Here is a 101,844-nt window from a genome sequence, read left to right as displayed (position 1 = left end):
AAAAAAGTACTGGTATAAGTGGATGCACATTCTGGCAACTTTGAGAAAAACAACTTAGTTGTGCCTGTTGTTCACACGCATATCTGCCCTCTCATTTGCTAGAATGGTCCCACCTGATCTTGCCTCATTGAAGACATGTATTTCCATTATTAGAGCGGTCACTCAGCTATCTAGTCAATGATTAAGAAATTCTAGTAGCCATGACTCAAATAAAATAAAATTGTATTTGTCACATGCTTCGTAGACAACAAGTCTAGACTATCAGTGAAACTCTTACTTATGGGTTTTCCAACAATGCAGAGTTAAAGATAAGATTAAAGATCAAATACAAAATGTACATATTGACACAGGGAATAACGATAAAAAATAAAGAGTAAAAATAATATGGCTATATATAGGGAGTAGAAAACAACATGGCTACTGTATATACAAGGAGTACCAGTACCGAGACGATGTGCAGGGTACAAGGTAATTGAGGTAGCTATGTACTGTACGTATACAGTACCAGTCAAAAGTTTGGACACCTACTTATCCAAAGGTTTTTCTTTATTTTTACTATTTTTTACATTGTAGAATAATAGTGAATATAAGAGACAATTGTAGGAAGAAGCCATATCACTACCTGCTGAGGTGAGGGAGCTACTTGGTGAACCTAAGGTCCAGCCCCAGGAAGTTATCCAACTGGAAAGGGAGGAGCTAGATATCTTCCCAGAACTCTCCAAAGGCTTGCATACGATAAGTTGCATCTTCAAAAGAAAAAGCACAAGCAAATACCCACTTTTTATTCGCTGGGTGACGACCCGAGGGACGAGAGAGATGAAAGTTCATCCAAGCACAGAGCCACCTCCGATGTATTTAAGTTACATGAGTCTGATATGAACTGCAATAACATGCTATTATATTTTGCATGAAATCTATTTAATCATGTATGCTTTTGAGGGTTTTTACTCTGATTTAGAGATGACAATATAGGGATATAAGAAGAAGGAACATATGGGGGTACAGTATGTACATAAGAGTTTTATTCAGTTGTGTTGAACTTAGTTTTCATAAATCAACAAGAGTAACCAGCATATCATTCCAGTCCTCTCCCTTTTTAGCAATCAAACCTCAAGAAAACATATTATCAGGATAGGAGGTATAGTAAGTAACTTGTAAAATGTGGTACTCTCTGTTGTGTCATGTACATTGAATTCTTAGTGTATCTAATGGTGTGTCACATGTTTTATTTCATATTGAATTAGTAATGCATGACATACTAATGGGATTCGTCCATTTCAGCAGATCCTTGTCAAACTAAATCTGTACATGACCATTTCAACAACAGATTAAGAATCCATTTAAACATGATTGTGTTCCTGTATTAAACATGTGATTAAGAGGAGAATGGAGAATAGGGTATGGATATGGCTTCATGCCTGGACATTTATAGTGCCTTCACTCTCAGTGTTGGTGATTTCCATTTTTATAATAATTTCCCTGTATAGTCGTCGAACTGTGAAATATATTATAGGTCATTTTTGATTGATTTTCTTTGTAAGAAATACATTTGTGGGAAGAGGCTGTAGTACTGAATAATTGTGAAAATGAACAATAGTATGTGGCCTAACTGTTCAAGATTCCTGCCGTATGAATGTGTTATGATGAGTGAATCGTGATAAACTGTTTAAGGGTTGAGTTGGGAAAATGCAAAGACATACTTACGAAATCTCTAGCATGATTTTCAAATCATATGCCTTTTGTCCTTTAATCTGTGTCATTGCTCTCATACAATACATACTTTACTAACAATAATATGTCATTTGCCAGTGTTAGGAAAAAAAACTATATTTCATGAAGATAAAACCATCTACTGAACTCTGGCATCCCAAATATCAGCATGTGAAACGTCTCTCTGTTTGTTGGTTTCGTGGCTTCATATAGGCAGCATGAGATTGTGATTCAGCTAACTGAGCATGTGCTAATGTCAGCCTGGGCCCCCGAGGCTGAAGAGATGAGAAGTGAACAGGCTTACTCAAGCTGTGTCTCTGCCCCTCTCATGATGTCACCTCCTTCGCAGTGAAATATCTGCGTCAAGCCAATTCTCACCCCAGGGCTGGAACAAATGTTCCCACTGCAGCAGGGCCAGGGGCGAGGACACAGTCACACAAATGACTCGTCACTGTTTTTTATTACACAACACTTTTTGGATCACTACCCACAGTCCCACAGTACTGTAGCCTGAATATTCATTGGACCACTACCCACACTACAGTAGCCTGAATATTCACTGGACCACTACCCACACTACTGTAGCCTGAATATTCACTGGACCACTACCCACAGTACTGTAGCCTGAATATTCACTGGACCACTACCCACACTACAGTAGCCTGAATATTCACTGGACCACTACCCACACTACAGTAGCCTGAATATTCACTGGACCACTACCCACAGTACTGTAGCCTGAATATTCACTGGACCACTACCCACACTACTGTAGCCTGAATATTCACTGGACCACTACCCACACTACTGTAGCCTGAATATTCACTGGACCACTACCCACACTACTGTAGCCTGAATATTCACTGGACCACTACCCACACTACTGTAGCCTGAATATTCACTGGACCACTACAGTAGCCTGAATATTCACTGGACCACTACCCACACTACAGTATCCTGAATATTCACTGGACCACTACAGTAGCCTGAATATTCACTGGACCACTATCCACACTGCTGTAGCCTGAATATTCACTGGACCACTACCCACACTACTGTAGCCTGAATATTAACTGGACCACTACCCACAGTACAGTAGCTTGCATATGAGATCTGTGTAACACAGGTTTTGCTATCCTTGTATATTGCAAATGTCTCTCAATCAGTTTATTGTAAAATTCAATTTAGTTTTATGTCCTGTTTGCTACAGTATGCATATGATTAGCTTGACCTTCTCTAGTAACCTTGGGAGTCCGACGAAAGGTACTTTGCTATTGGAAGTTAGTTAATGCTGTATTCTGGCATCTCTCTCTTGGTTTCTGGAGGGATGTGCCAAAAAAAATCCAGTTTTTTTCTCAAACATTCAATGTCTCATAATAGGCGTTTGTTGTTGTTCACAAACAAACTGGGCAGCATTCCATCAGAGCTGCTAACGAGGCCAGAGGACATGGGGAGAGGCCTCCCTTCAACAAGCCGATCCAATCCCACTGAATTAGAGCTCATCAGCCTCTCCATATAACACATACCATATCAGCCTCTCCATATAACACATAGCATATCAGCCTCTCCATATAACACATAGCATATCAGCCTCTCCATATAACACATACCATATCAGCCTCTCCATATAACACATAGCATATCAGCCTCTCCATATAACACATACCATATCAGCCTCTCCATATAACACATAGCATATCAGCCTCTCCATATAACACATACCATATCAGCCTCTCCATATAACACATACCATATCAGCCTCTCCATATAACACATACCATATCAGCCTCTCCATATAACACATGCCATATCAGCCTCTCCATATAACACATGCCATATCAGCCTCTCCATATAACACATACCATATCAGCCTCTCCATATAACACATAGCATATCAGCCTCTCCATATAACACATAGCATATCAGCCTCTCCATATAACACATAGCATATCAGCCTCTCCATATAACACATGCCATATCAGCCTCTCCATATAACACATACCATATCAGCCTCTCCATATAACACATACCATATTACTGAAGACATTTTAACAGCTGTTAACATTATGAATCTGCTGTTTCAAAAGATGTTTCAAGAAGCATAAAATTAGTTCGATGTACCTCAGGCCATTTTTATTCAGAGATAGCGAACGGTTTGGTGGAAGGAGAATGTTTAATTTATTCACAATATAACAAATGTCATGAAAATTTCAAGCAACAAATTAAGAAATCTTTCCACAAGGCAAACAAAACACAACACAGGGAGGTGACAGTGAGTCAGACACAATAAAGACAGCCAGAGGAAATACAAAGGCCCATACTGTCATCCCAAGAATGGGATTGATTGAAAACCAATAAACGTGTCATTCATTGTGATTATTCTTTCTAATTGGATCTCTTTCCGGATTGCAAAACCCTACCCCCACTAAACAAGCAATACCTGTTTAAAAACATCAGTCCTGTTGTGGGATATTTATTAACAAAACACTTTTTGACAAATGGGTAAAAATAAGTGATAAGTTACTAACAATAATACATGTTTATATACATAACAGGAAATAGCATGGGTCTGTTGAAAGCAAGAATGTCCTTTCTGTTGGTGATACTCTGCCTCGGTTTCCAGGGACAGATCTTTCGCATGTTTCAGGAATTCCTTCAGGCCATATAAACAACGAGGCTCTGAGGCAGAGTCCCACTTAACCTTTGTGGCTGTCCTCTATACAAAGGCCAAAACAAACACACATTTGTTTAGCAAACTGAAATGGACATCGCCGTAAATCTCCAGAGAAATGTTTAGAGTGAGAGAGTTGAGCAGTGTACATTAGAATATTTTGTGGAAATGTATATTGTTTGTGTTCTCTCTAATTATTTCACAAAATAATCCATTCTGCCGATGAACAGTACATTGAATTTTTTCTTTCTTTCAGTTCTGAAACCATCAATGCCCGAGGAAGTCCTCAAACAGAAGATCCACTCGTGGGTGAACGTTATATAGTACATGAGCACATGTATGGGAGGGAGCAATAATAAAATATTCATCTGTGAATTAATAGGATTGGGAAAACAAACAAGGACCAAAGAACACAAAGCAAACACACGGTACTGTTACTTAAACAGGAAAAGGTTTCTCTCATCCTAATCCCCTCACAATGAACACATACGGTATCAATCAGAGGGAAGCAGTGATGTCAGTAAGCTCTGCTGGATCATCATTTAGCACAGGATCATAACAACTCTGTGCTTTCACTTGGTCAAATTATTCAAACAATATTGATCATAGCAAAACAGAAATCAACATCACACAAGGACCAAAGAACACAAAGCAAACATTATTATGCATTCATTATTTTTTTGCATTATTATGCAAAAAAAAAAGTCAAAAATGAAGATTTGGGGTTGTGCATTTCCACATAAGTCAAAACAAATAAATAGGCATGCCTCATGAAGGCTTTTCCTGGGGAATGTTGACATTGAAGGCCACCACAAGGATTCCATTAAAACTATTACTAGAGCGAGAACAGATTCACTACTTCTAGAGTACTGTGAGAGCCTAATAAACAGTCTAGTGGAAGGAGGTAAAGGAAAGAGAGTTTTAAGTTCTTGGACATTTAATTTTTTGTATAATTTCAATTCAGCGTAGTTTGTCAGATACAAAGGATATTTCAAAACAAATATCTGGAATGGAAATGCTTAATATCTTTTTAAGAGGTTCACCTCTTTGGTGGAACTTTGTCAGCATGAAACCATAAGACATACCATCTGTAGCCTGAATTGCAGTGGGTTATCCTGTACATAATTGGCATCGTTGAATGTCATACATACCACCAGTGGAGGCTGCTGAGGGGAGGACGGCTCATAATAATGGCCGAAATGGAGCGAATGGAATGGCATCAAACACATGGAAACCACTCCGACCATTACCACGAGCCTGTTCTCCCCAATTAAGGTGCCACCAACTTCCTAAACTTCCTATATAAATCAGTTGAAAAAACAACATTGGATGGAGTAAGGCTTAGCTTTTGAACTTAGTGTTTTCAAAAGAAAACAGAAATGTGCAGTTACATATCAAAGTGCTTTTTTCATTAACCTTTTTGGTTTTCATCTATAGTGCCTTCATTTTAAATGCATAAAAATAAAAAAAAAACACAAGGAGATTTAATCTACCACCTACTTTGACTGAGATATACAGTATTTTAGCAACCTTATCAGGCTATCCTCACTCACCAGGCTTCAGACAGACACATACAGTACAGTATGATTGATCAACAAGACTACTTCCAGGCCAGAATACAATCTTAAAGCTTATATTGTTTTTCAAAGTCACAGGCGGAGGTGAAAAGGACATAAAATTATAGTGATAATAGATATACTGAACATTCCACACTGTAGTCCTAACTTCTACACCCCTCTAAAAGCACACAGATATTCCTTATACATACATATGGACAGATGGAGTCTGAGGGACTCCTTTTTTGTTTTACAGACATCCATGTAATTTTGCTGGCTGGTGACAGCCCAGGATGGATGAAGCAGAGGCGATTCAGGGCTCTATAAGCCCAGAGAGTTGATGGACATCTGGGGGAGATGAGAGACTAGGATGGGGGCCTAATGGTGGTCCCCAGGGAGGGAGGGTGTTGAGCAGGGACTCCAGCTGCTCTTCCCCCAGACGTTGCCTCTCGTCCAGGTCCTTCATCCTGATGAGGAGCGAGGCCTTGGTCTGGACGAAGTGCTGGTAGTCCTGTAGCTGCTCGGCCGTCAGGCAGCGAGACAGGAAGTTAGACACCATCCTCTCCCGTCTGTCCAAGTTGTCCTTCAGGTCTTTGGCGTCCTCCCACTGCTTGCACAGCAGACGGTGACGGTTGTCCAGAGAATCCTGCCAAGGGATTAAAAAAGGTTGGATTAAATGAATCACAACATTCCCTAAATGTTTCATCATTATCCAATGTGTACTAGTAGTGTTTATGGAAAGGCATTTTGTGGTCAGCTGTTATGGAGAAACTGCCAGTCAAGTAAGCTCATGTTGCAGTTTCACAGTAAAGTGATGCAGTATTTATTTTTGTCAACAGAGGGCAGGACAGATAGAAATTTGCATCGAAACTGGTTTGGAGTTTCGGTGATTCATTGTAAATACCAGCACTGCTGATAGCAGCAGAAAACACAAGCCACTAAAACACGCTCAATACACAGGGCAGTCAATGTGAAATTCATATAAATATTTAAACTATGAGCCCATTGAATACAAATATGAAGATCCAGGGAAACAATAAAACATCAGAATTTAGCATGGGCACTTTTGAAGCACACAAAACTAGAACATTTAGCAATAAACTACTGTGGAGATAATCAGAGTGGAATCACATGACATCGGGTGATATACGTTGCAGTCTAATCATAATATCTTATTAGGAATTGACTGAAAAGTACATATCCAGCTGAGAAACACTGTCAGCATGTTCATTACAAAACCTATTAAAGGCAATCAATCAAATAAACAACATCAACAATCCCTCTTAATGTCTCACAACTGCTCAGATAAGGTGCTTTTTTTCAACCAGCATGTTTGTACGTTGCATGTTTGATCCCAAGTAAAGGGCCTATGAGTGGTTGAAAGCATGATCGCATCACTACAGTTTCAGTCTCTCTCACCTTTTCCTCTTCGTCTGTGTGCTGGTCCACGGTACTCAGGGCATTCTGCACGCGGGCCAGCCGAGAGGACAGACACAGCAGCAGGCTGACCACGCGTTCCAGGTCTCCGATGAACAGGCTGTAGCGCTCCAGCTCCACGGGCGTACATCGCTCCCGAACCAGGGCCTCCACGGCCTCGCCCCACACCCCATTCTCACGCATCTCCACCTGCAGGGCACCACAGGGCTCCTCCAGGGCCTGCAGGCGCTCCTCAATACACGCCACCAGCAGCCTCTGTAGGAAGGGGAGGGAATTGGTGAGTTTGAGAGAGAACATTATACATGACATTGTGCTTTTGGGGTCTTTGTGGTCAGCTCAAAACAAACAGGAGATAAGATGAGAGTCTGACAGTTTATCTGGCATCTCAATAATCAGGGCAGACTTCATCAGGTGATGCCAAACCTACTTAGTTAATAAACTGCATCCAGATGATATTAAGATGACATCATCAACTGGCAGAGATAAAGTAAATCCACTTCTATTACAAAAAAAAAAAAACATAATGCAGAGCTGAAAAGCAATAATGACCTTCTTCTCCGTGACATCCGCCTTGCTCAGTGGCTCTGGTTGGGGTTGGATTTGATCATCATCATCATCAGGAGATGTGGGAGGTGCTTCAGCGTCATCCACTGTTTCAGAGCTTCAGGTAGAGAGAGAGCGGAAAAAGACACACGCATGATACTGATGATAGTGATGTATATGGATGAGATTAACCTTGGAAAGATGCTCATCGGTCTTTAGCCATGTGATTGTCTTTTGCACGCGTCTCTTAATCTAACTGCAATTTGTAAGCAGATATCTAGGCGCGTTGACGTAACAGCAGGTAACATGGCACCTGCTGATCGAGGGTCTGGCCATCAGACACCTGAACCGGTGCAGTATAATGTGTCTAATAATGAGATAGTCACCTGTCTGCAGCATCTCTCTGCTCCTGCTTCTTCTTATAGTGCTCCTCCATCAGCAGAGTGTCCTCCGACAGTAGATGCTCCATTAGCATCAGCGCCGTCTTACGATTGGTCAACGGGTGCAGCACCCGAGCCAGCGATTGGTCCGCTGTAACCACCTCCTCCACCAGCTCCTCCCACTTTGACTCCTCTGTGGTTGGTGTCTTTTCTGGGCTCTCTGTCTCGCCTGCTGGGGTCTCCTCCTCCACCGCACCGGTTTCCTTTTCTTCCTCTGGTTGCTCGCCCTCCCCACTCTGGGAAGTGTCAGTGTCAGGGACTGGTGTGGTGGAGGAAATTGTAAGGGGCTCACAAGCTGCCGGAGCAGGGGCTAGATTTGGAGTTTCTCCCTCGGCCAGATAATCAGAAAGTGCTGAGTCCTCGCCCTTGTCTTTGCTCCCTGGTTCAGGTGGTATGATCCACAGAGTGGGGTCTGTGGTGACTCCACAGCTCAGGGAGACTTCTTGAGGGGACTTGGGACTCACACTGGGCTCGTCCACTGACTGCTCTCTCACCACAGAGTGGTGTAAAGGACGGGTGGTCTTCACTCTGCTGGAATGAGAAAGACATTCGAAAATTGAATTATTCAAATAATATCAACAGTGATAAATAGCCATTTATACAGTAACATTGATTTAAATGATGAGAATGTCGTATGCGGAGTGAGGGTCACTTTATCATTATATGGTCACCTACCTGGAGCCAGTCTTGCTCTCGCTAGTGCCCCTAGGATTGATGGGTATGGAGGGAGAAGTTGAGGTAGACTTGACCGCTCTCTCACTGGACTCCTGACCGTTATGGGACGGTGGGAGTGGGACGTCGCATAACGGTCGCATAGTGGTCTCGATCTCATCTTTAACGAGGGGGCCAAAGTCATATGATCTGGGGGAGCCATCTGAGCGAGTCCTGACCCGAGACGAGGTTCTCCATGCCGGGGAGACAGACTCACTAGACTCCCTGGTGCTTTTAGTCATCTCCTCGTTGTCTTCCTCACTGCCCAGCTGTGGTGCAGATTCTTGCTTGAAGAGGGGCTTCCTCTTGGTCTGCCTCTGGGCTTTCTCCTGGCCCTCGCCGAAGAATGAGACGATCCTCTTCTCCTGGCCTGGTCCTGGGCCCATCTGCCTACTGCAGAGCTGGTCTAGCTGCTCAGAGCTCTTATTAAGGACCAGGGAGCGGCTGACCTGGGACATACCCAGCTCCTCCATGGACTTCCCCCGCTGGGCCACCACCCGGACCCGCTGACCCTCAGGGACCGACATGGCCTGGCCTCTCCTCATTATCACCGTCTCCTCATCTAATGGCCTCTGAGTCTGAGCACTGAAAAATAACACTGAGATTGTGATGATATTCAGATGCTTTGGAGACTGACGTGCCAGTTTCCTTTCAGATATGGTATGTTCTTATCTTACCCTAATCATAGCTTATTAAAAAACACTAGTTTAGAAAACGACTCCCTGAATATAGTTGTAATGTAGGTTTAATGTTTCTATCTTGATGTTATGTCTATATACTTCTCAGAATGGAATGTTGACATGGTATACAGTGCCTTCAGAAAATATTCATACCCCTTGACTTATTCCACAATATGTTGTGTTACAGCCTGAATTCAAAATTCATTCAATATATTTTATTCTCACCTATCTACACACAATACCCCATAATGACAAAGTGAAAACATGTTTTTAGACAATTATTTTTATTTTATTGAAAATTAAATACTGAAATATCTCATTTACATACAGTGCCTTCGGAAAGTATTCAGACCACTTGACTTTTTCCACATTTTGATACGTTACAACCATATTCTAAAATTGATTAAATAAAAATCCTCAGCAATCTACACACAATACCCCATAATGAAAAAGCAAAAACAGGTTATTAGAATCTTCTGCAAATGTATTAAAAATAAAAAACAGAAATACCTTATTTACATAAATATTCAGACCCTTTGCAATAAGACACAAAATTAAGGTAAAATGCATCCTGTTTCCATTGATCATCCTTGAGATGTTTCTACAACTTGATTGAAGTCCACCTGTGGTAAATTCAATTGATTGGACATGATTTGGAAAGGCACACACCTGTCTATATAAGGTCCTACAGTTGACAGCGTATGTCAGAGCAAAAACCAAGCCATGAGGCCGAAGGAATTGTCCGTAGAGCTCCGAGACAGGATTGTGTCGCGGCACAACAAAAAAATTGTGCAAAGCCTTCATCAAGGCAAAGGGTGGCTACTTTGAAGAGTACAAAATATATTTTGATTTGTTGAACACTTTTTTGGTTACTACATGATTCCATATGTGTTATTTCATACTTGTGATGTCTTCACTATTATTCTACAATGTAGAAAATAGTAAAAATAAAGAAAAACCCTGAAATGAGTAGGTGTGTCCAAACTTTTGATTGGTACTGCATGTAAAATGTGATATTTGTATTATTTTAATATTTTATTTTTAATACATTTGCAAAGATTTCAAAAAAACTGTTTTTGCTTTGTCATTATGGGGTATTGTGTGTATATTGATGAGGGGAAAAAAACGATTTAATACATTTTAGAATAAGGCTGTAACTTAACAAAATGTGGAAAAAGTCAAGGGGTCTGAATACTTTCCGAAGGCACTGTAAGTATTCATACCCCTGAGTTAATACATGTTAGAATCACCTTTGACAGCGATTACAGCTGTGTGCCTTTCAGGGTAAGTATCTATGACCTTTGCACACCTGGATTGTGCAATATTTGCACGTTATTATTTTTTTAATTCTTCAAGTTCTGTTAAGTTGGTTGTTGATCATTGTTAGACGGCCATTTTCAAGTCTTGCCATAGATTTTCAAAACTGTAAGTAGGCCTCTTAGGAACATTCAATGCCGTCTTTGTAAGCAAATCCAGTGTATATTTTGTCTTGTGTTTTAGGTTATTGTCCTGCTGAAAGGTGAATGTCTCCCAGTGTCTGTTGGAAGGCAGACTGAACCAGGTTTTCCTCAAGGATTTTGCCTGTGGTTAGCTCTATTCAGTTTCTTTTTATCCTAAAAAACACCCTAGTCCTTGCCGATGACAAGCATACCCATAACATTATGCAGCCACCACCACGCTTGAAAATATGAAGAGTGGTACTTAGTGATGTGTTGGATTTGCCCAAAACATAACACTTTCTATTTAGGACAAAGTTAATTTCTTTGCAGTTCTACTTTAGTGCCTTATTGCAAACAGGATGCATGTTTTTAAATCTGTACAGGCTTTCTTTTCACTCAGGTATGAATTGTGGAGTAACTACAATGTTGTTGATGCATCCTCGGCAACTGAGTTAGGAAGAACGCCTGTATCTTTGTAGTGGCTGGGTGTATTGATACACCAACCAAAGTGTAATTAATAACTTCACCATGCTCAAATGGATATTCAATGTCTGTTTTTTACCCATCTACCAATAAGTGCCCTTCTTTGCGAGGCATTGGAAAACCTCCCTGTTCTTTGTGGTCAAATTTGTGTATGAAATGCACTGCTCAACTGATGGAACTTACAGATAATTGTATGTGTGGGGTACAGAGATGAGGTAGTCATCCATGCAACTTATTATATGACTTGAACTTACACTACATGGCCAAAAGTATGTGGACATCTCATTCCAAAATCATGGGCATTAATATGGAGTTGGTCCTCCCTTTGCGGCTATAACATCCTCCACTCTCCTGGGAAAGCTTTCCACTAGATGTTGGAACATTGCTGTGTGGACTTGCTTCCATTCAGCCACAAGAGCATTAGTGAGGTTGGGCACTGATGTTGGGCAATTAGGCCTGGCTCGCAGTCGGTGTTCCAATTCATCCCAAAGGTGTTTGATGGGGATGAGGTCAAGGCTCTGTGGCAGGCCAGTAAAGTTATTCCACACTGATCTCGACAAACCATTTCTGTATGGACCTCGCTTTGAGCACGGGGGCATTGTCATGCTGAAACAGGAAATGGCCTTCCCCCAACTGTTGCCACAAAGTTGGAAGCACAGAATCGTCTAGAATGTCATTGTATACCGCAGCGTTAAGATGTCCCTTTACTGGAACTAAGGGGCCTAGCCCGAACCACGAAAAACAGCCCCAGACCAATATTCCTCATCACCAATCTTTACAGTTGGCACTATGCATTCGGGCAGGTAGCGTTCTCCTGGAATCCGCCAAACCCAGATCGGTGAAGAGTGATTCATCAATCTAGAGAGGGTGTTTCCACTGCTCCAAAGTCCAATGGCGGCGAGCTTTACTCCACTCCAGCCGGCGCTTGGCATTGAACATGGTGATCTTAGGCTTGTGTGCGGCTGCTCGGCCATTGAAACCCATTTCATGGAGCTCCAGACGAACAGTTTTTCTGCTGACGTTGCTTCCAGATGCAGTTTGGAACTCTGTAGTGAGTGTTGCAACCGAGGACAGACGATTTTTATGCGCTACAGCACTTGGCGCTCCCGTTCTGTGAACTTGTGTGGCCTAACACTTCGCGGCTGAGCCGTTCTTGCTCCTAGACGTTTCCACTTCACAATAACAGCACTTACAGTTGACAAGGGCAGCTCTAGCAGTGCAGAAATTTGACGAACTGACTTGTTGGAAAGGTGGTATCCTATGACAGTGCCACGTTGAAAGTCACTGAGCTCGTCAGTACGGGCCATTCTACTGCCAATGTTTATCTATGGAGATTGCGGGTGTGGCTGCAAAAGCTGAATCCACTCATTTTAAGGGGTGTCCACATTGTATTTAGGCTTGCCATAACAAAGGGGTTGAACACTTATTGACTCAAGACATTTCATCTTTTCATTTTTAATTAATTTGTAAACATTTCTAAAAACAATTCCACTTCGACATTATGGGGTATTGTGCGTAGGCCAGTGAAAGACAATATCTCAATTGAATCAATTTTAAATTCAGACTGTAACAACAAAATGTGGAAAAAGTCAAGGGGTGTGAATACTTTCTGAAGGCACTGTATGTGTTTTGCCGCAGTAAATCAAGTTTGAGCAAGCATCCGTGTACAACACACATGGTTTACAGTAAATATTACAGGCACAGATACTCCCACATTCCCAATAAGCTAGTGAGGGCAACATACCTGGAAGTGTCCAAAGTATTAACTGGTGAGGGATCATTCATGTAGTTGTGACCCTGTAGCCAAACCCATACCAATAATAAACATTAATAACACCCTTTGAACATTTATTGTGGTACATTCAGAAAAGTGACACGGGCCTCTAAAAAATTCTATGAAATTCTACAAATACCATTAAAGCCTGGGGAGTGAGGCTAGTATTCTGATGATGATGAGGCTTACCTGAAATGCGTGGGGCGTTGAGGTGGAACGATTTCTGAAGAACTCAGGTGGTTCAGGCTGGTCCAGAAGACTTTCCACAGAGGCAGACTTCCCCTGAGAGGGGCTGGGTGACTCTCTCCAGCTGGCCTGTTGGGAATAACCTCGGGCCTGGGTGGAGCTGAACTGTGAGTTTCTTATCAAGCTGGAGGTTGAGTCTAGGATGCGGCCAGCGGAGTGGGGCCTGTGCAGAGGCCTGGGATCCCAGTCAAAAGGCTTCCCAGCCGTGGAGTGCCTCTGGCTGGGGACTTGAGAGACTTGAGGGGCGGGCTGCTGGGACTCAGCTACCTTGTGTCCTGTCTTGCGCTCCATGTAGGCCACCAGGGCCTTGTGCTGGAGGTTCTTCAGGGATGTCTTGGAGAGGCTGGAGGCAGACATGGCCCTGCCTCTGGTTTCAAACATCTGTCTCCTAGCTGCCACCAGGCCCTGTTCTCCCAGCTCCCCCTCCTCGCTTGAGAGCACTAGCAGGCCTCCTTCACTTTCGTTGCCCAGGGAACGGCAGGCTGTGTGGTGGGAGGGTGTGTCACCCAGCTGGTTCAGATTCTCCGGCTCGGAGTAGCACAGCTTCTTCTGCTCTGGAGTCAGGCGCTTCCTTCCCCTGATTCGAGCCACCTGAGGCTGGGCAACGTTCGCTGGTCTCCCGTTTTCCTTTTCACTGTCCTTTACCACCAGGCTCTCTTTCACTTTCTCAACCTCCTTCACCGTTTCCTTTATGTTCTCCTCATCTGTCCCCTCAGAATGTGTTGGGGAGGGGGTGAGTGTGTCTGTTGAGGTCTCAGAGTCCTGTGAAGAGGAGACAGTGTGAAGTACTGTGGGCCTGAGCTCAGTCCTCTGCCTCACTCTGTGGGGCCAGGACAGCTGCAGGTCCCTCCTCTTAAAGGAGGTCTCCCTGAGCACCTTAGACTGGGCGTCCTTCAGTTTCTCCTTGTAGTACTTCTTGAAGGAGTCATCCAGGGTGTTGCTGGGGTGGGAGGTAGCCTTCACTCTCTTTTCCTTGGATGTTTCACCCTGTGGTGTTGTATCACTACAGTTAATGGGGGTTGTGTTCAGGCCTGCATCTTTCACACTGACCTCAATGTCCTTTTTGGGCTTGTGCAAACTCAGCGCCACCCTGTTGGCTCCAGTGAGGTGGTACAGAAGCGGGGTGGTTTCCTTGTTGATTTTTTCGCTGGCAACGTCTCCTAACGGCTGCCTCCTCCCTCTCTTGACCTGTTTGTCTCTCTTGTGGTGGTTGGCCTGCTCCATGCTGATTGGAGGAGGGACTACCAGGTTATGGAAGTTTGATAATGGAGGACAGTTCTCCTCTGGGCCGCAGTAGAAGATGTGGTGGTTGGGGCTGTGATGCCTGCCGATCTCTCTGCTCTGGACCTTGTGACTTTGCTCTAAGGCATCGAAACTGCGTGAGCCCTGGTTTGAAATGTGAGAGGGGCCGTATGAAATTCTACTCTGAATCAGTTTCTCCTCATCTTGACTCTTGGTGTAAAACTCCCTGTCGTTGGTTGTTGCGGTGTCATGGGTGCTGTGGTGCATCAGTTGGGTGTTCCTGAACATGTTGTCCATGGTGTTGTGTGAACTCTCCCTCTCCACCAGCCTGTGGGTCTCCACTGGCGCTGGCACAGGGCTCTCACTGCCCACCTCTGGCACACACAGAGAGCCATGCTTCACACTGGACTTACAAACACCTGTAACGAAGTAGAACTGGCCCTTGTGCTGGATGCTGCTGTTGACCATGTTCTGTGCCACATGCCAGGGGCTGGCGGACCGCTGCTGCTCCGGCATGAGGGAGCCGTGGGCCAAGTGCGCCCTCTTGCGCTGACCCTCCAAGTGCCCGCCATTGCCGCTACCAGACTGCTGTTTGGGGTGCTCAGGCTGACTCGTGCGAGGGGGTGATCGGCTTAAGATGTTTGCTGACTTTTGTTGCTCAGTGTTATTAACTGTGTGGTCAGGGTCCACTGGGTCCCTGTGATAGGGCTGTGAGGCCCGGCGGCCATAGACTAGGTCAGGCTTGAGACAGGCAGCATCAGAATTATTTGTCTGGGGCTGTGGAGGTGGCCTGTCTGCCAGCTGGCCCTCGGGGCCATGCTGTGCCCTGCAGTTCTCCAAGTTCCTGGTGGCTATGAAGCTGTCCAGGCGGGCGGGGGGTGGAGGCGGCAGGGGAGGAGGGGGCGGTAGCGTTTCCTGATTCTGATTACAGTACTGTGAAGCACTCAGGCAGCCATCGTTGTGGCGGTACTGGTTTGAGATGGCTTCCACCGAGCGGTAGAGCTGATCCATGCTCTTGGCGTCAGAGTCGAGGACGTTGGGGTGGTAGATGGCCTTCACATACTTCAGGTCTGTGTAGTGCAGGCTGTGGTGCTGGAGGTCGTCTGAAAGGAGGGGGGACGGATATTCCGGGGCACTGGAGCCCCCAGAGAAGGAGCTGTAGGCTGAGTCTCCCTTGCCGTGCTGGTGGGTGATCTGGTCGATGCTGCTGGTGGACTTGGCTGGGGAGAGCCGACTCAATGGTAGGCTCAGAGGGTGCAGGTCCAGGTTGCTCATTCTCTCAAAGTGGAAATTATAGGAATCCATCTGGCAGTGGAAACTGAAGCGTGGACCCAGGTGAAATGGGAGTGATACGGACACATTTAGCTTAATCTTTCACTTCTGAGAATTCAGGTCATTTTCTGCCTTCTTTTCTAAGCTTCTTCAGTAGTCTGCTTTTTCAATAACTCCTAAAAAAAATATGAAAAAACAAAACACATTGGTTATATTAATAGAGATAAAATGTAATGTATCATGCTCCATTTCCTCCTCCTAGAGCTGGGAGTCAAAAACCCAACCTAAATATGCTGTAGCTTTTTCCTGCCAATGAAAATGTATAGGAAATGGGGCATGCAGCATGTGCTGCTTTCTCAGCGAGTATAGCTGACTGCGTTGACTATTAATACTATGTTTGTGTTAGATTATCATCATGGCATGTCTACTTGGACAACAACACTCAACACCGACCTACTAGATCAAAGGTACAGCCACGGAACCTTTCAGCTAAATGCAATTAAGAAATTCTCAGAGTATTCTAACAACTATTTCTCTCTAAATAGATTTTTGGAATTTCTGACATCTGCAATGCTGCATGACCTCTCTTGTTAGTGAGAGGTGGAAATCTAAGTTCCACACCTGACAAAAATGTGTCCTTTCCAAGTGCTAATGTACTGGGGGGGGGGGTATCTGTAATAATATAAATGTGATTTCACCGTTGACCATTGATCTGGAATTTCTCACGAGAAAGACTTGCCCACTGCCCACACTGGTCCACTGTCAGGACGAGGGCATTTCCATGTAAAAGGACCCATGAGCACCAACATGTGAAGTTCATAGGAGCATTGGTTATCGAATGGGGTGGCAAATTGGGTGTCAAATGAAAGCTATGAGTCCATATGTTTCATCAATTAAGGCATATCTACATTTTTCAATTGTTTTCCATCCTAAAAATGTAATAAGCAAAGGCTTTGATTTATTGTCAGACAGATATAAGTTTTAAAAAAGGTATTACAGAAGATATACATTAAAACACAATAATAATGAAGAAAGACCCCTGCCAGCTAATATCAACACTTACATTTAGTTTAGGAGATTTTTTTCTGCATTCTCTAAGTTTAAGAAACATTGACTTGAAATACTGTTACCAAAAACCCACATAAATGAGAAAATGTCTTAAAGATATCTCCCTCATGAGGAGGGAGGATAATGAAAGTTCACAGAAGTAACAAGTAAAGGTAGAGCTACCAATTAGTTAGTGTTTTTACTAATATCAATTTTGTTTAGGAATTATTAAGTGATTCAAACTCAAAATGATGTTACCAAATCGGTGACAGAATTTCAGAAAAATCAGTAAGACAATTTCTGCAACTTAATTGGCTACAATGGGAAATCATAGTAGTTACAAACAGTTGGGTCACCTGCTACATTTCTCCCTTCCACTGGCATAGTGCACAAAACTTGAAAGAAATAAGCTTTTTGTGCGTATGGAACATTTCTGGGATCTTTTATTTCAGCTTATGAAACATGGGACCACTTTACATGTTGCGTTTCTTTTTTTGTTCAGTATACATTCAAACGCGAGGTGTCATGTGATAGCTGACACCCCATTCTTTCTGCAGACATCTTTGACTCTTAATTCGGCATACACTTTATGTGAAAAATCTGAGTCTTAACGCAATTCTGTTACTGTAGAATTGTCCATGACTTCAACTATTAAGGTCTCTAATGGCACTAAGGCCTGAGTTAGGAGGGCTCAGCCTCAGAGGAGAATAGGCCTTTTCTTGGCTAATCGCGGAAATGGAGGGCTGGGAATTTAAATATCAGCAATTAAGCACAAGAGGCTAACAAAAGAACAGTTCTACTGCTTTTTTTGCAATGCAAAGATATTGACTGCATATTTTTTTCCTATTGCAAATGTTTTTCACAGGAAAACAAAATGTATTTCAAATATAATTGTAAGGAAATGTGTAAAAAAGTATCAAATAAAACATTTGGAACAACATGTATGAGTTTAATGGAAAACCTACATACAGCATGGAACACCTGTTAGAGGTGCCTGTGGAACCAGACCCCTTAATTAGAACCTTGAGGTGCACGTTGCACCGCTCCAAAAATGCCCGGAATTCCATATACATTTTGCAGACATATTTGAGGATTAGTCATGTGATAACTTTTTTTTTATGGATTATCCACCACTGGAACACTGAATGTAGCACTGTGTGTTGGCTTAACTCATCAGGAAACCAACCAGGCACATACACTGAATGTGTTTGAATGACTTGACAAATAGTATGTTTCATTTAGGTCTGATCTAAGGTTCTAAACACCAAACACCGCATAATAGCACAATTGGTTAGGCGCCCGTAAAACGGCAGCCATTTCTTCCGGCGCCATCTTAATCCAACATTATATCATATGTTGGGTGTTTGTTTGGTGTTTGTTAAAAGAAAAGCTTTAAAAAGGTAAATATTGTGGTTTATATGTCATGGTTGAATCGTCATCTTCAATAACAACCTGAATTAATAATTTCATGCGGACCATGTTTGTAACGGAAGAGGGAGTCTGATTTAACTAGATTTAGTACAGTGAAACTTGTCTTTCTGCCAAAATTGGTGTTTAGAATACAGTTTTACCCAACATCAAAATACTGATACGAAGTCCATCAACAGGAAGCTGTAATGGTGGGTGATAGTAGATTTTAAGAAGAAAGCTGAACGCAGGCCTCTGGTGATTAGTTTCCCTCCAGGAGGTGCATACCTGTCACGCATACACACAGATCAGTGTAGCCAACACAAAGACAAGCCAATGAGCTCCACAGTCCTTGATGCCGAACAGGTTTCACTCTCTCGTGGGCCAACACAGACATACACAAACAAATTGGTCAAATACCAACCATTTAAGATGGCTGAGGTAGCTCTGTTCCAAGCCGCATTGTACCAGAAACTACAGTGACCATTCTGAGACCTTCAACAACCAAGTGTTATAGATCTCCCCCTTGTCCCCTGGTTGGCAGCTGATGAAAATATGAAAACCTCCAGCTGCCATGCACACTGACATCCCAGGTCTAGTTAGTGATGTTAAAAGTTTTTTTTTTCATGTGTTGTAAAGGTACACCTGATTCTCCATGTGCAGCGGCTGCCAGGCTTCTATCATTGAACTGCTAGCTAGAGCACACTAACAGGGGAACTACAGGGGAGTGCTCATTTGGAAGTGATGGGGAAGCAAAATGTACAGAGAACAGAGAGAGAAATTCCCAGACAAATACACTCACACCATTATTACAGCAAACTACACCAGAAAACTGAACTGGTTGGCTGGATAAACCATCACATAGGCTAGTGACTCCTATTAGAGTCAAATCAACTCATACCAACAGGCCTAAGTGGAATACATTTTTAAGAGTACCACAAGGAAACTTGTAAGCAGCAACTTACCAAATCCTTTGACAAAGTTGTTGGTATGAGAGCTCACACTTTTGATTCCACATGAAATGAAAAAATAAAAAAACTATTTCCAAGTTAGCACTTGACTTTTAGATACAATTCAGATAGCTTTAGTAGTAATCTACTGGTGAATCTATTGGTGAAAGAAGGACCAAAACAAGTTACCAGGAGGAAATGTAAAGTTCCAGTGAGTCCTTCTCCCCCAAGACCAAGACGGGAGGCGGCTATTGCATGCCTGTGACGTCCGTCCGCCTAGCTGATGAACAATGAGCACCGCAGATAGTTAGTGCCGTAAAAAAAAAAAAGAAAAAAAAGGGCCTCGCATTCCTGGCTGGCTTCAAAGAAAGACAGTGCCCGGGCACCATTCATTCCCAGGGTCCTCGGCACATGGAGAGCAGCCAAGCAGCAGGGGTGGGTGCTGCTCTCAACCCTAAACACTCACAAAGACGGACAAGCCAGGGACCCCACCTTTTCCCTCCTCGCCCCTCTACTGCAGGCCCCAACTACCCAAACATTGGTCTTCATTTCTAAAACCTTGGGCCAAGAAGGTAGTTGTGTCTCACTTGTTTCAGTGCAGGACATTCCATTTTACTCCAATCTCATTATGTTGACTTCTTTAAAAAACAGACTAAGGTCATGGAGATGTTATGACATTTCACAACAAAGACATTATGTTTGATTGGCTTAAGGCATAGTGCCTGAGGGCATTTCCATGTAAAAGAACCCATGAGCACCAAAGTGAAGTTCATAGGAGCATGTCAAATTGGGTGTCAAATGAAAGCTAAGAGTCTAGATGTTTGGGAAATGAAAGCATTGATACATTTTTCAACCATTTTCCATCAAAAAAATGTAAGGCTTTGATTTCTGAATAAATGGATGGAAAAGGGGTCTTGGAAAGCCTCTACCAGAAAAAGTATATCAGAAATACATCAAAACACAATGTTGGACGTAAAGACCCCTGCCAACTAATATGAACACATATTTTGGGGGGGAGAAAATCTTTACCATCTGTAAGTTTAAGAAATATTGCCTTGTGCCATCAAATTCCGTTACCAAAAACCCACATATCTTTAAGATATTTTCTAATTTCTCTCTCGTGAGGGAGGATAATGAAAGTTCACAGAAGTTACAAGTAATGATTGACCTACCAATAAGTTATAGTGATTTTACGGATATCAATTTTGTTTATGAATTATTAAGTGATTAAAACTTGTAAATCCGTTACGAAATTGGTAACGGAATTACCAAAACATCCGTAACAGAATTAATGTTGGCTACAATGGGAAATCATAGTAGTCACAAACCACAGTTTGGTCACCTGTTACTGTCCTCCTTTCCACTGGCATACTGTTATGTTCAGCTGGCCTTGATGTTGATGTTAACGTCCACAGACGGACCGGACCAAATCTGAACATATCATAGACGTATGTTCCACAAGTTTGTATAGTACAGAACAGCGAGTGGCACAGTAGAGTACAGTAAAATACAGTACAGTGAGTACAGTCCATACATTACAATACAGTACAATAAAGAAAGGTAAAGTATAACACAGTACAGTATATTGTACTTGACTGTACTTTACTCTACTGCACTGAACTCTACTGTGCTCTGATGTGGTGCGCTGTGATGTCCAAACTTGTGAAACATGAGAATGACATTCAGATCCACTTACTGTAGTTCAATAACCAAAAGAGATTTTTCAAACTCAAAGTGTCATGTCATAGTTGACACCCCCATTCTTTCTGTAGAAATCTTTGAATCTTAATTCGGCGCAGATATTTAACAGAGTGTTTGGAAAACGTTGTCACATAAAAACCTGAAAGAGATTTTACCGGAATTCCGTTACCAAAGTTTGCATCTGCGCAGTTCTTTCACTAAATTAGTTTGTGTAAAATGTTCAGTGCAAATTGTTAAAGGTAGTGCATAGATTTGTATGGTATGTTACACTTTGGAAACAATGTTTTTGTTTGGCATACATTTGAAAGTTAAAAAAAATTGTCAAAGAATAATTCCGTTACCATGGAATTGCCCCTGACTGGAATTGCCTGACTACTAGGCCTGTTTCACCTGTAGTGGTGTTTTCCTGTAAGATACAGTATAGACCTGTATTTCCCTGATGATCACTTGGCCATTGTGCTTTATGTTATGGGCTGGTTCAAGCTGGAAGCATCTGGTCTGAGGTGTTAGGTGCTCTGTTGTTAATGTCAAATCTTTGACCTGCTGCCATTCCCACCTGCCAGCCCACTGAATGAGTCACAAAGTGCTTAGAGATGGGCAAGCAACACAGGAGAGAAGGGCTATTCTTAACACCACTCGGACACTCCCCACTGAGCCACAGTGCTGAATCCAACATCTACATGTTGTTTTTGTATATTTGTGCACATGACTAATTGTATTGACTATTGACAACCCACACAAAATGGACACGTGAAGGGCAAGCTTAAGCGATGCAGTCGTTTAAGACCCTACATTGACTTGATGTGCCTGATATGTCAGCTATACCATATGTGGCATCATTCAGAACAGATTTAGCCTACTTAACATGGTAACAAATGATTTTCTACCTGGCAACTAATCTCAGTTTCCCCCAATCATATACAGGCATTCAATAAAGGAAAAGAGAGAAAGAGAAAGCAAGAGTTTAAAGTCATTGTTTTAAAATACTTAGTTGGGAGGTGCCAGGGTTAAAATCTCAGTAAGAAGATTTGATTGCTAGGCCGAGCAGGGCGGAATTCCACCAGTGTATTTCAGGCTTTCATAGGTACTTATTCTTCCAGCGTGACCTCAATTTTAATGCCACGAGACCAGACCACCAGGGGCTCGGCATGCACTCTCTACCAGGCTGATGTCATCGAAGACAGCTAAGTGCACTAGTATTGACTCCAGTGATGCGACACCTGAGGATGACTGGATGAACTGCTGCTGACCGATAAGATGTCCTAACGGGACCAGATCGTGTGAATTACAGGGTGATTTTCAAATGTAAGGCAGTCCTATAGGTCTATGCTAGGTAATTGGAGAGACCCTGAGGATCCAAGCATCTATATGGCATGTAGGCTGCTTCAACTCAGCTCAGGTTACTTCTGCAAGCCAAAGAACAGAGGTTGGAAGGCTTCTGGGCTCTAAATTTGCACATGCCCTCTCCAGCCGAGGGGCACATGGAGCACCAGATTACACAAGTCATGGAAGCAAGTAAAGAGAGTTTTGCACCACTGACACAAACAAAACATCTGACTACAGCCTGAGGTGTCTGTCAGTTGAAGCTACTTTAACTTGTTTTGAAAGCTTATAGGCCTAGGTCGAGGATGGGCCCAACAACTGTGGCCTCAGAATTGGGTGGAAACAGAAAATGAATGACACGGCAAGAGACAGAAAGATAGAGAAATGGATAGTGGAACGCAGACTTTTCCGTCCTGTTAAAACCCAGTTCTAGGACTTTTCTCAAGGTCCCAGGGTAAGAGAGAATTTCACTGTTGAGACTGATCAAACAAACATCAAGAGGAAGAGCTTTTTGAAAAGGTGGAGAGGTTGAGTTATTGCATAGGGGTAATTCCATGGTCCAACTGAATTACGCTGATTTTATGTTTTAAAATGTATGCCAAACAAAACCATACAACACTATACACAAGCACTATGTTGAACAATTTACACATAAAATTGAACAAAAACACATTTACTGGAAGAACTGTGCAGACGCAGTTTGGTGACAGAATTACGGTAAAGGGGGACTACGGGTGAGCAGCAACATGTGAAGACGCGTTTTCTCTGTGCTCTGATCCAGGGCGAACAATTTACAAGTAATACTTGACCAACACCTCCCGCACCGTGTTCAATTTGTAACATTTAATTTGAAGTCTAACCCAATTTACTAATCTGGCATTTATTTCTGAAAATGTTGGCCTTTTAATTGTAAAATGTCAAGACAACAACGGCCGCGGGCCACAAAGGAGCAGGCTTCTCCTGAAGCCTTGGGCTCATCTGACACGGACTCTGATCCCCCCGACCTAGCCATGGTAATGGCGGCTATCATTAAATCTGAACAGACTGTGCTGGCTAAGGCGGAGTCATTATCCACTGACCTATCTGCACAAATAGCTATTCTCGCCACCGAGGTCAACATAAAGATCGACTCCGTTAACGAAGACTTGGCGAGACATGACACCCATCTGAATAGCCTGGAAGGTGGCGCAAATATTTACCCCGACAAAATGTTGACACTGAAAGAGCAAGTCACCCGGCTATCATCAGATGTCATCAAACTCACTTCTTTATAATCACAGCACAAAAGGCTTATAGGGCAGTATGAGCCACAGTCTAGGGGATTCTTGAATAAAAATTAAAAAAAATAGGTTGTTCTCGAGGTTGAGGACCTCCAGAACAGACAGGCCTACCCTGTCCATAGCTAAACTGCTACAGGAAATTCTAGGCCTCGATTACGCCCCCAACCTTGACTGTGCGCACAGAAACATACAGTCCACATCGAAGAATGGGGAGCCGCCCAGACCCATAGTAGTTCAATTCCACTACATTCAGGAGAAGGAGGATGTCTTCCGTAAGGCAGCGCGAGCGGCTCCCATCACCCACGACCACCAGAATATTCACATTTTCCCAGACTACGCGGTGGCAGTGATGAAGATGAGGTCACCCTTCAACATCAGGGGTACATTCGGTCCTCCACTTCACCCGCCTCCTCAAGTTTCTTTTTTGTGAAGAAGAAAGAGGGAGGTCTGCGCCCGTGTATTGACTATCGGGGTCTGAACCAGATCACTGTGAGTATAGTTACCCACTACCGCTCATAGCCACAGCGATTGAGTCAATGCACGGTGCGCACTTGTTCACCAAACTAGATCTCAGGAGCGCTTACAGCCTGGTGCGTATCCGGGAGGGAGACGAGTGGAAGACGGCCTTCACTACCACCTCAGGGCACTATGAGTACCTCGTCATGCCGTACAGGTTGATGAATGCCTCAGTCTTCCAAGCCTTTGTAGATGAGATTTTCAGGGACCTGCACGGGCAGGGTGTATATTGATGACATTTTGATATAGTCCACTGCACGCGCCGAGCATGTGTTCCTGGTGCGCAGGGTGCTTGGTCGCCTGTTGGAGCATGACCTGCACGTCAAGGCTGAGAAATGCCTGTTCTTCAAGCAGTCCGTCTCCTTCCTAGGGTATCGCATTTCCACCTCAGGGGTGGAGATGGAGAGTGACCGCATTTCAGCCATGCGTAATTGGCCGACTCCCACCACGGTAAAGAAGTTGCAGCAGTTCTTAGGGTTTGCCAACTACTACCGGAGGTTTATCCAGGGTTTTGGTCAGGTAGCGGCTCCCATTACCTCACTGCTGAAGGGGGGCCCGGTACACTTGCAGTGGTCAGCTGAGGTGGACAGGGCTTTTAGTCACCTGAGGGCTCTGATTACCTCGGCTCCCATGCTGGCCCATCTGTATCCCTCTTTGGCGTTCATAGTGGAGGTGGACGCGTCCGAGGCTGGGATAGGAGCTGTGCTCTCTCAGCGCTCGGGTACACCCCTAAAGCTCCGCCCCTGTGCCTTCTTCTCGAAGAGGCTCAGCCCGGCGGAGCGAAACTATGACGTGGGGGACCGGGAGCTGTTGGCTGTCGTCAAGGCTTTGAAGGCGTGGAGACATTGGCTTAAGGGGGCTAGACAACCTTTTCTCATCTGGACTGACCACCGTAATCTGGAGTACATCCGGGCGGCGAGGAGACTGAACCCTCGCCAGGCAAGGTGGGCCATGTTTTTCACCATTTTGTGTTTACCCTTTCTTACAGACCAGGCTCCCAGAACGTGAAGGCAGATGCATTGTCTCGGCTGTATGACACAGAGGAGCGGCCCATGGATCCCACTCCCATACTCCCCGCCTCCTGCCTGGTGGCGCCGGTAGTGTGGGAGCTGGACACGGACATTGAGCAGGCATTACATGCAGAGCCCGCTCCCGTTCAGTGTCCCGCTGGGCGTCTGTACGTCCCGTCTGCTGTTCGTGACCGGTTGATCTATTGGGCCCACACGACACCCTCCTCTGGTCATCCTGGGATCGGTCGGACAGTGCGCTGTTTGAGCGGGAGGTACTGGTGACCTACCTTGGCTACGGACATGAGGGTTTATGTTTCCTCCTGCTCGGTGTGCGCCCAGTGGAAGGCTGCTAGGCACCTGCCCAGAGGTAAGCTACACCCCTAACCCATTCCACAAAGGCCTTGATCGCACCTGTTGGTGGATTTTCTGACCAATCTTCCACTCTCACAGGGTAACACCGTGATCCTGGTCGTTGTGGATCGTTTCTCTAAGTCCTGTCGTCTCCTCCCTCTGCCCGGTCTCCCTACGGCCCTACAGACTGCGGAGGCCTTGTTTACACATGTCTTCCGGCACAACGGGGTGTCTGATCGAGGTCCCCAGTTCACGTCTAGGTCCCCAGTTCACGTCTAGCCTTACTTCAGGGTTTCACCCGAGAGTAATGGGCAGGTGGAGAGAGTAAACCAGGATGTGGGCAGGTTTTTGTGGTCCTATTGCCTGGACCGGCCAGGGGAGTGGGCGGCGTTCGTGCCCTGGGCTGAGATGGCACAGAACTCGCTTCGCCACTCCTCCACTAACCTCTCTCCTTCCAGTGCGTACTGGGGTACCAGCCGGTTCTGGCGCCTTGGCATCAGAGTCAGACCGAGGTTCCTGCGGTGGACGATTGGTTTAGGCGTGCAGAGGAGACATGGGAGGCTGTCTGTGTTCACCTTCAGCAGGCCGTGATGCGCCAAAAGGAGAACACAGATCGCCACCGCAGTGAGGCCCGGGTTTTTGCACCGGGGGACCGGATCTGGCTCTTGACCCGAAACCTGCCCCTCCGCCTGCCCTGGCCGGAAGCTTGGTCCGCGGTTTGTGAGGCCATTTTAAGTCCTGAGGAGAGTGAACAAGGTTTGTTATAGGTTACAACTTCCACCCGATTACCGTATTAACCCCTCGTTCCATGTGTCTCTCCTCAGGCCGGTGGTGGCTGGTCCGCTCCAGGAGTCTGAGGTGTGGGAGGTTCCTCTGCCCCCTCTGGACATTGGGGGGGCCCCGGCGTACTCCGTTCGCTCCATACTGGATTCGAGGCTTCGGGAGAGGGGCCTTCAGTATCTCGTGGAGTAGGAGGGGTACGGTCCGGAGGAGAGGTGCTGGGTTCCGGTCAAGGACGTGTTGGACCCTTCAACGCTGCAGGAGTTCCACCGTCTTCATCCGGATCGCCCTGTGCCTCGCCCTCCGGGTCGTCCCCGATGCCGGTGTCGGTGCGCGGGTGTCACGACTTCCTCCGAAGTCGGTCCCTCTCCTTGTTCGGGCGACGTTTGGCGGTTGACGTCACCGGTCTTCTAGCCATCGCCGATCCACCTTTCATTTTCCATTTGCATTTGTTTTGTCTTGTCTTCCCACACACCTGGTTTCAATCCCATCAATTACATGTTGTGTATTTAACCCTCTGTTCCCCACATGTCCTTGTCCGGTATTGTTGATTGTAAGAGTTGTCTGGCATGCAAAGGGTTTCGTCCCATTGTATTTGTTTGTTTTTGTTCACGGTGATTTTTATTATTAAACTGCACCGTTGTAACACAGTCTTTGCTCTCCTGCGCCTGACTTCTCTGCCGACAGTACGCACGCATTACACATACACTCCATTAGTATTTGGTAGCATTGCCTTTAAACTGTTTAACTTGGGTGAAACGTTTCGGGTAGCCTTCCACAAGCTTCCCACAATAAGTTGGGTGAATTTTGGCCCATTCCTCCTGACAGGGCTGGTGTAACTGAGTCAGGTTTGTAGGACCTTGCTCGCACACACTTTTTCAGTTTTGCCCACAAATGTTCTATAGGACTGAGGTCAGGGCTTTGTGATGGCCACTCCAATACCTTGACTTTGCTGTCCTTAAGTCATTTTACCACAACTTTGGAAGTATGCTTGGGGTCATTGTCCATTTGGAAGACTCATTTCCGACCAAGCTTTAACTTCCTGACTGATGTCTTGAGATGTTGCTTCAATATATTCACGTCATTTTCCTACTTCATGATGCCATCTATTTTGTGAAATGCACCAGTCCCTCCTGCAGCAAAGCACCCGCACAACATGATGCTGCCACCCCCGTGCTTCACGGTTGGGATGGTGTTCTTCGGCCTGCAAGATTCCCCCTTTTTCCTTCAAACATAATGATGGTCATTATGGCCAAACAGTTCTATTTTTGTTTCATCAGACCAGAGAACATTTCCCCAAAAAGTACTATCTTTGTCCCCATGTGCAGTTGCAAATCGTAGTCTGGCTTTTTTATGGCGGTTTTGGTGCAGTGGCTTCTTCCTTGCTGAGCGGCCTTTCAGGTTATGTCGATATAGGACTCGTTTTACTGTGGATATAGATACTTTTGTACCTGTTTCCTCCAGCATCTTCACAAGGTCCTTTGCTGTTGTTCTGGGATTAATTTGCACTTTTCGCACCAAAGTACGTTCATCTCTAGGAGACAGAATGTGTCTCCTTCCTGAGCGGTATGACGGCTGCGTGGTCCCATGGTGTTTATACTTGTGTACTATTGTTTGTACAGATGAACCAGACTTGTGGAGGTCTACAATTTTTGGCAAGGTCTTGGCTGATTTCTTTTGATTTTCCCATGATGTCAAGCAAAGAGGCACTGAGTTTGAAGGTAGGCCATGAAATACATCCACAGGTAGACCTCCAATTGACTCAAATTATGTCAAGCCATGACATCATTTTCTGGGATTTTCCAAGCTGTTTAAAGGCACAGTCAACTTAGTGTATGTAAACTTCTGACCCACTGGAATTGTGATACAGTGAATGATAAGTGAAATAATCTGTCTGTAAACAATTGTTGCAAAAATGACTTGTGTCATGCACAAAGTAGATGTCCTAAACGACTTGCCAAAACTATAGTTTGTTAACAAGAAATGTATCCAACCTAAGTGTATGTAAACTTCCAACTTCAACTGTATATATATATATATATATCCATTATTACAAATATATATCAATTACAACAATACTGAATGAACAATGAACACTTATTTTAACTTAATATAATACATAAATAAAATCAATTTAGTCTAAAATAAATAATGAATGATGTTCAATTCGGTTTAAACAATGCAAAAACACAGTGTTGGAGAAGAAAGTAAAAGTGCAATATGTGCCATGTAAAAAAGCTAACGTTTAAGTTCCTTGCTCAGAACATGAGAACATATGAAAGCTGGTGGTTCCTTTTAACATGAGTCTTCAATATTCCCAGTTAAGACGTTTTAGGTTGCAGTTATTATAGGAATTATAGGACTATTTCTCTATACCATTTGTATTTCATATACCTTTGACTATTGGATGTTCTTATGGTATTGCCAGCCTAATCTCGGGAGCTGATGGGCTTGAAGTCATAAATAGCACTATGCTTCAAGCATTGCTAAGAGCTGCTAGCAAAAGCAGGAAAGTGCTGTTTGAATGAATGCTTACGAGCGTGCTGCTGCCTACCACCGCTCAGTCAGACTGCTCTATCAAATATCAAATCAGACTTAATTATAATAAACACACAGAAATACAAGCCTTAGGTCATTAATATGGTCAAATCCGGAAACTATCATTTCGAAAACAAAATGTTTATTCTTTCAGTGAAATACGGAACCGTTCTGTATTTTATTGAACGGGAGGCAACCCTAACTCTAAATATTGCTGTTACATTGCACAACCTTCAATGTTATGTCATAACAATGTAAAATTCTGGCAAATTAATTACGGTCTTTGTTAGGAATAAATGGTCTTCACACAGTTCGCAACGAGCCAGGCGGCCCAAACTGCTGCATATACCCTGACTCTGCTTGCACTGAACGCAAGAAAAGTGACACCATTTCCCTAGTTAATATTGCCTATTAACATGAATTTCTTAACTAAATATGCAGGTTTAAAAATATATACTTGTGTATTGATTTTAAGAAAGGCATTGATGTTTATTGTTAGGGACATTTGTGCAACAATTGTGCTTTTTTCACGGATGCTCTTTCGTTAAATCATCACCCGTTTGGCGAAGTTGAAGTAGGCTGTGATTCAATGATAAATTAACAGGCACCGCATTGATTATATGGAACGCAAGACAAGCTAGTTAAACTAGTAAAATCATCAACCATGTGTAGTTAACTAGTGATTATGTGAAGATTGATTGTTTTTTATAAGATAAGTTTAATGCTAGCTAGCAACCTACCTTAGCTCTTTGCAACCACAAGGTCCTTTTGATGCTGCACTCGCGTAACAGGTGGTCAGCCTGCCACATGGTCTCCTTGTGGATTGCAATGTAATCGACAATAATCGGCATCCAAAAATACAGATTACCGATTGTTATGAAAACTTGAAATCGGCCCTAATTAATCGTCCATGCTGATTAATCGGTCGACCTCTAGTTCAAAGTTCTTGAAATTTTCCGGATTGACTGACCTTCATGTCTTAAAGTCATGGACTGTCGTTTCTCTTTGCTTATTTGAGCTGTTCTTGGCATAATATGGACTTGGTCTTTTACCAAATAGGGCTATCTTCTGTATACCACCCCTACCTTGTCACAACACAACTGATTGGTTAAAACACATTAAAAAGGAAAGAAATTCCACAAATTAACAAGTCACACCTGTTAATTGAAATGCATTCCAGGTGACTACCTCATGAAGCTGGTTAAGAGAATGCCAAGAGTGTGCAAAGCTGTCATCGAGGCAAAGGATGGCTAATATAAAATATATTTTGATTTGTTGAACACTTTTTTGGTTACTACATGATTCCATGTGTGTTATTTCATTGTTTTGATGTCTTCGCCATTATTCTACAATGTAGAAAATAGTACAAATAAAGAAAAACTCGAATGAGTAGGTGTGTCCAAACTTTTGACTGGTACTGTATATTGATGACATTGATTTTAGCGGTGGCTAATAGGAATATAATACTCAAAGTGGCTCAGACTCATAGTGAGGACCCTATAAAACGTAGCTAGCTAAACATATTAATTGGGGTTATTCTGAAATGTATTGGATAAATGACCAAACTACTAAACCAGCTAATGGTAACCGTAGCTAGCTAACATTACTTGACAGGAGGGCTAGCTACATTAGCTTTCTAGGAACATCACTAGCTTTAGGCTGGTTGTTTTTAGGCTCAACTTCCAAGATTTCCACCAAGGACGTCGCCTCACTCTCCCTCTCTTGGATAAGTGACATTTAAGATGTAAAACGTAATTTAAGAGTTGAAGGCTGACTACTTTGCGTTTGGACCGCAACCTGTGTGCTGCTGCTACATTGTGGGGGCCATTGCCTAGGCAACCAAAGACTAATTTGCTTGTTTCAGCAAGGTTTTGACTAGATGGGATGCAGTTTTTGTCAGATCTGACTTTTCGAAGCATGTTAGGAGAATTTACGCAGAAGGTTAGGAGAATTAATGTAGCAGGTTAGGAGAATTAGATGAAGATTAAGAAAAGGGTTAGGGTTAGCTAAAATGCAACAACAACAAAATCTGCTTATCCATTCTAGCCATGACCTTTCAGCAAGGAGCAACAAATTCTGTGGGAGTAACAAAGTTTCATCACGTCATTAAGAGTCCATGTTACTGCCAAAACGGACTCAAACGCACAAAATCCGTCAGTCCCGTCTTCAGTCAGCTGTTCGTTCCACACACCAAAACAACATTTTACTTTCATGATGGTCTTCATCCAAAACACTTGGTTACATGGTAATTGTGCCAGCCCTATTTCTACCACTGTAGCAAATTAAATTGCAGTAATTCCGTTACAGATTTTTTGGTAATTCTGTTATTGATTTGGTAACAGAACTACGAGTTTTAAGCACTTAATGATTTATAAACAAATATTGATATCAGTAAAAACACTAACTAATTGGAAGGTCTACCTTTACTTGTTACTTCTGTGAACTTTCATTAAACTCCCTCGTGAAAGAGAACATTTTTAAGATAAGTAGTTTTTGGTAATGGAATTACAAGGCACAAGGCAATGTTTCTTAAATTTGCAGAATGCAAATCTTTTCTCCAAAACTAAATATACAGTGTGAAATGCACTAGGCAGTCCACTTAACATCTCAGACCCTGGGTGACAGTGACAGGCTAACAGGCTCTAATAAGCACCACATTTTCCCAGATTAATATTGCAATGTGTCCACCGAGCATGAAGGGGACATCAGCGTGACATTGTTGGACGGTTTCTGCACACACTGGTATGAGTAACCAGTACCAGTTGATATTTAACCTTTTTAGCACGCGGAGAGCAAGTTCAAACATTCTGCTCCATAAAAATACCACAGTTAAGCATTCTGAATCTTCCCAAAGCTGAAGCTGGTCAAACATTAACCAGTAAAGCATCATCTCCCAGAGCGTAAGGATGAAAAAAAACGAGCAGGGTTATTACTTATGACATCTTATTACCTTCAAGTGGGCACAGAAAAAGACAATTACTTTTGTATTAAGAGTCTCCTGAGGCAGAAAAATAGCAATAACACACTACCAAGGGGGTAAACCTAGGTATTGCTTGTACTCAGGACAAACAATGTGAAGCTGCAGGGCAGGCCACATTTAGTGTGTTTATCTAGCCATTTTCAGCTAGCCCCATAGACCTCGTGGTCAGACAGCAACACAGAATTAGGCCATCGTGGGGGAATGGTCGTCTACAAGGTCAGATCATTCACAGTTCAACAGAGGATAAAACAATGACAGCATCAACATTGAGCATCACCTTATTCAAGAACTATGGTGATACAGCAGTGAAAGAAGCGGGCAATGGAATGTGTGAAAGGAGAGAAAGTATGGCAGGATGTGGAAGACAAACAGCAATCAATTGAGCCACTTCCTGAAAGGAGGCTGATGTAGGTCTAGGAAAGTTGCCTCTTCTGGCTTGTCTTTTTCGCAACACCTCACAGCAGTCCTGTCCTTCCCCAAACCACACCTATAAACATTTTTGTTGTGCCATATCCTATATTAATTGGCTAAAGCATCTACAGATCTGAGACCAGGCAGCAGAATCAGTCCAATTCAGAAACTAGGAGAGTCCTCTCTCTATAGTGGTCTCTGAGCAGTTACATAAGTCAGTGTAGTCTGTCTGGCCTGGCCATGGAGACACAAATGTCCCAGATGGCCCCAGACCCTGCCATTGTACCTGCCGCAATGTGCCTGACTTCCCAGATAATTTATTACAGGGTCTTTCTGGGTAGTCAGTGAATAGGCTACTCCTAGATAGAACATATGTTACGCCAACACACAAAAACAAGACAGAGGCCCCCTTCAGTGCTCATAATATTACCACACATTAGGTGAGCTATCTGTATAAGCTCACAATGTACAATATTTGACATGACTGGGCAGGGGCGCAGCCATGGGTCAGCATGCCAATTGCAGCACGCTCCCTCAAAACTTGAGACATCTGTGGCATTGTGCAGTTTTGTCACACAACACGTTTTAGAGTTGCCTTTTATTGTCCCCAGCACAAGGTGCACCTGTGTAATGATCATGCTGTTTAATCAGCTTCTTGATATGCCACACCTGTCAGGTGGATGGATTACCTTGGCAAAGGAGAAATGCTCACGAACAGGGATGTAAATAAATTTGTGCACAAAATTTCAAAAAATAAGGTTTTTGTGCATATGGAACATTTCTGGGATCTTTTAATTCAGCTCATGAAACATGGGACCAACACTTTACATGTTGCGTTTATATTTTTTTCAGTATATATTAACACCACATACAGCCATGGGATTGACAAAAGCCCTTATCGGTAGGCCTAATTCTCATGGTCACTTGTACTTAAGTTTGTGGTCATACGCACATCCTTAAAATGTACGTGCTACATGGGCTAATTAAGTATACTGGAAAATAACAGTTTGATCTGACGAAGATCCTTGTGGATCGAAACGTTGTCAATAAAGGTGGTAATTGGGAGCATACACAGTGTGAGGGCCTTTCTGTTCTTTACATGTATTACGTTTCTCACCAGTTCTAGACAGACAGCAATCAATTATAAGTGAGCCAACCAATTTCTTTTTTGTTATAACCGTCCTCCCTTTGTTATATATATATAAATAAAACACCAAAAGTAAAGTAGGAGCATTCTCTGTAGCCTTATCAAAACTGGCACATTCGCCGTAATTAGTTTCACAATAGCAGGCCTACGCCACGTTTGGGCTTTGACATTTTCCTTTGTCATCAGAGGTGGGAGACTAAGTGCCCTTATTACCAGGATGTTCACACCTTGGTGTAGCGCCTGGAGGATCACGGTCAGATGTCTAGCTCCCTCCAATAACCTGTATTCAGACAGCCATTTTACAACACACTTATCTCCGTTTGTCTACTCTTAGGCTCAGGATAACAATCTCTCCTTCTCTCTCAGGAGGAGGTAAAGGAAAGTTATGTAAAACATGGGAAAAAAATCATGTGCTTTTGAAGGATGGAATAACAACGGTTACATTGTGTACAACATTGTGTATGAGGGTCCTCAAGGGAGATTAGAGGATTTCCACTCAACTGTGTCCTCCTGAGTCACTGAATCCCAGTGGACAATGGAAACCCAAACCTCCAGTATGGTGGTTGTCAGGCATGGTGTTTTTCGTTAGCGTGGCAATGTAATGTGCATTACTGCATTCATGCCAGCATGGCACTCTCACCCAAGCCTTATCACGGACACTTTACTCAGGAGCACTGGCACAGTGGCAATTACTGTACAGAAGGAAAGGAATGTGCTTGATAAGGTTGATTCAGGTAAAGCAAATAGGCTCTACTGGCACAGGTTGTATTACGTAACGTCTCTATCTAGCATCTTATCTCCACTGGTAGATGGGAATACAAATACTGGCTTGGGTTCCAAACATTCCCCTCTCTACCTTTTAGATAGGAGAACAGGTTCGGACAGACCTGAGGGCTAAGGCCAGATTCACTCAAATAAAACTATGCAAGGGAAGAAGTGACAAATGAATGACTGCCACTGACGCCGTCAGATTACTGAGAGGCTTAAAAAAAAATCTGAGATTGGATCCCAAATAGTGCCATTCCCAATAGCCCCTATGGAGTGTTACCTCACGAAACCCAGGCAAAAAAAAATAAAACATGATTTGGGGCATTATCACAAAATGGAATAGTCCTTTGAAGGAAGGATTGTTGACATATATTTGTATCTAAAAGCATAATTGAGAAATCATTTATAATAATTACATTTGGCATATTTATGACATTTTGGCCTTACCCAGGCCTGATAGTGTTATCTGTAGATGCTACAAAGCAAAAAGTGTTGTCATATGTAAAAGGAGGGCTGTGATTGATTACATTGCCTAATATGCCAATTTCTCTGTATAAAATGGGCAATAACTTTAAAACTAGCATTGACCCCACTCTGGAACTTTGATATAATTTTGATAAAGCTTCATATGACTTTTTTGTTGTTGCTTTGTAGCACCTACAGATGAAACATTATGGAGTCTTAAAGGAGGCCTGAGTAAGGCCAAAATGTCATAAATATGCCAGCTTTGATGAAGTATTTCTCAATTATGCTTTTAGATATAAATGTCAAATATGTAAACAATCCTAATTTATTCAACATAAAACATTAACATCTTAAAAAGTACCCTTTTTATTTCGTACATTTTTAAGACATATTGTTTGGAACAATATACTATATGAGTACAGCACATCACATTTCGAGTGGGCTCTCCTAATTCTGAAGTTCTGATCAATTTTATGGGCACCACCAAATAAAACAAGTGAATTCCTCTCAGTTCCGTTCTGATTCAGGCTGAGTTAGTTGGCTCAAACGATCAAAACACACCTGACCAAAATGCATGGCTTTTCTTACAGAATTAGAGAGAAATCCCTAGGGAACTACTCCAAATATGATACTGTACAATACAGTGTGTTTTCTTACAGTCCCATAGTTCCGACAGAGGGCTATGAATCATTTTTGAATTATCATCAACATCTGCTGACTGCGTTCACTACTTATCTGAGCATCTAAACACATTACCTCATGTACTCTGTGTGTGGTGTGGGACAATGCTAAGCTAGCATGTTCAAAGTCAATGAAAAAATACAGAGGGACATGCATGGATACATGCTGCTGAAGTAATGTCCAGTCAAAACAGAAAAAGGAGTCAAGAGAAAATGGGACATTACCGATATGTTGCTTAACTGGGCCAGAGGATACGGAATCTCTCCTTTAAATGTATGAATGAATAATGCTTTTGAACATGAATACACAATAAGGCAACCTGTCACACTGGCCTGTTCACAGCGGCAGGTCAGCATAATTTGCCTAGCGTTGCATCAGATTTGAATTGCAAAACAAGGCAGCAACCAGGAAAAAAAGAGGACCGTTCAAAAGCACTTCCCCTCGACCCAATTATGGCTGAAACTCCTCTGATAACGGATCACTAACGGATGACAAAAATGGGGCCGACTTTAATGAACCCTACCGCTAAACATATTGATAGGCTGTTTTTACATTGTCAGTCTGCTTCCTGAGAAGCAAAATTCCTGCTAATGTCAGCGACTCGTCACGGGGCTGTGACCAGGCCTATAAGCAGGGATTCTGATGCTCTCAGTTGGCTTCTGTTTCAACAGTACTTATTCCATAGCGATAAAGCAAATCAGAGGCCTGAAAGAATGTAAACGTTGTCCCTTTAATTATAGTTCCACCTTCCAACCATAGTCCTAAATTCTCAATTGATTCCCATTGTAAAACCATCACATGATTAAATTAAACTCTTGCAAGCCACGTAATGGCTGCTTTAAAAAATACATAAAGGGAATAACCATTCTGAGGAGTCAAGTGATTTGTAATCTCCATTGTGTGCAGTCTCCTTGCGTGGCTAATTTTGGCTGATCACAAAGGCCATTAGAGCAATTTCCTTCATACAGAGCGGAGCCAATTAGAGGGAGAAGGCTAGGAAACAAAACACACAGAGATTAAACTTCACCCTGCAGCATTGCCACAGTGCAACACTGCCTGAACTTTGTAACCTGGAATGAATGAAAGAAAGCGCGAGAGAGAGGCGAGAAAAACAGAGAAGAATGTGATGAGTTTAGAAAAAAATAGGGGAAGAGAGAATAGGCCTCTTTTATGAGCTAATATGACAACCATATTATTTCAGCCTCAGTTATCAAAAGTCCTGGTGACAGGCCTTCAGGGACGCCTTTTCATCACAGCCTATGAAAACTTACCTTCCCCCTGGCGGCCCCACTGCCAGCATGTAGGGAAGTACACTGGCTCACACCTCACGGCCCTCTCAATACATTACAATGGCTGAGACATGGGCTTTGTAGTAAAAGGGGGAAAAAATCAACAAAGTCCGGACCATTTCAGTTGGTTTAGTTGTGGGCAAAGAGTAGAACCTGTTAGTGAGGCAGTTGAAGGCTTTACAGGCTCCATTAGCAAGGTCCTAGGAGGGCTGCATAGCAGTGAAATGAGATACAGACCTTCACCGTGGACACACCTGACACAAGAAGCTTGACCATGCAGATCACATGGAGGGTCCTTTGGGTACACAATACACTAAATAGACCCATGTCCATCACCCCAGGTCTCGTATTGACCACTGATGACTTTGTTTTCTCCATCTAGATCTATTCAACAAGACCTAAGAACCCTTTTTTATTTCTCTCACAAAAGGGATCAGACAATAACTCACAGTCACTGACTGATTGCCAGGTCTAGATACAATGGCTTTCCTCCGGATGAGGGCCTGGGCCCTACGGCAACTGCAAAGAGGAACTTAAAGGTGGGGGAAGGAGAGAAGAGAAAGGGGGGGGGGTTCTTCAATGAGACACTGACCCTTTCGAGCAGCACAGTGCTGCCTGAGCACTGTAGGTGGTGGCAGACTTTCTCCCGTCTCCCAGGAGTAAGCCTTAATGCACACAGCCAAGTGTGTATGGAATGTCAGACATTCTGGTCTCCTCCAGCGGGCCTCTGTCAGTCCCAATCTCTCTCGGGGAGATACACTCGACACGGCACTCTGGAGGGATCCCCCCCATACTGCACCTTGTCAAAGCCAATCAGCAGGAGCTACTGTTAGGGTCTGTCATATTCCTGCAGTGATGGGTCATGAAAGTGAGAGGATTCAGGATATCAGGCCTCCACACACAAGACCCCTCTGGATATCAGTTACAAATACATTTATTCACCTATCGTTTTAGGAGTTCATCCCAAATCGACTGACTGCGAATGAGACATGAGGTATTGATAACAGCGTCTGCTAAAATGACTCAAATGTAAATGAATAAAAATCCCACATCCAATTCTAGAGTGCTAGCGGAGTAACTCTTAACAACTGTCATAAACAATTCTGCCAATGGACTATTGAAACCGTCTTATCTTTTGTTTTCCTCCTTATGCCAGTCAGGTGATACCATGAGTACATCAATATTGTGTCAGCCGTGTCATCAAAGCCCTGGACCCCGGTCCATTATACACGGGACAGGATTAACAGACAAGCAGCCATCTACATTCCTCTCTATTGCCAATAGCTGATCTTTGCTCCCTCGAACTGTAACTCGCATGCACCACAGCCTGGATAACCAAACGACAGTGTCCATTGTTAACGATTCTGTTTGTTTTCTGTTTTCCTGTCATTCTGATTGCACACTGCACCCTGTCATGAGTTAATAGGAGAGGATAGCGGTGACAGATGTGTGTCGGTGACTTCATTAACTCTTTCACAGAGGGACAATGGGAAAGGTTAGAGTAGGTTATACAATTTGAGTAGAGCCATGGGTGCTATAGGTAAACTGATGTCGGATGATGAAATACGAACTCTTGATGCACTGAAATGAATCGTGCCTCTGCTGTTATGGCCTGCAGAACAATAGCTGATCTATTTTACATGGAGGCTGGTCCCTGTTCAACGGTGGAAAAGTACTCCAGGCGACGCTCAGTGTTTGTACATCTAATTATGTTGGTTTAGTGACTTTTGTTGTGGCATTTGCTGTGGCATTTGCCATGACTTACTGGTTTGGCTGCAAATCGTGTAGTGGATTTGGCAGCAGAAGGATGGTTTAGGGAGGTTTTCACACCAAATTGGTTTGGTGCGGTTTTTCCAAACTCTGGTGCGTTTACCCCCTTAGTTCGGTTCGCTTGGATTGGTGTGAACACTATCCGCACTAAACAACACACTGTGGTTTGTTCAAAAAGGGTGGTCTCGGTCCAATTCAATTTGTACAGTGGTGCGGTTCGCTTCAGGTAAGAAGGCAGTCCGGACCAAACACAGGAGAAAACCAAGAGTCACGCATTTGATGAAATGCACACAACATCATAACTTGATATGTCTGAAACATTCTGTGAGTAGCAGCGTATTTATGCGCGCATCCGACGCAGATTATCGGATTGGGGACATAGCCTATTCACGAAGCAGTTACAGCAGCTATTTCCTCCAGCATGTTGTTGTAAGACCAAAGCAAAAGTAATATGAAGATTGGGACACACAAAATAATAAATCAAAACATTTGTGGGCTTGCCTGTTTTGCATATTATGTTTGCATTAATACATATCACATTTCAGTTTGCAAACAATTAAAAAAAATATATATATACACATGAGTTAATAAAGCTGCATACAAACATGGTCTCTTTTTTGTTTTCTTGAGTAAGGCAGCTCCAAAATGCAGGTGTTTCAGCCAAGCTCAGTGCTTTCTGTGGTGGTGGGGCAAGGTAGCAGACAATATGGAGCATTGCGCCGTGATTGGCTCAATGTTCTGTCACTCATGGGGACACTACGTCACCGCCAAGTCTAAGGGTAGAGCTAGAAAATTCAAGCCCCCTTCGGTGCTGCCATAGAGTTACATTAGAAGTGCCCATCCAAGAAGGCTTAAGGTCATTGGCCACAGATAAAATTATGTCAAATCACGTTATATATGCAGTAACTTTGATTGAACGGATCATGTCAACATACTTGCAAAATCTTAGCTAGCAGTCATCATCATGAATCAAGTCGAAAATCTATTGGCCAATCCTTTTTAATCCTTGTCATATGAAGATAAATAATTAAGATAAAACATATTGGTGCTCATTGGCCATTGGACATAAACATTACACAATCATTTGGAAATTGCAAATTCCACAATGAATGGTTTGGAAGGAATCAGTGACAGTGGTTAACTGGATGCATTGCAACACAATCACTAGCTTGCTATTCAGTGAGTGCCTGTGTGGTCCCAAATTTCAGAATAAGGGGCTATTTTCCAAGTTTAAAATGATAAACATTCAACATTGGCCGTGCTGTCAACTAAGCATGATTTGTGCAACCCTCAAAACAACTTAACTCGGAACTAAGAAGTCTTGAACTCACTGAAGTCAAGTTAACTGGGAATTCAGGAATAAACGACCTCTGACTGGGAAAATACGCTTTGAATGATCATCCAACTTGGAATTGTAAATCCAGCCTCTTTCTAGAGCTACGACCTGAAGATCAATGACGTCATCATGATTCGACCATGCTTTTTTCAGAGTTCCCAGTTGTTTTGAAAGCACCATCAATCCAGAGAATGCCAGACTATGATGACAAAATTTGCCCACGAAGGACCACCTGTCCAAGTGAGCACAGCACAACAAGGTGAGTCCAAAAATGTAATGTATGCTGCTGCATAAATGATGTAATATGTCAGGGAGATAGTATTACTTTCTTAGCTACAGTATACATACGTGTATGTTGTGTAGTAAGATGTTAGTAGCCCATGTGCCTCACGCTAATAATTTGGTCTATTTTCCCCTCTTAATTTCACCTACTGTTCTGACTTGGTGGTGCACATGTAGTCTATAACCTGTTTTAGATAAATGTAATCATTGAATATTGTAAGAGCTTTCATTGTCTGATATATGCCCCCTTTATTTATCCTACGGTTCTGACTTGGTGTAGAGGTAGAACACTGTAAGAATGGCCCATGTTCTGAATTCTTTAGGTGTACATTTTAAAAGTGCTAAACAAATAGTTATATTGACTACAACCGTCCTAGCTCGCTCATTAATGTCTTAATCGAAATCTTATCCGCTTGTCGTCCCCTTACGCCATAGTTTTTAGATCTAAATTGTCATTAGAAACCACATTTGTTTAAGCAAGTCAGCCATGTTTTTTAAAAGGCAGTAAATGAGGATGAATGAACGGTTTCGCTGCCAGACAAGGCTCCGCTGATAGCCAGGTGTAGCAGTGGTTAGATGTTTGGGCTGCTGTTGGGACAGCTTTATATAGGCCCTAACAGTTTGTGGGCACCATTCGTCACCGTTATAGTGCAATTAATGTATTGTTAGTGTTGTGTAGTGTCTTTGCTGGCAGGCATCCCACTTTGGTCACATGGTCTATCCTATCATTGCTACGCAGACGACACACAATTAATCTTCTCCTTTCCCCCTTCTGATAACCAGGTGGTGAATCGCATCTCTGCATGTCTGGCAGACATATCAGTGTGGATGACGGATCACCACCTCAAGCTGAACCTCGGCAAGACGGAGCTGCTCTTCCTCCCGGGGAAGGACTGCCCGTTCCATGATCTCGCCATCACGGTTGACAACTCCATTGTGTCCTCCTCCCAGAGTGCTAAGAGCCTTGGCGTGACCCTGGACAACACCCTGTCGTTCTCCGCTAACATCAAGGCGGTGACCCGATCCTGTAGGTTCATGCTCTACAACATTCGCAGAGTACGACCCTGCCTCACACAGGAAGCGGCGCAGGTCCTAATCCAGGCACTTGTCATCTCCCGTCTGGATTAATGCAACTCGCTGTTGGCGGGGCTCCCTGCCTGTGCCATCAAACCCCTACAACTCATCCAGAACGCCGCAGCTCGTCTGGTGTTCAACCTTCCCAAGTTCTCTCACGTCACCCCGCTCCTTCGCACACTCCACTGGCTTCCAGTTGAAGCTCGCATCTGCTACAAGACCATGGTGCTTGCCTACGGAGCTGTGAGGGGAACGGCACCTCCGTACCTTCAGGCTCTGATCAGTCCCTACACCCAAAGAAGGGCACTGCGTTTATCCACCTCTGGCCTGCTCACCTCCCTACCTCTGCGGAAGCACAGTTCCCACTCAGCCCAGTCAAAACTGTTCGCTGCTCTGGCACCCCAATGGTGGAACAAGCTCCCTCATGACGCCAGGACAGCGGAGTCAATCACCACCTTCCGGAGACACCTGAAACCCCACCTCTTTAAGGAATACCTGGGATAGGATTAAGTAATCCTTCTAAGTCGCTCTGGATAAGAGCGTCTGCTAAATTACGTAAATGTAAATGTTTATTTTTTTGCCTCTCCAAGATTTACATGCTAAAATCGCCACTGCACACAAGTGGTGCTCCATGATAATCATAAATGCATTTAATGTGAGCATTTTTGGACAATAAACAAATTACTTGCATGGACACTATGTAACAAATAATCTAACTCTGATTTGAATTAGAGCTCAAAAAATGCTCTAAGACGTGAAAACGCTATAAGACTTGACAACGCTCTAACACGGAACCCAAACCGGATGCGCACGTGCGCCATCGTGCATACATTTATTTTGTCCCCCCACACCAAACGCGATCACGACATGCAGGTTAAAATATCAAAACAAACTCTGAAACAATTATATTAATTTGGGGACAGGTCGAAAAGCATTAAACATTTATGCCAATTTAGCTAGTTAGCTTGTACTTACTAGCTTGCTGTTGCTAGCTAATTTGTCATGGGATATAAACATTGAGTTGTTATTTTACCTGAAATGCACAATGTCCTCTACTCTGCCAATTAATAAACACATAAAACGGTCAACCGAATCGTTTCTAGTCATCTCTCTTCCTTCCAGGCCTTTTCTTCTCTTGACTTTATATTGCGATTGGCAATTTTCATAAATTAGGTGCATTGCCGCCAATGACCCCGGTCGTCTTTCAGTCACCCACGTGGGTATAACCAATAAGGAGATAGCACGTGGGTACCTGCTTCTATAAACCAATGAGGAGATGGGAGAGGCAGGACTTGCAGCACGATCTGCGTCAGAAAAAGAACTGACTTCTATTTTAGCACTTGACAAAGCAGACGCTCGTTGGCGCACGCGAGCAGTGTGGGTGCAATAATTGTATAACATAGACTTCTAAATTTATTTGCAACGCGAACGGTGTAGTCAGCCTGTAAGATGTGAGTGCATCGGTCCATGGGACCCCAAACCAATCCAAATGTAGCAGGAATCAGCCATAAAATTGATTAAAAGGTTTTTATTTGTTATATTAGCCTACTTTCAGAAAATACCTCATCTTGTGTGACAACCGATGCATCTTCTCCTTCAGTGTTGAACTAAGCATGCAACTATGTTGAGTCTTTGATCAACAAGTCATTTTGCATGCCGAACAACCCAGGCAATATCAGTAGCCTACTCAAACTGCGCACTGTGCCCTGCTTTGCGTGCTGACCAATGAGAGTTAGGCCACATGTCACCTTCAGCAGTCAAATGTTTGTAAAATGGCTTGCGTAATATTAGGCTTTATTAGGTGAGTGACAACCAATAGGTTATTGTTATCAAATGTGCTGTTAAAAATTGTGTTTTACCGGAATAAAATAGCCTAAGCCTGAGAAACGAAATATCTGGCTATATATAGCCTATCTGCTGATCGAGGCTTAGGCTACATTTGATTTTATTTTGAATATTCAGGTGATGGTCATTTTTAGATATACAGGGTAAAGTTTACAATTTCATAACAAGGATAGAAAAGTTCTCTGTAAAAATGTACAAACGGTCTAAACCATTTGATTTTGAGATGGGGTGAAATCCAAAGTTGTGCTATATATTCATTGGCCATGTCATAGCTATTTTATAATATATATATTTATATTGATACATGAATAGCTCAAAGACTATGATGGTGAATTCAGATCAAAGGTGGGGGGACAAAAAGCAAACATTGGTCCCTTAGCTGAGAGTGGGGTGGTAGATGCCCAGTTTCCCTTATGGCTCAGCTCAGGTGCCTACATACATCACTGACATGTACATCACTCACACACACAAACACACAGAGAGAGAAGTCAGCTCAGACAGACCCTGCTCATGAGCTCCATCAGGAGCAGATTTGAATTTAGAATGGAAAATGAATGTGTTTATGCAACAAACGTTAGAGGGAGCCCATGTATCTAGGTACGTATCGAATCGTCTTGAGAGCGGGTTGAGAGCTTCCAAGTTCCTTGGTGTCCACATCACTAAGGGCATATCATGGTCCAAACACACCAACACAATTATGAAGAGGGCACGACAACACCTATTCCCCCTCAGGAGGCTGAAAAGATTTGGCATGGGACATCAGGTCCTCAAAAACTTCTACTGCTGCACCGTCAAGAGCATCTTGACTGGTTGCATCATCGCTTGGTATGGCAATTGCTCGACATTCGACCCCAAGGCGCTACAGAAGGTAGTGCGTACAGCCGCAAGTGGTACGAGAGCCCCAAGTCTGGCAACAAAAGGCTCCTTAACAGCTTCTACCCCCAAGCCATAAGACTGCTGAACAGTTAACCAAATGGCTACCCGGACCCCCCCCTTGTTTTATTCTTCTTTGCACTGACTGTTTTGCACAGGTTCGATGTACACTCACTGGACTCTAAACACACACTCGCACATACTACACCGACACACACACAGTCACTCACATTCCTTCACAGGCTGCTGCTGCTACTCTGTTTATTATCTATGCATACCCAATTTACCCCTACCTACATGTACATATTACCTCAATTACCTCGACTAACCCGTACCCCTGCACATTGACTCAGTACCGGTGCCCCTTGTATATACTGTAGCGTTGTTATTGTTATTTTATTGTGTTACTATTTTTCCATTAGTTTATTTAGCAGATTTTTCTTATTTACTTTTTAAAAACTCTGCATTGTTGGTTAAGGGCTCGTAAGCACTTCGAAATAAGGTCTACATCTGTTGTATTTGGCACATGTAACAAAGGAAATGTTATTTAATTTGAAAAGTAAAGATGCACATCCCTAATGAATCCTAATACAGAACACATCATACTGAGTCTGGGAAGTCCAACAAGTTGGAAATTCTCAGGTACTTCCAGGAGATGTAGTCTACTGTGACATAATACTGACTGACTGACCCATGGTGATCAGCCTTTTCAGATGATAGGCCTACTCAACAGTACAGAATACTGTACTTGAAAGATGAGCTGCTGCATAATGTAGGTATGTAGTGTTGAGACGGACAACGTCAGGGAGAATGCGACAGAAAAGAAGTGCCAGAGATAGCGTGGGGGGACGAGAAGTATGCAGCGTGCGTTTCGCCTATGAGTGTGTGTGTGTTGAATGCAAGTGTGTATGCAAACGCATTCCCTGGCAGACCTGTGGGTGCAGAGTTGTGTCCTGACCACTGCTGAGCGTGCCAGACCGGACAGGACACAGAGAGGCAGTGTTCACCACGCATGAGTGATTTAGTTTCAGCAACAGGACAAAACCACAGTGTCTGGTTTCCCCCAAAACAACACAGAACAATGGGTGTCATTTTTGTTCCCACTTTAAATTAAACATACAAAAGTCATTAGCCTAAAAGGCCCTCCTTGCATTATTCAACCAGATCTAAAGTGGCAGCATTCCTTCAATTTGAGACATGATAGGTTGATAGACTGGCCCATCACTACAGAACTAGTCTACACTATAGTTCAATTATATTAGCTATAGCCTCATGAAAATACAATAAATGTATTATACACTAATAATACATAGAATTATTAAATGGTATAGTGAAGGAGATCAATATATTGCTTAGGGATGGTTTACAAATACGCCTCTTGAGAAATTCCTTTGCGAAATCAATTATCGACCTCAACTTCCTTAGCATGATCAATTAGGCTATAATCTCAGTCCAATTAGCAGACACATTAGCAGATCTGAAAATACTTTAAGTCAACTGCCTAGGTGTAAAGCAAAACGTTGTACTTGGATGGTTACAATTACTATGTAGTTATGTAATTTTACTATTTAATATACATCACAATAGCAAAAATACTTCATTATACTTATGTAGATACAGTTAGGGAAATATTTTCAGTAAATAAAGCATTTTGAAAACAATGATACAATAAAAAGTGCAATTTTGATAATTATTATCAAACGATAGGGTCTCTTTACATTAAGCATGACTCCGTCAAGAAAAATATTGTATTGTTTCTAACAAAGATGCTGTCTCTAGATATATTTCAGGATGTTGTGTATCCCTGGAAATAGTTAGAATTAATGTAAATATTATACTTTTGAAAACATAGCTTGTCCCAAAAAAATATTCTCTTGGCACAACTTATGGGTTAAGTTGAGCCAATGGGACAGGGTAAGTTAACCTACACATTTCTGTACTGAATAAAATATTACCACTACCTTTTTAAAACCATGTCTATCTTTACTTCCCAAACACAATTCAACACAATCACAATTGCTTTTTTGTCTTTTAAGCACAATTCAACACCGGCTTAACACCTAACAAACGCCTTGTACTTAAAAATAGATAATTGAAACATAGGCCAAGACCTGTTGTTACCTCATATTCCAATGATAATGCCTTGAATTATTCCTGGGAAGAAAACACTTAAATTTGCTAAACTTTCCATGGGCTTACCCCATGGCCATTGGCTCAATTTACCCAAGGCAAACATTTTGACGATAAGGATACAAGACAGCTCCGTAGGCAAGACCATGGTGCTTGCCTACGGAGCTGTGAGGGGAACGGCACCTCCGTACCTTCAGGCTCTGATCAGGCCCTACACCCAAACAAGGGCACTGCGTTCATCCACCTCTGGCCTGCTCGCCTCCCTACCTCTGAGGAAGCACAGTTCCCGCTCAGCCCAGTCAAAACTGTTCGCTGCTCTGGCACCCCAATGGTGGAACAAGCTCCCTCACGATGCCAGGACAGCGGAGTCAATCACCACCTTCCGGAGACACCTGAAACCCCACCTCTTTAAGGAATACCTGGGATAGGATAAAGTAATCCTTCTAACCCCCCCTTAAAAGATTTAGATGCACTATTGTAAAGTGGTTGTTCTACTGGATATTATAGGTGAATGCACCAATTTGTAAGTCGCTCTGGATAAGAGCGTCTGCTAAATGACTTAAATGTAAATGATACACTTACGCTAGGTTTAGGACCTCATAATGAAGCTTAGAGACCCCAAATGATTTATAGAACAATCTAATAGCTGCAATATGTAATTTTTCGGGCAACCATACCAAATTCACATAGAAATGTTAGTTACAGATCTGTCATTTTCAATGAAAGCAAGTCTAAGAAGTGATAGATATGTTCTATGTGCATTATTTCTATGCTTTCCATAATGAAGTTTAATTTTTGGTCCTTTTACTTTCGGTTTTCTACACCAGCTTCAAACAGCTGAAAATACAATATCATTGGTTATTGAAAATATATTTCACAGAGGTTTAGATGGTACAACACTATGCTTGTTTTCTCAAACTGAAATTAGGCGAACTATTCAAATTTTTGCAACCAGGAAACGGCAGAGTGATTTCTGCATATTGCACATTTAAAATGATCTACTTTGGTTTAGATATAAGTATCATGAACCCTCTAACACAATAAATGAATTTGACTTGGTGAAAATGTGTTTTTTGAACCTAACTTGTTTGCCACTTTCTCCGTGTGGTTTCTTCCTTCACAGACTCCTTGAAATGATGACCTCATCTTAAACATTTGGTCAAATGATTAATGTTGCGTATGGTTTCCTAGAAACAATGGTGGCTGAATTGAACCCTTTGGCTCAATTTACCCCACTCTCCCCTACAGATTTATAGTCAGCAGCCTAAATGGCAAAACTATTCCTGGCCAGGAGGACCGAAACTGTAACAGGTTGGTGGAGAGTACGATACCGATACACCTGCTAAACGTCATAATAATAAACATACCTGGGTGCTCGACGTTGAAAGTATCTGCGAATCCTTGCGTCGCTCAGGTGAGATTAAGCTTATTTTTTACTCAAACTGAATAAAAACTTTCACCTGATTGAAAATATGAAAGAAATGGTATTTGAGAAAGACCACAGCTAATACGCTTCCCGTATGGCTACCTTGGCCACACAGGAAAGAAAAGTCTGAAAGGTAATAGACTTGCATAGCATTCCAGCCCAACCAATGGGCAGATGAGTGGGCGGAGCTTTCCGAATACTAGCCCTTGTATGAAATACTCCCCTTAGAAATTGATTGCAAGTCATTATGGATGACTTGGATTTGAACCCCTATCTTATTTCAAATTATTTATTCAAGCATAAAGGGGAGTTTAAATGTTATTCATCTCCAACCCATATAACTAGGTTATACAAGCTGAAGGTCACCAGACAGGTTAAGAAATGCCTGTGGAATGTTTGTACAATAAGCAACTAAGTTTCTTACACACCATAACAAAAGGCCAACTACAGTCTGTTCTTGTCTTTAATTGTAAGACATTACCTTTATTTAATAGGGAAGCCCTTTAGAAATAAGTGTGCATATAATCTGAACATCGGTGTCTATTCCCTTGGCACAAAAGGGTTAATGTTCCCCAAGCAGTGCAATGTGGGTTGAAAGTAGCTAATCATTTTTAAGAGCCTTTGCATACTAGAGCTATACACACTACTTTGTTTCAGTAATGCACGGCCTAGCATCGTTAAGCACATGCTCTATTGCCGGGGACCCAACAATGTTGTTAAACCACTTACAGAGAAAGTAACCATGCAGATGCATGGTCACTCCAGAATACAGCTCTTTTTACTGTTGATCGGTTTTGGGATACTTCCCCTCAGATGATCAGGGGACTTTGTCAGGCAGATCAGAAAGCCCCACTTGGCATTTTAAAATGTTTCCAAGACTGGTTCCAAGGTAAACACAGTCAATATAGTGCCATTACAATTCATGTCCACAGGGTGGCAATTCAGGCCTTGGAACAACAGGTACAAGGGCCAGTATGACTAGCCTTTGCAATAAAGGGGGGAATTTCCAGATATGTGGTTTTTTTTAAAGAGAAGCCAGCAGCCATTTAAGAGCTCGGTCTTAAAATGTGATGTGTTCAATGAATGAGGTTTCCACAATCAACAAAAATCACATTCTTATATACATCTACAGCCAAGTGTATTGGCATAATGGTACAATGTATTGGAAACCACAGGTAAATTAAACATAACCATATATATTTTATTCTCAATACAGCAAAATACAAATTATATTCAGGACAGACTCAGAAATCCCATTAGTAACAAGTAATACTTCACAAGAGATTTTAAATTACATGTTATTCCAAGTTTGAATAACAAACTCATAAGAGTACCTTTACTTAATATTGCATCCATAATACATCTGTTATCAATAGTTTAAAACTAACCCAATTAAAACTACTGTACTTTGTATGCTGATGAGACAGTTAAAAATAAGTACAACATACTGTATAAACTTCTACAACTGCTTAACATACAGAAATATCTCAAAAGACATCTCGGATCAATTTCAAAAGGGCTAGAGCTTTCTCACGTGAAGTAGAAACTGAGATGGATTTCTTATGATCAACTGTACATCTCACACCAACATCCATCCATTCAATCTGATCAACAATATACATTGCATGGATTTAAATGTCTCCATATCAAATACAGAAAATAAAATATTAGCACTTGATCTAAAGACATCAATGATGATAATGCTTATGACAATGACAGACATTGGTGAAGCAGGAGACGAGGCATACAATACAGTAACAAAAATGATTAATAAACATATTGATATACAGTGTTCAGAGACTGAAGTGTCATCTAACATTTTTTAAAGAAAAAAGCTCAGAAAATGTGCATATAATCTCAAATTGTATTTACAACTTAATTTCAATACAAATGTTAAACTGTAGTAGAAATTTACCCTAAAAGAAATATTTTATATACAATTTGTACATATTTGTATTTAAATAGAGACATGCAAGTGTTAAGTCTTTCTATTGAAGGTCAGAACATTTCATTTTACCCTGGATTTATTCAAGTTATAACTAACTATACTTACATTGAAATATGGTATCAAACAACCCACACAATATCTTCCAAACACTTAAAATAATATTCAGTAAAAGCCAAACAAAGAGAGAAAAAAAAATGGTTGACAAGCTAAAGTGGCAAAAAAACAAATACATATGAGTGAAAGCCTTGTGAGAAGTGTTAAAATTATCCTCATCATCTTTTGTACATCTGAATAGGATGGAACACAAGCCTTGCAGCTGTACTTAAAAGTTTACCAGTGTATGAAGACATGGCTACATGAACACACACAGAGAAATATCTGAGAAAAGTGGCCTCCAGCTTAAGGTATAAAATGGCTTAAGCCATCCATGTTTGGTTACAAAAACAGATGTATACCAGTAAATCAGTGGACAAGCATGAAGCATAAGCTAAAAGCATTGGACATTTGTGTCAAACAAAATAGGTTTTGGCCAACAATTAAAAGTGGAAATTCCTGATTTGAAACTAAAAGCCAAAAAAATGATTTACAAAGATTTTACTTTAAAAATCCTGCATAGATAAAACATCTTCCATTACTCTGAGTGCAAGAAGAAATAACAGTTTTCCCAAAATTAAAGACCAGGGTGCCAATGAGAAAAAGGTACTAGTGTTTCCAGCATGTGTATATTATACATGGGCTAATAGGAAAAAACCCTTCATCATACAATACCACTTATGCATCAAGTTCACTTTTCTGTTGCCTTGTTGCAAAACTAATGACAATACAAAATGACATAAATATTAGGGCAGTTTACCATTATAGTAGCTCAATCTAACCTGTACCATAAATATAGACCATAGATTACATTTCTATATTTTGTAATACACAAATTACTATTACGCTATGTAGAGAACCCAGGAACCACTTTTAAACATTAAATTTAGTATGACAGTTTCATATTCAATACAAATACTTTGCATTTCAAGCCTAACAATCTGAAAGTGAACAACTTTGAACAGAGCAACTGCTTGGTACATAAATAAAATATATATTGGCCATGTACTTTGTGACTGGAATATAACACTCATGTACTTACAATTCAATCTATGTATGGCTAATAAGCACCACCAATGTGTATGCTATATAACCTATAAAAAGAATTGTAGTTTTAAAATGCAAGTGCATTCATGTCCTTCCTTGCAGTAAGTATCTGCTTTCGCCAGGCAATTTTTGAAGAAACTATACAAATAATTACATTGTGTTTCAAGGATAACATTTGCAATACCAACCACACCCTGCTGCGCCTTAGAAAAATACAGCAGCCCTTTCCGGTACAAACCTATAAGTAATCAAATAGAACAATAACACCTTGTTTAGAAATGAATGATCTCTCTGGGCAATTCATCAACAAAAAAAACCTTCCAACTACAGTCAAATTAGATTTCATAGGAAGAACTCATTGACAAATAGGAAATGGTGCTTCAGAACGATGAAAGTAACTTAAACAAAATCAATTGAATTATGTATCACAGGCGAACGCCAAATGTGGTCATCTGTGCGCTACCTCCCCTTCAAATGGCAACTGTTAAGAGTAATGTGTGCATGCGTCAGTGATATCTGTCAGGCAAACCAAGCTCTCGGTCACTTCACACACCATCAAGACTGCCTTCAACCCACTGATCACAGCTAGCGTCCAGTACTATTCCAAAAAGTCACGTTTGGAAGCCTGAAATAACTCTTTAAAATGTCTCCAAATTTGATTTGAAACATTTGATTTGATCAAACCATTTAAATCCCAACCAACTTTGCTGGATCTGCATTTCAACACATGGTATATTCTAGTTTCCTGTAGATCAGATACAAGGCACAAAAAAAGATAAGAGACAAACCTTAGTTTTAAAGCACCTTTGGTTTGAAGGAAGTACTTTGGTAAAAAAAAAAATCTTTATATAAATAAAAGCCAAATGTGAATAATGTGCTTATAGCCTATAGAACTGTGTATTTCATCTAAAATAATTCTGCAAAAGCGTTGTGCCAAATAGAACAATTACTTTCTTTTGCACAACCCAAAGATATGACAAAGACCACTAATAGTGGATTTGCTAGTATGTACAGATAGCTTAATCCTCCTCCCCCGTGGGATAGTTGTAGGTCTAAGATGCTCAATATCGCTCAGTGTTTTTGGCAAGCTGGTGTAGAAAATGGACACAGTGTTATAGTTCATGTGTGCATGGAGGGGCAGCGGGGATGGGGGGGTTATAGCATCCTTCAGGGAATGAGCTTAGCGTCCAGCCGCAACCAGTGTAGGCCCTGCCGTGTGAAGCGCACCAGTTCAGTCATGCTGCTGGTGTTGAAGATCAGAGGGCCCATCACCTTGTCCAGCTCCGTGAAGAACTCTGCAAAATAGACAGGTCACAGCCAGGGTAAGCCAAGGTAAACACTTAACAGTCAGAGACCTCTTGCCTAGGAATGGCTTGCCAGCTCAACACTTAAGAGTTAGTTTCAAATCTAATAGTAGTATTCCATTTTTTGATCTAATGTCTTAAAACAAGCACTAGATAGGATATTGATACCTTGGAAGTTGGGCTAACACTGCCATATGCATTCTATATAGGAGCCCCCCGTCAAGTTTCTTGTTGTGCTGATGAAGCTGATAAGAGAGAGTGAGTCAGGTACCTTTCTGTTCTTTGGCCAGCTGCTCTGCTTGGTCCCACACCTCGGTGGCGTAGAGGAAGTTGGAGGTGACCTGGACGTAGCTGGCAGCCATCTGGTGGATGCGTTGGGGAATGGTGACCGAGGAGCTGCCGCTGGATGTGCCTGATGAGTAGCTACCGGCACTACCTGGGGACAGCTTGGGAGAGACTGGAGAGGGCATGCCAGCCGCTTTACTGAAAGACAAAGGGAGATGCAGATGGATGGTAAGAGGAGAATCACAACCGCTCAAAACGAGATTTTTCCACCATGATTGAGCATTACGTCTGGACCATTAATTGAGGACTCTCACTTCCTCACACATGAAATACATTTAAGACTGTTGGTCTCAAGACAGCATGCAACAACGAAAATGTCTTACTTTCCCATTCCAGGAGAGGGCGCTTGGGTGTTACTCAAGGAATTCTGAAAAATGCAAATTGAAATGCAGAATAAACACGAGCAATTTGCTATAAACAAATAAACATAAGCAATGCAACATGAATGTCTGTCATTTTTCTGATCCATACAACAATAAATTAAAGGAATGCACACTTAAAAAAAATATCACAACTATGAACTTGTACCGAGGGAAAATAAATTACCTTCAGATGCTCCGTGAGTGTTTTAGAGTATTTCAGTGCACTCTCCTTCCTCAGCTTGAACAGTCGCAGGTAGAGGAGGGACTGGCATCGCAGGCTGGAGTGTGAGGGAGGGAGGGATGAATGAACTTTAGCAGAGTGACTCAATGAGCAGTGGCACAATGACACTAAAGTCCATACACACTCTAAATGGAATCTATTGAGTGATGAGTCAGGACACCTACCACAACACGGCTAGCCGTTTGTCTGCTGACGTAGCGTCTGGGGCCATGTAGCTCTTTAACTTCATAGTGTACCTAAGACATACACAAAGACGGAGACAGAGATGGAGAGAAAGAGTGAGAGACTAATGACTGGTTCTCAGTAGGTCTGTCTGGCAATGCCACACAAGCACTCAAGAGGTTTCATAATATTATGGTATACTGTCAATTCAGTTAATTATTTGTCCATTTGTGCAATTTTGGGTCTATGGTGTCTTTATGAAAGGTAATTGCTACAATGAAGATAATTTCTATTTGATATCAAATTGTATTGGTCACATCCACATATTTAGCAGATGTTATTGCAGATGTAGCGGAATGCTTGTAAAACAAAATAATGGAAAGTTGCTTTGGCGCTAGAAGCAGAGCTGCCATATCTGTCAGCGATATCATGTTGAAAATATGTTAAAACATGTCGTAAAGAAGTTGTAGAGAAATACAGCCATTTGTTCTTACTTGATGAGCTCCACGGTCTCGGCATACATGGGGAAGGGGGACTTAGCCTCCTGAGCACTCTTCTCCAGTGCGTTTCCACACTCAATAAAGGACACCACAGCATCCAGGTAGTACACAGCCTTCTCAAACCGGTCCATCTGCACACAGCAGCAACACACATTAGGAAAACCGGCTCTTATGCAACTGATTCCCTCTCACTAATCGAGTAGACAGTTAGTAGCAAGGGGAACGCTTCAGGACTAATGCTTGTGGTGAAAGCAATATTGTAATAAACATGGCAGACTTAAAATGTCATGAGTATTATGTAGATTTCTAATACAAATATTTGATGGTTTCCCTAGAATAGGGCTAGACAGGATCCAGTCTCCCAATAAGAACAGTGAGATACCTAAGTGTATCTGATGATAATCCCCAGGTGAATTATTGATACCAAGTGTGGACAATTATAGCTCATCTAGCTGCTCCACTTTCAGTAGCCAGAGGACCCAAAAAGATGATGCCAAAGCACTGAACAGTAAAACCATTAAGCTGTTCAGCGAGTGTGTCCAAAATAAATGACTAAATTCCCTAGCTTTTCGTGCAAAACAGTTGTCATACTCTAGGCCCTCATACTCAACTCTGGATCTCAAAGCCAGTTCCCATTGCTTTTTTCCCTCCATTATTTCCCTCTAATCAGGGACTGACTTGGACCTGGGACACCAGGTGGGTGTAATTACTTATCAGGTAGAACAAAAACCAGCAGGCTCCGGACCTTGTAGGTTAAGAGTTGAATGCCCCTGCTCTAAGGTGTCCAAAGAAAAACGCATTTTTTGACCAATGGGTCAATTATGTTAATCATGTCGATAATCCTCAAGGAAAACCAATGGTCCCAACTTCATGTCTCTATCATAATCCATTCAAAAGCTATTGGAGTGTTTAACCTTGTAGGATGGCCAGAATTAGTGGAAAAAAAGTGGTCAAAAATCAGGAAAATTGCATTGTGTCAGCTAGGCTGGATTCTGGGCTACTGGCTACATGACAGGCTTTCCCGTTTAACTCGTCAGCTTTCTTCTCGAATTCGTAGGACAGAAAACAATATAGAGGTAAGATGGATATCGATTTTGAGTCATCATATTTTAGTATACACTTTTAATATTAATTCGACATTCCTGTTTGAAAATTTCTCACAAAAACATGCATCTCTCTGAAATGTCAACGGACCACTGAGCGTATACCAAGCTTTTTATTTTCAAAGCCTTTCACATTTAATTCAGCTCGTGTCATGCTAATTTTGCTTTTTGCGACCAACAGAAACAATGTTGAAGATGACGACCACAAATTGCAAAACCTTCAAAAGTTGTTATAAGAAACCCGCACCGCTATGTCAGAGCTCGGTGCTTATTATCGGATGTATTAGGTTACGAAATCCGACTTTTTGGATATAACGCTGAGTTAGAGAAAGAACCCACTGAACAATTCAGAACGTGAATAGTCATATTTGTCTTGGTAAAATTGATATTATAAAATAAGGAAATTACATTTCATCAACTAAAGAGCATTTTCACCTCTACATGCTCTTGGTTTCACAGAGCTAACACAACCGTTTCTTACCAGTGCATCTGCATTGTGTTTCAGTTTCTTGGCCTGTTGTAAGTAGTGATCCGCGGAGTGAACCCTGAAAAAGAACAGGTTCACCAGTCAGTTATTGCATTCTTTTCCTGTATGCCCAAACTTAGAAAAATAACATACAAATGTTCCCAACACTCTCCAAACTATGCGCAAGGTTTCTTCGCCACAGCAAGTGGACGGACCCTTCCCACTGAGCTTTTAAACTGGTAATGTATGGCATCTCTGTTTTACACTGGCACACCAATTCCCCATATCCCAGGCAACCCTATCCCTGCAGCTCTACATGCTGACTGGCAGTGGGTTATCCACAGTGGAGACGAGGCTCTTCTTACCTGTCCTCAAACAGCAGTTTTGATCTCAGGGACTTTGAGCCGTCCGAGGAGAGCCGTGGCACAGCAAGCTTGTTATCAGAGCCCTTTGAGGATTTCTCCTGCGGAGAGACAACGTTTATAATCCTATTCCTATGTGGGCTATTTTATGTGACGATATGATGGGAATAACAAATCATGCAGTGGTGAAAATGGTGAGCTACAAATGTTATATGTGTGTCCTTCCCAAATGTATTTGCAGTCGGTGGACATTTTGTGTGACACTTGAGCCAGAATAATGCTCAGTGCAGCTGGTAAAGGGCACCCTAGTAGTGTGTGTGTGTGTGTTTGGATATAATGGCGTCATAAGTAGAGCATGACGGTGTGCAGCCCACATAGACGGACAGGCAGACTAGACTGACACAGCCACATACCTTGCCCTCCCGGCTGCTCCTGCCCTGCTTGTCCTCGCCCTTCCTGTGTTTGGAGGTGGAGCTGCTCTTGGTGCTGTGGCCTCCCTCCTTGCCGCTGCTGGCTCCGCTGGACAGGGAGGTGGAAGACTGGCTGACCGTCCGCTTGCGGCTCTGGTGCTCTGCCTTGGGTGTTCTCTGCAGCCCTCCTGACCCTGATATGGAGGGAGAGGGTACCGGCTCTTCCTTCACCTTGGCTTCCATTGCCCTCTTAGACCTGGTGTGGGTGGTTTTCAAATGTTAACATTCAATGTTCATGTTGGGTTGCAGAAGTTAAGCATGTGATGGTATGGTTTGAATAAAAATTCACTCACTCTTTGCTGCTGTTCTTGTGATGAGATGAGGATTTGTCTTCAAGTCTGGACTTCTTGCTATCAGGCTTGGCGCTCTCGTCATCATTCTAAAGTGAATAACAGGGGAGGGAAAAGGATGATTTATTGTGGGTGCATTTGAAAGGCTTGTAAGGAATGGGGTCCTTGGTATTTGACTGGGTATCAACTGAACATGAAATATCACATTCTATTCTATAGCTCATAAACATTCGGAAGATGGCCAAAACGTATTGACATTCAAGCTTAACCCATAAGACTAAGCCCTGTCTAAGCCGGGGAGGGGGATTGTTTTGGAATTGTAAGATCCCTTGTATAACGTAGAAAATATATAAGTAGAAAAATTATATTTGGCCTTACTGCCATTAGCCCATACAAACACATTGAATAACAGATTCACTACAAGTTTGTTCCGAAGTGTCTATCCAATATCAGAGATAAAAAAATCCTGATCTCATTTTAATTACATGTATTTAAATCACTTATTTGTGTCACTAAACAGTCTCCATATATTATTTGACTGGTTTTGGCCTTACATGGTGACATCACCATGCGGTAAGTTAGTTAGATCAATAAGATCGAGTTCCAAACCTCTGCCAATAAGGCTAATTTTCAGTTTTCCTTTTCCCACTCAGACCACTCCCAAACAGTCCTGGCAAAATTATTGCTTAAGAAGTTGGTCTTTGCTAAGAAACTATTTTTGTTTTCAATTAAAATGGTCAAATTAAACAGTCAGAGTAAGGTACCTATGGGTGTTTTTATACTTAGTCCCTTTCAGCTAATTTGTGAACTCAGTGCAGTTCGCTTAATTTTTTGTGCAGTGTGAACACTGCAAAGTAACTCAGACCCCTCAAAAGAGCCCCCGAAGCGAACTGAGACCATCTTGAGAGGTGGTCTGAGTTTGGTTCGCTTGACTGCAGTCCGGTTCCCTTTTTTAGGGCAATGTGAACACAAAGCTCACCAGGTTCCCTTGTCATTATTCCTGTACCACAAACTAGACTACTGCAACACCTTTTCCCCTGCCATAACCCCTGACATTGTGCCACAAAAGAGAGATGATGTGCAGGTTCATGGAGAAAAAGAACATGGCGTTTTTGGATAAAGATTAGCGATTTTCAAGGATGCACAGAAATGCAAAAATATGTTTTGTACTGGTACAATGTTCAGATTATTTGTTGCAATATGTGATCTATAGGTTAAGAGAGCTTCATAAACGGTTTATCTGATTTGAATACTTTGAGACGACAACATTTGGTGAGAATCACAACATAGGGTACAAAATCAAGGTCCTTGCAATCCGGAATCCTTGGGACATCCCAACTCTGACGTTATCCTATTGAAGTTAACCATTGTAAATGTTAAGGTAAGAGTTAAGATTAGGTAAGGGTTAAGGTTAGGATATAAGGTATGGACGTCCGAAGGAGCCCGGATAGCACTAACCACAAACCTACATTCAATTAAAGCATTATTTAATGTGCTATTTATTCTGTTACCAATGATTTTCAGCTGTTCGAAGCTGGTGTAGAAAACCAAAAGTAAAAGACTCAAAAACGAAACATTACGGGAAGCATTGAAATACTGCACATCGAAAAGATCTACTGCGACTTAGACTTGCTTTCAAACGAGAATGGCAGATCTATAACTCACATTTGTATGTGAATTTGGTAGGGTCGCCCAAAAGGTTACATATTTCCGCTTTAAAGGATTACAAATAAATAATTCAACCTCATATCCAGCATCACCCCAATGTGTAAAAATGGCACATTTTTATGTTTTGTAGTAAAAAAGATATTGGAAACACTTATCTTCCTGTGACATCATCAACCAATTAATAGACAATTAGTAGGCAATTCCTACTCATAATTGGTTAAAATCACATGATGCACACTGATTGGAATCTTCCTCTCTTTTTTTACTACAAAACATAGAAATGCGCCATTTTCACATATGTTGATGTTAGTTAGGGTGGTGCTGGAGATGACTATGAAGTAGAAAAATAGTGAAATGTCCCTTTACTAAATGCAATCTACACTATATATGCACACACAAAATGATGTGGACACCCCTTCAAGTTAGTTGATCCGGCTATACACCCGTTGCTAACAGGTGTATAAAATCAAGCACACAGCCATGCAATCTCCATAGACAAAAATTGGCAGTAGAATGGCCTTACTGAAGAGCTCAGTGACTTTCAACGTGGCATTGTCATAGGATGCCACCTTTCCAACAAGTCAGTTGGTCAAATTTATTCCCTGCTAGGGCTGCCCAGGTCAACTGTAAGTGCTGTTATTGTGTAGTGGAAACGTCTAAGAGCAACAACAGCTCAGCCGCAAAGTGGTAGGCCACACAAGCTCACAGAACGGGACCGCCAACTGCTGAAGCGTGTAAAAATTGTCTGTCCTTGGTTGCAACACTCAGTACAGAGTTCCAAACTACCTCTGGAAGCAACATCAGCACAATAACTGTTAGTCTGGAGCTTCATGAAATGGTTTTCCATGGCCGAGCAGCCGAACACAAGTCTAAGATCACCATGTGCAATGCCAAGCGTTGGCTGGAGTGGCGTAAAGCTCACCGCCATTGGACTTTGGAGCAGAAGAAACACGTTCTCTGGAGTGATGAATCACGCCTCACCATCTGCCAGTCCGATGGATGAATGGTTTGGCGGATGCCAGGAGAACGCTACCTGCCCCTATGTATATAATGACATTCTAGACAATTCTGTGCTTCCAACTTTGTCACAACAGTTTGGGGAAGGCCCTTTCCTGTTTCAGCATGACAATGCCCCCACCGTGCACAACATGTATGTAGGTATATCTAGCTGTCTGATAACACATTCTGATGGAAGGGCTTGTCCTGCACTTTGTAAAAACCCAGAGTGCATTGCGTGAATGTTGGAAAAAGATATTGGTTCCTTTCTAAACATAGCAATGTCAATGCAAACCATATTCAGACCACGAAATAGGTGAAATAGTGAACTGGCAAAAGCATTGAGTCCTCATTCAAATGCAAGGGCAGTGTGAATACAAAGAACTGAGTTCTTTTGCAATTTCTTTTTTACCCCAGAGTTCACTTTCCATTTACATTTAAGTCATTTAGCAGACGCTCTTATCCAGAGCTTTAAAAGTACAGATATCGGTCCTCGTTAAAGAGGGACTATATGTGAAATGATTTGATATTGAGATAAAAACTGCTGGATTGAAAATGTAACAGACCTGACAGTCATAACAATCTTTTTCACCAATGTGAATAGAGAAGTCCTAACATGGCATGAATAGCAGTGTGCTGTGGCAGGCCATACCTTGTGTTTCCTCTTGCCCTTACCGGAGCTCTTCTCAGAGGGCTGCTTCTGGAAGTCCTTGTCTCTGTCCAGGGAGCAGTCCCTCTCTACTTTGGGCTCTAGCAGGTCTTTGTAGGGCCGTCCAGGAACGCGGGAGAGCAAGCTCAGGTCGATCTTCACCATGAGCACCTGCTGCTGCCTGATGGGAAAGCGGTCATCCGGATCGCTGAGAGGAGAGAGCAATTCCTTCTCTTCCATAGGAGAGAACACACACACTGGAGTCCTGATGCTCTCTGTGTACTTGGGGGTCTGAGACGACGAGGGGATGCTGTCGTTCTCCTCTGATTCTGAGGAGGAAGAGTCCGTGTCCACAAACTCCCGAGACTTCTGGGAAGTCTTGGTGGGCGCCTTGCTCTTTCGCTTGTCCACAGCCGGTCTGGGTGAGGACTTGGGCTCCTTCTTGATGTTTGGTTTGCGGGAGCCCTTGGTGGCGGCCTTGGGCCGATGGGGAGGGATCTCAGGAGCGGGTTCACTCTCAACCCTCAGCCCCCCCTTTGGCTCCTCCACCACCGGAGGCTTCTCAGACTTTTTCGGCTGTTTTTTACCCACTGTTCTGCGCTGGCCCGGGCCACCCTCACTCTGAGCGGGAGATTTCTGCCGGCCACGGCCGCTCTCTGAGCCCTTCTGTGCTGCCCTCAGGTCCCTGCTAGGCGTGGGCGCCCCTGAGTCTTTAGACCCACCCTGCCCACTGTAGCCACGGCCTGAGCTCTGGTCCCGCCCCTCCTTCTTGTACTTGGTGGGTACATTACTGTCCACTGGGGAGGCCGGGGAGAACTGCTTGGCTTTCTTAAACCAGTTGTCCAACTGCCATTTATTGGCTGTGGCCGGTTCAGGCTGTGGGGAGAAGTGTAGAAATTGGGACTGGGATCTACGACATCATATTCTGCATGCCTTATCAGGTCAGGTGCAAGAAGGTAAACGGTACTGACAAGTGACAACCCTTGGTTATAATACAATAATGTAATAACTGGTCCAGAAGATAGTAGATCAAAAGGAAAACTAGGCCTACCTCTGGTGATGCCGGGCGAGGGGGCTCATTGGCCTCGCTATCCGTGGAGCTGCTCTCGCTCTCGCTGTCCGACCCTGAACTGCTCTCTGAGCCACTGTGACTGCTGGAGTCGTCCCGCGAGTGCACCGCTCCCTCGCTGTTATTACTGTTGTTACTGTGGGAAAGAGACAGGGATAAGCAGTAAGTTAGTGGACAGTAGGCCAGGGCCGTTCATGTGAAGGCATCCTGAGTTAGTAGTTACACATGGAAATAGCTAGCTATTCTTATAGCATTTATTTTCATTTCTGAGGGGGGTGAATCGTATCAAGAACTTGAGCTCCAATGAGTCGCAGTCTGAGAGACCAGTAAGGCCACTACCTTGCTGATGCGTTTCTGGAGGCGTTTTTGGCCGAGTCCTGTTCTCCATCACTGTCCTCATCACTGCTGAGCTTCAGGTCATCTTCCAGCAAAACATTACTGGAACATTAAAAGGCCGTGGAAGTTACACATTAACAACACATATGGCTTCATTACCACACAAACAACTACAGGGAGAACAAAGCAATATGGCTCCTATCCTGTGTCCCTCAACGTTTGTGGATACTCTGTCAACTGTGTCACGATCATTAAGCAGCTAGCAATAACGTTCTTAGAGATTTACAGGGTGAAGGGACACTCACTTGGCCTGATCTCCATCGCATGGCGCTGCTTTGGACTGGTGACTGCTCGACGTCTTGGTTGGTCTCTCTGGAGGTGAGGAAGGGTGAGAAGAGAACTCATTACCATTATGACAATGGTGAAATCAACCTGCATCCAGAGGTTCAAAATGTGTGAGACTTGAATGTAAAGTGCTGGGAAATACTTACTGTGTGCACCAGGAAAACTTGCGTGCTGAGTGTCCTAAAAAGATAGTCAAGATATTTTTTGTTTATACAGAGACATTACATGCCCTTATAAATTCAACCACACTGCTCATTATTACAAAACAGCTACTTTTTGATTATGGTAGTGTTTAACTATATGGCATTTTCTTTATTCCAATATTTCACTGAAAATACATATTGCTTTGTTGTACTATTCACACTCTCTCTTGCAAAGTCATCTGTTCAGCTGGCACAATTTTTTGACTAGTCATTGGTACAATAAGATACACATTTGTTTTTATGGATGTCGGAATAGCATTTGTTAGGCCTACATAAACAGTACCAGTCAAAAGTTTGGATACACCTACTCATTCCAGGGTTTTTCTTTATTCTTACTATTTTCTACATTGTAGAATAATAGTGAAGACATCAAAACTATGAAATAACACATATGGAATCATGTAGTAACCAAGAAAGTAGTAATTCTTCAAAGTAGCCACCCTTTGCCTTGATGACAGCTTTGAACACTCTTGGCATTCTCTCAACCAGCTTCATGAGGAATGCTTTGTCAACAGTCTTGAAGGAGTTCCCACATATGCTGAGCACTTGCTGTCTCCTTTTCCTTCAATCTGTGGTCTAACTCATCCTAAACCATCTCAATTGGGTTGAATTCAGGTGATTGTGGAGGCCAGGTCATCTGATGCTGCACTCCATCACTCTCCTTGGTTAAACAGCCCTTAGCCAGCCTGGAGGTGTGTTTTGGGGCATTTTCCTTTTTGAGAAACAAATGATAGTCCCACTAAGCACAAACCAGATGGGATATCGCTGCAGAATGCTGTGGAAGCCATGCTGGTTAAGTGTGCCTTCAATTCTAAATAAATCATAGACAGGGTCACCAGCAAAGCACCACCACACCTCCTCCTCCATGCTTCACGGTGGGAACCACACATACAGAGATCATCCGTTTACCTACTCTGCGTCTCACAAAGACACGGTGGTTGGAACCAAAAAAATCTCAAATTTGGCCTCATCAGACCAAAGGACAGATTTCCACCGGTCTAATGTCCATTGCTCATGTGTCTTGGCCCAAGCAAGTCTCTTCTTCTTATTGGTGTCCTTTAGTAGTGGTTTCTTTGCAGCAATTCGACCATGAAGGCCTGATTCACACAGTCTCCTCTGAACAGTTGATGTTGAGATGCCAGATTGACTGACCTTCCTGTCTTAAATAATGATGGACTGTCATTTCTCTTTGCTTATTTGAGCTGTTCTTGCCATAATATGGACTTGGTCTTTTACCAAATAGGGCTGTCTTCTGTATACCACCCCTACCTTGTCACAACACAACTGCTTGGCTCATCAAGACAAAGGGTGACTAAAGAATAAATATGTTTTGATTTGTTTAACACTTTTTTGGCTACTACATGATTCCATGTGTTATTTCATAGTTATGTCTTCACTATTATTCTACAACGTAGAAAATAATAAGAAAAAAGGAAAACCCTGGAATGAGTAGATGTGTTCAAACGTTTGACTGGTACTGTTTATGTAGGCCTAACAAATGCTATTCAGACATCCATAAAAAAAAAATTAAAAAATGTATCTTATTGTACCAATGACTCGTCTAAAAATTGTGCCGGCTGAACAGATGACTTTGCAAGAGATTGTCATATTTTACTATTTCTATGCTCAGCCTCTGTACGTCACTAAGGCATGCTCTGCTGTCTGACCTTGGAGGGGAATGGAAACTTTGAAGGCTCTGTTTTGCAGGGGGTGTGAATGGCTGTCAACGGAGGAGGCCAGGACTGAGTCATTTCCTGGAGGGAAAAATGGAAAAAGTGAAGTTGAGTAAGACCTCAATGACTGGAAGAAAAAAATACATTTCTTACTCAGCTTACAGTACATGATATCCTCTGAAAAAACATAAGAAATCTTACCTTTAAAATCTCATCAACACAATTCGCATCCCCAGTCATGGGACCCTACAAACATTAACAATTGTACCATTGTTAGAAGAAAAAAAGGGCTCATAAACAACAAATGTTAGTGTGTCATATTTCATCTTGTTAGTGACTAAGTCACTAAGTTTTATTCTCTAGAATCTCTAGAATTGAGATTCCGTTGAACTCATTCTAGTTCTGTGGTTTTACCTCAACAGGCTGCGAGGGGATCTTGAGCTTGGAGAGCGACGCCTTGCCGTTGGACTTCATCTCCCCCATGGTGCTGCTGTGGGACTGGCCACTGTACATCGCTGACGAGGTCTTGGGCTCCACCGTCTCCTGGCCATCCATGGGGCGCACGTAGGCTGTAGGCTTCTGTAGCATGGAGCTGGGCTTGGACATGAGCGAAGGGGGGAAGGCCTGGCTGGAATGCGGGCCGCTGGTGAAAGATGTGTGCACACGCGACGGGGAGTCCCAGTTGGCCTCGCGCTCACGTGGGGACTTGGAGCGATAGCGCTCCTTGCCGTGGTGCTCAGCACCCAGTGACCGGGAGTGACTGGAGCTCAGGGAACCCTTGGCTGGGCTAGACGTGTGGGACTTGGAGTGTTCTGAGCCATGCTTGCTGGACTTCTTGTGTTCCCGCTCGTGTCTTTGGCTACTGCTGCTGCTACCGCTACTCCTGCTACCGCTGTGGCTGCCCTGGAGGCTGGATCTCTTAGAGGACTGGGAGGACGAGGTGCTGGCCGCTGGGCCTACTGGAGTCCATTTACTGTTCTGGCCACTGCCACCGCCACGCTGGTCCCCAAACAGAGACTGGCCAGACTTCTCGGAGGAGGACGACGAGCCTGAGGGTTTGCCACCGAGTTTTGGAATTGTGTCTCCGATAGGTTCCTTCATCTCGTCGTAGTTTCCAAGCATACTCTGGATACGACTGGACAGTTTATCTTCTTTGCTGGACTGCACAGACAAAGAGAGAGTGAGAAAGAAAGAAAGAAACAGAGGGTCACCTTCAGGACAGCAGTTAAGCACTTGAATTAATTGCTTTTACTCTAATACATTCATTAAATATGCTACCCAAACTTTGTATTTATTCTGGTGAAAACTTCTGAAATATATTTTAAAAAAGAAGAGACTTGAATGTTTCTTATAACATTAAAGAAACATTGACAATGTATTTTTGTTAGGAAAATTATACTATTAGCCCTCTGATATGAAGCTTAAAGTTGAAACAATATTGAGAGGGCGGCCCCCTCAACTAATCACACAAGAGACGATTGGCTTATTCAAACTCCCCTCCTGACCAGTGAGGCCATCTGCATGGGGTGATAAGGGCCTTCCATGGCTCCACTAAAGAGGTTAAATCAATCACTCGGAGGGGCTCCCGCTACAGATGACAAGAGGTAAACCACAGTGTGTGTAGCCTATCCAATTTCACATGGGGGCCCCCAAACCGATTCTTTCTGACAGATACCCGTGTGGGGTGGGGAACCATCTGTTATCTGTAGCAGGAAATGTAGAATATGTGCCACACAAAGCTTTGCTGGTCTGGATGGAAAGCAGAGAAAATCCATCAGAGCCCATCCACTCTAGTAATTGGGTTTGTCTTGCAATATGTTGTGTTGTGTGTGTACAATGCATAAGTGTGCCGCCATGCAAGGCCTACACTTTGATAGAAGGGCTCTCGGTAGCAAATTGAACAAAAAAGGTAACACCTAGCCCCATCTTTCACAATTCATGCACCAGTTTTAAACTACATTTACAATGTTATCAGGAGAGAACTTCAAAATGATATAATACACAGTAAAGTGGAGAGCAATACTAAAGAAAATGGAAACGCCATAAAAATACATCTGAAGTGCATATTGGAGTCATTATACTACAAAAGCCATTTAAGATCAGCATTTTTCTGCCTGGGGAAAGATGAACTGCATCTGTGCAACCCGTGTACCAATGTTACTACGCTGCTATAATAGTAAAAGTTCAGTAGCAGCTTTGTTTAGTGGCGCTTTTAAATAAACAGCCGTGGAATTTACAGGAAGACATAGTAAAAAAAATGTATTGGACTATGAATACTATTGGTCAGGACTGATGTTACATAACTCTCTGGAAACCAATCACAAAGAGGCATTCTACTGCCTACATGAGAAGATTGAGTTTTAGTTATCCAGTTGATGTTTCACATTTCTACATTACATGACCCATTTTGTAACTGCATGAGTAAACAAACGGTGGCTTCTCTAAAAACACACAGTGGACTCAGGGCTCTGAGAGCTGCGGAACACAACATGGCTGCCATGGCTGGTGGTGGGAGGGAGACTTCCCTGGGTCCTATTCTTTATTAAAGCCCCCTGATTACCTTTCACACTGTGGGGGCAAGAGACAACTTGGCTTTCCATGTAGAACTCACCTCTCACCCCTTTTCATTCGCTACATGTCTGGACACGTTCAAAATCATCCGTTGATTGGTCCTCTAGCTAAGAGAGGAGCCACTTACCTCTGCTTATATCTGGTTAGTGGCAAAGATTAGACTGAGCCAAGGGCTGAAATCCTTATAATCGAGTTGGTGGGATGGGAGATCTGGCTCTTACCCACATCAGTGCTCATAGAAAATGTGCATCCCTAAACCAACTACTTTCTGTTGTTTAGTTGACTACAGAGGCCTGGTAAGCATCAACATCAATAAGGGTTAGGTCTACTACTCAACCGCTATCTATGATAGGGGAGAGTGCCATACAAGCATCCTAAAGTTGTCAAGACTGCATATGAATGCAGGTCCCCTTTAGCTGTGGGCTGTTTACTGCCCACAATGATATAGCAATTTGATGGGACAAAATGACTAGCGGTTATGCACTTACCTCAGGCTCATTGTGAGAAGGACTAAGGAAGGACCAGATAGGCTAAAGGGACAGAGGAGACAATCTGCAGCGAGGACAGGGTGGGCATGAAGCCTCAGCTAGCGAGGCACGAGCCCTAAATTCCTCCTGAGCAGCCAGCAACAGACCTGAGCCCACATTAACTGCAGCTAATGCAATTCCTCTAAACAGTGCACTTACCTCCAACTCTCCCTGCCACTGTTCAGATATAAAAACACGTAAGCAGTTCTCTGGGTTTAAAAATAGTTATCAATGAATCCTGCAAATCAATCATAGCATAATGGGAATACTTATTGGAGAAGCAAGTATAAACTCTAAGAGGTAACTTAATGACAGAAGCAAAACAAAATGAATAACAAAATAAACTTACAACTTTATAAGGTTCAGGAAAGAGAGGGGAGTGAGCTGGAAAGGCCTCTCCTCCCTGCTGGATTTCTTGATTTCGCCTTTCTCTTTCTTTCATACGGAGCACATTCCGGTCTTCACGGTTCATGTTGCTAACAACAGAGACACAGTCACTAAGCGTGGAGAAGAGAAAATAGCAGCTTCCAAATACTTCGGTCTACATTAAAAAACACCAAGTGATACTGCAGGGTACACAAAAAAAGATAAAAACAACTTAGGAGGAGGGCATTTTTCAATGGCTTAAAAGGGGAGGGACAAGAACATCTACACACCCCCGCAAGTCTAAAGCGTTATAATGAATGGGTGATCAAAAGCTACTGATTGTAGGCCTATGTGTTGGAAAAACTGTGGGACAGAGATAGCACAGTTAAATCAATGGAATAAATGAAATTAGCATATGAACAGCTAGGATATCTAGTAATAGGTAGGCCTATTCACTGCCTTCTAACTACCCACTTTTCTACAGTACATATCCCACCCTCAAAATTATCAAGCCAATAACAAGACCACAAATCGTAATTTCATGGGGTTTTTTCTCCATCTAATGAATACAGTGTGTCATTTATTGTAATATAGTTGCTAATATTTCTGATGGCATGTGACAAGCTTTTAGGCGCAATGTGGACCGGAGGCAATCTGCCAACAGGACCATCAACAGAGTAGAAATGAACACCCTCTAAAGAATCACTGCAAGTAGGGCTGGGCGACATATAGAATGAATTATATTAATTCGAATGTACGTTTTTGCACGATATACCAAATGCTTGTATAGCAAAAATCACGTAAAAAAAAAAAAATTTCTTCTTGTTTTTGAGCGTTCATGTTTGCTTGTTCTCGTGTTGTCTTTTTGGTCTTGTCTCCTCTGATGCTCCTATGCTGTGTGTGCCTTCCCATTTACACCAGAGATCTGTATATAATGATGAGATGCTCATGTCTCAGCTCTAACAAAAGGGAGTTATTGTCCCAAAGGAGGGAAGGCAGGCGACAAGCTTAGGTAAAAAATAAGCCCATTGAAACACATCAAAACCTCTCACATCGCATCTTCCTCTTGGTTTACACACACACCTCCCCGTGCCACAAAGATGAGAGATCACTTCTTCCCTGACAAGCGGTTCCAACTCACTATTAGCATTTGAGTTTTGGTCCAACAGAATCGGTCATATGGACACCGAAACACATTGAGACATTTTATTGTAAAAGAGAAGTTAATCTTTATAATAATACACTATTAAATGTCTCAACTGCTCAAATTGCCTGCAGAGCAGACACTCCTAAAACAGGATTATCAACGAACATTGATTCTGGAAAATGTATGCTCAGTTTGTCACGCGCAGCATTGTGGTACCAGGTACCGCTAGCAGCATTTTAGCCAAAGACTTATACTAGCTGTCTAGTCTGTTAAAAAAAATTCAATAAGCATAAAACAATTATATAAGGATTTGGCTACTTGTTCTCATTCCGAGAAATAAGGTAGGCCACTTGATTTCAACATCTGAACAAAGTGGACAGGCTAGCACGCTGTTCAGACAGTTGGAGACAGACACAAAGGTTTGTTCAAAACAATTCAACTGTTCTGCCTTGTTAGCTAGCAAATAGATCAAAGTTCGCTAAACTTGAAATATAAAGATTCCTATAAAGATTAGATGGCTACTCACTAGCATATGGGCTTGTACTTGAGAGATTGTTTATGAGACCCGTGTTCATTTTCTATAACTCCTGCTACGTGAATGTGCATTAAGCATGGTTCTGGTTAAATTTATAACGAAAAATGCATTTTTATAGACAAACTTGGAAAGCCAGAACAGTGATTACAAAAAAAGCAGGTTAAACTATTTTGATAACTCATTTTTAGTAGTAGCCACCCTTTGCCTTGACAGCTTTACACACTCTTGGCATTCTCTCAGCCAGCTTCATAAAGAATGCTTTTCCAACAGTCTTGAAGGAGTTCCCACATATGCTGAGCACTTGCTGGCTGCTTTTCCTTCATTCTAAGGTCCAACTCATCCTAAACCATCTCAATTGGGTTGAGGTCAGGTGATTGTGGAGGCCAGGTCATCTGATGCAGCACTCCATCACTCTCCTTGGTTAAATAGTCCTTAGCCAGCCTGGAGGTGTGTTTTGGGCCATTGTCCTGTTGAAAAACAAACGATAGTCCCACTAAGCACAAACCAGATGGGATGGCGTATCGCTGCAGAATGCTGTGGCAGCCATGCTGGTTAAGTGTGCCTTGAATAAATCAGTGTCACCAGCAAAGCACCACCACAGCGTCACCTTCATGCTTCACGGTGGGAACCACACATGCTGAGATCATCCCTTCACCTACTCTGCGTCTCACAAAGACACGGTGGTTGAAGCCAAAAATCTCAAATTTGGACTCATCAGACCAAAGGACAGATTTCCACCGGTCTAATGTCTATTGCTCGTGTTTCTTGGCCCAAGCAAGTCTCTTCTTCTTATTGGTGTCCTTTAGTAGTGGTTTCTTTGCAGCAATTCGACCATGAAGGCCTGATTCACGCAGTCTCCTCTGAACAGTTGATGTTGAGATGTGTCTGTTACTTGAACTCTGTGAAGCATTTATTTGGGCTGCAATCTGAGGCGCATTTAACTAATGAACTTATCCTCTGCAGCAGAGGTAGCTCTGGGTCTCTCTTTCCTGTGGTGGTCCTCATGAAAGCCATTTTCATCATAGCGCTTGATGGTTTTAGCAGCTGCACTTGAAGAAACTTTATAAGATATTGACATTTTCCGGATTGACTGACCTTCAGGTCTTAAATAATGGACTGTCGTTTTGTCTTTCCTTATTCGAGTTGTTCTTGCCATAATATGGACATGGTATTTTACCAAATAGGTCTGTCTTCTGTATACCACCCCTACCTTGTCACAACACAACTGATTGGCTCAAAAGCATCAAGAAGGAAAGAAATTCCACAAATTAACTTAACAAGGCACACCTGTTCATTGAAATACATTCCAGGTGACTACCTCATGTAGCTGGTTGAGAGAATGCCAAGAGTGTGCAAAGCGGTCATCAAGGCAAAGGGTGGCTACTTTGAAGAATCGTAAATATAAAATATAGATGTTTAACTTATTTGCTTACTACATGATTCCATATGTGTTATTTCATAGTTTGATGTCTTCACTATTATTCTACAATGTAGTAAAAAGAAAAGAAAAACCCTGGATTGATTAGGTGTGCCCACACTTTTGACTGGTACCGTGTGTCCTTCTAATCATGAGCTCTATTATTGTGGCTTCAAAAACAAAGCCATTGCCCTTGTATTCCATCTCTAGTGATTGGCATCCATGTTGTAGAGTGAACAGCGATTCAGAATAGGTCTAACTACTGTTCACAGTGAACTGTCAACAAGATTTTTTAAACAAAACTAGGCATATGTACTAAGAGGGAAATGTGCTCAATGTTATAAGAGGTCACCTGAAAAGTGGGTTCTATTAATGGAGAGCTCCATGAAGCGAAAGGTTAGGTGGTAGGCCCTCAAAAATAAGCCAGCACTTTGACATACAGGCCTACCCCTCTCTGTTGCTATTAAATGTATAACAACAAGTTAAGGTGTGTTGAAAGAGTAAAATTAACCTGGTCTGTCCCCCCACCTTCCCTCAACACAGGGCACAGCACATGTGTGCTGTTTAACTGTTTCCTGATTAGACTAGGCTATATTGGGCATATGGCAATTCCCTGACTGCTGAATACACTATAAGCTACAGGGTTGAGTCATCACTGAAAGCAGATGGTTTTCTACCTTCCATTAACCAGGAACAGGAAATGCCAAAGTCACAACTGGTATGATACGGTCATTTAACTGATTTTTTTTTTTATGTGGCCACCATTACAACTCCATTTACACCGCTCACTCTTATTAACACATTCGACCCCATCACGTGGCCTTTCAGCATACGGTTTGAATAGTGAGAAATAGGAGATTGGCAAATTGTAGGAAAACAAGAAATCCTACAAAAGACCTTCACATAACAAGTAGGCAAACCTAACTAAAATAGTTCAGAAACTGATGGTGAGGGAGGGCTGTCATTTCAATTTGTAGATGCAAATGAGCGGGATGGGCCTTGAGTAAATGTGTGAATGGGCTATTTAGTCAATAGATTTGATCACTCAGCTTTGTTTATGTCCTGGCCCTCTAAACGCTCCCCTCACCATTAATCATTAATCTGTTCTAATCACCGCTGTGTATGATGAGGGGGCTTAAGGCGTCAGCATACTTCAGTTCGACTAGCGGCAAGGCGAACCGAATGGGTGTGCTCGCATACTCCCTTAAAAGAGCTACGCTTCAAAAATGAGGGGGATATAAGCATTTTGAGATGCCGTAGCAAGTATATACTTCCTCAAAATAGTCTGAATTAATTTAAGATCACTCAAGAAATCTGTCATTAATTGACGTTTTTGCTGAGGAGATCTTAGTCGCACAATTTTACATCTAAAATGTTTGGTGAAGTATTTCTCAATGAAAAATATTGCTTGAAAACGAGTTGTCTCGTTTAATGACAACAAAGACTTTATTGAATAATCCCTATTATTGACCACTGACGAAGGGGCGTATTATTCTGATACCAACTTTGGCTTGCCTCAAGAAAAAAAATGTATGCGCATGAACAGCTCCAAAAAAACTTGAATACAAAAATGTCAAAAAACAGGTCACAATATATCGTTATAAGATGTGCAAACTGTTCCGAACTGTTTCAGATGGGAAGCATGCGGACGCCTTTAGAGAAAATCGGAAGAGCATCAACAACAACTCTATTATGAGTGTCAATGGCACCTGTGCATACATACCGGTAGTCAAGTGTTAACAGTAGACTACGCACCGCTACCGAGCCATTTAACAAAATATGTGAAACTAGAATGAGGCCTAGCAATAACTGACTCAACCATGCATAAATTGAAACTGGGCCTATGCTGTGAACAAGGCACTGTAGCCATATGCCCTACCAGCTGGCATTACTAAAGCTGAAGACAATGCTACCAAACAACTGGGTGATTCTCATGAAAGAAGTTTTAACCATGGCAGTAGAAATTTAGTTAGAAAGCCATTCGATCTGCAACAATCCAGTATCATTTTTCTGCTACATTATGCCAAAGTGTCTTATTTTAAATAATTTAACATTTCCACCCCCATATTCTCATTACCAAAATGCATCCGGATTATATTCTCGGGTTATTTTATACAATTATACTTCAAATAAAAACTCACTTATTTGAATAAGACAAAATAAGTTGCTGTAGTTTGTCTATAAAGCATACAAATCTAGGGCAGATGATGGTTTAGCCCAGTGGGGGACAAACTTTTTCACTCGGCCCCCATTCCACCATTGGAGAACACCCCTCTCACCTATCATAAAAGCTGTCAGTGCAGTCAACAATGTGATTTTCCTGTTTTACATATATTTCCACACTATGATGTCGGAATAATATTGTGAAAATTATAACGCCCTTTTAGTGTAAGAGCAGTTTACAAAGACTGCCTGAAATGTAGGCCCATTTTAATGGGATGGAGTATTGGCCTTCCATGGTGATATCACCATGAGGTAAATGAGTTATTAATAAACCAATAAGAAAGAGCGTTCCAAACCTCTCTGCCAATAACAGCTAGTTTTCAGTTTTCCCCTCCCCACTTAGACCACTCCCAGACAGGCCTAGCATAAGCCTAGGTATAGGCTATTTTCAATCACAGCTTAATGATAGTCAAAACCAACAATATTATTTATTTTTACATTACATTATAAGGCTAATTTTAAAAAATGTATCCCGTTCTGAAGACGGTAGATGTCACTACGGTAAGACAGCCCGTTCCTCAAACTGTCACTGCTCCATCACAGCGAGCCACAAAGACACCAACCTGCTCCATGCTGAAGCTCCTCAGCCAGAAAGGAATATTGGAAAAGATTTGCCTGCAACACTAACACTATCATTGGTTATGATTCGTCCAGTTGCATTCGATTTCGCACTATAGCCTAAGTGCCGTTTTAGCAGTTTGTTACTTTTTCCACAAAAATGTTTTACAAAAAAAATGGTTGGCCAATAGGGGCCGATAGCATCGTCTATCAATGTTTTATGGGTACATATTCACGATAAGACAAAGATTGACATCATTTAACCCTAATACTAGTTGAAGTTCACATTAAACTATATGATTTATTACGTAAAAACCCTGTGGACATGTTTCTCATCACGTAACACTTTCAAGTTCCTGTAACATCTCCAATCATTTTTTAAACAAAGTTATTCAGCCATGCATGATGCATCATCTAGAGGAGTAATCCTTAGATGACCACAAGTTCATTTAATTTCATCACTTACATGCCTTCTGAATGAGGATATTTTTTCTCAAAACTCCCCCTTTACCACACTTGACCTTCTCATTACTATAATGACAAAAAAACTCAAATTAGGAAAAACCCAGAGAACCATTAATTTACCAACACAGAGGCATGAATGGGCTTTGTAGATATGGTCAATTGTTTGCTAAATCATAATGGCAGTCTACAGATTGAGCTAATGGCCTCATTACCTAATCACACGTCCCATTACCATAGTGTTAGGTCCGTTTCAGTAATGATAAACTCATTCTAACGTATAGTCAATGGGTGTGCTGCTCTGGTGACTCAAATTATTCACTAGGACCACTGCTTACACCCACTGCATTGGTTTTTTTGTTGTTGTTTTTTTTAAACATCTGTTATTTGATTAAGTAGGGTTTGTCAAGAAATACAGGGTGTAAAAACCCCATTTCATTTACTTAAATCCAGAATCTGGAGTTTGTGTTTTCCACTACTTAAAATGAGGATAATCCCCATTTTGACATGCTTTAGCACTTACCTATACTGTTTGATATCCCAAGACAGTTTTTGGTCCATATCCTACACATTTTGATACTTTATAGGCATATCATGTTATGCCATTTGTCATAGGATCCCATTCAATTTAGAAATGTATCTTAAATACTTTAGAACCACACATATTCACATCCCAATACTACCTGTAAAGACCTTGGGGGAAAAATATATTATTTTTATAAGAACGTCCCTTTTGGGTCGTTCCACCTCAAAAACACAAGAAAAAGGATTCAACACCCACCATCTTAGATTGTTATGAAATTGTTAGAAACAGATAAGATTAGCATTCCTGTAACATTCATTTTGTTTAAATAGAATTTGAGATAATTGAGTGCACCCAAATTGGCCATTTTTAGAGAATTCATATAATATTGAATAATTATAGTAACTAACATCTGATTTGGACCAAACTATTTGCTAACAATGAGTTAGACACAAGGAATCTAAAGAAATGGTTAAAAGCCACCCAACTGAACCTCCCACGCCAATCCCACCCTACTATTAAGCCCACCAAAGTTTAGACATTTCGAACACATACTGTCCTAATTTATGTAAGAATAGTGGATATAAAATGAAATATTAATCTCATGTGAAGTTATGACTTTACCTGCGTTTTAATAAGAAAAAACATATTTGATCAAATAAAAGTCCAGACTGGACATAATGGGTACAGGATGTACCCTTTTAAGCCCATGGGTGTTCCAAATAAGCCCACCTCTTAAAAAATCATTTTAATTTATTTCCAAAATGATTCAACTAATCATTCAACTAATCATGTCTTGATTGAAGTCTATGATTTAGTTGAATCCGGTGTGTACTGGTCGGCAAGAACAAAAGCCTAAATCCACATTGATCTCTGTGCATATAATTGGACACCCCTTTGTTGTAATATAATTTTAAGAAATGTCAGTTTTGAACATTTTGGAAATAAATTAAAATGATTATTTAAGAGGTGGGCTTATTTGGAACACCCATGGGCTTAAAAGGGTACATCCTGTACCCATTATGTCCAGTCTGGACTTTTATTTGATCAAATATGTTTTTTTGCTTGGTTAGAACACAACGGCCCTCTGAGGATAAGAAGCCATGCAACAAAGACCATAACACACAGATTCAATGAATTATCTGAAAGATTATTCACATTTGCCGCACTGCTATTTTGGTTAATTCAACTAGTCTTCCTTTAAGCCTATCTGAAGACAGTTTCAAATCTCCCCCTGTACTGTGTATTAAAAATGTACAGGTGGTGGACCAACAAGCAGAATCACCTGGATGATTGAACAACAAGATGACAATGCCCCCACACAAAAGTCCATGAGTAGTCACCCAATAGTCATCTTCTTATCCCTCATTGGTTTCCATTTTTATCCACCATTTGTAGGTCTTCCATCCCTGACATCCTTCAACCCTGACCTTATTTTTCTCTCTCTCTGCATCAACGACTACCTGTCCACTCCAAATGTCCTGGAGTACAGAGGTTTCTTACTATTCCTAATGTTGGTAAAGCCACCATGGCTAGATGCACAATATGCATAACTGTAGTTTGTGTGTTTTAATCAACTTAAAATCAGAAGAAAAATAACATTCATGCTCATGTTCATTGAATATTAGGGATCTCAACATACTATCCCCATGTGTTTCAACGCAAACGGGGCTTAATAGGAGCATACTGGGCTTAATTGGAACAGGGATTTATAGTGAAAAAGAGAATAGAAAAGTCTACTTGTAAAATATTTGGAAACCAATGGTTTAGGGTATGAATATACACTATAGACTACAAGATAGTACGGATCATATTGAACAACATTGCTTGTTGTCATTTACATTCTGTAGAGGGAGTTCTTTTTGTGACACTGTACCCTTTAAGCCCACCTGAGACAGTCAAATTTACAAAAATGGCATGTATAGCAATGCAAGGTTAATTTAACAGTAAAATAAGAATCCATTCAAAAATGTAATCTGTGAATGTCTGAAATCTATTATCTGGTTATAGTTCACCAAGTTGTTGTTACTATGAGACTGACATGCAAGCATAACCGCTAGCATGAAAACGCCATATTTTCAATTGGCAAGAAATAGTAATGAAATCTCATGAAATAGCATGTGCACATATCAGCACATTCATCTCTTCATTTTAGATGAAGTTTGATCACTTACCTGAGAAGGTACAAAAAAAATACCTGGAAAAATGTGTAGGGTAGTCCCAACACCAACGTTTTTTTTGCAGCTTTGAAAATTGGCCATTAGTGGGCACTTACACATAATTGTCAATAACGTAATACAAAATCTGATTAACAGAAAAAGTTTAGTTTTTATTTAAACTGAACAAAAACAAAACGCCCCAGGTTTCATGATCTGAAATAAAAAGATCCCCAAAATTTTCCTTGTGCACAAAAACCTTATTTCTCTTATATTTTGTGCACACATTTGTTCACATTCCTGTTTGTGAACATTCCTCTTTTGCCAAGGTAATCCATCCACCCGACAGGTGTGGCATATCAAGAAGCTGATTAAACAGCATGATCGTTACACAGTTGCACTTTGTGCTGGGGACAATAAAAGGACACTAAAATGTGCAGTTGTCACACAACACAATGCCACAGATGTCTCAAGTTGAGGGAGCGTGCAATGGGCATGCTAACTGCAGGAATGTTCACCAGAGCTGTTGCCTGATTTTTTGCCTGAATTGAATGTTCATCTCGTTTTACTTCCGGTCCGGAGCGAGCAGTCGCACTTCGCTTCGCTCCACATGTAATATTACACTTCTTTACATTACAACGGTTTGGTTTGTTTGATCTGAACAATTTTTTCTTAGCTATCAAAGATAATTGTGTAGTTTAGAGTAATTAGAGTAATTATCGAGGCCAGCTATTTTTTTTCGTCCTCCTAACGTAGTCAACACTGCTGGCTGCTAGCTGCTAGCTAGTCAACACCGCTAGCTAGCCAACCGTTACCGACTAGCAGCGCTGTAGATACTAATACATTACAACGGAACGATTTGACTAGTGCAGTGTTAGCTAGCTAGCTACATAGCTGTCTTTGTCATAGCTTGATAATTGTGTAGTTTAGTAATAGCTAGGTTAGCTAGCCAGCTATTTCCGTCCCCCGCGACGCCATTGTTCCATACCCAGCCAACTATTACCGACGAGCAGCATTGTAGAAACTAAATACATTACAAAGGAACGTCTTGATTAGTGTTATGTTATGTTAGCTAGCTACAAAGTTGCTTTTGTATAATAGCCAACCTCTACCGACTAGCAGCACTGTAGAAACTATTACATTACAACGGAACGACTTGATTAGTGTAGTGTTGTGTTAGTTAGCTAGCATTTGTCATTTTAGTCAATAAGATTTTCGCAACGTAAGCTTAACTTTCTGAACATTCGAGACGTGTAGTCCACTTGTCATTCCAATCTCCTTTGCATTAGCGTAGCCTCTTCTGTAGCTTGTCAACTATGTGTCTGGCTATCCCTGTTCTCTCCCCTCTGCACAGGCCATACAAACGCTTCACACCGCGTGGCCGCTGCCACTCTAACCTGGTGGTCCCAGCGCGCACGACCCACGTGGAGTTCCAGGTCTCCGGCAGCCTCTGGAACTGCCGGTCTGCGGCCAACAAGGCTGAGTTCATCTCAGCCTATGCTACCCTCCAGTCCCTAGACTTCCTGGCGCTGACGGAAACATGGATTACCACAGATAACACTGCTACTCCTACTGCTCTCTCCTCGTCTGCCTACGTGTTCTCGCATACCCCTAGAGCATCGAGCCAGCGGGGTGGTGGCACTGGAATCCTCATCTCTCCCAAGTGGACATTCTCTCTTTCTCCCCTGACCCATCTGTCTATCTCCTCATTTGAATTCCATGCTGTCACAGTTACCAGCCCTTTCAAGCTTAACATCCTTATCATTTATCGCCCTCCAGGTTCCCTTGGAGAGTTCATCAATGAGCTTGATAAGTTCCTTCCCTGAGGATGGCTCACCTCTCACAGTTCTGGGTGACTTTAACCTCCCCACGTCTACCTTTGACTCATTCCTCTCTGCCTCCTTCTTTCCACTCCTCTCCTCCTTTGACCTCACCCTCTCACCTTCCCCCCCTACTCACAAGGCAGGCAATACGCTTGACCTCATCTTTACTAGATGCTGTTCTTCCACTAATCTCATTGCAACTCCCCTCCAAGTCTCCGACCACTACCTTGTATCCTTTTCCCTCTCGCTCTCATCCAACACTTCTCACTCTGCCCCTACTCGGATGGTATTGCGCCGTCCCAACCTTCGCTCTCTCTCTCCCGCTACTCTCTCCTCTTCCATCCTATCATCTCTTCCCTCTGCTCAAACCTATCTCCTGATTCTGCCTCCTCAACCCTCCTCTCCTCCCTTTCTGCATCCTTCGATTTTCTCTGTCCCCTATCCTCCAGGCCGGCTCGGTCCTCCACTCCTGCGCCGTGGCTCGACGACTCACTGCGAGCTCACAGAACAGGGCTCCGGGCAGCCGAGCGGAAATGGAGGAAAACTCGCCTCCCTGTGGACCTGGCATCCTTTCACGCCCTCCTCTCTACATTTTCCTCTTCTGTCTCTGCTGCTAAAGCCACTTTCTACCACTAAATTCCAAGCATCTGCCTCTAACCCTAGGAAGCTCTTTGCTACCTTCTCCTCCCTCCTGAATCCTCCTCCCCCTCCCCCCCTCCTCTCTCTCTGCGGATGACTTCGTCAACCATTTTGAAAAGAAGGCTGATGACATCCGATCCTCGTTTGCTAAGCCAAACGACACCGCTGGTCCTGCTCACACTGCCCTACCCTGTGCTTTGACCTCTTTCTCCCCTCTCTCTCCAGATGAAATCTCGCGTCTCGTGACGGCCGGCCGCCCAACAACCTGCCCACTTGACCCTATCCCCTCCTCTCTTCTCCAGACCATTTCCGGAGACCTTCTCACCTCGCTCATCAACTCATCCTTGACCGCTGGCTACGTCCCTTCCGTCTTCAAGAGAGCGAGAGTTGCACCCCTTCTGAAAAAACCTACACTCGATCCCTCCGATATCAACAACTACAGACCAGTATCCCTTCTTTCTTTTCTCTCCAAAACTCTTGAACGTGCCGTCCTTGGCCAGCTCTCCTGCTATCTCTCTCAGAATGACCTTCTTGATCCTAATCAGTCAGGTTTCAAGACTGGGCATTCAACTGAGACTGCTCTTCTCTGTGTCACGGAGGCTCTCCGCACTGCTAAAGCTAACTCTCTCTCCTCTGCTCTCATCCTTCTAGACCCATCTGCTGCCTTTGATACCGTGAACCATCAGATCCTCCTCTCCACCCTCTCCGAGCTGGGCATCTCCGGCGCGGCCCACGCTTGGATTGCGTCCTACCTGACAGGTCGCTCCTACCAGGTGGCGTGGCGAGAATCTGTCTCCGCACCACGTGCTCTCACCACTGGTGTCCCCCAGGGCTCTGTTCTAGGCCTATCTCACTATACACCAAGTCACTTGGCTCGGTCATATCCTCACATGGTCTCTCCTATCATTGCTACGCAGACGACACACAATTAATCTTCTCCTTTCCCCCTTCTGATAACCAGGTGGCGAATCGCATCTCTGCATGTCTGGCAGACATATCAGTGTGGATGACGGCTCACCACCTCAAGCTGAACCTCGGCAAGACGGAGCTGCTCCTCCTCCCGGGGAAGGACTGCCCGTTCCATGATCTCACCATCACGGTTGACAACTCCCTTGTGTCCTCCTCGCAGAGTGCTAAGAACCTTGGCGTGACCCTGGACAACACCCTGTCGTTCTCCACTAACATCAAGGCGGTGACCCGATCCTGTAGGTTCATGCTCTACAACATTCGCAGAGTACGACCCTGCCTCACACAGGAAGCGGCGCAGGTCCTAGTCCAGGCACTTGTCATCTCCCGTCTGGATTACTGCAACTCGCTGTTGGCTGGGCTCCCTGCCTGTGCCATTAAACCCCTACAACTCATCCAGAACGCCGCAGCCCATCTGGTGTTCAACCTTCCCAAGTTCTCTCACGTCACCCCGCTCCTCCGCTCTCTCCACTGGCTTCCAGTTGAAGCTCGCATCCGCTACAAGTCCATGGTGCTTGCCTACGGAGCTGTGAGGGGAACGGCACCTCCGTACCTTCAGGCTCTGATCAGGCCCTACACCCAAACAAGGGCACTGCGTTCATCCACCTCTGGCCTGCTCGCCTCCCTACCTCTGAGGAAGCACAGTTCCCGCTCAGCCCAGTCAAAACTGTTCGCTGCTCTGGCACCCCAATGGTGGAACAAGCTCCCTCAATCACCACCTTCCGGAGACACCTGAAACCCCACCTCTTTAAGGAATACCTGGGATAGGATAAAGTAATCCTTCTAACCCCCCCCCCCAAAAAAAAAAGATTTAGATGCACTATATTGTAAAGTGGTTGTTCCACTGGATATCTTAAGGTGAATGCACCAATTTGTAAGTCGCTCTGGATAAGAGCGTCTGCTAAATGACTTAAATGTAAATGTTAAATGTACCATAAGCCGTCTCCAACGTTGTTTTAGAGAATTTGGCAGTACGTCCAACCGGCCTCACAACCGCAGACCACGTTTAACCCAGGACCTCCACATCCGGCTTCTTCACCTGCGGGATCGTCACACCAGCGACCAGGACAACTGATGAAAATGTGGGTTTGCACAACCAAAATTTCTGCACAAACTGTTAGAAACCATCTCAGGGAAGCTCATCTGCATGCTCGTCATCCTCACCGGGGTCTTGATACAGTTTGTCATCGTAACCGACTTCAGTCGGCAAATAATCACCTTCGATGGCCACTGGCACACTGGAGAAGTGTGCTCTTCACGGATGAAACCCAAGCAGATAGCGTCTATGGTGTTGTGTGGGAGAGCGGTTTGCTGATGTCAACTTTGTGAACAGTGCCCCATGGTGGCGGTGGGGTTATGGTATGGGCAGGCATAAGCTACAGACAATGAACAACTGCATTTTCCGATGGCAATTTGAAGGCACAGAGATGCCGTGACGAGTCCCATTGTCGTGCCATTCAACCGCCGCCGCCATCACTTCATGTTTCAGCATGATAATGCACGGCTCCATGTCGCAAGGATCTGTACAAAATTCTTAGAAGCTGAAAATGTTCCAGTTCTTCCATGGCCTGCATACTCAGACATGTCACCCATTGAGCATGTTTGGGAAGCTCTGGATCGACGTGTACGACCTCGTGTTCCAGTTCCCACCAATATCCAGCAACTTCGCACCGCTATTGAAGAGGAGTGGGACAATTCCACAGGCCACAATCAAAGGAGATTTGTCGCATTGCATGAGGCAAATGATCACACCAGATCACAATTGACTGATTTCCTTACATGAACTGTATCTTTGAAATTTTGCATGTTTCATTTATATTTTTGTTCAGTGTAGTTTTTCATTTGAATCCAAAGATGGAAGTGGGCTTAAAGGGTTTGCTTACCCTATATAGTATTAGTTTTCTATGTTTGACAATTAGTATGGAGCTGCGACTCAGAGTATTGTTTCTTCATCCTATGTAATGTATTCTCATTGAATTTTCCCCCCTCAATTTCAGAGAAATTAGTAATTGAAGTTGTTGGATGAATGTCCCATCCTACATTCTGATATTATCAGGTTCTGACCACTAGATGGTACTGTTCCTGCTATTAGGGGATTATTTTATAAAGAATCCTCCCCACATTGCTAAAGGGACAGTTCAGCCAAATTAAATATTGGTTAACAATGGGGGAGTTCTTAAAAAAAGTATCCTAAATTGCAGGAATAGTGCCATCTAGTGGTCAGAACATGCTAATTTCAAGATGTAGGACGGGACATAAACCCAACAACTACAATTACTAATTCTCTGAACTGGGAAAAAAATGTCACCAAATTCACTGAGAATACCTTACATAAGATAAAGAAACAATACTCAGAGCCGCAGCTCCATACTACTTGTCAAACGTAGGGAACTGATACTATAGACTCGATATTGGTGTGGGATTGGCATGGGGTTAGGGTGGCTTTTGACCACTTCTTTGGATTCCTCATGTTTGGTCCAAATCGGTTGGAAGACTGCACCCAAAAAAACTCTCTTTTGGTATTTGTTTCATTAGTCCATTGTTGACTATATCAACAATGGACTAATGTAACAAATACCAAAAAATAGTTTTTGGGAGGAATTTTCCAATGAGTCCACTTTTGACTTAAATGCATTCACATAATTACAGTACTTATAGTAAAATAAGGGGTATTCTGGGATTAACAAACAACAGTTTGATGCATTTGGTTACTGAATCTCTAATAGAGCTTAGTACAGTTTTTTAACAGGTCCTAATCTTAGTGATCCAAGAGGAATTATGGAAACTGATCCAAGATAAATGTTTTGGTCTAGCGCCCGTTTCGTGAGAATCACCCAACTATGAAATATAAAACACCATACCTGCCCAATTGTGTTTTATCTCGAAATGGTCACTTTGACTCACATTTTAGCACTGGTACAAAGATACACTGTACTACCAAACAAATTTGGAGAAAAGAACGGTTGTGGGCAAGGCTACCAGTCAAGCAATGCGTTTTCATACCAACCTTAGTACCTAACTGTGCAAATAGAGATCGCCAGCTTGTAGTCCTAAGAAAACGGAAATCAGTTACCTCAAGTTCATTCAGCCATTCCTATGGAGGAAATGGAGTTTTGGGATAAGCACCAAAAATAAGGTCTGAGGTTAACACAGGCTTAGGAGATCTTATACGTTTTCTGCTATAAGATAACAGTCAGTTAACATAAAGGCTTCATAGTTCATAAAGGTTATGTGCTTGTTTTGATTACATAAATGCTTCAAAGTTTTTAAAAATTACTTGAGCTGATGAAGATCATCTCAGAACAAAACACAAGATCTTCTAAGGCTGTCTTTACCACGGAGATTCTTTTCGGTGTTTATCCCAAAAAACATGAATTTCCCCAAAGGCTTTGGCCGACGAGCCATGGCGGAGTTAGTACTTACAAAGATCCGCCATTACTATTGCTCTCTATTACTAAAGAGTGCAAAGTCTGAGTCTAGGGAGTTGAAATGTTAACTGGGGACGGGGGGGGGGACAGCCATACTGAACTGGTAATCAAGGCTTCGTGACCTCACTTTTATATGACTAACAGATAGACTAAGAAAAGACTAAGAAAAAACTGAAGAGGTAGATATAAGTGTCTGAACACCATGAAAGTAGGACCTTGCTTCTTTGGGAAAAATACATTTCCACACTTCCATCATAACCCTAACTAACTATCACGATTTGTTAATGAAGTTTGGTGACAGTCTGACTAGTACAACAGTTAGGCTAACGCTATTCACAGGAAACGTAGCCAGAACACCAACAAGAGAAACCAAGTAGTTGTGTTGCTTACCCTGACAGAGAGGCCATGGCCCAAAGCACTTAAACATTGGAAAGGGGATTCAGTAAAACTCCATGGGATTCAGAAGTGTTGTCATACTCTGCCGGCCTGCTCTCTGGTAGTACTCCTTTAATGATGACAGGCGTTGTCAAAACTGGGTTTCCTGATCTACAGCATCGACATTACATTATTTCCTTGGAGTAGAGATACATTTGACTCAGGGAGGGGAGGTTACTGTTCGTTCACGGGAGATACCACCCTGCTGAACAGCGGGTGTGCTAAAGGCAGGGGACAATAGGTGAAGTTGAGAGGAGGCTCTTTGTGTGTGTATGATAGGGGGTTGCACGCATGAGTGCACAATGTGTCGTACACTCTTGGAGGTGTTTGAGATATTATAATTGGAACAAACCCGTTGTACTGCCACAAGGCAAAATAGTACTGACAGGAGCTTAAGGATCTTTGGAACAGTGGTAATTAGGACATCATTTTCAAAGTGAACAAGAGACATTCTATTCTATCACTGTGCTAGGGCAAGTTCCCTTTACATCACAAAGCCTTCTCTAAACAAATTAATCTAAACAAGATCAGTAGAGTAAAAAGACAAAGGGAATATGAATAGAAGGAATATGAATAGGCAGGAGAAAAACAGGCCTGGGCCTAAAATAGTGGAACAATAAACTTAATGTCTCACACTTTAGAGAAGAAAAATAAGGAAAGTGTCTACAATAAATAGAACAGCAACCTCTTCCGGAAAATGGAATAGTCCACCTAGTTCCATAAAAGGAGATGTTATTTTATGCCACTGAGCCTCTCCTCCTTGTGATGTCATGAGCCACTCTGAGGACTCCAGAGCCAACCAGAGCCTGTCTCCCCGTCAACAACCTCCCTCCCCCACTATGCCCTGGAGCACTGGGTAAACTAGCAGCAATTTCTTTAAAGGGACAGAGCCTGTTTTCTACTAGAGATGGGAACAGGGGAAGCCCTACTCAAGTCACTAAAGGCATTTCCCAGACAGATATTTTTCATCAGCAATATGATGACATAGCCTATTGCCCAGAAGTGGTATAGCCCAACTACTTGAATAGCAGTGGCAGAAACCAAAACGAAATAGCTGAATTAAACACCACTGAATGAGTAGTCTACCATACAAGATTCAAAGAATTGTCAATAGAGCAGTAGGCCAATTGAATGCAATGTGAGTTTAGGCCTATAGCCGACACCTAGTCCACTTTGGCCTGATCCCAGATCGGTTTGTGCTCTTGCCAACTCCATTGCTCATCGTCAAGGCCCCATAAAAAAAGAAATTCCCGGAACAGCATTTTGTTAGTGACGTTAGCGATGACAACAGCTGTGAGCAGCAGGATGTGTGCCACTCTTCATATGGAAACACTAGCCCTAAATGGACTTTTATGACATGAGCAAATCCATTAAGACAGCTTGGGAAATATTATTTCAGAAGCTTTAAATATGTGAAAATGAAGGTGAACCGTCAGGAGTTTGGGGAGTCAATTGGCCTTTACATTCAAGGAATAAAAAGTAGGCCTAGTCTATATCGAATAATGGTTAGGGGAACAAAAGTAAGCTAACTTTTTAACCTTTCAAATAACCCCTTGCCTATGTGTCACATGGTCAAGCTCCTTCTCGCTAACATAATGATAAAGGCTAGCCTAGTTAAGTCAAATATGCAGTCTCATTTTAGCTGTAACTTCCTAGCGTTAAATCATAATAGTAATTTGTTTTATTAGGCCTAAGGCAAGGATAAGTTAGGCTAATGTACCCATTTTCGCTTTAAAATACGTTTTGAAGAAATTACAGGCTTCACACCAAACATTTTATTGGATGAACAAACTAAGCAGGAGTCTTTAGAAAATGTGTGTTTTATTGTTTAGTGAAATGACAAGAACCAACAGCTCAAACAAGCCTCATCTAGCCAGAGACAACATGGAAATTCCTGGATTATTCAGTAGGCAGTTTCCCTGTCCCATCAGACATAGACTACTTACTCACCAACCCGTTGAAGAGCCTATATTTGGAACACTTGCATATCTATTGGACTTGAACTACAAATAGAAACCTAAATAAGGCTCACCAAGCCTAGTACTGTACCTCTATGGTATTTAGACATTAAAAACAGACACTTTCACTCCTCTGTCAGCCTATAAACATCTAATTTCTTGTTTTGCCAAATAAAAACAAAAAGGACAGGTCACATTAGAACAAAGTTGTAGGCCTACTAGGCTATATGATGTAGACGAGGGCTCTCCGACCTTGTTCAGGGCGAGCTACCGTCCTGTAGGTTCACTCCAACCCTAATCTGGCAACCCTGATTCTAATAACTAGCTGGTTGATAAAACTGAACCAGGTTAGTTACAACTGGGTTTGAAGCAAAAACCTAGAGGAGGATAGCTCTCCAGGAAGAGGGTTGGAGACCCATGTTGTAGAAGGCTATGCGTTCAATAAAATAGCCTGCATGATATGCTGTCATACAAGATAATTGTATCCAGAGTCAAAAAGGAACAAATGCTGCAACGGGCTGGTGTGCAGCATATTTTTTTGCTTTGACCCAAGAGCCCTGAGGAAGCAGCTGATGGCTTATTAGTTTCATCAAGAGCTTGCCATAGGCGATGTAAGGGCCTTAAACTACCCTCCTATGACTACAGTATGCGGTTAAAAAAAACAATTGACCAGGCTAGATTGTGTTAGCGAAATAAATACGAACACTTACAGAGATCTAGTCTGACTAAAAATAAACCGTGTGCACAGCAGTGCGTCCAGGTGCTGGTTTTGGCAGGAACAACTGGTATTCAAAAACAAGTGTTTAACTACTAGTCTAGTCAGACTGCTTTAGAGACAGGGGTTTCATCCATCCTTGTGTGCAATAGCTTATTTACAACCTGAAACCTACCACTTGCAGCATTGTAAAAAAAGAAAGAAAAAAAGGCTACATTTATGGTAGACTAGTTTTTGCCATCTTGGATGAATAAATTGTCCACTGCATTGTCTTGCAAGACGCAAATAACCACATTTAGGCTACATTCATTGCTTGTACATTTGTAAAAACAAAAACTGTACTAAGACTGCATAATCCTTGCATCACCACCACATTAAACAATAGCCTAAATATTTATGTCATAACTCGGCTGTAATACCACATTCTTGAGCAGTTGGCCTTGAGTAGTTGGCCTTGGAGGAAACAGTTAGGCTAGCTGAAGCCATAGAGCAACCTAAACAGGAAGTTGGGAAGACTTCACACAGAGGCATATGTCTGTACTGTAGCACTTATTATGCTTGCCAGCAGAGGCCATGCCTCAGAGAAATTGGTAGTTATGTAGCAACTACCAAGACTTGAGCTGCCCCTTCCTCACTGTAGCACCTAAAATGGAGTCCTAGACCCAGCAAGTCAACTGTGGATGGAGAAAAATACAGCTATTTAGCTCTATTTAGTATTTTTTATAAAAAAATGGGACTTAAGGGAAGACAATGGTGTTCACGCCGAAGAAATTCTAACATGCTTATTGTTACAGTAGTGCTCATGTAAAGGGCACCAACTTAACGCTATCAAAAAAATACTACTAGGGCTAACTATACAGAACAAAAATAAAAACATGTAAAGTGTTGTTCCCATGTTTCATGAGCTGAAATAAAAGATCCCAGAATTTTTCCATATGCACAAAAATATTATTTATCTCAAAGATGTGTTTACATCCCTGTTAGTGAGCATTTCTCCTTTGCCAAGATAATCTACCCACCTGACAGGTGTGGTATATCAAGAAGCTGAATAAACAGGATGATCATTACACAGGTGCACCTTGTGCTGGAGACAATAAAAGGCCACTAAAATGTGCAGTTGTGTCACTCAACACAATGCCATTGATGTCTCAAGTTGACAGAGCATGCAATTGGCATGCTGACTGCAGGACTGTCCAGAGCTAATGTTCTGATGAGTATTTATATCTGTAATAAAGCTTTTTTGTGGGTAAAAACTTCATTCTGATTGGCTGTGCCTGGCTCCCAAGTGGGTGGGCCCCTGCCCTGTTATGTGAAATCCATAGATTAGGGCCTCATTTATTTCAAATTGACTTATTTCCTTCTATGAAATGTAACTCAGTAAAATCTGAAATTGTTGCGGTAATATTTTTGTCCAGTATAAATAAATAAACACGACTACTATGGGATGAATGCCGTCATACATTGGTCTGGTTTGATATAAAATTGTAGAGAAATATCCTCATAGACAATTAGTGTGTATCAACACCCAGAGGTTAATTAAGACAGAGGGTTCTGAACCTGGGCAATTTCAGATTTCCTTCTGGCTGCATTTTTTTTTACCAGGCCAAAATAAGTAGGCTAATGATGAGTGCTAGGTTTATGAGCCTAGGTTGCAACGACAGAGTCAAAGCATTAGATGTTGCAAACCAGGGGTTTCAAACTTTTCTTGCCCAGAAAACCCCGCCCAGGCAAACCGGTGACTCCGGGACCCACATCATATTTTAGCAACAAAGGTGAATGGTAATGGCAAATATAAGTAATCAACATTTTAAAATGAATAGATTTGGTAGACAGTTTCATTAGCTTGACCACCCCACAGTTCATTGGAAGAGGAAGTGTAAATTCTAACAGTCTAGCAGCTAGAAAGGCATCTTGGTGGTATAATTTAAGCAAATTTCCAGAAATTTCACAGTTCAGCACAGAGAGAATTAAGGGTTTCAAGCAAATTTCCTGCAATTCTATGTACTTTTCCATGGATAATACTGTATTCCTCTGCTCAAACATGAAATGGGCATGTGTCCTGAACGCCCGGTTTTCTGAATTTGCTATTCTCCCGGACTGTCTAGCTTTTATTTGATTGTTAGTTCTCAAAGATGACATTATTAAAAAATATATATATAGTTCAATATCTTTTCTGCTTGCTTTTCATCTGGTTTTGGTAGTTTAAGTTGACAAATTGTTCTTCCATGCTGTGTTTTCGTGTGTTGCTGCCATGCTATTGTTGTCTTAGGTCTCTCGTTGTGATGTGTGTTTTGTCCTATATTTTTAATCCCAGCCCCGCAGGAGGCCTTTTGGTAGGCAGTCCTTGTAAATAAGAACAAATTATTAACTGACTTGCCAAGTTAAATAAAGGTTAATTAAAATAAAAAGACAGCTGGCCCGCCTAAGAATTTTCAATACAGAAAAAAAACGAATCATCTCCAACGGCTAATTTCCTTCATATTAAAAGGGATAGTTAGTGTGACGATGAAACCCTTTATCTAATTCCCCAGTCGGATGATGCCAGCATGCCAACTGTTCCCGAAGACTCCCGGTCATTCCGCTAACGCTAGTTAGCATTCACTCGTGAAACTACCGACAACTTCCGTCATACTGGACACAGCAACACATAAAAGGTATCCACGACGGTATAGAATAATTATTAAAATACACCCCCCCCCCCAAAAAAAAAAGATGAATTCAAGGACCCACTGTAGTACCTCCGCGGACCCATAGGGGGCCGCGGACCCCAGTTTGAAAACCCCTGTTGTAAACAGTCCCACAAAAAATAAGACGCAAGCTTGCTACAGTACCCATGTATTTCGGATACATTGCTGCCAAACGTGTTATTTTGTAAAAATCACATGTTCAACGACTTCCAAATAAGTACCTGTGATGGTGTTCAGTATGACCAGAGATTTTGGCTGAGACTACTCATGATACAGGTCGCCAGCTAGTTAGCCACCCAAGCTTCCATGCTAACTGACCTATCAGCTAACTTTTCCACTAAGCCAAGGTCGGCAAACGACTTAATTCTGTCAACTAACGTTAATTTAATAACAAATTGTCGACGGTACGGAAACTTTCAATGGGGTGTCACCATGGATAGCTAGCTAGTTAGCTAGCATTGCCTAACGTACAATGTTAACTAGTTATTCCGTTGCCAACTAGTCTAACTACCACTTGCTCGACATTACTGGCCATCTATCTTTAATATACACACGATAAATAGCTAAATTACAATGCACAGGAATTGTTACCATAACCGCTAACTAGTAGCTACATAACAATAAAGATTTTAGTTAACATTTTGTTTAATCCACTTACCTTCTTCTCTTCTTTTTAGGCCCAAACCATTCTAGCTATTGGAAAGCCCTTTCTCTTTGTCTTTTCCACTTTCCAGTTAAAAAAAATAAAATGGACCCGACAAAAATGTTACAATAATAGTTAAAATACTTAAAGCATGAAAAGACTACATCCTCTCTATCAAGTATAGCTGTGACAGCAGAAAATTATTCGTCATTATTTTCTCTATCATTTTACAACAAAGCTAGCAAGGTGGCTAGCTAGGCAGAGATGAGTGGATACATGCAAGAAAGCAGCTGTGATGACTTCGGTTCCCTAAACTTGATCACGTGATCACGGCGTATTCTTAAGGTTCCGATCGTGAATCCTACAGTATCTTGGAAAGTAATATTTTGTTGTGTATTTAAATACAGAAATTAGACATTTTGCAATAAAATTGTTAAAAAGAAGGTATTCTGAATGCATTCAAGGAATTTCATAATTTGACCCAGGTCATAAACTTAATTATGTTGACGCCTGTTTTTCTGACCTTTTGGCCCCCACTGCTGATAAATTGACTTTAATGGGGACTCTGGTTCTATTCCTATTCATTTAATCCTCTCCAATTGGCAAAATCCAGATAGATAACCTTTGGAAAACTGGGCCTGGGATGGCACGATCAGGACTCAAACACAGGACACAGATTAATTAGCTTTGCCCAGGTCCCTGCGACCAACACCTTATAGCACTGTAGTCATTTTATTGAGGTCTGACCCCCTTGAAAAAGGTTGCAAGGTATTGTGCTAAGGCTGCAAAATACAGTGCAGTGGGAAAGTATTCAGACCCCTTGACTTTTTCCACATTGATAATAAGGCTGTAACATAACAATCTACACACAATACCCCATAATGACAAATATATATAAAAAAAAAAGTTTCTGGAAATGTATATTTTTTTTAAAGAACAAAAAACATTTACCTAAGTATTCAGACCCTTTACTCAGTACTTTGTTGAATTATCTTTGACAGCGATTACAGCCTCAAGTCTTCTTGGGTATGACGCTACAAGCTTGGCACACCTGTATTTGGGGAGTTTCTCCCTGTTCTCTACAGATCCTCTCAAGCTCTGTCAGGTTGGATGGGGAGCATCTCTACAGAGATGTTCTATCTGGTTCAAGTCCAGGCTCTGGCTGGGCCACTCAAGGACATTGAGACTTTCCCCAAAGCCACTCCTAAGTTGTCTTGGCTGTGTGCATAGGGTCATTGTCCTGTTGGAAGGTGAACCTTCACCCCAGTCTGAGGTCCTGAGCAGGTTTTCATCAAGGATCTCTCTGTACTTTGCTCTGTTCATCTTTCCCTCGATCCTGACTAGTCTCCCAGTCCCTGCCGCTGAAAAATATCCCCACAGCATGACACTGCCACCACCATGCTTCACCGTAAGGATGGTGCCAGGTTCCCTCCCGACGTGATGCTTGGCCTTCAGGCCAAAGAGTTCAATCTTGTTTCTCATGGTCTGAGTCCTTTAGGTGCCTTTTGGAAAACTCCAAGCGGGCAGTCATGTGCTTTTTACTGTGGAGTGGCTTCCGTCTGGCCATTCTACCAAAAAGGCCTGATTGGTGGAGTGTTGCAGAGATGGTCGTCCTTCTGGAAGGTTCTCCCATCGCCACAGCGGATCTCTGTCAGAGTGACCATTGGGTTCTTGGTCACCTCCCTGACCAAGGACCTTACCCCCCAATTGCTCAGTTTGGCCAGGCAGCCAGCTCTAGGAAGTCTTGGTGGTTCCAAAATTCTTCCATTTGAGAATAATGGAGGTACTGTTTTCTTTGGGACCATCAATTCTGCATAATTGCTTTGGTACCCTTCCCCAGATCTGTGCCTCGACACAATCCTGTCTCGGAGCTCTACGGACAAGTCTAGGACTGAAAAGCTCCATAACAGCTTCTAGTTTATTTGGTAAATATTTCCTTAACTCTTCTTGAACCGCACTGTTGGTTAAGGGCTTGCAAGTAAGCATTTCACGGTAAGGTCTACACTTATTGTATTCGGCGCATGTGCCAAATAAAGTTTGATTTGAAGTACTTCAACCTCATGGCTTGGTTTTTGCTGACATGCACTGTCAACTGTGGGACCTTATATAGACAGGTGTGTGCCATCCCAAATCATGTCCAATCAATTGAGTTTACCACAGGTGGACTCCAATCAAGTTGTAGAAACAGCTCAAGGATGATCAATTTTGTAATTATGGGTTATTGTGTGTAGATTGACGAGGAAAAACAATTATTTCATCAATTTTAGAATAAGGCTGTAACGTAACAAAATGTGGAGAAAGTAAAAGGGTCTGAATACTTTCCGAATGCGCTGTATTGTAGCGAATTTGGGGGTAGCTTCAACTGGGACTTGAACTCAGGCCCATCGACTATCAACCCAACACCTTAACCGTAACGCCAAGAGATCCATTTTCTACCCTCTACAATACCTGGACCTTCCATCAGGAAGCACACCCCTAAAACACTTCTCTATCTCAAGCACCACGCCCAGGCACACCTTCGATGGCCTCACAGTAGTTCCACCCCACTTAACACCAACGCATACAATTTGCTACACTTTCAAGGTACTCAAGTGCTATAATGGTTGACTTTGTTCCATCTGGACAGAAAAAGTAAAGAAAAACACCAACAGTTAAATACACTTGCAACTGACTTTTATTCTTAAATTATTCAATGCTGTGACACTAGGTTAAAAAAAAAGTTTAAAGCATGACCAACTTACAGGGCTGTGCCTAACAAAAGAGACCATACAAATGTCCTTAAAATGGCAGTTTATCAAGTCAGTAACAACATATCAAAAGAATGCCAAAATCAATAACACGCTTCACAATTCACACTACAACCAAAGCCAAGCTATACTGGGCTGGTAATGTTTCTGGAATCGTACTGGAAAGAATATGAAAAGAAAAATGAATGGGTAAATGTGTCCACAGCTGCAGCAGCCCCACCCAAAAAAATATTTATTACATATCTTTCAGTAGCAAAAGTCATAACGGTAGACACATAGCTGTACATGTATGGAGTCACTCAAAAACATTAGTAGAAAGTGAGGAACTACAGCATGTAAAAAGCACATACATTCCTCAATTTTAATCTAGATTAATTTCCTAACTTGTTGAGAGACCAACTTGAGATATGACCACACCTTTCCACTGACTGTACAGGGGGGGGGTTAATGTAGGGGAGAGAACACATTCTGACAAATGCTAAATACAAAATGCCTCACTGCTTGTTGATTACAATTTACACCATATCATTTTTAAGACAGCTCCTTAACAGATACAGGTTCAGAGTTTAGCTCAGGTTAATGTCATGGTGGAACACAATACAGCTCAGTCTTCATTTCTTCTTCTTTTTCTTCTTGGGAGGACCTTGATCCGAGTCACTGCCTTCAGATGAATCGGAACCCGAGCTGCTTGAGCTGCTAGAGGAAGAGGAGCTAGAACTGTCATCACTGTCGTCCGACGAAGAGCTTGAGGAGTCACTACTGTCAGACGATGAGTCACTGGAAGAGCTGTCAGAATCACTGCTGCTACTACTACCACTTGAATCCTTTGACCTGAAAGCAAGTAGCACAACATACTAAACCATTGCATAAGCAGAATAAGTGAGTACATTGCAGAAGGCATAGTGCAGGCAATGTCAGGCACAGCCTAGATCTCTAATAATAAAAAGTACTTCGCTCTACCCACTTAAGTTATATCTGCAACCATCAATGTTAGAACCATTTTATAGGGTTAGAGCTGAAAAGTAACCTGTGACAGTTACCTTTTCTTCTTAATTTTTTTCTCACTGGAGTCCTCCTTTCCTGGTCTGAATACAGATGAAAATAGTAACATGTCATGGCTGAGAAAATTCCAAAGATTATTCAAAACCAACCAGGGGGAATTAAAAGTGAAAAGGAACTTGGCATCACATTAATATCACTTTACAGAGGATATGGCCTCCCATTGACGAGTTCTACTGTAACACCTCTTGATGGCAGTGCTAGACAATTATGAGGTTGGATTGCAGTGCTAGCCTCATAAATTCCAAACCGATTACCACTGTATCCATGCAGCGAACCATTCCTGTATGCTTGCGAGAACAGGGTGGCTTGCAAGGCTATTGCAGTACATAGTACCCCCCACCCAGCAACATCATCCTCCGCACCTCCCTCTATTGGACACGATCCAGGTGACTTTCCAGTGTTTAAAACATCCTCAGAACAAAAAAAGTGATCCACTGTCAAGCTGACTTCGCTATACAGCCCTCACCCAAAACAAATAAATACTTTATGGTTGACTTACCCTGTGGTATTGACCTGTTTATTTTCATTTTCTTTCAGTTTCTTTTTCATTTCTGTTGTCCTTGATGGCCTGTGAAGGTATTTTCGTTTACCAATGCACTCATATGTCCAGTGTCCAAACTCCAAACATTTCTGACACCGAACATGTTGTTTATTTGCCTCCCTGTATGAAAATCACATTTCGTACAGTTTAGCAGATGTTGTACCAGGTGCAGCGAATTGCTTTTTTACTCACTCCTAACAACGCAGTAAAATGTCAAACAGTGCACAATAATCAAACAATTTAAATAAGAAATCAAGAAATGTCAGAACGAATCCAATTTAAAAAAAAATCTAAAATAACACTAATCTAAATTCAATCTATACATTTGACACCGGATGACTTTACACAAGATATACTAAGAATGATATGTACAACAGTAGATATATTAGTGAGCCATGTCAAGAATCCAGTATATAAATATGTGGTGTGCATAAACAGTGTAACTAAAATGCAATGTACAGTAGTAGAAAAATTAGAAAGAGCTATGTTGAGAATACATTATTTAAATATACAGTACAGAACCCCATTGCAAAATGGATAGAATTGCAGGAAATGTTAGTGCCACTGAATTCATTTAAAATATTGATGGGAGACTGTTCTTAGGCTGGATCATGTTGTTGTACGTTTTAATTCTGTAAATGTATTGATTGTTGCTGCCTTCTTGGCCAGGTCTCCCTTGAAAAAGAGACGCTGGGTCACAATGGGCTTTTCCTGGTTAAATAAATAAATTGAACGGGGGAAAAAGACATTGACATGAGTATAAGTTATCAATACTGAAATAGCTGGATAATGCCAGCTGTTTCTTGGGCAAATGGTTACCGTGGTCATATTGGGTTAAGTGCACATGATACTTTTTCGGAATAGAGTAACCTCCCTGACTGGATCTGAGTGTCTACGGCCTGTTAAGAAATAAAGAGAATGTGGCACTAGTAGTTGCTGGCTCAAGCACTGTGCCTGTTCCCCAGACGCAGTTACAATTCAGTAGTAACGTTAAGTTAGCTAGTTACCTAGCGCTAGCTAACTTATGTAGCGGCTATAAAACATGCAGACAGGAGGAAATGCATGCTTGTTAGACAAATAAATGTATACTATATGAAATGTAACTATTTTGTTTGTTAACTTGGTACGTCATTATTGCCTACATAATCTCAAACAAATGAAAAATGTTGTTGCCAAGTAACGTTAGCTAGATAGCGTTAAGTCAGGCCAGTATTGTTAGCTAGCTATTCGGAATTCAGTCTTAACACGGTGATCACTAAATACGCTGAATCAAGTAAGTATACCAGACCTAAGCATGTTAGCAATAACCAAACTTACGCTTGCCGACGAGCAATAACTATGTGCGTGGGCGTCGCCATATTGCAATTTATCCAAAGATAACTAACCCAAGATAGACCACAGCCTGTCGTTTCCAATGGGAGCAAATGAATCATAGTGGGCAGACCAAGCAAGTTTGAAGGGGAGAGGCGAGCACGAGCTACCGAGATCCTATTGGCGCGCTCTAGCATGTATTTGCATATTTCCAGTAGCGAACGCCTATTCTGTGAAGTGCGCGTGTGCAATAACTCAATTCGACCTTGCGCTCCTAGACAACGCAACTTTGGCAAAGGGTAATGCCTACAAAACTTGGTCCACTCTGTTCGTAACACGATTATAGTTTTGGGAAAAGAAAACTGTATTGAGATCAAATGTTTCATCAATGTGAAGACTGTCGACCAAAATCCATCTCGTTCCATCTTCTCCCACTGGGCTTCCTTTTATCACCATATTTGTCGGTGAGTGGAAATGCCAACCGGAGGCTTCAGATTTATACATCCGGTAAAATATCTGGCTCATTGTTATATCAGTGGCTGAACTACTTCTTCAGTGGGGTTTAACAGTGGTTGGCATCCAATATTAACGTTGCATTACCGCCACCAACTGGACTGGATTATAAATCATACTTTTTGATACAAAAAGGGGAAAAGCAACACAAAACAAAAATATACCTTGTCATCTAGTTATACAGTCATCACAAACCCACCACCCCAGTCTACTATTTGACCCTACCTAATCTTACACCAGGTCAACGGCCTGGGAGGATGTAGCCCAATATCGGACTAAAGGAGCCTAACCTTACTCGTTAGTCCAAGGACCTTACATGTTCTGTTCAAAGGGTGAATTGGCTCTGGAAGCCAAACGGTTAGACCCTGAAATGCTTCTGTCACTGTCCCTCCCATAACCCGAACGACGCTGTCCCAATTGTGCGCCACCTAATGGGACACCCGCCTAATGGGACTCCCGATCGCGTCCGGTTGTGATACAGCCCGTGATTGAACCAGGGTCTGTACGTTAATTTATTCTCAATTGCGGTACGGTTCTAAATCCCTCTACTTTCATATTACATAAAACATTATCATATCCCTCTACTTTCATATCACAAGGCAGTTAACCCACTGTTCCTAGGCCGTGATTGAAAAATAAGAATTTGTTCTTAACTGACTTGCCTAGTTCAATAAAGGTCAAAATAATAATAATTTCACAAATGCAAAATTCACACTTACTGTACTGTGTTTTAACACAGTTGCAGCCACAGTACTTTTCAGTGACAACACGTTTGTGGCGTCTATCTTCCATTTCCACGCAGGTGTTTGGAGACATAGATAGCTAATTAGCACAGGTAGTCCACTCTGTCTTCAAGAAAACAAGAGCTGTAACAGGAAATATGCCTTGTGGGGATCCTAACCCTATGAAGGTGTCTATCAATTTAACCTTTTGTTTTTTTGAAAGGCTGCGGTGCGTTCTGTGTACCTACCGCATGTTGACGTTGGGCACATTACTGCTAATTAATATGAGCTGGTCATGCTGCGCGCCCTGTGCAGTTCCAAAACAATCCAAAGGGTGGCAGCCTAGACCACAAATTAATGTTTCGCATGAAATAATGTTCTAGTTATTGGTCTTGGGATTTTCGGTTGCCATTTTTTGGATTATGTTGGAACTGCATAAACTCACATTAGCAGCAGGCTTGTATTATAACTGTAGGGGGAGTGGGGCAGATCACCTTTTCAGATATTTACAAATGCAGGCACCAAAAGCGCTTGGAAATAATGATTTTATTATATTTGTGGTAATAAATCACAGATTCCAAGGTCAATTAGCTACAGGACAATAATTCTACCTATTTAATTACACAAAAACACCTCCTCCAACCCCCCTGTAGTAACAACACTTCACAATTTTACACATGTACATACCAGCATACAATCCTTTCTCCAACTAAATAGTAACAATGTTTGCAAGTTATATTACACAGCACTAGGATTTTAGGCTCCCGAGTGGCGCAGCGGTCTAAGGCACTGCATCACAGTGCTAGAGGCGTCACTACAGACCCTGGTTCGATCACGGGGTGTATCACAACCGGACGCGATCGGGAGTCCCATTAGGCGGGTGTCCCATTAGGTGGCGCACAATTGGGCCAGCGTCGTTCGGGTTAGGGGAGGGACAGTGACAGAAACATTTCAGGGTCTAACCGTTTATACACACAGGACATGTCAGAAGTGACATCTTTCTTTTTTTGAGAGGTAATGTTTAGCAAGAACTACTTCTTCTGGCTGGAGAGGAATATGACATGTTTGTCTTGTGTGGGCCTCCCCTCGCCTGTGTTCTCTCTGTCCTGTCTGCTCCTCTCTCTTCCTTGCTGTCTGAAGTTCTGCTTTCCTGGATCTCCTATATTATTACAGAGATGGCATAGTATCAGTGCCGTAGCAATATGGAGTATTCTGAAGAGACAAAAATACACAGAAGCAATATGGGCATACACACACACGCAACATGTACATATTACCTCAACTAACCGGTGCCCCCGCACATTGACTCTGTATTGGTACCCCCCTGTATATAGTCTCACTATTGTTATTTTACTGCTGCTCTTTGATTACTTGTTACTTTTTTTTATTTTTCTTATCTGTATTTTTTTGAACTGCATTTAACTGCATTCACCGTATTCGGCACAAGTGACTAATAAAATTTGATTTGAGCAACAGGCAAATAATGTTTACCTGAATTGAGCTAAAGGTCAAATCTGGGATAATTTCTATTCTTTAATCAAATCAAATCAAATCAAATGTATTTATAAAGCCCTTCTTACATCAGCTGATGTTACAAAGTGCTGTACAGAAACCCAGCTTAAAACCCCAAACAGCAAGCAATGCAGGTGTAGAAGCACGGTGGCTAGGAAAAACTCCCTGGAAAGGCCATAACCTAGGAAGCAACCTATAGATGAACCAGGCTATGAGGGGTGGCCAGTCCTCTGGCTGTGCCAGGTGGAGATTATAGCAGAACATGGCCAAGATATTCAAGTGTTCATAGATGACCAGCAGGGTCAAATAATAATAATCACAGTGTTTGTCGAGGGTGCAACAGGTCAGCACCAAAGGAGTAAATGTCAGTTGGCTTTTCATAGCAGATCATTCAGAGTATCTCTACCACTCCTGCTGTCTCTAGAGAGTTGAAAACAGCAGTCTGGGACAGGTAGCACGTCCGGTGAACAGGTCAGGGTTCCATAGCCGCAGAAATAACAGTTGAAACTGGAGCAGCAGCACGGCCAGGTGGACTGGGGACAGCAAGGAGTCATCAGGCCAGGTAGTCCTGAGGCATGATCCTAGGGCTCAGGTCCTCCGAGAGAGGAAAGAAAGAAAGAAAGAAAGAAAGAAAGAAAGAAAGAAAGAAAGAAAGAAAGAAAGAAAGAAAGAAAGAAAGAAGGAAAAAGAGAGTATACTTAAATTCACACAGGACATCGGATAAGACAGGAGAAATACTCCAGATATAAGACTGACCCTAGCCCCCCGACACATAAACTACTGCAGCATAAATACTGGAGGCTGAGACAGAAGGGGTCGGGAGACACTGTGGCCCCGTCCGACGATACGCCCAAATTAATGATATTAGCAGTTCACTCAATATTAAGCCTGATTTAAACTAAACTGTCTCGCCCTTCACTAACAACGATACCCATGTTCTCTCTGTCACTTTAGCAACAAAATCGACATGCGTTCAACCATGGGGCAAAACAGATTAGGTTGGTTTAGATAGGAGATGAAATATAGTTACATGTTGTCAACTATGTTTATTGCAAACAAATACATTTGCACAATGACCACTTGTCTCAAATACATAATTACAGTTGTTGGTTAGCTAGCACATTTTAGCCATATTTACATTGACATGAAATCAGTCAAAACAAGACATGGTATCAATAACGATGAAACATGCTGAAATTAGCCATTTAAGATTCCTCACATGGCAGTTAATCATTCTTGCTAGCAACCTGGCAATCCAGAATCACAAAAGGGTGACTTCTGCCTCATGGAAGCGCGCACATCATTTTCGTGATGTTGTCAGCCAACCCATCTATGTAGCTAGATGCTAAATAATTGTATTGTAAACACACACACAAAATCTATTGACTTACTCTAACATATTTGGACAGTGATGTTACTTGATTAGACAGTAATTGGTTAGTTAGTGATACTTGTGGATGGAGAACAGAGTTCAGTGTCTAGATAGCTTATAAATTACTGTCAAAACCCTGCTCATAATATGTACTAGGTAGCTAATGTTAACAGCACTCCTAGCTAAACTGGGTAACGTTAGTCCCTAACTGCATTTGCATTTGTGAATATAATATCTGGCCAAGAGAATAATAATGTTAATAAAATAGTTAGGATTGGAATTACAACGATAAGTATAATGCCATTTAACATCATCAAAGGTAAACATAGGTAATTCTGGAGATTTTATACACAACCATGAATTTCAATCCATAGTTTACTAGAATGGCAGCATTAAAAAAATATATGCTCTATAGATTCTGAATCAGAGGAACAAAAAAACACAAGGCATTTTGTCAAAATTGAATCTTTTGTGCAATAAATCATTAACAGGGTAGATGGAAAAAAATATTTTAAAATGTGTTTCTTTACCTTAGGGATAACTGGACAATTAAGGTAAAAGGTAGTCGTGTTTGACCATAGCATGGGTTGGTCACTTCCATAGCAATATATTGAATTATAATCACCAACCGTATCCACATATTGTTGAATTTTTTATTCAAGATTCAAGTTATTAATTTGGAAATTTGGAAAAGAGGGAATAACCTCATAATATAACACAGTGTTCTTAATAAGTCCAAGTAAAGGAAGTGGAATTGCTTTGCAAACCTTCATATATTCTCTGTGAGTAATATTAACCTGCAATGTACACATGAACTCATCAAACGGCAAAGCGCTCTCTCCCTCAGAGATTGAATAGTCGCCAGTGTGCGGCGAAATATCATTTCTATGGACGAATCAAAAATGACGTTGGAAAACCACTTTGACTCTGTCTCCTAAAGTGCCACCGTGCACATAAATGCTGGTTTGAGGCAGCACTAAAAAGGCCAGGAAGAACAGGGTTCATGAATTGGAGTAGTCAGTGTAATGCAGTTTAGCCTAGTTTGTTTTGCATCATCTCAGCAGGGCAAAAGACTCGGGGCTGAGAGACAAAATCATTCGGGGCTGAGACAAAATCTTGAATTTTTTTTATTAACAACAAATCAATACAATACATGTGGGAACACAAGTATATATGAATAATATACAATGGACAATTGGGCTAGGGGGTACAATATCACATTACTCAAGGACCTTAAGGGACATACATACACTTATTATTCTAACAGCTTTTTTATTAGTAGAGTATTTAATTGTCTTAAAATATAGTTCAATTTCTTTTTGTAAGGTAAGAAAATGTGTTTTTTTTGTTTGTAAATTTACATTTGTGAATATGAAATTTTGCCAAAATAATAATGAAATTAATTACATAAAAATGTTTCAGCTTATTTCTATCGTAGGTAAAGAATCCAAGCAGTACATCTCTCCACAATAGTGTAAGATCTTTATAAATGTGTTCAATTATAAATCTACTGATGTCTTGCCACAGTTTTCTTACATGAATACAATGCCAAAAAAGATGCAACACTGTTTCTGGGTGGTCATTACAAAAGGAGCAATTTGAGTTGATGTTTTCCTTAAACTTCTTCATATAGTGGTTGGCAGGATAATAAGAAACTTCCTTAATTTTGTTAACAAGTAGGTATGTGTGTGGCAACATCCAAACTTTTTTCCAACAGATACTATCAATAAATCCATTCCAATAAGGCATGACATAAGATATAGATACAACATCCTGCTGAAACAAGGTTCGTATCGCTCTGTTGTTGAATGGACCAAAAGAGAAACAAATCTTTCCTACTGATGAATCAACAAGGTCAACGGAAGGTAGGCTCTAAGGGTCAGGTTCCTGAATAATAAAGCAACACCTGAGGGCATGGCATCTAAAACAATTGCAAAATCTTTAGCTGTTACAGGGAACTTGTAAAGTGATAAGAATTCCTTATAACTGAGGAAAAGACCCTCTGCATTTACCAGTTGGCTCACCAATAGGATATTATTTCGGAACCAATATTCTAAAAACAAAGAAGTATTTTTATACAATATATCCTGATTATTCCATATATAATATCTGTGCGGAGAAAAATTATGCTTATAAATTAAGGACCATGACAAGAAAACCTGCCGATGGAAAGCAGAAAGGTTCACTGGAACTTTGTCAATATTATAATTGCAAACCAAAATGAAGTTAAGGCCACCAAAAGTGGAGAAGACATGATGAGGAATAAAATTCCACATAGAAGTGGGTCTTCTTAGGAATTGTTTTATCCAATTGATCTTAATAGTATTATTTATGTTAGTAAAGTCCAGAAAATTCAGCCCAACATTCTCATAAGTGTTCATTACAATAGTTTTCCTAGTGTAATGGGTACGGTTTCTCCACAGAAAGTTGAAAAGCATCTGGTCTATCTCCTTGCTTATTTTACTGTCAAGATATAAAGATAGAGCGCCATATGTTAGTTTAGAGATACCCTCAGCCTTGGTTATTAGGACTCTTCCTTTTAAATATAAGTCCCTCTGTAGCCATTGATTTAGCTTCTTCTGTTTTTTTTAAATAAGAGGGTTAAAATTTAGTAAGCCTCTAGTCTTCTGATCCTTTGTAATGGTTATGCCTAAATTTGTAAGTTCTTCTTTTACTGGAATACCATAATATGAAGGTGTCACACAATCGTTGACAGCCATGAGTTCACATTTATGGCTGAGACAAAATCATTCGCGAAAGCCCCGGTCTGGTGACGTCATTGGCCCCTTCCACAACATCTATTTTCTAGTGACGTTACGTTTGATGCCGGACCTCGGATGCTTTCGTCGAAATCGCTCAGCAGTTTACTTCAAAGCAGTGTGCAGATGCCTGTATCGCTTTATCAGAAGCACGTGATTAATGACGTCCGAAGATTCGTTTCATCGAACAACCACCTGATTGGTTTGGTATTGGGCTCGTTTGCGTGGTAAAGCGAAAACAACAGACAAGACAAAAGTCGAGGAGTGAAATTGGGGGAGGTGCTTCTGCGACAACCGGACACTGATGGGG

At 42.1% G+C, this 101,844-nt stretch overlaps 3 protein-coding genes across 6 annotated transcripts; all 3 read right to left on the bottom strand.

The window, feature by feature from the left end:
* Nucleotides 1–3,821: 3,821 nt before the first annotated feature.
* Nucleotides 3,822–47,725, bottom strand: shroom1 (shroom family member 1). Of its 3 annotated transcripts, none has more exons than XM_029690479.1 (8): nucleotides 47,526–47,725; nucleotides 13,634–16,380; nucleotides 13,415–13,467; nucleotides 9,033–9,653; nucleotides 8,304–8,885; nucleotides 7,924–8,035; nucleotides 7,357–7,629; nucleotides 3,822–6,583 (listed from the first exon to the last, which is right to left on the bottom strand). In XM_029690479.1, exons 2-8 carry the CDS (start codon nucleotides 16,235–16,237, stop codon nucleotides 6,251–6,253), a joined length of 4,578 nt encoding a protein of 1,525 aa, XP_029546339.1. In that variant the 5' UTR covers nucleotides 16,238–16,380; nucleotides 47,526–47,725; the 3' UTR covers nucleotides 3,822–6,250. The 3 variants fall into 3 exon arrangements, with proteins under 3 accessions (XP_029546339.1, XP_029546337.1, XP_029546338.1); XM_029690477.1 differs by having other exon boundaries at nucleotides 8,304–8,888; nucleotides 47,526–47,722; XM_029690478.1 differs by lacking the exon at nucleotides 47,526–47,725 and adding an exon at nucleotides 19,624–19,941 and having other exon boundaries at nucleotides 8,304–8,888.
* A 1,037-nt stretch (nucleotides 47,726–48,762) lies between these two features.
* aff4 (AF4/FMR2 family, member 4) lies at nucleotides 48,763–89,303 on the bottom strand. Of its 2 annotated transcripts, none has more exons than XM_029690481.1 (20): nucleotides 89,011–89,303; nucleotides 66,664–66,790; nucleotides 63,631–64,377; nucleotides 63,418–63,462; nucleotides 63,211–63,297; nucleotides 61,487–61,520; nucleotides 61,301–61,367; nucleotides 60,999–61,097; nucleotides 60,642–60,795; nucleotides 59,594–60,466; nucleotides 56,281–56,366; nucleotides 55,931–56,183; nucleotides 55,521–55,618; nucleotides 55,171–55,234; nucleotides 53,581–53,717; nucleotides 53,089–53,160; nucleotides 52,868–52,961; nucleotides 52,645–52,688; nucleotides 52,248–52,459; nucleotides 48,763–51,967 (listed from the first exon to the last, which is right to left on the bottom strand). In XM_029690481.1, the coding sequence occupies exons 2-20, from the start codon at nucleotides 66,784–66,786 to the stop codon at nucleotides 51,840–51,842; spliced, it is 3,417 nt and encodes a 1,138-aa protein (XP_029546341.1). In that variant the 5' UTR covers nucleotides 66,787–66,790; nucleotides 89,011–89,303; the 3' UTR covers nucleotides 48,763–51,839. The 2 variants fall into 2 exon arrangements, with proteins under 2 accessions (XP_029546341.1, XP_029546340.1); XM_029690480.1 differs by lacking the exon at nucleotides 89,011–89,303 and adding an exon at nucleotides 82,948–83,181.
* A 2,348-nt stretch (nucleotides 89,304–91,651) lies between these two features.
* LOC115148527 (zinc finger CCHC domain-containing protein 10) lies at nucleotides 91,652–94,795 on the bottom strand. Its single transcript, XM_029690476.1, has 4 exons — nucleotides 94,663–94,795; nucleotides 93,304–93,465; nucleotides 92,783–92,827; nucleotides 91,652–92,573 (listed from the first exon to the last, which is right to left on the bottom strand). The coding sequence occupies exons 1-4, from the start codon at nucleotides 94,776–94,778 to the stop codon at nucleotides 92,354–92,356; spliced, it is 543 nt and encodes a 180-aa protein (XP_029546336.1). The 5' UTR covers nucleotides 94,779–94,795; the 3' UTR covers nucleotides 91,652–92,353.
* Nucleotides 94,796–101,844: the final 7,049 nt, after the last annotated feature.

Source organism: Salmo trutta, chromosome 15 (genome assembly GCF_901001165.1).
Source record: "Salmo trutta chromosome 15, fSalTru1.1, whole genome shotgun sequence".
Lineage (NCBI taxonomy): Eukaryota > Metazoa > Chordata > Actinopteri > Salmoniformes > Salmonidae > Salmo > Salmo trutta.
This window is presented reverse-complemented; position numbering and strand designations above follow the sequence as displayed.

Bases quoted from the DNA above. Each gene is read 5' to 3' on its own strand.
- LOC115148527 (XM_029690476.1), bottom strand. From the start codon at position 94,778: ATGATTCATTTGCTCCCATTGGAAACGACAGGCTGTGGTCTATCTTGG. The intron at 92,828-93,303 runs GTAAGTCAACCA...ATCTGTATTCAG, and splicing joins AAACAGGTCAATACCACAGG to ACCAGGAAAGGAGGACTCCA. The intron at 92,574-92,782 runs GTAACTGTCACA...ACTTGCTTTCAG, and splicing joins AAAAAAATTAAGAAGAAAAG to GTCAAAGGATTCAAGTGGTA.
- shroom1 (XM_029690477.1), bottom strand. From the start codon at position 16,237: ATGGATTCCTATAATTTCCACTTTGAGAGAATGAGCAACCTGGACCTG. The intron at 8,889-9,032 runs GTAGGTGACCAT...TTCTCATTCCAG, and splicing joins GAGAGCAAGACTGGCTCCAG to CAGAGTGAAGACCACCCGTC. The intron at 7,630-7,923 runs GTCATTATTGCT...CCCTTCCTACAG, and splicing joins CGGATGTCACGGAGAAGAAG to AGGCTGCTGGTGGCGTGTAT.
- aff4 (XM_029690480.1), bottom strand. The intron at 56,184-56,280 runs GTGAGTGAATTT...CACCCACACCAG, and splicing joins CACAAGAACAGCAGCAAAGA to GTCTAAGAGGGCAATGGAAG. The intron at 51,968-52,247 runs GTACCTGACTCA...TCTATTTTGCAG, and splicing joins GCTGGCCAAAGAACAGAAAG to AGTTCTTCACGGAGCTGGAC.